Raw genomic sequence first — 144,179 nt, forward strand, 5'->3', positions numbered from 1 at the left:
GAAGGCAAGGAACTTTCCTACCTCATGGAGATTAAAAACCACACTACTGGAAGACCATTGGACTAATGAGGAGATCAAAGAAGAAATTAAAAAATTTTTTGAATTGAACGACAAGGAGGACACCAATATCCTAAATGTATGGGATGCAGCAAAAGCAGTAATAAGAGGAAAATATATAGCAATAGAAGCTCACATCAAGAAACAAGAAAGAATGCAAAGAAACAACCTAATCTCGAAGCTCAAAGATCTAGAAAAAGAACAACAAAAAAACCCCAAAACCAGTAGAAGAAAAGAAATAATAAAAACCAAAGCAGAAATAAATGAAATTGAAACTAAAAAAACAATCCAAAAGATCAATGAAACCAAGAGCTGGTTCTTTGAAAAAATCAATAAAATAGACAAACACCTAGCCAGGCTCACAAAGGAAAAAAGGGAGAAAGCACAAATAAACAGGATCATCAATGAAAGAGGAGAAATCACAACGGACACAGCAGAAATCAAAAGAATAATCAGTAACTACTATGAACAGTTATATGGAAACAAGTTTAACAATCTAGAGGAGATGGACAAATTCCTACAACTCTACAATCACCCAAAGCTAGATAAAGAAGAAATAGAACACCTAAACAGACCAATTACAATTAGCGAAATTGAAATGGTAATCAAAAACCTCCCCAAAAACAAAAGCCCAGGACCTGATGGATTTACAAATGAATTCTACCAAACATTCAGAGACGAATTAGTGCCTATCCTTCACAAACTCTTCCAAAAAATTGAGAAGGAAGGGACAATACCAAACACGTTCTATGAAGCCAACATTACACTAATACCAAAACCGAACAAGGACAACACAAAAAAGGAAAACTACAGGCCAATCTCCCTAATGAACACTGATGCAAAAATCCTCAATAAAATTTTAGCTATCAGAATCCAACAATGTATCCATAAGATAATTCACCACAACCAAGTTGGATTCATTCCAGGGGCACAAGGATGGTTTAACATCCGAAAATCAATCAACGTTATCCAACACATCAACAAAAAGAAATATAAAAACCATATGATAATATCAATAGATGCTGAGAAAGCTTTCGACAAAGTGCAACACCCATTCATGATAAAAGCCCTTGAAATTCTTGGGATACAAGGAACATACCTCAACATCATAAAGGCCATCTATGACAAGCCAACAGCCAGTATCATTCTCAATGGTGAAAAGCTGAAAGCAATTCCATTAAGATCTGGAACAAGACAAGGATGTCCACTCTCACCATTGCTTTTCAATATAATACTGGAAGTCCTAGCCAGGGCAATAAGACAAGAGAAAGACATCCAAGGAATCCAAATAGGAAAAGAAGAAGTCAAACTATCACTATTTGCAGACGATATGATATTATACATAGAGAACCCCAAAAACTCCACAGAAAAGCTAATTCAACTCATCAATCAGTTCAGTAAAGTGGCAGGATACAAAATCAACACGCAAAAGTCAGTAGCCTTCCTATACACAAACAATAAATCTGAAGAAGAAGAAATCAAAAAGACCATCCCTTTTGTTATTGAAACAAAAAAAATCAAATATTTGGGAATAAATCTAACAAAAGAGGTAAAGGACCTATACAAAGAAAACTATAAAACACTGTTAAAAGAAATAGAAGAAGACACAAAGAAATGGAGAGACATCCCCTGCTCATGGATTGGAAGAATAAACATTATTAAAATGGCCATCCTTCCAAAAGCAATATACAGATTCAATGCTATTCCAATCAAAATTTCAATGTCATTCTTCAAAGAAATAGAACAATTATTGATGAAATTCATATGGAATCACAAAAAACCCCGAATAGCCAAAGCTCTCCTGAAAAAAAAAGAAGGGAATGGAGGCATCAGACTCCCAGACTTCAAACTATACTACAAAGCCATAATCATCAAAACCGCATGGTATTGGAACAAGAACAGACATACAGACCAATGGAATCGAATAGAAAATCCAGAAATAAACCCACAGGTTTATGGTCAACTAATCTTTGACAAAGGAGCAAAGACTATGCATTGGAGCAAAGAAAGTTTGTTCAATAAATGGTGCTGGGAAAACTGGGTCGCTACATGCAAAAGAATGAAGCTTGACCACCACCTCACACCATACACAAAAATCAACTCAAAATGGATTAAAGAACTAGACATAAGACCTGAAACCATAAAATATATAGAAGGAAATATAGGCGAAACACTACGTGATTTGCACATCAAAGACATCTTTACAGACACATCACCCAAAGCTGTGATAGTGAAGGCAAAGATAAACAGCTGGGACTATATCAAATTAAAGAGCTTTTGCACAGCAAAAGAGACAATAACAAAAACAAAGAGAAACCCCACCAACTGGGAGAACATTTTTGCACCCAACACTAATGATAAAGGACTGATCACAAAAATCTGCAAAGAGCTGATGAGTCTCAACAACAACAAAGAAAATAATCCAGTCAAAAAATGGGCAGAAGAGCTTAAAAGAAACTTCTCTGAAGAGGAAATGCAAATGGCCAACAGGCATATGAAAAAATGTTCAACATCACTTGTCATCAGGGAAATGCAAATCAAAACTACCATGAGATACCATCTTACACCAGTGAGAATGGCACATATTAAAAAAACTAGCAACAACAAATGTTGGCGAGGGTGTGGAGAAAAAGGAACTCTTCTGCACTGTTGGTGGGAGTGCAAACTGGTCCAACCACTGTGGAAAGCTGTGTGGAGATTTCTGGACCTACTAAACATAGAGCTTCCATATGACCCAGCAATTCCACTCCTAGGTATTTACCCAAAGGACACAGAAACATCAATTCCAAAGAACACCTGCACCCCTATGTTTATAGCAGCACTGTTTACAATAGCTAAGCTTTGGAAACAACCCAAATGCCCAAAAATAGATGACTGGATCAAGAAGATGTGGTACATATATACCATGGAATATTACTCAGCATTCAAAAAAGATAAACACATGCAATTTGCAGCAACATGGATGGCGCTGGAAGGGATCATGCTCAGCGAAATAAGCCAAAAAGAAAAAGAAAAATACCGGATGGTCTCACTCATAGCAGGAATCTAGAAAACTTAAATAAGGGACCAGGAAAATGAATAACTATAAGAAAGTGAAAATCAAAATCAACAAAAAACTATGAACCAGAGACACTTTTAGGGGGGCGGGGGCGGGAGGGGAGGGATTGGGGTCAGAATGGGGGGCTGCAATTGTATGGGGAATATAACAATAAAATTTATAAAAAAAAAAAAAAAGAAGGGAGCAGCGGGCAAAACAGATCTGCTGTGCCATGTGGGTTCTGCCTGGCTGGCTGGGAATCAAACTCGTGCTGCACATGTTCAATTTCATTGTTCTAATTGGGTTTATCCAGTTTTCCCAACTACATTTATTGAAAAGACAATCCTTTCTCCCTTGGATGTTCTTGGCTCCCTTCTGAAAATATTGGTTGATTATTTATGCAGGGGTTTAATTCTGGGTTCTCTATTCCAAGCCATTGCTCTAATGTCTATATTTTGTGCCAGTACCACAGATTTTATTACTATATCTCTGTAGTATTGATTAAAATCAACAAGTGTGATACCTCTGGCTTGCTTTTTCCTCAGGATTACTTTGGCCATTTGGAGTCTTTCATAGCATCACACAAATTTTAGGAGTTTTTTTTCTATTTCTCTGAAGAATACCATTGATATTTTGATTAGGATAACACTTAGTGATTTGGGGAGGTCTGAACATTTAACAATATTAATTTTTCTGATCCATGAACATGGCATGTCTTTGCATTTATCTTTGATTTCTTTCAGCAAAGTCTTAATAGTTTTCATTATACAGATTTTTCACTTCCTAGATAAATTTATTCCTATTTTTTTGTGCCATTTGAGACTTTTTTTTGTCTTTTTCAGATGTTTCAATGTGTTGAAATGCAATTAATTTCTGTAAGTTGATTTTGTATGTTAAAACTTTACTGAAATTGTTAGTTCCCAGGATTTTTGTGTGTATGTGTGTAGTCATCTCCATAATTTTCTAGTATACAAAATCACATCAACTGCAAATAGCAATAATTTTATTTTTTTCTATGATTTGGGTGCCTTTTTTTTCTTGCCTAATTGCCATAGCAAGGACTTCCACCATTACACTGTATATAGATGGTGAGGTGATGAGGGTGGGGATCCTTGTCATACTCCTCCTAATTTAGAGGAATAGCTTTTAATTTCTCTCTTTTGAGTATAATGTTATATAGTATGGGATTTTATGTTGAGGTTTGTTTCTACTATAATCATTCTGTTGTTGTTTTTTCCAAGTGCTTTTACTGTACCTGTAGAGATCATGTGACTTCCCTTTCATTTATTAATGTGATGTATTGCCTTTATTGATTTGTATATATTGAACCATTTTTTTGCACCTCCTACATTATTACCATTTGGTCATGTTGCATAATCCCTTTAATGTGTTCTTGAGTTTGGTTAGCTACTGTTTTGTTATGGATTTATATAGCTATATTCATCAGGAATTTTGGTCTAATTTTCTTTTCATTTTTTTTTTTTCCCCTGCCTTTGGTTTCAGGATAAAGCTCACCTTGTAGAATATGATTGGAACTGTTCCCTCTCGATTTTTTTTTTTGAAAATATAAGGAGAATTGGCATTAATTCTGCTTTATTTTTTTAATTGTGGCAACACTGGTTTGCAACAGTGTATGATTTAGAGGTATAGGATCATATACTTCTGGTATATGTTACCACACCCACAGTCTTCCACCATGGTCTATTGTGCCCCCTCCTCACTTTGCTCTACCCCATTTTACTTCCCATCTGGTAGCCTCAGTTCTACAATCAGATTTCTAAGGTTTGGTATGGGTTTTGTTTTGTTTTTTATATCTGACCCTTTGTTTTGTTTTTGTATATTCCACACCATCCATTATTTATCTGACTTATTTTGGTTAGCATTATCCCCTCTGGCTCCATCCATGTAGTCACAAATGGCCAAAGTTTATCTTGTTTTTTATATGCTAGATAGTATTTCATTATGTATATATGCCACTTCCTCCTAATATACTCATTTGCCTTTAGATGCTTAGATAGTTTCCATAATTTGGCCATTGTAAGTCATGCTGCAATGAGCATAGGAATGCATATATCCCTACAAATTAGTGTTTATGCATTTTTTGGTTCATACGGTAGATCCACTTTTATTATTTTGAGAAACATCCATACTTTTCCATAAGGACTGGAGCAATTCAGATTCCCACCAGCAGTGTATGAGGGCTCCTTTTTCTCTACATTTTGCCAACACTTGTTTCCAGTTATTTTATATGAATCATTCTCACAGGTGTGAGGTGGTATCTTTGCATTTACCTGATAAATGATGATGAGCATCTTCTTCATTTTGCCTCTTGGCCATTTGTAGGTTTTCTTTGGAGAAGTGCCTTTATAGCTCTTCTGCTCATTTTTTGAATGTATTATTTGTTTTCCTTTTATTGAATTGTATTAGTTCTTTATATATATTGGATATTGTCCCCTTTTCAGATGTATGGTATGTAAATATATTCTCCTATTCAGCAGACTATCTTAATGACAGTTTCTTTCTCTGTGCAGAAATTTTTTAGTTGGATGTGGTCTTGATTCTTTATAATGTCTTGTTTCTCTTGTTGGAGACAAATGCACAAAGACATTACTGAAGCCTAAGTCACGGGGTGTTTTGCCTATGTTGTCTTTTCTGTATTTTATAGTTTCATGTCTTACATTCAAGTCTTTAAGTTTATTTTTGTGTTTGGTGTGAGAGAGTAGTCTGGTTTCATACGTTTGCATGTGGCTTTCCAGTTTTCTCAGCACCATTTATTGAATTACTTGCCTCTTTATATTGGTTAGAGTTATGTCTTCCTGATATATTGGTCCCTTAATCATTACAAGTGTCCATCTTTCAATTTCTTTTTTTTAAGATGATTCATCTATGCATACAACAACTGGGATACAGGCAGGAAGTACAGAGGGTGAGAGGATTCACCAGAGACAGAGTAGGGAACAGAACAGGCAGATCTACTGAAATATACTGCTGAGGGGAACAGCGGGTGAGACAGGCGAGGTCTCTGCGTCATATGGGTTAGCTCCCCGGCTGGGGATTGAACTCGTGCTGCAGTGGCTGTAGATAGCTTAATAATGCTGTGATTTAACCCCTTGTGTCAACAGGGAGGCCCCTTCTTTCAATTTTTTTTATCATGACAATTTTGAACACTGTATGTTAATGGAAGAAAAGATCTGGATATTTGTTTTCTCTGTGGTGACATATTCCCTTGAGGTACCATGCGTTATATATTTCCATCTGCCCATTTTGTTGCTTTCTAGTTTGCTATTTTTTCAAGTGTCTTTAGCAGTTAACTTGAAGGGCATAGAACGTATGCTTTTCCAGCAGATGGCATAGTGGGCTTGTTTATTTTTTAGCTTATCCAGCTTAGCATTGTGGGTTTTTGTCCCTTGTATGTCAGAGAACTGATCTGCAGCTGCTGACTTGGGCTGGGAAAGAGGTCTGTAGTGTTCCAGCCACTGGTGGAAGTTGGCATCAGGACTGGCTCAGATTTATGGCACTGCTGATAACTCTCCCCTCTGAGTTTCCAGGCCACTCGTCTGCATTCTGCACGCCATTAGTGACTTTCATCAGGTTAACACCAATCCTGAGAGGGTGTAGGGAGGAATCAAGGTTCTATGCTCTAACCTCTTCACTGGTACCTGAGCTCACCTAGCACAACCCAGCTCCTCTGTACATACCTCCCCTCAGTCAAGGGTGTTGCTCCACACCACTCAGTTCTCTCCTCCCCAGGGCCACCAACCAGGAGCACAGCTCCAAGGTTTACATGGCAAGCTTCTGCCCTGCCCACAATCCCAGGCATCTCTCTCCACCCACCTTTTGTTTTATAGAGTTGAATCTCCTCACTGTTCCTTTGGCATGGTTGGCCCTGGTCTCGAATGTCCAGGATGTGCTCTGCTTCTGTCCCAAGTCCAGGACCCTCAGAGTCCAGTTACTATCTGGATTCCTTCCAAATTATCCTCCCAGGAGTAAAGCAGGGAACTTGCTGTCAAGTTATCTATTCCGTCCTTCCAATCCTTAGTTTTTTAAATATTTGGCAGAATTCACCAGTGTGTTGGACTTTTTTTTTTTTTTAATTACTGATTCTCTCTCTATAGTCAAACTTGGTAGCGTGTGAGTTTTTAGAAATTTATCCATTTCTTTGGGTAATGTAATTTTTTGGCATATAATTGTTCATACCAGTCTCTTCTGAACTTTTATATTTCTGTATTATCAGATGTAATATCTCTTGTTTCTAATATTTGAGTCTTTTTCTCAGTTAATCTAAAGGTTGATCAATTTCTATTTTCTTTAATTTTTTAATTTTCTTACATTGCTGTTCATTTTTGTACAGTATTTGGTTCCTCCCCTTGTGTGTAGTCCCTGTAAATATCCCACCCCCACATCACCATGGTCTCTTGTGCTCTTCACACCCACTTTGATCCCTTTTCGTCCCCCCTCCCCTTCCCCTTCTTTAGGCCTCAGATCTGCAGTTGCCTACAAGTTTTGTCTTTTTACTTTTTTTTTTTTTTTTTGGCCCTTTGCTTTCCCTCTATTCCTTCTGTAAATGATATCATCCTATATTTTTCTTTTTCCATCTGACTTATTTCACTGAGCATAATTCCTTCCTTCTAGCTCCATCCATGTATTGCTTACTTAATGGCATGGATTTGATTTTATCTGTTCCTTTGCTTCTCTACATTCCCCATAAGTGGAATCATCTGATATTTGTCTAGCTCCTTCTGACTTACTCAAATGGTATGAATTTCTCTCTTGATTGTGAGTAGCATTTCATTGTGTATATTTACCACATCTTCTTAATCAAGTCATCTGTTTTAGGGAATTTAGGCTTACCAACTTTCTTTTCAAACATCCAGCTCTTAGTTTCATTGACCTTTTCTATTTCATTCATTTCTGCTGTGATCTTTACCAATTTTTTCTTGTAACTTTTTTCTTTTTCTAGTTGGGGTATAAAGTTATGTTTTACTTGAGATTTCTATTAATAATACATTTATCATTACAAACGTTCCTAGCAGAACTGTTTTTGCTGCATCCCACAAAGTATTTCTTCCATTTTCACTTGAAGAGTATTTTTTTAAACTTTTTTAAAAATTTATTTATTTATGCATACAAGAACTGGGGTACAGGCCAGAAGTGCAGGGGTGGGGGGGGTGAGAGGATTCACCAGATTCAGAGTGGGGAGAACAGGCGAATTGACTGAAACACACTGCTGAGGGATGCAGTGAGCGAGACAGGAGAGGTCTGCTGTGCCATGTGTCTCTCCTCCCTGGTTGGGCATCGAACTCGTGCTGCAGCGGCTGCAGACAGCTTCATAGGTTGTGTCTTAACCCCTTGTGCCACCAGGGAGGCCCTGAAGAGTATTTTTATGTGCATTTTGATTTCTTCCTTGACCCATTGGGTTATTGAAGTGTGTGTTGCTTAGTTTCACCAGCTTTCCTCTTGTTGATTTCAATTTTCATACCACTGTGGTCAGAAAACATACTTGGTATTACTTTTAATTCTACACTTTTTTTTTGCTGAAGTAACATTAATGTATAACACTATATGTACTTTAGTACAGGTTCACAACTCTTCACGTGTATATTAACCACATCATGCCTACCCTCAAAGCCCACAGTCCATTGGAACCCACTACCCTTTGCTACAACTCACTGTGCTTCTGCAGTCAGAATCCAAGGGTTTGTTTGGGTTTGATTTTATCTGTTCCTTTGCTTCTCTACATTCCCCATAAGTGGAATCATCTGATATTTGTCTAGCTCCTTCTGACTTACTTAGCATAATTCCTTCCAGTTCTATCCATTTTGCCATAATGTCAAGAGTTCATCTTTCCCCCACCACAGCTGAACAGTATTCCATTGTGTATATATACTGCATCTTCTTTATCTACTCATTGTCAGTGGGCACCTAGGTAGTTTCCATAACTTGCCTATTGCAAATAGTGCTGCAATGAATATAGGAGTACATAGATCTAATTAGTCCTTATGTTCTTCATAGATACGTAGTTGAGTTGCTCAACTCAGCTGCATGGTAGATCTAGTTTTAATATTTGAGAAACCTTCATACTTATTTACATACAGGCTGGACCAGTTTACATTCCCGCCAATACTTGCTTTTAGTATTTTTTTCTACACCTAGCCAATACTTTTAGTCTTTTTGATATAGGAAATTCTCATAGGTATGAGGTGATACCTCACACTGGTTTTAATTTATATTTCCCTGATAATGAAGGATGATGAGCATTATTTCACATATATATTGACCATCTGTTATGTCTTCTTTGGAGAATTGTCTGTTTGGATCTGCCTATTTTTTATTGGGATATATGTATTTTGAATTTTATTTCTTTAATAGCCAAGATTTACACTTTTGACAGATATGATGTACAAACATGGGCATGTTTATTTTGGTTTCTTTTGCTGGTGAAATTTATCATTTAATATAGTCCTATTTCTTTATTTTGGCTTGTTTTCCTTTTTTTGAAAGTCCAGTCCCCAAAGAAATCACTGAGGCAATATTTGGGAGTGTATCACCTATATTTTCTTCTCTATCTAGTTTCAGGTCTTACATGCACATTTCAATCCATTTTGATTAATTTTTTATATGGTGTAAACTAGTGGTCTGTTTTGTTGGTTTTGTTTTTGGCATATTGGTGTAGGGAAAACAGTAAACCATTTCCTTTCTTCATTTATGTTCTTGACTCCTTTGTCATAAGGAGTGCTCATTTAAGTGTGAGTTCATTTCTGGGCTCTTTTTCCCCATGGATCTGTTTATTCCAATACAATTATTAAGATTTGTTATCCTAAAATTAAAATACTAACAAACTTAAGATTTTTAATGTCCTATCACATGATCTATCCTAGAGAATGTTCCATGTATATTTAAGAATATGTATACTGCTATTGAATAGAATGGCATATCAATGTAAATATATTATGAATATGGCTCAATTCCAACATAATTGATTTGACTTGGTGACCTGTTCGATGCTGTAGTGACTTGAATACTAGACTCCTATTATATTGTCTGTTTCTCCTTTACATGTCTTATATTTGCTTAATACATTTCAGTGCTATAATCTTCATACTATATCATAATATATAGGCCATTTTATCAGTTTGTCATTTTCTCTTATTACTATTCTGGCTTTAAGTCTAACTGATGTAAGTATGTCCAGCCCCACTCTTTTGGTTTATATCTGCCTGTAGTATCTTCATCCATCACTTTACTTTGAGCACATGTGTGTCCTAAGAATTGAAACAAGCCTCCTGTAGGCAGTATATAGTTGGGTCATTTTAAAATCCATTTGGTCTGACTTTTGAGTGAATTCAATTCACTTACATTTACAGTAATTATTGGTGTATAAGGACTTACTACTGGCATCTTATTTACCATCTGGTTGTTTTCTATTACCATTGTTTCTTTTACCCATTGTTTCTTTCCCTGTTTCTGCCTACCTTTGTGACTTCTACCTCACCTTTTTTGTATTTCATTATTTTACTTTGTAAACCATGAGATTTACATAAGTTTTTATGGCTGTCAGCTTTATTCATTTATAAAAGTTCCACCCTTTCATACCATTTAGTTTTGATGTAAGAATTTTTTATGCTAGTTTAACAAATTAGTTATATTCGCTATAATGCTCTTTCCTTTAACCTTTGTTGTAAGTGGCTAACATAGCATTCAGAGTTTTCTAATTCTGCCTAATATTTACCATTACCAGGTTATTAGTACTTTTATGTAGTTTTCTCTAATTAAATTTTCATATGACCTTGAAAAACTCATTTTGTGCAATTCACATCTAGTGATTGTGGGTTTACCAAATTGTCTCTGGAAACCCTTATTTTTCCATCACATTTAAAGAAAATCTTTGCTGGGTGATGCATTCTTGGTTGGCAATGACTTTATCTTTCAATACCTTGAATGTCATTCTAATCTCTTCTGATCTATATAGAATTTCTCCAGAGAAATCAACTGATGGCCTAATCATTGTTCTCCTTAGCCACCTTTGAGATTTTTTTTTTTTATAATTGACTTTAACAAGTCCACTATGTTTTAGAAGTTTGGATTTTTTTTTTTAATTTATTGACTACTTTGACTTGCATATCCAATTCCTCTTCCAGATTTTAGAAATTTCACCTATTTCCTTAAAGTCTTAATGACCTTTTCTCTCTTTTCCTCATTATATATTTGCTTTTCTAATAAAATCTGATAGCTCACATAGGTTTTCTTCACTTAGAAAGAGAAAACTAAATTTCTAAATTCCCATCTTCCAAGTCACTTATTCTCTTACTTTGGTAAAGAACTTGTGTTCACTTTTCTTCCGAAGTTCATACAATAGCCTTGAATCCTGTTGAATTTCTTCTTAACCACTATTTTGAACTTTTTATCAGATTTCAATATTCCATGTCCTTAAGTTTGATTATTAGAAAGTCATCACTTCGTGATGCCACATTTTCTTGACTTTTGCAGTGTTTGAATATATGTACTACTTTCACATTTTAATTAGCAACTTATTTTTTTCCTTTGGGTGTTACAGTTCCATTGGTTGGCAACTGTAACCTTTATGCTCCAGAAGGTGGTGCTATAGTTCAGATTTTCTTTGTTTCTCCTACCAGAGTTGGCTCTTGGGGCTGTACTCAGGAGCATGTAAAAAGAGCTCACAGCAACATGTGAGGAAGTGTGGGCTTAGCAACTGGGACTTCAGGGATGCCTGTGAATCAGTAATGGACTCCTTGAGTTGGAGATTACAAGTGGCCCCACAGACAAACCTCTTCCTGCTTCGAGACTGAAGGAAACATTCTTTTAGTACTTACTGATATTTGTTTGCTTCCTTCCCTTCCTCTTCTTCCCATTGTTCATGCAGATCCTGCCTCAGAAAATCAGATACTCTGAAAGAGAGACAGGACCCTCCAGCCTCAAGTGCAGCTGGGCAGTGTCACTTATCACTTAGGCTTTCCAACAAAATTCCAGGACTTTGCAGTATTGACAGGATGGGAGAGGGGAGTGCTTGATGGGTTTTTCCCTCTCTCCTGCCCCAGTGGCATGCCAGGATCTCCCGTTAGAGAATTTGCAGTGGTCCCTGTAACCTGTCTCCTAGGAGTGTCCACTAAGTTTTGCAATCTAGGTGCCCTGTTACCTGATTATGGTAAGTGGGGATAGGCCAAGTTCAATGACTCCATTGGGTCTACAATCCCCACCAAGGCGCTAGTCACCCATTTTCCGAGGCATAGGTGGGTAGAAATGGCCTCATTATTCTGGTGTAATGTGCAGAGGCATGCTTGTTTTGTTATAGATCTAAATCAAGAGAAAAGAACTCACACTGTCCTGATGTTGAAGGCACTGTCAATGTTCTGCTTGATCTGGGTGCTGTCTCCATGGGCACAATTTACAAAATCTTATAAAATGCATTAAGTTTCAGACTCATTATATGCATATATAAAAGTATACATATATAAAATTTAAATGTGACTCCATTCCACTTTTGGCCATAAAGCCAGAAGAGCTGAAAGAAATAACTTGAAGAGAGATTTATAGTCCCATGTTTGTGACAGACTTAGTCACAATAGTCAAAAGATGATGGCAGCCCAAGAGTTCAATCAACAGATTGGATAAGCAAAATGTTGTATAAACATACAATGAAATATCAGCCATAAAAAGGACATTTTGATAATACGCTATAAGGATGAACCTTGAGGAAATTTAATAGGCGAAATAAGCCATTCTAACAAAGACAAATACTGTATGATTACACTCATCAGTATTTAGTTGTCAAACTCAAAGCAGAATGATGGTTGCCAAAGACAGTAGAATAAGGAAGGGTGAGTTATTGTTTAGTAAGTACGGAGTTTCAGTTTTGCAACATGAGAGTTCTGTGAATAGATGGTAGAGATCAGTAGCACAACAATGTGAATGTAGTTAAACTACCAAGCCGCACACTTGAAAATGGTTAAGATGGTAAATTTTGTTATGTGTATTTTACATTTTTTCCAAAGAGGTTAAATGTCACTTAAATATATACCGTCCAAGTAAATGTATCCTAATGCAGTTAGTTATCAGCTTACCTCTGAACATTGCAGAGTTTTCACATCTCTTATTGAATTACCCTAAACTCTATCTGTTCAATCCTGTTGAGTACAAGAAGTATAAAAAGTCAACAGTGGACTTAAATATATACTGTCCAAGTAAATGTATCCTAACACAGTTATCAGCTTACCTCTGAACATTGCAGTTTTCACAACTCTTCTCTTATTGAAATACCCTAAACCCTACCTGTTCAATCCTGTTGAGTACAAGAAGTGTAAAAAGTCAATAGTGGACTATCCTTAAACAGCAAGGTGAGATACGTAAGATTGCTTTCCACTTTAACAAAATGCTTCAACATCCTTTCATTCATACTCAACTGCTTTGTGAGAAAGGCAAAAACAGGTCTTATTATCCTCAATTCAAAGTTGGGGGAACTGAGCAAGATAGAAATAAAATCATAGCCCCCCCCCAAAAAAAATCCAAGCCCTCCCCCAAAAAAAAATCCGATAACAAATTCAAGCTGGAAAACATCCTTATAGCCCTCAAACTCATTACCAGTCTTGAAAAGTTCAATTTTAAGATTGTTCCTATAGTAAAACACTTCGTTAGATCTTTTTTATGCATTGAAAAAATTCACTTTGACTTGAAAACATTTTATTTAATTTATACAAATAACTACTAAATACAAAAAGTAGATTAAAACAAAATAGTTATTTTTTTTTCTGGCAGAGTTTAAATGCACATAATGGATAATTCCGAAGAAAATGCATTTTCCCCACAGCGTTCAGGGACTAAAATTCTACTGAAATCTTTGCTTCTAAATCAGTAATATATTTGATGGCGTCACATGGGTAATGGCTAAATATGTTCTGCATATGAACTGAAAAGTTACAGTCTACACACATACAAATGTGAAGCACTTAAAATGTGAATTTAACTGATAACAAAAGTCCATTTCAGAGTATAGTGTTAAAAACATTTAGGTAATAAAATCATAAGACCACATAAAAATAAGCTTTAACATATGCACGAAACAGTTTTGTAAAAACTGCTAGGTGCACAAGTAATAAATAATTTGCAAAGTTGTGTATAAACAATTCCTAATGTTCAGCATCATTGTAAACATCAGCACATGTGTAAAATGCAGCAAAGTCTGACATTATATTTTGTTTTGCCGAATTGAGTTCCTATTATCCAAAGACAGACCAGTGGAGTATGCTGCCAACGTTTTGGCAAGTTGGGTCTTTAAAATTAAGAGTAACAGTGCAAGTAAGGAATGCAAAGAATTCCTAGTGCAATAAAGAAGAGAAGCACAGGCAATATTGCTGATTAAAAATTCACCACCTCCTTGAGTTTCCCGTGGGGAGTGTCTAGAAGACAGGTGAAAGATATGCAAAGCCACTGTCTTAATGCCCAGATCTCTTTAGGATTTCTCTGTGTTCCTCCAGTTCCCTACCTTTGCAACAGTGTCTGTCCAACATTAGTCTCTGCAGTGTGAACAATTGTGAAATGCCCAGTTCACAGTCATTGAGCGAGGTTAGGGTGGTTTTGGTGTCTCCCCAACACATGGCTGGGTAGGATGTCTGCCTTGTCAAAGCAGCCATTTAGGGAGGGAGACAGATGGATTCTGTTCTGACAGCCAGTCAGGCCAGCATTAGGTCCCAGCTGGACAAAACAACATCAAATCTTCCTTCTTGACACCGTGAAAATGTCAACAGTCAGTTTTCAATTTGTCTAGGGAATTATCAATTTTGGTCAAAGTCTTTTTGATACGCAGAGCTGTGAGTCTTGCAGATGGATTTTGATACCAGCATTCTTTCATAAGCTTGGCCAGAGAGGTTAATGTCTGAGGAGAAAAAGAACAAACACCATGGTGAGAAAATGTCAGGCATTGTGTTTTTTTTTTTGTTTTTTTTTTTTTAGTGACCCCAGAAGCTGGGTAGATATTGTGTCCACTGTTTTTGTAGAACTCTGCAGGTCTCATGAAGTTAGTCATGTTATTGCGATCCTCTTTATCAGTGGTCAAGGCTTTATTTGCTTTAAAGAAGTCACTCTTGAGCTCCATGAACTCTCACCTTTGGACTCCTAATGCTACCAAGTACCTTTATCAGGTAAATTACATAGGCCAGGCTGGACCCTTTGATGGTTTTATGGGTGCTACAAGTGTAATGCTAACCCAGAGCTAATATTGAAATTTACAGATAGGGTCATTTCCCAATGTCTTAGATTTTCTACTACTTACAAAAGCAATAAGGATTTTGAGCACTGAACAGCTTATGTTTGGAATTTCAAATATGTAGACATGGAAAAAAGCTTAAAAGCACCTTAGTTTACATGTGACTGCAGTTCTGGACTAGTGGCACAATAATGAATGTTTCAGTTCTTGGAGTTTGGTAGTATTAGAAAATTGTCATTAGCAAAACCTGTAAGATATGGCTCTATTAAGACTGAAATTTTGTCAAACTACTCAGCTAAGTCTTAAGTTGTCTTAAGTCTAAGACCTTTTACATGAAACAGGGAGAGGGAGTAAGAGTTATGGGAGGTCGGGGGCGGGGGTGGGAGGGGAGGGATTGGGGTCAGAATGGTGGGGCTGCAATTGTATGGGGAATATAACAATAAAATTTATTAAAAAAAAAAAAATTATGGGAGGTCTCCAATACTAGGGCAAATTGAAACTCAGCAGTAGGCAAGCAGCTCAGGACAGCTACCTAAGAAACAGGCACTCTTACCGGGTCTGAGAACCATCTGTTGGGTATGTTTGGCCTCTGTTGATCCACGCAGACCACCTTCCTCATATCTTCAAAACTTGGGTCATTAGGAACCACATCATAAAATGGTGGCTTGTAATCCTCTACAATACCTGCACACAGACAAGAATTGTGTTGGGCTTAGCTAAAGACTGGAATTATCCCAGGGTTCTAATATGACAGCAAAAAGTACTGATGACCTTTCTCAGACTTCACGGTGATTCTGAAAGCTACAGATAGTCTTTAAAATATGTGGACAACAAAGCAGTAATAGAAATCCTGCAGCAAATGGAGGAAGAGTAATTATTAAAAAATATACACTACTTCTCATGTAATTATAATTAACATAATGCTCAAAGTATGTATAAATTCTAATGTCTACCAGAACATAGAAAACCAAAACCCAGAACAAAAATTCCTGTGTGATCAAAAACAGACATCTAGAAAAGATGAATTTAGTGGTTTCAGACCATACAGAGAACGAAAGCTTCCACAAATTTAGAGGCAAACAGATAATCAAAGGCCATCATCAAAATACCTTTTATATAGGAAATGATCAAGAAGAAAAATAATGATTTCCATAAAATGAATAGCTCCCATTGGGAAGGACGCAAGTAATGTAATCTGAAAAATTTATTTCCTCAATCGTTTTATATGTACTGAGTACCCCTACCTGTCAGACAGTTACCTGTTTAATGGCCCTCTGATTTACTTTCAGATTGAAAGCACAAAATGTTGAGCAGGACAGTCACTGTGCAGTCATTGGTTAAAAAGGATAAACTCTCCTCTTACATCCAAGCAAACATGAAGGTGTAATTTCAGCTTATGCCACTACATGGTTTCTACCACCTCAAAATCCTTTTTTTTTTTTTTTTAGAAAATTACATCCATTCCTTTTCACAAAGATGTGTAATTCCACAAATGGAGAAATTTTAAACTTCATTTGGAATTAGAGAATTGATTCTTCCCCTTCTACAAAGGAAACCAAGAAAATCCATTTCCTTCCCATCATCAAAAGCTTCAACAATGAGGATAGTGGATTACTTGGTTTACTGTCTCTTCCTTCCTCCACGTAACATTCTTCTATTCCTAAATACTGGACAGGTTTGTTGGGAAGCATCTGAGTAAAGTTGTAATTTTCTAGTTCCCAAAAAGCTCCAATCCCCTCTTCATTTATCAGAGAAAAATTAACAGTAAGAATCCATTCTCTCAATACCCATATAAACAAAACCATTTATACAAAAGAAAAGGAAATACTGCATTTTCGTCAACTAAGTTTACCGAAACATGGAACATAGCCTAAATTATGTTTAAAAACTTCTCATTTATATTCTTATGCCTAATAATTTATTCATACTATATAACTACATTTGTAGTGCATTAGGTACTGGATTAAATCTTTTCCGGGAAAATCATAAATGGCTCATGTTGGGCATAAACCCATAATCGTGGGACGTGTTATCCTAGAGGCCCTACTTACCTTGTAAGGCTCTTGGGAAGCATTCAAACAAATGTTCTTTCAGTACTAAGATATACCAGATAAAATACAAATGGACATGAAATCGGCCAGGTACTTTTTTTTTTTTTGCAAGGACCATATTAATTTATAAAACCGATTAAGAGTTTTTCTACCATCTCTGAATTTTTCTGAAAGAATATATTTGACAACCTGGTTTAAGAACTTGAAAATCTAGCCAGCTATTGAGTACTTGCCTGACTTGGGAAAGGTTATATAAATGTGCACAGGAATACTAAGTTTGATTTTTTTTTTTTCCCTGTAAATGCTAAAGAAAAGGCATCGTTGAATTTTTGAAACCATATCTGGTGATAACCATGGTGAATTTCCCTTGCCAAGCTCAAGGTTTCCCATGTGTTTACATTTCACATATTGTAATGTTATTAAATGCTGCTCCCTCTTCACAAAAACAATCAAATTAAAGACCATTTAACTGATATGCCTGCACTGAACTCCCTTCAACTATTGGTCGAGTGTTTCTGTCTGACCCTGTCATGCATCTCCAGATTAAAATAGGTTTGGGATTAAACTCTAGCGGTCACATGGCTCTCCCTCTGGTCAAGGAAAGCAATTACTTTATAGACCAGCCAGTATAAAGTACATTATGTATCTGTCATGTGCAGATTATCATCTTAAATGTTTAGGATAGAAGTATATATAAGACATGCTCTTGTTTGTCTCAAAATCTAATGGAAGATGAGTTTATCTTTTCTCCTTAGAACACAAAAATCTTTTAAAGAACAATTGTTTTGACCCTCTATATCTTGAAATTCCTAAATTGATTCAATAACCATTTGAGCCCTGTGTGTGTCAGAGAAGCTTGGTACTAGGGGTACAAAAAAGAAAAAAAAAGGTGATGTTAGAGCAGAATATTGGGAAAGGATATATGTAGAATAAATTATAAACAAGCATTTTCCAGAAGTGGGATGAGGGATGTGGCATTCAGTACATCTCAGAAGAAAATCCTTGCATGGTATGTTCAGTACCTGACACAAATGGAAGCAAAGTCAGCCTTTTAGGAGCTTGAGCAGCAAGGTAGAGTTTGCAAGACAGAAGGGGCATGTCAGGTGGATGAATGCCGTGGGGCAAAGATCAGGGGTTACAAATGAACCCCATACCTTGGAGAAATGCAAGGACATTTCCAATGACTGAAATTGGGTGCACGTGGTAATAGGGAAAGTGGGAGATTAGGGCCAGAACGAAATGTGTTACACTAGGAAGTTTCTTGACAACTGTTCCTCACTTCTGCCAGAAAGCGACAATCTGGGTAGCCAGGCAAAAAAGTGAACTCTAAGTCTTTTGAAGGCAGCAGTCAATAAGCAACTGCCAAACTGTGAGCCACCAAAGAGGACAGCATAAATGCAGGAAAGTAACTAAAAATACAAAGAACCTCCAGTGCCAAATGAGCGATACAGACAAGAGGGGATACAGGCGCGCAGGCAAAGACGCACACTTACATGGTGGTCAGGCACGCTGAGCCAGGCCTTGTTTCTCCATGTAAGGCAGCTGGTGTGACTCAAAGGGCCACGAGAAAGAAATCTGAGAAATTATTCATATTCTATATATGCCAAAAGTTGTGTGGGTGTATGTGATTTGTACAATAGTTTTTTTTTTTTTCCCCCCCATGCATATGTCTAGTAGAAAGTTTTCTCCTCTCTGGGGCAAATAGCTTCTCTACTAACCAGTATCTCTATGCTTAGCTTGCTGCATGGTTCTTTGCTGCATGGGACCTTTAAAGTGCACATCACAAAGCTGGTGAAGATCACCGAGAAAGACCTACAGACAGTGCTTCAAAAGGTATGAAATACCAGAGTGGTCTTTTCTAAAATCCAAGTCTCCAGAAACAGTGTTTTTCATGACCCTCTCTATTAATTCCTTTGACAAAGGTCTTCATCTTCTCCCTTCACAGCTGCATTTAGGACTCACAGGTCTTCATTGCTTCCAATCCGCCCTTGGAGCCCTTGGCCTCTGGCAAGATTTTTAGTAGAAAACCAAGGTAAAAGTTCATTTTGTCTTGCCTCCGTGCATGGTCCTTCCACCAAAGTTGCCTGTGGGATTGTGCTCATTCCCCATTAACCTCATTCCCCTCAGTGCTTTACATACCTGAGCATCAGCCACAATGCAACCACCTGCAGTTCTACCAATGGGGCGCTTTCACGACTCCCCACACCATTAACTTTGCCTGTCAACATTCTCATTTTTTTCTCATTGCCACCTGTACATCATCCTAAGCTTGTACCGAGTATCCTCTATTCACCTCATTGGAGTTTATAACTCCAAAGCCCCAGAAAAAATCAAGTGCCCTCCTTCCTATCCTGAGTCCCCTCCCTGTACATCTCAACCATAGTGGCTTATTCTCCTAATTCATAACAACTGTCTCTTCAACTCAAACTTCAATGGGCACTTTAAAATTTGGTATCTTTTTTTTCTTTTGCTGAACTGCATACCATTAGCCTAACAGAACCTGCCATATTAGAGACTGTAAGTACATATTTGAGAGAATGTTTTAAGTCCGTACAATCCCTTAGCTAAAATCCTTGAGGCTAAAGGTGTTTGCAGAATTTGGAGCTTTTCAGATTGTACAAAGGTAACGAGAAACACACCATATTTTGTGATACCCTAGCAAAATCTGAGGGATTATTTCTACAAGGAAATACAGCGTTTAGTTTTAATGTTCATATAAGTAGACTCATGTCGATTTAGGTCAGGCCTGACTACCAAATGAGTTCAGATGTTTTGTCAAATTAAAAAGTTTTGGGGTTTCAAAGCTTTGGGTATTTCTCAATTGCAGATAAAGGATCTGGCTATGGTTTGAATCACCAGAAGATGAGGAAACAAGAGATCTAATGGGATGTTGGTCATGAGGTCACTCTTCCCACTGAGGACCACTAAGGAAAACGTGTGAGTGGCCAAGCTAAACTAAATCTAATTTCCTGTTCATATCCTAGGATTCTTCACCAGAAGCCAATGATGAGATAAAGAAATATGGCGCACTCTGTACTACCCACGTGTCACAGCACTGCTCCTGCCACATTATGCTGTCCCTCTTCACTGTCCTCTAACTTGAGAAGTCACATCTGATATACAGATAATAGGTGAGATAAAATCCTTTAGAAATTGGAGCATGAGAACTAAAGTCATCTAGTGAGAATTAGATTGGTTCATATTTGCCTTCAGAGGATTCTAACCTAGGGTTTATCTTGGTCTCGTGAGAAAATTTGATGTGGTTCATGTATGAAACTTGTTCAGATTGACTGCTTATTTTTTCATTACCTTACAATTTATTCCATGTGCTACTGACTTTTCCAATTCTAGTAGTAAAAATAATTTTAAAAAGTCATTTTAAAGGAAAAGATTAAGCAAATAATGGTACAAATGGAATTTGGGCATGAGCAAAACCATGAAGGTAGGAATATGAATGAACTGTGGGAAATATGGAGATTACAGGAAGGCATTCTTCCTGGTAAGACAGGATTCAAAAAGGTATATTTGTTTCTTTAACACAGACCTATGAAACAATTTGTATGCCATGGTCCACATCAAAATGATACCAGATCAATTGAAGGAGTCCAGGGGGTGCTGTCAACTAGCTATAGGTTTAAAAAGTACTTCAGGTATTTCTTTAACCCAACAGCACACACTCAGTGAGATGCCCTAACTCAAGTGGTTTTGAATCAGGAATGGAGTTGGACTGCTGTGTTTCTTGCTAGGTACTGGGCATGTGTGCCAGTTTTGTCCTTATCCCTCACCCCCACTGCAATTCATGGACACTCAGAACTATGCACGTCACAAAGTCAAGAATAATTACATCCAAACTCTGCATCAGATACGAGGGAGAAATAAAGGCCCTCACAGACAAAGCAGCAGGAGGTTGCAAATAGACCTCTCCTATCTTAATCAAAGAGAAAAAAAATACACAAAAAAACTGAACAAGGACAGAAAAACCACAAAGACAAAATGGTTGTAGCAAATCCTCATATAGCAATAATCACCGTAAATGTAAATGGAATGAACTCACCGCTCAAAAGGCACAGAGTTGCTGGCTGGATCGGAAACAAAACCCAACCTTCTGTCTCCAGAAGACTCATCCAAGCTCCAAAGATAAATATAGTATCAAGGTAAATGGTTGTTTTTCAAAGAAATATAACAAACATTACTGAAATTTATTTGGAACCATAAATGAAGCTAAAGAGTCAAAGCAATCCTGAAAAGCAGGAAGAATAGAGGTAACATACTCCCAGATTTCAAACTGTATCACTTTAGTGATAAAAACAGTATGGTATTGAAATAAAGACAGACACATAGATCAATGAAGTAAAACAGAGTCAAGATATTAACTGTCCATGTAAGTGGGGGTTTATCTACTACACAGGAGTTAAGAGTATATAATGAAGAAAGGAAATTCTCTTCAACAAATGATGTTGGGAAAGCTGGGTAAACTAGACCACTATCTCTCACCATAAACAAAAATTAATTCAAAATGGATTAAAGACTGGGATGTAACACTTGAAACCATAAAACACATAAGGGAACATGGGTGAAACATTCCATGATGTTGGTTTCACAAATACCTTTAAGGACTTGACTCCAACAGGAGAAACAAAACAAACAAACAAAAAAAGTCAAACTGAAAAACTGCAGAGCATAAGAAACTAAAACAAAAATGCACCCTTCTGAATGGGGAAAGTATTTATACATCATATATCTCACAAGGGGTTAACATCCAAGATTTATAAAGCACTTACACAACTCAAAAACACACTTCTCCAAAGAAGACATACAGATGGCCAATGGGCACATGATAAAAATGCTCATTACTCATCAGGGAAATGCAAATAAAAACCACAATTAAGATGCCATCTCACCACCTGTGAGAAGAGCCCACCAGACAGATCAACACTGAAATAAGTGTTGACAAGAATGTGGGGGAAAGGAAACCTCCACCATTATTGGGAACATGGGCTAGTCCCATGTTAAACAGTATAAGGGTTTCTCAAAATATTAAAAATCTATCATGTCATCCAGGAATTCCAGTCCTTGGAATCTACTCAGAGAATGCAAAAACAGTAATTCAAAAAAGTATATGCAGCCCTATGTCGACTGCAGCACTACTTATGTAGCCAAGTACTAGAAACAACCTAAGTACCCAATGACAGATGCATGGATTAAGAAGATGTGGCATTAATATACAATGGAATAATACTGAAAAAAAAAAAAAAATGAACTCTTTCCAACAAAATGGATAGAACCGGAGGGGATTATGCAAAGTAAGCCAAAAGGAGAAAGACAAATACCAGATGGTTTCACTCATATGTGGAATATAGAGAAAACAAAGGGTCAGAAAAATCAAACCAAAAAGAAACCCTGTAAATGTGACCATAAAATTAAAGCTACTAGAGGGAAGAGGCAGGGTGGACTGTGTGTGCTTTGGTAGTATTTGTGATGTTGTCACACACATCTGAAGTATGAGCCTGTATCTCTCAATCATATGTAGTGTTGTAAAACAATGTTCCATCAAAAAATGTTTCAGAATTAAGTTATTGTTCTTTTAAGTATTCCCTCGCATCCACCCCATAAGAAATGTAGCTTGGTCCCAAAGATTTTTCTATGAGATATACTTTTTGGGACATTTTAACAATAAAGATAAAATCCTGCTATATGCAACAACATGGATGAATCTAGAGGATATTTTGCTTAGTGAAGTCAGTCACATAAAAAAACACTATGATTTCACTCACTGGTATATGGAGAAACCAACCAAATGAACTAAATAAAACTTTTAGACTAAAAGGACCAATGAGTGGTTACAAAAGTAAGCCTGGTAAAAGTTTCAATTGTTTGCTGAAGAACAAAACTGGACATTTTTGTGGTGAACTTCATGCAGTCTATATAACTTACAGTGACACACACCTGAAACATGTACTTTCCAGATTTGGAGAGTAAGACCTGAAACCATAAAATATATAGAAGAAAATATAGGCAAAATACTACATGACATCCATCTCACTAACATCTTTAAAGACACTTCCCCCAAAGCAAAGAAAGTGAAGGAAAAGATGAACAGCTGGGATATCAAATTAAAAAGCTGCTGTACAGCAAAAGAGACATTAACCAAATAAAGAGACACCGTACTGATTGGGAAAAAAATTTTGTACTCCATACAACTGATAAGGGACTGATCACAAAGATCTACAAAGAGGTGATGAGAGTCAAAAAATGGGCAGAAGAGCTAAAAAGACACTTCTCCAAAGAGAAAATGCAAATGGCCAACAGGTATATGAAAAAATGTTCATCACTTGTAATCAGGGAAATGCAAATTGAAACCACACAGATACCACCTTACACCAGTGAGAATGGCACATTCCAAAAAAAAAATACTAGCAACAACAAATGTTGGTGAGGATGTAGAGAACTCGCCTACCCTGTTGATGGGAATGCAAACTAATCCAACCACTATGGAAAGCTGTGTGGAGGTTCCTTAAACTACTAAAAATGGAGCTTCCATATGACCCAGCTATTCCACTCCTAGGAATCTACCCAAAGGACACAAAAACATTAATTCAAACAGATACATGCACCCCTATGTTTACTGCAGCACTATTTACATTAGGTAAGCTATGGAAACAACCCAAATACTAAAAAATACATGACTGGATCAAGAAGATGTGGTATATATACACAATGGAATACTATTCTGCAATCAAAAAATAAACTCATGCCATTCACACGCAGCAATATGGATGGAGATGGAAGGAATTATGCTCAGTGAAATAAGCCAGAAAGAAAAGACAAAAATGTCAGATGGTTTCACTTATAGGAGGAACCAAATAAGGGATCAGGAAAATATATTTATATAATAAACTAACAGGCAACTATTAATCAAAGACTGCAGGGGAGGGAAGAACACAGACTATGGTAATGGTGCACAGGTGAACTGGTAGTGGGAAATTTACAGGGACTAAATGTGAGAGGAGAAAGTATGCATTGTACAAAAAGGGAGAATGATGTAAGATATATATAAAAATTATATATATATAATAATAAAGTGCTGCTAATACCAAAAAAAAAAGCTGGTTTTCAAATGTATTAACATGACCAGTGTTGCAGCACTGTGAATTTTCTGCATACAGAGATCCAAACAAGATATAATACAAAGTGTGAGACTCCAGAAAAATGACTTATTAGCTCAGAAGGGACAATGCTACAGGAGTTCGTGGAAAGGGTTTTCAAAGGTTTTAGATTCGGACCAAAGCTAAATGTCACAAGCCCAGTTATCATATATCCATTTATCTTGAGAATAAGATAATGCACATTTAACTGAACTCAGTAACCAGAAACTTTTCTGTTGCATCCAGGGGTGTGTCTGTTTCCTGGCCCAGCTGAGACTGATTCAACTTAGTCCATTTTAACTCAGGATCTCAAGAGTATGGCCCCTGATCTAGCAACAGCATTACCTGGTGCCACATTAGAAGGAGAAATTCTCTGTCCATCTCTACCTATTAGAAACTCTGGGTCCTAGCACTTGCTGTAGGTGTTCTGATACACATTTCAGTTTAAGAACTGTCAGTTGAAGCAAACCCTGCCGTAAGTTCATATACAGTATTCATATAGAAAAGGTGAGAAACCCATTTTCCTTCCTACCAATGCCAAATTCAGTGTCAAACTAAACACCAAAAGTAAATTCTAAATGACACCATTAAGAAATCTTCAGATGTGAAAATGGCTTTCTCATTTCCTGTACAAAAACAGCATGAAGCTTATTGGTAGCAAATAAAGGTAAAATGCCAATGAAAATAGAAATGCAATATATTTTTATACTCATTTTATATTTCACTTGAGGATTACTGCTCCAGGAGAACTATTTGGTCATCAATTTTTATAATGGACTCAAACGACTCATAATTATAATGACGTTCTTAAGATATTCATATATTCAAATAAGGTGCATTTTATATATAATTTTAAAAATGCATATTCTTTTAATGAAAGTTCCTACAACTGGTAAGAAAGTGAAATAGGTCCATCACACCCTAGGGTCAGGGGGATATTGTAAATTAGAACAAGTCTTCTGGAAAGCAACTTGGTATATGTGTCAAGCTGCAAAATCATCCCTACTCAGACCTATTAAGTTACCTCTTTTTATACTAAGAATTCCCCAAATAGTTATATGAAACAAAGCTGTCTACCATAGGCCCCAAAGGGAGGGGACTGGATGTCTAGCAATATGGAAAGGGTTAACTTAGTAAACTGTGGTGTAGCCAGGAAAAGGTAGTACAGAATTGAATTTAGTCAACAATGTATATATCAGCCAAAGAGAAGTGATGGAAAGAAACTGGACTGTTGGAATTTAAGAGCAGTATTTTTCTTTTCATTCTCATTTTTTCTATATGGAGGTAGTAATAAAAATAGTTATAAAACATTTTCAAGCAGCACTGAATACTTTTAAGTCTGCAATGAAACGATGTGTGTGTGACTATTGGGAGAAAAGCACTGAGAGAGAAAATATCAAATTAGTCACCACCAAGATGCAGTAACTGGCTTAAAATGAAAAATAACTTACCTTTACCTGCCTAGAAATTTCAGACCATACCACAGAAGCCCAACTCAAAATTTTAGGAATTCCAGTACACTCTAACTGATGTCAACCCAAGTATTCTTTCTTCCTCTACTTTTTATGATTTTTCGGATGATTAGAACTTCAAACTATTAATCACAGCTGATCCTTAAAAGCCACACAGGTTTATGCCTGTGACAGAGAGAATCAGTTTGCAACATGAGTCCTTTTACAAAGCCCAAATCCCAAGTTTTTGCCAAGTTCAGCTTTCATCACACAGGATTGCTTAGTGAGTCTCGACACCCACAGCTGCAAATGCTACCACCATGGGCATCAGAATAGCAACTTCCTCTTCATTTGGGGCAAGTTCCCCATCCACATAGCTTATTATAGTACCAATCCTCTAAATTGTCTGCTAAGATAAATAGAATTAGATTTTCTATTTGCCTGGTGCTCAAGAATTATTGGGGAAGGGATGGAGAAATGAAGTTGATGTGCAATTTCAGACAAAGTTCAGAACATTATAAATCAGCAAAACAATATCTGTTGCAAACAATTCTCAAGGCACTTAAATGGCACAACATACAAGTCAGTAGCTCCCGATTGAGAAACAATTACCAAGAAAATGTTCATGACTTGATCAAAAAAAAAAAAAAAAAGTAAATTAACTGTAAGGTCATAGTGCGTGTGTGTGCTTAATATAGAGCATTTGCTTTGATACCCTTTAAGTTTGTGCAAAGCAGACACTCTGCTGTTAGGAAGGTGGAAAAAAGCTGCCGTAAGGGCATGCCAATTTTTTTTTTTTTAATTAAAGGATTAGAGTGATATATAAGAACATTTAGTTATGTCAACTTTTTAAAAAGCTGTGGTTACCATTAGCACATGCAATTCACTGCAAAGGTAAAAACACATATAATACTCTATATAAGCCTTCTATAAAGTTAGATTTGGTGGGGTAAAACACTAGAGAACTCGAAGGGTACAGGTACAAGTAAATGGGACATAGCTAGGGTATAACAGGGAAACATACCTAATGCTAAGGGCTATATTGTAGCACTCACAAATAGCAATTTATTCTTAGAGTATATTGTTCAAAATACATATACATTAAGACTGAAGAATATTCAAATAGCCACCTTTAAAATATCCCTTTATTTCTGACATCACCTTTTGCTCATCATGTTAACAGCATTTGAGGTACCTAATTATTCAAAGATCTAGAACATCAATCAACATAGGCCTTAAATGCATTTTTATCATCTATCAACTTTAGTTTAACTTCATTACCCAGTTCTTTAATTACTTTGAAGGAACTTCTGACTAAAAATGCCCTTAAAAATTCAGGAGCAAGTGACTAACAGAAGAGCTCATCCTGAGCTGCCTTTTTATTTTTAATGCAATGTTTACTAGAATATCATGCTAATGCACATACTCCTAGCATGTATGATGAAAGCATAAAGTAATTCCAGGGATCTCACAATGGTGTTGGAAACTTTAGATACAAACTGGAACAAAAGTCTGTTTATAACCTGAAAAGGACCTGAAAACTGCTGTCAAGGACCAGATCAAGGAAGAATTAGGTGGTAAGTTTACTAGTTTTAATTGCTTTTGAGACCTACCATAATGCCCAATTTTAGGCTAAACTTAAAAAACTTGGCTCCATAGTCTCAATTTACAGAAAAGTGCAAAAATTTAGCATAACCTCACATGGGCAACACATAGCTAACATGATGACCTAAATCTATCCCCAAATTAAAAAAACTTAAAAAATGTAGCTTATTTTGACATTTTACCCATTTCAACAAAACTATTAAAATATGAAAGACATGGTTTAGGAAGTTCTTGAAAACAGAAAGAGAATTAGGTGGATTTTAACAGAATAGAGGAGCCCTCTTGCTTGACTTGGTCAATAATATCTTAGGGAATCTATGTAATTCTACATTTTTGTCATGATTTGAACCAGGTGAGTAAAGACAAAATTTTTCTATTTGTAAAGCTATCTTACATGTTCCACTTCATTTTTTCATTTTTAGAATCACCTTTGTTTACCGGAATGAACAGCAATTCTTTGGGCTCCACAGCACCAGGAATGTCACTGCCTCTGGGAGCAGAGGGGGGAAGAGAAGACCCCTTAGGACCAGCTGTTCCCAGTTTTCTGAGACTGACAGAGGCCAGCAAGCTCCCCAGAGAGCAGTGGGCGTGTGTTGGGAAGCTAGAACAAGAGCTAAAACAAAATTCAGGTCACATTCTGGGGACAGTTTAACTCATCACCTTCGCTGTGTTTAACTGGTAACACCGAATTTCACTTTGAGTGGATTTTACTGATTTAAAGTTGCATTTAAAACTTACTTTTCAGTGTGGCAGCAAAAGCACAACTGTTTGAAAATGTTGGCTCACTCAAGCCAGCTGCTTCTGGGTTGTAAGTTCTCAAATACCTTAAACCTGGTTAAAAACACAACTGTGGAAGGGCCTCCCTTGTGGCCTAGGGGTTAAGGCTCAGCGCTGCCAGCCACAGTGGCCTGAGTTCAATCCCCGGCTAGGGAGATAACCCATAGACAGGGCGGCGGGCGCCTCTGCCTTGCCCGCTAGTGCCACCTAAAGGTGTCCTTGTCTACCGTCCTTCCTTCTCCCCTTCCCCACCCTCCCTCTCCTCCTCCCCTCCCCACCTCCCCTGAGGTGGAGGTGCTGATGCTAGATCCTCCCCTGATGAGGAGGATACAGCAATAGACACCTTCCCCCCCACCCCCCCAAAGAATGACAAGCTATTTGATACCAGGACAGATGTTTGTCAGAGGCCCTTTGCACAATAAAAGATGACATACTTTTTGTTGTGAGCAGTGATTGCTTTTATCCACAAAAGAACTAGCATTACTTTATAAGGCTCAATCTATTTATATATGGACTAATTCTCAAATAAATAAACCATTCCATGCATCAAAACATTCTAAGACAAGGGGCATGCCAATTTTAATTACTGCATATTAAAACTGCATTAAATTATCCAGATTCCACTTCTCTCACAGAACCTATTCTGACTGCATTATTCACGAAATTATGACTATCCCAAGAAACTCAATCTTTATAAGAAAATACAAGTGGAAGGTGGAATGAAGCACAGTTGTTAAGATTGTACACCATTTTTTAACACTTCAAGCCTGGATTCTAATGGGTCACAGGAGGGTAAAGTGTCTTTGCAAATGAATATTAGTCTAAGTATATGACATTTTCTCCTGTTTTCCTGGAGTAATTTCAGGCACATCCTCTGTTAAATAAGATTTCCAGTTGTGAAGATATGAAGAGGTTGATTTAGTCAATTCAAGAGTACTATAATAACCACTTTGTGGGTAGATGAGGCATGTACAATTTGAATGAGTATACTTAGTGCTCTCAGAGTACAATGTACTTAAAGCTCAACAAAGTATCTGTGGCTGATTTGGATACACGAAATATAAGCGTTTAGTATGGGGACATTGAAAATGATTGACATATGCTTCCTAACTGCTAAAGCAATACAGTTTCATGAAATTTATAAGATGACCAGCAAAAGTCTCCTATTGAGGCTTTCCTGAATTGAAGTTTCACATATTCAGAGGGAGGGCCTGTTTCTTAAAAAGGAGTTAATTTTGAGGGCACAATTCAGTCATTTCGCCATTAAAAGTAAATTATCTAAAACAGTAAAATTCACCTGACTTATTTGGACATTCTTCACACACTAAACCTCACTTATCAAAAGAACCAAAGGAAAAGGAATTTGGGAAGAAAGGCAGAATAGGAAGTTGGAGGAAAGAAGAAAATGAAATATGTTCTAGCCAAAAGAAAAAAAAATGGAATGACTAGTCTTTTCCAAAAATATACTTTCTCAAACATTTTCTCTTGGGTAGCTGAAACATAATGCCATTACATTGTACCTACCAGTCATAAGTCAAATATAAATACCAGTACTCGGATGAGTATGAATCAAGGAAAAATACGGACTTAAATATTCCCTTTGCCCTTTTAAAGGTAGCAGAATCTAGAGGTTCTGGATGGACGAGTCCATCATTCTGTTAGATCAGACACCTACCATTGCTCACCATCCGCCGGGCCACTTCCCACAAGACAAGTCCAAAGGCCCAAATATCAACTCTCTTGTAAGAATCAAAACAATCCACCTGGATGGTTTCATCTAGAACTTCAGGGGCCATGTAGCGTTTGGTGCCCACACGGGGGTTGTTCCCCACATCGAGCTGATTGGTGCTCTGGGAATGCATGACTGCCAAGCCTAAAAGGAAGAAGACAGAGTGTCAGTTAGTTCATTTCCTTTACAGAGGACTGCTGAAGAATTTTAAATGAACCCCAATCAAAAGCGCCCTCTTGTGGTGCCCATAGTCACTGTTGCATTACACTCTGATCTCTGGTAACTTATATTTAGACACAGAAGTCTGTTATGACTTCTATGAGAGCAGGAAAAAGGGCAAATGCCAGAAATATTCTGAATCTGTTAAGTTAATATATGAACTTCAGAGACAACATGCTTGAGTAAACAATAAACCAATGAGGCCAGTGTTAGAAGTTCACAGGAAAACAGATTCACATTAAATGGGAGACTCAAAGTGGGCTAACAAAAGCAACTTAAGCCTCAAGCGCCACCACATCTTCCACTAGACTGAACCAAAACTTCAAAAATGAGACTGAGAATTTGAGGTGACCTGTCACAGCATAAAGAACAGGCTGCTAGAGGCATTGCTCCATCCTTAAAGAAGTACTCACTTGAACATTAGTGATGACAAGATTCATCAGCCTTTCTCTATAGTCATATATAAACATTAAATTGAACTTCAATTCAAGGCATAACTCACATTAAATGACTTGGAAGCATTTCCTAAACCATGACTCCTACTCAGAATTCCTTAATCAATTAGAGGGACTTGGCATTCCTCACAAACACAGGGGAGATAAACATATATGGACAGTTTATTTGAATAAGGAATCAGGTCTTGTGTATCTACAGACCAACTGAAAATAATTCCTGTAACACTTGAAATAATAAAAAGTACCAAAAAGGAGCAAGATAGCCCTAAAAACCTGTGTAACCCAATGATCCTTTGGGAATCCTTTAAGCCACCTGTAGAGGGTACCTCTCCTCCCACTTCATGGTTTTGCGCGTGCAGGACAAACACTCCACATAACTCCAGGGAGAGAGCGCATGTGTTAGCTCAGCCTGATTAGCAAAGGATCAGCAGCTGCATTTGACTAAATCGGATTGGTTTCTCTCCCTTATTTTTATGCCAACTCCAAGTTTCTATGGCCACTGTGAACATTTCTCAGATCAAATATGCCCCTCCATCATTTCCATAACCAAGAGTCAAATAACACAGTTTAAATGGAACAAGTAGCACAGTTTAAATGGAACTTGGAGATACCAGCTATGGTGGTTTAAAAATGTATCCAAGTTCACTAAAAATCCACATCCCTTGACTGTGAACTGACTAGTGAACCCTATGGCTCTATTTCTTCAGGCATTAGTCTTTTTCCCAGTGTTGCTACTGTTTCTGGCATCTGCTCTGAAACATTTTCAAAATGGATATTAAATGAAATTAGAGCATTATCAATAATTTTTAGGTATAATAAACCATACAGATGTATTTTGAAGTATTTTTAGAGGATATATTTGGAAGTATTTAGGAGTAAAGTGTTGTGATATCTGCAACTTATTTTCAAATGGGTTAGCAAATATATACAATCACAAATAGACAAAGCAAATAAAGCAATATTTTAACAGGTGTTGAATCTAAGTGTTGTGATTATGAGTGATCATTATACTATTCTTCAACTTTACTATGTGTTTGAAATTTTATAAAAAGTTGGAAAAATAGAAAAGTGACACTTCTACAATATTAAGAACATAATTCTAATGAATGATGCTTAACTTCTGGGAATAAAATGGAAAATTACATGCAAGGTATGGTCTCATAGGTGCTGTCCCCTGTATCAGGGATCTAGTCCCTGACTAATGGCCCCTTAACAGATTTTTGGACAAATCCATTCAATTCATGGACAAATGGAAGGCTACAGGCCAAAAGAAATGCACTGGAGAATGATTTAGGTGGACTTACTGCAGAACTCCTCCCAATCCCTCCCCACCGCGTCGTCGTAACCAAAGCCAAGAGCTGCCTCAATTTGTCCAACTTTCCTAGATCAATGGACTGCAACAGCTGCTACTGTTGGAATGCTTATTTGCCAAGTATTTAACAATTTCTGATTCTTACAAGAATCCTATCAGGTAGACATCATTGGTGCTCAGTAACATGAGTAATATATAAACACTACATTATGAAAGTTTCAAACAACACAGTAGCGTGCAGTGTGAAACTTTGAAGGCAACCTTGCAAATCCACCTGCAATGACAGTAAGCAGGACAGCACCAGGGCAGGAAAACAACTGAAAAGACCGGCACAGAAGTGCACCACTGGGTGAGTAACTAGGAAACTTAAATGATCCCACAACTCGGGCCCCCCGGGTGGCGCAAGGGGTTAAGCACAGCACTATGAAGCAATTCGCAGCCTCTGCAACACGACTTTGATCCCCGGCAGGCCAGGGAGCAACCCACATGGTGCAGCAGACCTCTCCACACTCGCCCGCTGCTCCCCTCAGCAGTGTGTTTCAGTCAATCCACCTTTCTACTCCGCACTATGTCTCTGGTGAGCCCTCTTATCCCCTGCACCTCTGGCCTGTACCTCAGTTCTTGTATGCATAAATAAATCAATCTTTAAAAAAAAACTAAATTATTCCAATTCCAAAAGTGAAGACATAACCACAAAACTCTTCTACACCACAACGAGCTTCAGGGTCATGCCCTTTCAATGCTATCCTCAATATTTTTCTTTTGACATGTGGAAAACATTGTAAAATATTTTCTCAATATGAAACTCTGAATAAATTAAGAAAAATAAATTTTTTAACATATCACATCACTTGTGTTTATAAACAAAAAATATTACCTATATAATTAGAGCTACCCTGTCTAAGTCTACAATGGTATAAATATAACATAAGCCGTTAGTAAATCACAGAGGGAGGATCCTCAATAGCCCACTAAAATAAATAACCAATATTGCAATTCAGTTCTCACTAGTATAATTATACAGCCAATATTCTAGGGGTTTAGGATAAATATGGCATTATATCAAATGCCACTATAAATGAAAATAATTTTATTTATAATATATAATTAAGGCCACAGTACGCATTATTACTCTAACACCAGAACCATGTGATATTCGTGCAGGATAAATGAGTTAGGGGTATTTTTTCTCTCTTTCTTGATGGATGATTTTGCCTTTGCTATAGAAGAACTTTAGAAACCACCTTTAAGAGTAACTCTCATTCGGTAAGTCATATGGACCTACTTTGTGCAGAGGTTTATGAAATCAGAATGCAACCGCACTAGTCACTTCTAAGGGTGGACTGACTGAACAATCATGATGTAGTAACTTCTACTGACAGCTTCCTGGGAAGGTCTGTATCTCAGCAAGGATGGAGTTTATGGATTTGTCAAAAACACTTGAGACTGTATACCTAAAATTTGTGTCTTTCATCATCATGAAAAGAAAGTAAACGAACTCAGACAACATAGTATTCTGCATACGGACGTCCTTGGAGAGAAGAGCTTTTTTGTCTACAATTTACTCTGAAATAGTGAATGGTTTATCAGCAAATAGGATAATTTATCACATAATTGTGATAAAGTGTAAGAATATTAAAATGTCAGTGAGAGAATCTAAGTGCTTGGGTACACAGTTGTTTACTATGAAGTTCTTTCAGCTTATCTACATGTTTGAAAATTTTCATAGCAAAATGTTGGAATGTGGGTGATGAAAAGGAAGAAATCTGATAAACATCAGACTATAACAAACAAAAATGATCATTAAATAATATTTTTAAAAATTTACCCAAATCTGCTATGCAACACTGTCCATTCTTCTTAACTAGGATGTTTTTGCTCTTTAAATCTCGATGAGCGATGGCTGGTTTCCCTTGGGTCCCAAATATTTCTATGTGCAAATGTGCCAGACCACTAGCTATAGACAGAACTATTCGCAGGCAGCTAACTGTATCCAAGGTAGTAAGCTGAAGATAGTCGTACAGTGATCCCATTTCATGATAATGTGTGATTAACCACAACTGGGTACTGGAGTGTCTTGATGTCATATCTGAAGCAATGAAACCTGGAAAGAGCAAGAACAAAATTAACAAACATGAAAATCCCTCAGTGCAATTTTTAGTAGGCAGAAACAGTGACCCATACAGTAAACATCATCTATAGCCAAAAATTACCAATTACTATGAAAAGTGATTTACAGAGGAAAAAACTAATATTCCTGAAAAGACACTGCTAATTAACAGGAAAATTTCACATTCATTTCCATTATAAAGTAATCCATTAAAAAATAGTTTCATTGCATGAAGATTTAGATAGGAGGGCCTCCTGGTGACACAGTGGGTTGAGCGCAGCGCTGTGAGGCTGTCCACACCCTCTGCAGCGTGGGTTTGATTCCCGGCCGGCCAGGGAGATACCCACATGGCGTGGCAGACATCTCCTGCCTCATCTGCTGCTCCCCTCAGCAGTGCTTTCAGTCTGTCTGCCTGTTCTACTCCCAGCTCTAACTGGTGAATCCTCTCACCCTCCCGTGCCTCTGGCCTGTACCCCAGGTCTTGTATAAATAAATCTTTAAAAAAAAAGATCTAGATAGGAATATCATCTTTCTGCTTACCCATAATAAGGCCAAGCTCTTCACTGTACTTTGACAGTCCAAGCACAATTATTCACCAACCATACAAAACAAAACAAAACCTAAAACCCAGATATCTGTATTCTAGTCCTGACTTTGCCTGTGATTATCTCTGTAACATTGAGTAACTCTCATATGCTCTCTGGACTATGTCCATTCAGATGTAAAATAGTTTATATTAAATAATCGACTAATTCATGAAATAAGGAGCCAATCAAATATAACAAGTACTGATAATGCACCGTCAGCCACACAGGAAAACCAAGATAATGCTGCTAGAGAAAAAGACAGATATAAAAAGGAGAAAATTGTAATATGAGAAATAAAGTCATGTATATCTGTAAATGGCAATACAAGCCCAGAGTAGGAAATCATAATTCAGATCCAATGATTTAACAGGCTGCATTATGAAGTGATGACTGAGCTGGTCTGAAAAGGAGTGTGATATTAACTGATACAAAGAAGTAGGAAGAGATTTTTCTAGACATTCTGTGAGGGGACATATGAGGTGACCGAAAAAACTTCGAACTTCCAAACCTATGAAATAAATTGTGATAACTGTGTACTCTTCTGCTACAGAGGTGCGTTCCTAGCATTGCACATGTACACACACACACACACACACACACACACATGGATACATACATACACATAAACTTATGGACAGTGAAGTTTGAGACATAAATAGAAGAGAAAATTTTTTCTCAAAAGATAGATGTGACTTAAGAATTACATGACTTGTGAAAGTGTAAAATAAAAAGAAAATACATAAAAATGCCTTGCATTTGCATAGTCCTTTATATAAAACTTATGTCACTTTTACATACATTTACTGATGGGATTGTTTTTCTCAGAAGACCAGTAAGATAAATATCGTTATACTCATTTTACAAAAAAATAAAATTGCTGCTAGGAGATGCCAAGGATCACTTAGCTATTAAGTTGCAACCGATGCCAAGTTTTGTACTAGCTTCCTATGCACACCTTGCATAGGAAGATTCTGAAATAGAGAAGGATCCCCTATTTGATCATCACCATCAACAGTGGAAGTGTTTATTAGAGTACTAGCAACGTGCCTGGCACTTCACATGCATTCTTTGTAATACATGAAGGAAATGATCAGTAATGTTTCTGACAGTTTGGTTCCAGAACCATGCTCTTTCCCCATAATACCACATGGCCCCCCAAACAAGCTGACTTCCGCTCAGAGAGTTTGACATCTGTATCATAGGACATCTGCAAAATGAACTGAGTAACATTTCCAAGCCTTGATCCCCTGCCACTGAGCCAGTGCTGACAGCTGCCTAAGTCCCTCACTTCTCCCCTCTTCTCCAGTCTGATTTTGGCTCCCCAGAGCTATTACTCCTGGAGTCCTTAGCTGGCCATGATATGAATCAAAATGTGTATTTAGAGATTAGTTATTCTTGCTCAAGAAAATGTTCCTGCACCATCATTTTAAACCAAACGATGTTAATCTTTAATGGCTTTCTCAAAAATAAATATTTCAAACTATAAAAGAACCACTCAACAGAAATTAAATTACTGTTCTATATTAGTGTAGCCTCTACTGATTTCTCTAACCAAGGGAGAACAGCGAATGAATGAATGAATGAAAATGAACGAAGGAAGGAAGAAATTTTTCTTCTCACACTATCCCTAAACCCCCTATGTCTTAGAGAAGGATTTGTCTGTCCGATTAATTATGCTCTAGAACTTCAGAAAAAATGACATTTAAACAAGCAGGATTTTTCTTAACTGTTTCTCAAGTGTGAATTATATAATTACATTTGCTTCAAAGAGCTAGAGCATTTTTATACGATTTTTGCATTTTGAGTCAAAGCACTCTGCTGTTAATGGAGATTTGACAGGTGTGCCTATACTTTGGAACCATGGCACAGCTCTGGAATGTGTTTCTAACAAGAACAGAACGTGATTGGGACAAAAGACCCTTATTTCACCACCAAAGTCATCCTCCCAGGCTTTTCTTGAGCTAAAATAAAACCCCAAATCTTCAGGTGATCAGTGCCTCGGTGAGCCCCTTAATGGTGACTCCTGGGATCTAGACTCCGAGTGGCCGTGACAGCCAAGGACTGAGGCCACACACAGGGGCAGAGCACGGTGGTGAGCAGCTCAGGCCCCAGAGCTGGACCTCTGGGTTTCTGTTCTGGCTCCACCATCCCTGAGCTCAATGATCCCACCAGGCCATCTCCACCTCAGCTCCTCATTTATAAGAGAACATAACATCATATCTCAAAGGGCTACTGTGAGAAGAAAAGAGTTATATATGCAAAGTGCTTCACAGATGCCTAACACATAGGAGGTGTTCAAGATTAGCTGGCCATTATTATATGTTAAAATAGCCCAGGGTCCAATAAAACCACATTAATTTTGTAATTTACTATCTTTTGCAGATAGTTTCCTTTACTTCCAATCGGTCTCAAGAAATTCTGACTGACTAAACAGTTAGGCAGTACATTTTAAGTACATGAGATAGTTCTGGAAATGGATGGTGGTAATGGCTGTGTAGTGTGGATGTACTTCACATCACTGAACTGTACACTTAGTGTGGCTAAAATGGTGAATTTTATATTATGTATATTTTACCACAATTTAAAAAAAAAAAAAAAAAGAATGCTAGGGGCCTCCCTTGGTGGCACAGTGGTTGAGCGCTGGGCTGTTCTGCAGCACCGGTTCATTCCCCGGCTGCCGGCGAGGGTCCCACCAAAAAAAAAAAAAAAAAAAAAGAATGCCAAATAAGACTCCTGAGTGAAATGCTCATATTAACTCTTTTTCCCTGTCTTAGTGATGAGGAAAAGTATGCTTAGAAACATGCAACACTGGGGCCTCCCTGGTGGCGTGGGGGGTTAAAGATAGCACTATCAAGCTATCGCCAGCCACTGAAGCACAAGTTCGATCCCCAGCCGGCCAGAGAGCTACCCACACGGTGCAGCAGACCTCTCCTGTCTCCCCTGGTACTCCCCTCAGCAGTGTATTTCAGTGCATCTGCCTGTTCTGCTCCACACTCTGTCTCTGGTGAATCCTCTCATCCCCCTGCACCTCTGGCCTGTAACCCTGGTTCTCAGTGGTGCTGAGAGTAGAAACCAATTTTCCAAACTCCCAGACCACTGTTCCTATCACCATACAACAGAGCTTCCCATTTCTCACTTATCTGTTTACTTCTATGCCAGACAGCAGAAAGAAGAGTCGAAATCCAAGCTAGTCCATTTGAACAATGTTGCTTTACAAATTTAATTAGAGGGATAAGCCATGAGGGACCAGAGTTTTACATTTTCTATGTATGTATATGTGTATGTATATATGTCTGTGTATATATATACACACATATATAATATGTATGTATGTGCATAGATGATTTAATTATGTATTTTGAGGGGCTAGAGTTGGCAACACTCAAGGATGGGGGAAATCATGATCTGATATTCAAAACACAATATGCTCCTTTGAAAGAAAAGAAAATGATCACAGAAAACCTTAAAGTTTCTAAATCTAGAAAACTGGTAAAGCAGGGAAAGAAACTTAACAAAAAGGGCAATGCATTTCTACCGGCTTCCTCAACTAAAAGAGCTACATGTAACCTCAGTCCCATGGCGGAATTATGATGTGGGTAGAAAGACCTCATACACTCAGAATGTCCTTGGATCACTACACAGTTAAAAAAAAAAATGGGCAAGGTTTTGCCCTATGTGCTCACACCAAGGAAACCTTACTTGAATCGTATTGCAATGGTGACTTTCAACTTTCCCTTGTGATTAAATCAAATTCAGTAAATATTTACTGAGCACTTACCATATGCAGGATATCGTGTGACTGCAAAACAAGATAACCAATTCTTTTTCCTCAGTGTACAGAGGTTGTCTCACAGGTCGTTTCACTCAAGAACATGGAAAAAGTGACTATGTGCATATTGTGTCAATACCTAGAGCATTTCGCTCCAGGAGCCTGCGAATCCCTGAGTATGAGAGGGTGCCTGAACAAGCCCTTCCTTCAATGAGTCTCAGATCTCACAAGCTTCTTAAAGTATGTGCACCTGCCCATTAAGAGTAATTCTGGTGTTTAAAGTAAGTACTACTTATACAGCAAGGCTTGTCACACAACAATGCCTTATTTGCTGCTCAGTCTCAAAGTGTTCCAGCGTCAGAGGAAAAAAATGAGACATTCCAGGGTAATTTTGAATTTTCATATCATCCCGATTCTAGACTCTAAGGCATAACTGCACCTCTATATGACCATGTAGAACTGCAAGGAAATGTACAGAACCATGGCTAAGTATTAGATGACCAGATGTCATTCTCACTTCCATTATTTAATCTGCTGGGTGATGTTAACTTCTGCTGGTAAGAATCTTCTGTTTTCACATCAGATAAAAGTGGGAAAACAAGAGTACATACCCTCTTTAAAACCATGGTTATGATTACATGAGAAAATGCACAAAAGCACTCAAGATAGTGCTTACTTCTTAGTATGTAGCTGTTATTCTTGTCACTTTCCATCATGCATGCATATAACTGCAACACAGGCAGTGTGGGATAAGAGCAGAGATACACAGTGAGAGTGTGACATGTTCGATTAAGTCCACAGGAAAAAGTTGAAGGAAAATGAGGTTTAATGGAGGAACGGTGGCTGGAGGGTGGGCTGGGGATACTGGGTGATCAAGAACAACATAAACAAAGACTTGGAGACCTGAATATGTAGGACAATCCCAAGAAGTGGCAAAGACTGGCAGTGGCTACATTGGGCACAGTTGTAGAGGAAGCTCCAGAGACACCTTGGGATCAGGGAGTCTGGAATGCCAGGCCAGAAGTCACAAATGCTACAGGCAACATGGGAGTCATCAGTGACACTTTGAACAGAAGAATCTCAGCTCCCCAGTGGGAGATAACTCGATGTAACAAGATGGATCAAAAGGGAGAGACCAACAGCAACCATACAAGTGAACAAGATTAGTGAGAGGCGGACCCAAGGGGGAAGGGAAGAAATCAGCAGCAACTGAGAGACTTCTAAGATGGAGCACACCACCATACTGTTAAAGCAAAGCTTTGGAAAACTGTCAAACCATTATTTGCAGACATTGACTCAGGTTTAATACTAAATATGGCAATAGTAGAATAGAAATAATTCTGGCAACAGCCTCCTATAAGCCAGGCCTAATCCAATAGCCATGAAGCGGCCAAAGCTCTCCTATGCAATATCCAATTTTTAAAGAGACTCTCTGTCCACTATTAAAGAAGCAGTGTGGGCAGCATTCATCTATATGTATTAATATAAACACATTTACAGAAATTTTCAAAAATACAGAAGTCAGTGGGTACACGAAAAGCCTCACCCTTTTGCTTCCATAGCTGTATTTCAATGGGCTCTTCACATATTTCACAAATGTTTCCAAGCTTTAGTTTCCAAATTAAAATGTATGCTAAATCCCTCTGAAAATCTGGGCTTTAAAAAACTATGCCTAGTTTAAGGGAATGTGCATTTAATTATGATGTCCCTGGGAGCTGTGAATCTCTAGGAAATCATCCAAAGATCGTTCTTAGTTTGATTCAAGTAATAAATATTCAAAAAGGATGGGGTAAGTAGAACAACCAACGGAGCCTTGAAGTGAACAATATGGGGCAAATTTTTGTTTTTAAATAAAGACCTCCAGAATAAGAATTAGCAATAACAATTTTCTTCTCATCATCCAGAGAATCTTAAAACTTAGCTTATTTGCCAATTTAAACAATTAGTGTCCAAGTGAAATTAGGCAGTGTATAAAAGCTGATGATGCCTCTATCACTTTCCTGGAGAGATTCTCTAGTTCACACACACGAAATCAGAGGGCAAAGGCAGGCACTTATTTCTTTCTAAATACAATAAATGAGGGGGTTAATCCTCATACTTACCTAAAATGTTTTCATGCCTCAGCATCACAGTGTTGTACAATTCTGTTTCCCTGAACCACGACTTCTCATCCCTGGAGGAAAAGATCTTCACGGCGACATTCTCCCCCTGCCAGCTGCCCCTCCACACCTCACCATACCTGCCTTTCCCTGTGGAAAGCAACACAAAGGTGACTAGACAGCAGGTGCAGGAGAGATAGTCCATAAACTTCAGGCCTGCAATCTTCATCCACCCAGTGCTTATTCTGAAAAACTCAGTGCGGGGACATAAATACCACAACCTTTTACCTGTAAAGATACTCAAATTTAAGGTAGAACCTGCCCTTTCTACCCACCCCACTGTGATAATAAAATACCTTCCCTCGGTATCTGCATCATACAACTTACTGCTAATTACAATGTTTACATTTAAATTTCTTCACTAAAAGGTGCAGAGCACATAAGATTTTTAAAAGCCCAAGAAAGTAAAATTTGTTGAAACACTGAATAGCTTACTTGATTCCGCCCCTTCATATAGGGTCAACATCAGTGTTTTCTCAGAGCCCAGATTTGTGAATTTGCATCTCTATATTTTACAAAGGATACTACTAGGTTTGAGGTTCATGTTCTGAATGATTTTACAAAACACAAAGGCTGTGAAGAGATGGACAGGCAGCCGCTGCTGTCACAAAAGGATTTCTTGGAAAGGATTTTTGGCAGAGGATATATTTCAAACTCAGAAGATCTGCAGTCTTAAACATATAATCCCAGAACAGTTCTGATTTCTGACAATGGCGGTGGGTCTCTGCTTGTTAGACAGTCCCTGTGATGCCACAAGTGGCCACCTGGAGAAGCTAGTTTTCAAACAGTGCAGACTCCAGTGGTGAGTGGATCTGGCTGGGGATGTGCCCCTCCTGCAGTGGCAACACAACTGTCAGCTTGTCAACTGTATGCTCCCTCTTCCGTTCTTCTCTTTAATTATAGGTAGGGGTGATCAGGGAGGTTGGGAGGAGGTAATTACCACGAGACTATGGGGATCAACATGGGGTGTAATTAAGGGTAAAGACATACTCGGCACCTAGATAATGATGCAGCAGGAGCCGCACTTGGTGGGCAGTGGGTCTTTTCTACCAAAGCAAGTGGCTGCTGGGAATCACAGCTTGTAATAAGCAGCTGCAGCACCATCTGCATCTACAGGAGCACAGCTCTCTGCTGAAAAACTAAGCCACTGAGAACCCAAACATGAAGAGAGAAGGCATGTCTAAGCAGGTGACTCACCTGAAATAGGATCAAAACCGCTCAATCTAGAGCCCCTTAGAGCAACACTGTTCCTATTAAATACCAATGACTAAACCAAAAGGAAATGTGGCAAGAAAGTGGTCATCGTGGGCTGCTGTCAGGTTACAAAAATACAATTTAGTGCGGGGTTAATTTTTTAAAAGTCGTAGCCTTGGCCCAGCATTTGTAGTTCAAGATGAAAGCTAGTGCTAAGATACTATAAAATCGGCTGCTAAAAGAATAATATGCTAATCTTTCCCTGCCTTTGATCCCATCTATCTTTATTTGCCCTTTGGCTTCACAGTCTCGTTAGGAAAGAGAGAAAAATATCCCAAAGACTTTGTTGACACTGCTATAAAGTTGCCTTAAGAAAACAGACATGGATATCAGGCTGAGTAGATAAAATTAAAGTAGAAACCTATTTCAATGTTTTCAAAAGCTTTTCAGTTGTCAAGTGCTTTTTACAAATGCAACCTTTAGCTCAATTCCCCTAAAAACAGAAGGAGAGGGGCCTCCCCTGGTGGCACAGCGGTTGAGCGCTGGGTTGTGAGGCTGCCCGCAGCCTTTGCAGCGCCAGTTCGATCCCTGCCCACTGGCGAGGGTCCCACCAAAAAAAAAAAAAAAAAAAAAAAAAAAAAAAAAAAAAACCACACAGAAAGAGAGCTGCCCAAAGGCCCCAGTGATGGAGCCCTTTATAAAGCAGATCATTAATGTACCTAAAAATCGAGTTTTGTTTATCATCTGGAAATGACATATTTAGTCCAATTTCCCACATTTTGAACCTAAAATAATACACTAAGTCATCACTGCCTGTATCTTAATGAAGGCTGGACTACATGGACATGAAGAATTATTACTTCTATTAATATAAATACACCATTAAACCAACAAAATACTATAATTAAATTTATACTATTTCCCAAAATGCCAAAGAACAGCTACACAAACAAAACCGGTATACATTTTTCAAGGTGCAATATTATTTTGCCTTTGGACTTGGGGTCAATCTTTGAGGACTGATCCTGAGATTGTGTGTTGCTCTGCCAACAGTGAGTGGCCATGAAACATGAAGGTGGGGTAAGCGAGACGGAGACATGTCCTCTTCACTGCCTTCTATCTACTGTCCAGGTACCCTTATTATTCGTAATCAAATAGGATGCTCGTTGGTACAACAGGACAGCCCTGATGGGATGCAATGAACACATGTGGGGCTGTTTCATTGTTATTTTCTCTACTCGCAATCTACTATGGAGGAAAACCGTGAGGGGGTGTTTAGAAACATCACAGTAACTAGAGATCTAGAAAAACGGCAACAGGATCCTGTTAGATGTCTGTCTGCTCCTGTGGCAGATGCTGCTCGTATCACCTCTGTCTGCACCTCTCTCCACTACGGGGTTTCATAATGTCCTTGTTTTCAATGAAAACAGGAAGAAAAGTTGAAGGATTGATATCCAATGGCAGAATAGCTTGTGACAGCCAGACACCTGGCAAAAATTCAAAGTCCAGCCCAAAGAAACCTGGAGAACTGGGAGGAGGGTGTAAAGAGGCTGCCGACCCATTATTGTTACGGTAGCCATCCCTGTATGCCACCTAACACAGAAATCAACGGAAGCTATCATGTCACTTGCAAATACCTAAGACATACAAATTAGGATTTCAAAAACATTTTGTACCATCTTAGAAGGCAGCCCAGCAATATATAAAAGAAGTCATTAATAAAATAACAAATTTTAACCCAGGAGACCCAATTCCTGGGAATTTATTCTGAGCACTCAAAAGAAATGAGCAATGCATGCACAAACTTTTTCAAGTAGTATTGTTAAAGTTATTCAACAGACTGTGTACACAATCTTTTAAATTAATTGTGATGCATACAAATACATGGAAATGTGTATGAGCTTAAAACTGAAAAAAGGGGACACAAGTTATATACATACTGTGATTACATCTACATATAAATGTGCTCATATATGGGAAAATATGAGAGGCCACAGAGAAATGTATATAGATGGTGTTTAAATAAAGCAGTTATAAAGTTAGCTTTGGTACAGTTGGTTTCATTATTTTGAAAGGCAGGAAAAGAGAGTGATTACAGGATTGCAAAAAACACGCCTATTGTCCAAAAGTCTACTTACCTCTAATCTTTCAATACAGAGAGTTAGGAGCAACCATGCTAATTCAGTTTTCAAGCACGCCTATCACCCCAAAGAGTCTACTTGTAAATGAGAGCTTTTGACTGACTAGGCATTCTCTATCCTAACTAGTGACACATTCCTCTGATAAGAACTTCAACAAGTTCAGGTGCTCCAACGGGAGTCACACCACATACATAAACCACATGGCTACTACATAGCTTCTGACATTTAACACGCAGCAGACAAGAAGAAGCAGGGTTTTCAAATTCCCCATATTTAGAACCACAACTTATAGTGCAGACAGCCCAGCAAGAAAAGGGGAAAAAATTACCAACACACTCCAACAGCGTAATCTGACGAGCCACTGTTCTTTGTACCAGAAAGGGAAGACCAGAGCCACTTCCTGATGTGCACGAATGATCCAGTAAGTCCTGTGGTTTAAAATAAGGGGGAAAAAAAACAATAAGGAAAGGTCCCAGTTCAGAGTGTGAGCATGCATGTCGCTGACCTTGCACAGATGTGTGCGTGAAAGCCTCCCTGCACAAAGGATTTGCTTTATTTTCTAGGAAGACCAGAAGCTAGCCCCAATACATAAATTTTCCTGAGGGATTAGTCCTTTCTTGCACCAGGAGTTTTAGAACAAAATAAATAATGAAAGAAGTTGAGCGGATGAATCAGAAGAGGCAAATCAGAAAGACAGTACAAATGCTAAGCACAGGGGAGCAACAGAAAGATGAAGAAATGGAGCAAAAAGGGGAAAAGGCCTTCAATTCCATCAGCTGCTGTAATTTACCACCTTCCGCTCTGCTCTTAAATATCTAAGGATCCACCTCTGTTGGTATAGCAACTAAGGAACTCCAGTAAGGAATAAACAAACTAGGAATAAGGAGCAAGCACCTCTAATGTTGTTTGCACTGGAGAGCTACCAGTGGGGGATACTCAGCAGAGAGGGCCTACCTGGATGGAGTTCCTTTTTAGGTGGGTGAGGAACATAACAGTCACAAAATTGACACCTATGCGTCATTTCTTGATGTGAATTAATCACAAATTAGAGAGGGAAAAAATAAAACTTTCATTAAAAATAGAAAACCATACCCTACATCCACCGTCAAAAAAGGGGGACATATTATGAAAAAGATTCCCAGTTAGTTCATTTAAAATTTTTTTCTTCTTTTTCTCAGTACAAGCATAGACGTCTTTTAGTATTAAGAATGGATTGTCTATCGTTCTGCAGCGGGGAAGAAGGGAGTAGGATCAAAACAGAGGTGGGAAGAGCACAAGGGACTATAGTGATGGTTCACGGTGGAATTGGTGGTGGGAATTTCACGGGGACTATAACCGAGATGAGAAAAAGCAAACATCGTACAAAAATGAAGAATGATGTATAAAATAGACATAAAATTAAAAAAAAGAATGATTGTCTATAACAAAACATCACTGTGCCCATGGTGATGGTAAGGCTGCAGGAGTGTTGAGCTACTGTTAGGGGGAAATGATGTCCTGAGTTAATCCCATACAGGCTTTGTGGACCCCACCCCCACTCCAGACTAAAGCCATCAAGACTTTGGGAAAGACAAATCCCATCACCACCAAAGGGAGGGTGGCTGGGACCTGAGGGTGGAGTTGGGTAGCCAGTTTGGATATAAAAACCAAACACGTGGGCCTTGGGCTGGCTCTCTGGCTCGCGATTGCTCGCCTCCTGGCTTCACCGCTCCTGGCTGGCGGCCAACTGAGAGCGCCATCTTGGGATTCCTGATCGGTGGATCGGGTAGGAGTCATTTAAAACTTTGTCTCCCACTTTTCTCCCAGAGCTGTACATTTCCTCATTTCCCCTTCCCTTGTAAATAAACCTTTTATCAACCTTTCACGTGTGCCTGCAGTAGAGCATTGATAAGTCCTTTTAAGTGCGCGGGTGAGGACCCACAGTCAGGCACCCCGTTTTGTATCGGGGTTGCTCTACAATACTACCATTTCCCAAAGCTTGTCCTCTCCCAAACATTTTAGCTGGCCAGTTAGCGCAATACATTGATTTGTTTGAATTTCATCTTCTTTTGCTTCCTCTGAGCACCACTGAGAAATACTGTTGATCAGCAAAATTATCAAATGGAAGAAATTTAGAATCCTTAAAAATCACAAAATGGATAATCAACAAGAAACTGAATGTAGATGAAAGTTTCAAATCTCCCTAACCATTCTCTTTTGCCATTCTTCTTTCTCTTCAATTTTTTTTTTGAGAGACTCAGTCTGAAAATTAAATTAATGTGCTGTTCTTTCATAATATATAATTCTGGGTCTACACCAAGTTCAGAGACTTATAAGAGAGGAAGAAGGGGCCCCCTAAGACTAACATCTACATCAACTTCTGGATCACAGAGACTTATTTTTTATTGTAGGAGGACTATCTACTAAGGTTTGCCTTGCTGAATCATAGACACGAACCTATTCAATAATCAAGTACGTAAACCAATACTGATGATTTGTTTTAAACAGTATTCTTTACTGTGTGGTTATATCATGATACACTATGATCTAACATGGCCAAATTACATTGGCGTATACTCCATTCCATTTTCAAAATTACAGAAGCTATTTAAACAGTAATTTACACTGGACAGTCCTAGCATTGCCCGTGGAAATTAGTTATGTTAGCCATTTTGAGGAATGAAGTTCTGACTAATCTATTTTAGAATCTTGCTTTGCCTGTGTCAAAATTCAGTCTCATGTCTTTCTGTGAACTCAATAAATTCACTTAATCTTCCTTAAAACTTAAAATCAGCTCTAAAGTACATTTCTACCATTAAAAAAAAAAAGCATTTCTCTGCTTTTGGAAACAGAAATGTCCTTGCATCTTCTTTTCTCAGTTTTGCTATGCCACAAACAGGCAGGTTAAAGGAAGGTACACATGGTTGCTTCCCCTTTTTTCAAACCAAAAAGGACCCTTGAGCAGAGGCCCAGTAATGGAGAAGGCGGGAGGACGGGGTATTTCCTTGACTCTATGAGTCACCACCAAATGTAGCGGCCCGCCCAGGGCTGATTCAGGTGTTCCACCTGGACTTTCAGGACTGGTAGGGCAAGTGTCCAGCAAGAGGGGAACTGAGGGGCAGGATTAATTACAGAACTACCACACTTTTAAGCTCCTCATCTAGTAGACCAGGACTCAACACTGGCGATCTATGTGATACATGTCACAGCATGAAATAACATGAAATCATTTAGAAAGTTCTTGTCTTGATTTATCTTTGAACTCATCAGATTGTGACAAGGACAGAGTCTTGATTTGGTACTGGCAGGTCTTTAGCACCTCTCCTGCACTCCCTGATCTCTGCCTTTTCCAGAGTCGGCATCAAACTCAGTACACTATCCCTTTAGAATGGTATTACTTTTCTCTTTAGCACTTTATGGGAATCTATTTATAGCAAGTGAGTCCCATTTCTTTCCTAAAGTTTAAAGTTTCTTTAAAATTAACACTTGACAGTTTTAAGAAGTATTAAAAAAAAAAAAGGAAGACAGTCATTTTTTAAATGTGATTTCATCATTTTAAAATCTGCAAGAGTAATTTTTAAAGGTGTGAATACAATGATTTATAACCCCGTGCTTTCCATTAGGGTAGATACTAGCCATATGTTGATACTGAGAAATGAAATGTTGCTGGTCTGAAGTGATAAACACTCTAAGCGCAAAATACACACCAGATTTTGAAAACTTAGTTCAAAAAAAAAAAAACACAAAACTATTTCATTAATTATGTTTATATGTTGAAATGTTATGTGTATGTTAAATACATTGCTAAAATTAAAATTACCTGGGGGTTTTTTGTAAATTTTTCCTTTAAGGTGGGTAGTAGAAAATTTTAAATTTCCTATGTGGTACACACATTTCTATTGGCCCACACTGGCTCTACCAAATAACTGCACTCCACAAGGGGGCAGCACAGGAGCATGAAAAATTTAATAGCTGCTTTTTTGGATGTCAAATTTTAAAGTCTTCAATAACAGGGTGTTAAATTAATCTAAAGAAAGTAATTTTTAATATTAAGCAAAAGCACTGAAATGGCACTTTTACTGCTAAAATTAGAGTACCATAAACTCCAAGTAACCCCAAATGATAGGCAACTATTCTCTATTCCTTTTTACTTCCCAAAGAAAAATAACTTCCAAGTAGCTACTAAAATAAATTCAGAACACCATTTAATGAAATGTCAGTCTAAAATCAGTGTCCTCACATAGGAGAGACTAGCCAGTTACCAGCATGTTTGCTGAGGATTAAGTGACCAGCGGTATCTGTACACACTGCCCAGTTATTGGTTAGCAACTGATGCTTGAAATAAGGCATCTTCAGCCATCTACACAATGCCTACAATTCCCGGCAGTCACAAACTCACTGCTAAAGTGCTGTCTCCAACATTGGTGGTGATGAGCCCTTCGATGGTGCCATATTCCACATCTCTGGGATTGAGTCGTTCCTGGTTGCGCCTCTTAAATTTTCGGAGAGCAACTCCCAGTAGGCAAGCTAGAAGGCATACTGCAAACACTACGGACAGAATAATGAGGCCGACCTCCAAGTGAAAATTCTGTGTTCCAGGAAAGGATTTCCCTGGAGATGAGGGGGGAAAAAATAATTGGCTATAAGCATCACTGTTTACTTATTATGGAAGCATAACCAATATCTTAATTAAGTTGTTCCTGATCCTGACCACAGAGTCTCACAAGTCACAAAGTGTTAAAACTAAAATACTTCCTAACACCTGGCTGATGGCACAGTCTTTTAACCATGATTCATTTAGACACAAGTGGAGTTTGAAAACTGCCACTGAGAACCAACCATATTAATGCATATATGTGAAACTGCTTTTAAAATACATTGTACTATACAAATCTCTGGTACTTCATTTTTTTACTTGAATTTGATCTAGAAGGATATTTATGATCAAGCCCTTATAGGCAGACATTATGTTGTGCTATTTTTGTGAGAAATTGCTATCCGAGTTAAAACCAATGTATCTATCCAATCTCGCATCTCATCAATTTATCTTGGATGTGCATTGCTGAATTCTCACTGGTCTCTTTACATCATGATTTCTGCCTAGGAACCTATTTGGTTCATCTGTTCCTTTACTTACTTAATATTCATTCACTCAAAACATTCACTTAACAATTCATTCACTCTCCTAATCACTCATTCACTCTGTTCAGACATTATTTTGCCCATTTAAACATTTACTTAACACTCACATGTCACTCAAGCAAATATTCAAATACTTTCCAGTTGTCCAGTAAGCTAAATCAAAAGTGAAGATCCATTAATTAAAAGATCCCCAAACAATAATCATCTCTGAATTGCCCACCCCTTCAGGACACCAGGTCACTCAGCACAGTTCTCCACCCATTTGTCTTAGTCTTCTCCACATTCCTCACTCCTTCAACCATCTTATCTCAAACTTAAGTTTCTTTGCATATTTGTTTTAACTTCCCAAATCCAAATGAATCAATGGCTTGACAGGTAACACTACACAGTACATACTGTTTGTACTATAAAGTGTAAAACTAATTATATACAACATTAAATTATAGTTTGCTTAATTAAATTAAATCCCTTAAGTTAAAAAAAACACAAATTTTCTATTACAACTCAGAATCTAGCAGAGGGTTCTGCCAATTAAGAGCTTTTCAAACTGCACATGTAATCTGTGTGTCAATCGAGACATTTCTTCATGTCCGTCTACTCTAGAAATAACAATTTAACACATGAAGTTCAAGAGTAAAATTTATTCCATCAAATACCCTTTCAACTACTTGAATACTTGATCTCTCTTTTTAAGATCTTCTTTTGTTATTAAATCCTATTCGTGGATCAGAATTAAACCTTTTCTATATGCCTTGAGGTCACCACCATAACTTCAAAAATTGCTGTTAACATGACCCTGTGTCAGTAATTTTTCATTTTCAGTCTCCTCCCTTGCTGGCTGATCTTTGTGGCATTGGCTGTACCTATCAGTCTTTTTTGCTCCACTTTTTGGGTTGTTTCTTCCTTCTGAGTACAAAATTGATAGCTACACCTATTAAAAATGTGCTGGTAGACAGAAAGTAATTTGACCTGGAGTGAATCTACATTAATATTTGCGGGGTCTTTGTGATATGATTTAGGGCTCATTGGATGGGAGAAGAATTTCAGAGAAAGACCAATTTTCACAGGACATGGCATCCATATCAAGTACAATATGGAGAAGATTCCACAAAATCAACAAAGTTCATGAGAAATCTCATCTATCTGCAAGTTGAAGTTATAAATCGCTGGAAATCAAATATGGGACATCAGGCTAGTGAGTCTTCATCTTCTTCCTCAAAAGGAAGAAAAGGCATTGGCATTCCATTTAGGTACTGAAGTCTTACGTTACATATTCCTCCTTTACACACTCGAAAGAGAAATGAGTATTTAAGCAGAATTATTTCATAACATATGATTGACTCCATAACAGAAAAGGGTACTGGAAGCTGTTCACCTGCTTAAGACACCCAAGAGGAATCTGGTCAGCCAAGCCAACCCTAAGGGGGTCACCATCATGCTCAACTTTCTGAAAAATGTCCATCCTTCTCAAATGTCAAAAGATCATGCCTTTCTCTTCCTTACATAGAACTATCTTCCTTGGTACCACTGCCTCTGGTTTAAAGAGGAGAAGGAAAGCCTCGTGGCTACTCCCATCTTTTACCTACACTGAATCAGGACAACACTAACAAAACTCTTGATCTAGAAAAAGAAAAGTCCATGGAAACCTTTAGTGGGCAGCTGAGCCGTGATGTTCCTGTTACACCAGTCCCCTTGGCAGCATTCCACAGCTTGGCCAGGCGACGGCGGGGTCTTGCAAGTCATCTTGCCCTGCTCATAAACCTGGAAGCAGCCCTTCTGGTACACATGGAAGCCATCATTTATGCTCAGCGAGGAAAAGCATTGTTGGCCTTCACAGTGGTCCTCGTTCCCACAGGAGAGTCCTTCACACACACACATGTAAAGTTTAGGGTTTACCTTGGGCTTCTCATCTGTAAAGAGAGGAAGAGAGCAAAGTTTACTACATGGGATGTGGCCCCACTGGGGGAATAATACAGTTTCTCCAAGACCATTACAGACACATTAACCAAACAGAAGATAGGATAGAGCTAGGCATCACCACTGGCCATGATGATCATTCTGTTACCTTGTATCTCTCACTTGACCATCGCCAAATAATAACCTCTCAATATGTGAATGTATTTGCATAAGCTGTGTACACTACGATCCTAGCTAGCCAAAGACTGCTCATTACCTGTCCAGAGGCTTCTGAAAATGAACTTCTCCCACTGTGGTTTTCAGGTTACTCTCATAGTTTAATGGACTCACATCCCAGTCTTTGCATCAAATTAAAACGGTTTACTCAAACATAGTGCTTACCATCTCTCGTTTATGTAAAAAAACAAAAATGGCTCCTAAATGTATGGCAGTTGTTAGCTAACACCAGTTCCTACTGGCTCTATTCAGCTCTCCATCAACTAGTCACGAAAGCTGACCTTCCTGTTTTTATTTAACTGCTTCTGAAATATACTCAGTCAATAAGAATTTACAAGGCTATCCGTCTATTCAAATCCATATTATCGATATTATCTATTAGATGCCTAATATCTCAACAGTAGTAACACTAATGTTTTTATGTTGGTTACCACGGGAGTTCATAGTTTCTTTAACCTTTCCAACTGGCAGGAAAAATGTTGCCATTGATTATTGAAGATAAAGTCACAAGGAGGGGCCCTCCTGGTGGTGTAGGGGTTCAAGACACAGCACTATCAAGCTATTGCCAGCCACTGCAGCACAAGTTTGATCCTGGGACGGCCAGGGAGCTAGCCACATAGCACTGCAGACCTCTCCTGCCTTCCCAGCTGCTCCCCTCAGCAGTATATTTCAGTAGATCTGCCTGTTCTGCTCCCAACTCTCTCTGGTGAATCCTCTCACCCCCTGCAACTCTGGCTTACACCCCAGTTCTTGTATTCATAAATAAATAAATCTTTAAAAAAAAAAAGGCACAAGGAAACGGAAGGAATAAAACAGTGTCTGAACAGTAAGGTAACAGGTGGAACTCAGGAGAAGCCCACACCTTCTGGGTCCAAGGTGCAATGGAAAGAGGAAGAAATGTATCTTCAGGGAAGAACACCGTGCCCCATCTCCTGACTGTTTCTTTCTTAAAACACTCATTTGCAGTTTCATTTTCCAAATCGCTCTTTTCTCCCTTCCTTGTTCAAATTAGTTCAGACTTGCTGGTTCCAACAGTTTCCATAAGTGGGGAAGTAAAGTGAAGATGGATGCAAACAGCCAAGTCCCAGAGGCCACTGATGATTTAGCCAAGGCCACTTTCACCAAAGCACTGTTCACATAAGAAAATCCCTCTTTCTGGGTTCCCTCTAACAGCACAGACAAGCTGCCTTCGAATCCTTGAACCCACTGGGAGATAACTGCTTCTTTCTTAAAATAACAGATCGGATGGCTGTGCTTTCAAGAGGAGACCTTAAGGTAAGGTCTTTGAATATGTCAGGTTCATTTACACAGATCTATGTGGGAGTGTGTAGAGATGTGGGTTATTTCAAAAAGAGAAAAGCATTCTTAATCTCTCTTCTTCCCTCTTCAAAGAAGTGAAAAATAGTTCACTGCCCAGTGGACTGTGGGTGCCTCGTCCCACAGAGTAAATGCATGCAGACACACAGACACAAGCTTTCTATTTATAATTGACTGGCTAGTTCTTTTGAAAACCACAAGGGGCTCATCCAAGAGCAAAGACATGCCTGAAAGCAGAAAATCCAAAATAGCCGTTGACAGTGTATGTATGTCACCAGTCTCACCCCGGAGAATCAAAAGTTCTCAGACATTTTTAATGAGCAAAAAATTTAATGAGCTAGAAGAGTCTTTATTTTCCTTGCCTAGAGAAAACCAAGAGAAATTCCAGCACCAATCTATTTCCATGAGGATGAGAAACATATATATCTATTGACATCATCCAGCAGAAAGTTTACACTTGCCAAAACCAGTTGATAGATAGTATTTCTAGGGAGTCTAGACATGCTTGACACTCAAATGGCAAAAGGCTGGGCTGAGGGTTGCCAGCCACGCTGCCCAACAGGTGATGGTACTTGCAGAGAGAAATGAATGGGCGGGGTGGGAGGGGGACTGATGGAGTCCTATTGATTCACGATCTACAGCAGGGAATTTAAAAAATTGTACTTTAAAACTATGCAACACTGTGACTGATAAAAATTTGAAAAACAAAAATATTTTAAAACCCTAAATTTTTTTAGTCTTGATATGGATACATACCTAACTCATCAAATCCTACCTTCCTTTGGAAGCAGGATTAGGGATAATGGGTTACTATTGGGATGTAGGGGTAAAATGAAAATAAAATAGGTTGGTAACGCTTCATGGACAATAATGGATTGGTTTAAATGAATTACTCAACTCAAAGTAGCTACAGTCCTCTAGAACATGAAGGGCTCATTCATCACCAATCCTATGAAAATGGATAACAGGGTAACTAAGAATGGCACCTTATGATTATAGTAAAATACCAGATTTTTTAAAAATAATGTCATAAAAAATAACTAACAATCTCTCTTAATGTGCTCTCAGAGTGAACTGTGCTTTTAAAGTTCTAGCCCAAACTGAACTCTAGGTCCACAAACCCAAGAAAGGACACTGTCTTTCCAAAGTTTCTAGTTTTTGACAGGGAACAGTCTGACAGATGTTTGGACTCTAAGAGAAGTTTGCCAGAGCTAAGCAGCCTCAAGAAAGTACCATGTTTTGTAAAATTCAAAACTCACTATACCCGGGCCTCCCCTGGCGGCGCAGGCAGTTGAGTGCCACACTGTGAAGCTGTCTGCAGCCTCTGCAGCGCGGGTTCAATCCCAGCCGGCTGGCAGGGGTCCCACATGGTGAGACAGACCTCTCCAGTCTCACCCACTGCTCCCCTCAGCAGTGTATTTCATCGGTCTTCCTGTTCTGTTCCCGGCTGTCTGGTGAATCCTCTCACCCTCCCGTGCATCTGGCCTGTACCCCAGTTCTTGTATAAAATAAACAAATCTTTAAAAAAAAAAAAAACTCACTATACCCAATTATTCGGTGTCCACAGGCACAATGGGGTACAGATCTTAATCAGATCTTTATTCTTTATGGCCATAAACCAAGTCAAAGGGATTCATTTGTAAAATAATACCCTTCCTTGAATCTTTATATCCCTCCTACAGGTACATACAGATAATCAGGAGTTGACTTCAATTTGGTTACTCTTTCCAGTAAGGTGTCCAAAACTAGGGTTTTCACATCCTCCCTTCTAGAATCAGATGAGGGGGAAAATGACATAAGAAAACTGTTAATACTATGTTCTATTAACTCAATCTCTGATGAAAAGTGCTCAGTCCAGCTAGTACCTAATGGAAAACTACAAAACCTTCACCACTTTCTCTCTGCTTTGCTTCTCAGCAACATTTCATCTTAATCTGTATATTCCCACATAATTAGCAAAGGCCTACTGTATTCATTTTTTATATATAGCCAAATATAAATGAAGATCCTAAATTCACAAGACTATAAGAATGGCCATACGCACCCACATGCACACCTGCGCGTGCACACAGAAACACCCGTTAAATACCATATTGGTGATTTCAGTCAAAGAGTGGATTAGTCAAAGAGATGACAAAGGATTTTCTGAGCGAGGATTACCGATTCAACAAAGAAGGTTAAAAGCACAGTAGCAGCATTTCCAAGATCTTAATATCCACAATTTTAGTAATACAGCAGGTCCCCAAATGCCCAAGACTCAATTTTTAGTCAGGTCAAAATTTAGGAATAACAATAACTATGGATCTGTGCTATTTTATTGGAGGCAGGCAAGGAAAGGTAGTGAGTGGAGGCGGTAAAATCACAAAACCCTTTTTGGGCCATCAGTAAAGTTCTGTGGCACTTAAGTTCTCAAAGTACTCTCTCCTCTCTCAGACATGATACACATCAAGGCAACACAGCAGGAAACAGCAGGGAATGGATCACCACCTTCGGGGCTGGTTCCCATCAGCTCAGACGGGAAGCACCATATCTGATATGAAGATTTTGCACTTGCCTGTGCAAACAACCAGGAAGTGCCCTGGCAGAAGCACCAAGTCTATTCCACCTAATTGACATTCATTTAAATAATTCAGCCATTTAAATGTCAAGCCAGAGGTATTCCCTCTCTGCGGAGCTCACCCACATTGTTTGTTCAAAAAGGCACCTCCCGGCATTACTCAGTGTTATGGCTGGCACCGGGTGCCCTTTGTATCAGCAGACCCAGGACTGTGAACTCACTCACAGCCTGTCTGCCTCTGACTGGGAGCAGCAGGAAGTTCGCAACATTGCCTGGGAGGATCCGGGGTGGGCTCCACAAACCAGAGGCTTGGAATCCCCGGGGGTTCGCCACGGCCAAGTCTTTTAAAAGATTTTTCTTGTTCTGGGCGATACTCGCTCACCATCTGGACACACCTACTCTCAAAGCCTAATCTTAGACTGGCAGAGGAAAAGGCAGAGCAAAGAGCATCGCGGGCTTTTTAAGATTGCCCACAGTTTGGGGTAATCTTGTGCCTCATAGTAAAAGTCTACACGCTTACACTGTAAAGCGGCACTGGAGCAACCTAGGCACTGTGCACCGACCTATGATGACCTCCCTCCCATCTGACCAGTCACATACTGCACATGATGCTTTAAGGCAAGACATTTAAACTGATTATCATTCTCAAAGGCACACAAACCCCCACAGTTCCCACTAAAACCTTTGACATAAATGACAAATAAGAAAATGCGACAAGCAAGCCAGCCTCTAGCTAAGATCTCAGGAGTCAGCAAAAGGAGGGAGCTGAATTTCCTAGAGGCTCACCTCAAAGCAGAACAAATAACAATGCAGTTATCACACTATTGTTATCAAAGTTCAACAGCTCTGAACTATATAGGCTAAAAACGAACCCCAAACATTCCTGGACTCCTTCCAACAGCATAAGCGGCCCATTCATTTGAAATGGCAGCTTGTATTAGGCTTATAGACGTGGGAGTCCTTCCATCATCTCCTAATCCAAGAGTGCAGTTTGGCACCTCTCCAGAATCTGAAAGCATTTGAGATCTCTGGCATTAAACAAAGGCTTAGGGAGGGATTTTGTAATGCTAGGTATCACTGCCAGCAAGCCTGCACCTAAGACAGAAACGCAAAGGTTCGTCCAAACTACCTAGTGAAGGGCACTGGCTGGTCTAACAAGAAGGCAGGCTATATTCTCAGGGATAAAATGCTCTCTATTAAATACTCAGTTAGGGAACCTGAATCGGATTTTTTTTTTTTTTTTTTTGATCACAGAAACTGATACTTGGAAAGGCTGTAAAGCCAAGAAGAAACTGTGTGCTAGGATTGAAAGGAGAGAGGTATCCTGATGAGACTGCATCTAAGTTAGAATTTTAAAAAAAAGTGGCTTTAGGAATTCCAAGATTTTGAACTCAGGAAGCCTCCACTGCAAATGTGTTTGTCCTCCAAGTGTCCCCTAACTCAGCAAATAGCATCTCCACTCACATGTTCAAGCCTGATTCTCCCTGGCTTCTATTATTCTCAAAATAGACACACAGTGGTTTACCTGCTCTACAAAAGCCCAGTTGATCTGATGTCTGGCTTCCTCTTCCACCTCCCCTCAGTTCACCTCAGTTCTTGTAAGGTCTCTTCCTCCTTCAGGAACTCAGCTCCCTTAGGTATGGAATTCCCTCCATATAGAATGCTTCCCACCCGCCCTGCCAACAACCCCTTCACCTACTTATCTTCCCCTCAGATCTCCTTACGTTTCCTAAAGACTCTGCCCCCACACACAAATTTAAAGTAGAATCACCTACACCCATATACCACTGGTGCCTATACACCTCCAAATCTTTACTCCAGACTGGGAGCACCATGAGGGTAGAACTTGGTCTCTTTTTGCTCACCATTACATACCCCACAGCTGCCTCAGTATTTGGCAGGAGGAGGTGCCTGAGGAGTATTTGCTTCAGAATGCATTTTCTCTTCACAGAAAGGACTGAGGGGTGGGAAGAGACATGAGGCTGGTTTTCAGAGCAGACTGAGCCTATAAAGTCTTTAAATGTCAGCAGAGATCTTAAGGCAAGGCTTAGTCACTGCGCCAGCATGTCTGTGCAAACCACTTCTTCCTAGACAAGCTCGCCATAGCGTCACATCTGTTCACCTACTCCAGCTTACAATTGTGGAAAATGAGCACTTCTTGTGGTATGGTAGGGGTTTTGTTTGTTTGTTAGAATAAAAAGGTAAAACACAAGAGTCCCTAGAATAAGGATTTATAATACATTCCTAGAACAGCAGGACTTTCAAGGGTGGTTCTTCCTTGCATGATTGACTTGAAGACTTTGGCTACTGTGACACGATGGTGACTGGGATGACCAAACCCATTAAGGGCCTTGACTACAGTTTAGATGGTCAGGGCAGGAGCTGGCTATTTAACAGTAAAAAGATGGCCCTGGTCTTTGCTGCCATGTTTTTTTTTCCTATCAGTGAAAATAATGGCACTTTCTGCAGGGAGTGTGGAAGAGGGAATTACATCATTTTCCCCTTCTTGCTTTGCTGAAGGTGATAAGGATTCCTAAGTCATCCTGCATTTGAACTACTGAAGCTGAGAGGGGGAAAAAAAAAGTGCCATCTGTTTATTTTGTGTCTAGGCTGACTCCTTGTCTCTGAAATAATCCCTATAAATTAAACCTACTGCAGCAGCCACACCTTCTATTTCAAAGCCAAAAATTTGTCTGTGTTTAAGTGACTAACAAGTTAAAGAACCATTGTAGGGTCCTGACCTAAGACAATATTGGTCTGTCGTTTCTGTGCTTTTTGAGATTTCCTGACTGTAGCAAGGACTTGGCTTTAACATATGCACTCTGTCTGTGAAGCAACTCCTTAATGTGGAGGAAAATAATAACCCCTTTCTTCTTTTGATTCCAAATTTCTTGAATCCCTGCTTCAAAACCAACAAATGATTACAGGTCCTAGTGGAAATTACCCATCACAGGTTTTTTTTTTTTTTTAAGAGACCAGAAAATGCGCACACTCTTCTTCACCCCCACATACTGACAATGGTGACGCTTCTGAAAAAGCTCTTCTAGGGAGAGTAACTACCACAGCCTGACGCAGGGGGAGAAATGTCCAAAGAATTATAAACATTTCAGAGAAGTCCTTCTTTGCTTAGATGCCGAAAAGGGTTAGTGACCACCTATGGTGTCATCTCCACATGCCTCAGACCAGGAGGTCTGGGCACTGCATGAGAGGGGGTGCCCCCAAGCTAACTAGGAAGCACCTGGCGACTCCAGGGAGAGCTTCCTACCTGGACTCTATTGAAAAATTTGATTTTGTAGGAAACCTTAAACAAGTGCTCTGGATGGTACAGGGCAGAGGAGAAAGAACTCTGGGGAGGCCTGAGTGCCCTATTTTCCCTTCGAACCTTCCCCCTTCTTTATTTTGTCTGTGGGATTCCAGGCCCAGGCCTCCAAGGTTGCCAATCCTTGCTCTGGTTATCATCGGCAATTCCTCACACACCCCCACACCCTTTCTAGAAGCTTTCAAACCACAGAGATAAACCCTTCAAAAGATGGGCAGGGCTCCAATTTGTTGAACAGTCTGAGAATACCAGCCTCTAGGTGGTATAGCACTCAAAGCTAAAGGTGAAAATGTCCAGAATCAGTTAAAAGATAATTTCTAGACTACTTTCCTTGCAGCCCAGATGAAGCCAATGTCATTAAGATATCCAAGGGTGAAGAACCAGGCACAGCTCAAACCTCTAATACTAGTCCTTCCCTATCTTTCAAATGCCCAATTCTTGTCCCAAGGCCCTTCCAAGTCCAGAACTCCATGGAAGGTTAATGAAGAAGGGAATGACATGACTTGAGTACCATGAACGCATGTCTTGTGCATGTGTATTCCAGCCTTTGTAACTCAGTCTTTGCTTTCCACATCTCCTTTCCCCTATCAGTCTAAGTAATATGGTCCACAAGAATTTATCATCTCCCAAATCCAACACACTTAAGACTGGCCTATTAGTCATGGACTACAGATCCTACCGTCCCCCATGAGACAGTTGAGTTTCTGTCATTTTGTACTTAATCTTTTTTTACCCTGAGTCCACAGAAGGTTCCAGGTATCTACACTCTGGATAGAAGCAGAAAGCATTTCTTCAGAGTGCTATGAAGCAGAGCTGGCTTCTCAAACAGATTCCTTTCCCTACAGCTTCTGTGCACAGCACACCATTCCCAGCTTCCACAATAATCTTGGGACTTGGCAGAAGAAAGGCAGCTAAAACTGAGCTATGTCACGAGGCCACTGACTGGGGAGCCAGAATATCTAAAGACAAACCAAGGCATGAGCAAAAGGCCAGAGTTCCCACAGATTCCCTTTGGCTCCTGTAGCTGCAGCACAGCACTGACGGCCTAAAGATAACCCAAGTATCTACGAAGGGTCACTTTTAAATAGTAGCTGTAATACCACCAGTCATTTCAGAAGTATTTCCTTCCCGAGCTTGCTTCCATCCACATCGGCGTGCCAAGCATGCCCAACAATGGCAAGCCTGCTGAGGAGATACAAGCCCACAATGAAATGGAAGGTGTCCCAAAGGGGAACAGACAGCTCCTAACATGCTGCGATTCTATTCTGTGCCCACATTTGAACTGCTGAGAAGAACAATCTAGCAAAGAGACAACTTATAGAAGTGATCTACTGACAATCATTGCAGATTAAAGAACAGGTAGAAAATTAGACGAAACAGTTAAACTCAATGCCTTCTTTTATAAAGCAGAGGCAGCATAAGCCATAGATGGCTACCATCCAGGAGTTGTGTTTTTTATTTATTTATTTTTTTAAGGAAAGCCTTTCCCTTCAAGAGAAAACTTATACTGCTTGGTTTACTGGACCACCCCCTGGTAGAGTGCTCGCTGTATGGAAGCTGCATGGAGTCTCCAGCAGATACTGTACATACAGCAGCCACCCATGGCCACTAACCTGTGATGTGCCAAATGCCAAGTGCTCACGAAAGCCTGCTGTATTTTTTTCTTCTTTTTTAATGGCAGCACCAAAATTTCCCATATACTCGCAGGAACCATTAAACTCCTCTCAACCCCTCACCTATCCACCAAGTGAGTCCACACTGTCCAGAGTGGCAGCTGGCCAGGGCTGGTGTACGAGGGACAGGTGCTCAGTGGGCTATTTTCAGTTACCATCAGCTCACCCGGGAGCTGCACATGCTCAATCGGCAGGCAAGTTTTGGTTCCATTTCAAACGCTGGGCAGCCAAAAGACATACACCTTTCACAGCTGCCAGGGCAACCGGCTGCCCAGTGCTCCTCCCAAGACGGGAGCAAGGAAAACAGTGTAACCTGGCCAGCCAACATGCCAGTGAGCAAGCTGTACCTCTCATTTCACTGCCTGGGTTATTCTGAGCTGGGCTTATTGACACTCCATGGCAACACAGGAACAAAGGGCCAGCAAGAGGGATTTAAATGTCTTGCAAAAGTTGCTAGAAAAGTCAGCAGCTCAGGCTTCTGCTTTCATAATAAAAGCAGCAGTGGGATTATTATTAGGTTTTTGTTGTTTGCCACTGTTGGTATTATTTGGGAATGACTGTAATCAAGGTCTGCTCTTTGAACAGAGGTTCTGTTTTTGTTTTGTTGTGTTGCCACCATTGAGTTGCTGTAGTTGGGATGGCTTTGAAAAGCACGTGGGCCTGTCTGCCCCAGCATTGCAAGAGGACTCATTTTTTCCCCTGTTTACCTTTATCTTAAATCTTGCCATACCTTATGATCCCCTCCCACGACACAACTCCTTCAAAACAAAATCTTCTCAAGTAGCTCCACTGCCCTCAAGATACATGACAAACAACTCAGTTCAAGGCTTGGCTGGGTTAGTAGGACCTCTACCAATCCCTCCTCGAGATTCATATTACTGGCTCTCTTGTCCCAAACTCAGCATAGTCTCTGAGAGCATGTGCTCTCTTTTCATCTCCTCAGCCTAGTCAGTCCCTTCATCTCAACATTACTTTTTCTATTACAATAATTGGCATTATTGTAGCCATAATGATTTAGTCATTCATTGGTCAAATATTCATTGAACACCAGCTACAGCCATTCAGATACTGAAGATAAAACGACAAACTCCAAGTCACAGCCTCTCACGCTAAGGGGCTTACTTTGCATGTATTTGTTGACTCCTCACAACCACCCAATTATGCATCTTGCTGCTATACAGTAACAGGCCAGGTAATGGAAGTAACAAATGCAGAAGGTCAAAGGAAAACACTGGTTCACAACAGTGTTTGACTCTCTCTTGAGAAAGGCCCGATTCCAAAACATGGCCAACTGCCTTCCCTTCAGTAGATACACTTTGACTATCACTAGCAATGCCATGTAACTACCAAAAATTACCGACTTTTTGCAAAACCGAGCCTGTGAAGTGTATGAACTAGGACATGGTGTTAAAGAGAAACCATGACTAAGTAACTCTACAGGGAATTTGCAAAATCATATGTCACAGGAGTCAAATTCTAAGCTGAACTGTGGGTATTTTTCCCCATCTATTCTGTCATTTACAACTTGCCTGAATAAATTAGATATTTTTCTCATTCAAACTGGACTAGTGTAGGTACCTGATTTCAGAAGATAAAACAAATGCAGCAAAAAAAAAAAAAGGGGGGGGGGGGAAGAGGCCATCCCGTTTTGCCCCCAAATCACTATTTGAATTAAAAATACAGGCAGAGTTTTTTTTTGAAGGGGAATTTCACCACCTCCTCCCCAAGAGGAATTTCTCATTTATCCTCCTACTCATTCTCTCCTTCCCAAATACAGATATCCTCAGAAAGTCCATGCTCACTCTAACCCATAACAAGGAATTAGATGGAGCATTACATGGATCTAGGAAACACCCTGCTCCCAGAGCTCAGATTCAGCTGATTAGAATCAGGCAGCAGCTGTTCCAGTGTTGTGACCAAGGCTGAGAGGGTGCAAATGTAAACTTCCCTCTTCCTGTCAAATCACCGGCTTGAGGAGAAAGAGAGGAAGGTTGGACTATCTAATACTGTAAAAAAAAAAAAAGAAGGTGGTTCCAGGTCAGCTTTTTTGGGGAAAAAAATACCTATAGACCTTAGGTTAGTAGTTAGAGCTTTTACCTCAGCACAGCAGGGACTTCTCAGCAATGGACTCTGGGAGGCAAAAGGAATTGTCTTTCCTAAACTATGGGTTATGGACCCTTTGTGAGTAGTGAAATTGGCTTAGTGGTTCAAGGCAAGGTTTCTTTCTTGTTAAGTGAAATAAAAGTGAACAGAATAAAAAAGAGAAGAATCACATATGTTAAACACAGTAAGAATAATTGCTATTTCATGAAAATTTTGTTTCAGATGTGTACCCATCCCATTCTAAAATGTTTGAGTCACAGTGAAAAGTTTGAAAGCCACCCCGCCCTGGTCTTACATTATCTTGGAATCTACATGAGTTCTGAGTAATTATGACTATTACGTATAATCATTATCTGTGGAAGCCTGCCTGAGGTCATGCTGGGCTACAGAGGGAAACTGGGAGGACAGTTAGCAGCATTTTGGGAGCTGCAAATTAATTTTTAAATGTGTTTTGTTTTTCCTGGTGTTTATTTTTTTCAAGAGTGAGAACTGCACATGTGACATTCCTACAAATCTCCTGCTTCACTGGTGTTTCCATTAAGAGAAGATGGCGACCATCCTGTCACTCTTGAGAAACTTATCTTTATAAGAAACCTAGAAGCAATTGCACTGCCTATTCAAGGTTGATCACAAGGAAGTCATTTAATGAGCTTGGGTCTTGGAGTTGTTTTCCCATCTGTTCAATACTTGACTCTGTTTGAATTTCTAAGAGTTCGTTCCACATACTACCTACTGCTATAGCTTTCTCACATAAATGTACTGAATATTGACATTTTATAATATTCAATTTTAAAAAGCTGGATGTGGCTTTAGTTTAACAGTCCACAGGCAAAACAAACATGCCCCAAGAAGGAAAGGCTAAAGCAAAGCTTTGTCACAGCTCGCCTTCGGCACGCCATCATTTTGTTAGATAAGAAAACTTGATGATAAAGCAGTATTTTAAGAGTGAGCAGCTTCATCAGATTTTAGATCCTCCTAGTGGCAAATAGCTCAGTATATCTCATCTCTCCCCCCAAATCTAAGTCAATGACAAAGATTTTATTCTGTACAAGAGGAGGGAATTATAGTAATGAGAAATGAAAGCAACAAATTTAATACTGAGACATTTCTCTTATATTCATTCACCCCTTTAAGAACTTCCTGAATCCTCAATAATGAGAAATTCAAAGAAAGACTTATTCTTTTTCCCCACTGGCAAAAAGGGGTACCTTTGTAGACCCTAACAAAAAGTCCATTGAAGTTATCCATTTCCTTCCCTCCTGACCCATTGGGTAATTGGTCTGGAAAATCTGAGTGATAATGGCTTTGGAAACACTCAAGTCAACCCAGAAAATAATTTAGGGCCTGTAAATCCTCTCCAGAACAGGCCACTATCTCTTGCAACAAAACTTTTGAAAGTCCACTTTTTTTAACATAAAATCAAAGTATAGCTTACAAATTCAGTAAAATGTGAGTTCCTCGGCTTTGAAATATTTCTGAAGTAGAAGTACATTTTAAGTGTAATACTATGGTCTACACACCTACAAATGTGCACAGGAGAAAGGAAAGTCAAACACGGAGATTCTGGAACAAAAATGGCCTTCTCCCAGTGGCATAAGAGCAGTATTAGAGCATGATTAGTCTTATTAATGGGAAGGAAAAGGAAGGATATATGGGTAATTAAGACTCAAGTGCTCTTCACTGTAAGAGCAAATAAAACTCTTCCTGCAGCTAGAGTTGTATATATAATGAACACAGTAAATGAATACTGGTATGAGAGACAAGAGATACAAAAACAGAAACCCAGGTGAAGGGGCTGCATCACTGCTCTCATCTCAGCCTCTCAATCAGGCTGGATTGAGCTGGATTCTAGCATGCCCCAGACATAATGTAAATGCGGATACAACTCACTTAGGCTAACAGAAAATGTGAAATTCTAAGGGCACTGATGATGATTAAAACCCTTAACGCCATTCCTCAATATGTATCACACTCTATGTTGGCTGTGTAACTAAGAGGTCTAACTGATTCTCTAACTGATTCAGAAGTACATCTCCAACAAAAACAGGTCTCATTAGGGGTAATCGTGAGGATTAGGGTAAATAATGTATGTAAAAGTTAGTCCAATGCTTGGCAGATATTAACCACTTGATGAAATTACCTATAATCACTAAAGTGGTAGATGTATTAGGCAGTATTTTCCAAACATATATTTGCTTTTTTTTTTTAACCTCCATAAAACATGAGAAGTGTTCCAAAGTACGTTCTTACTAGCCAACTACCAAAATCACTGTTTGGGACCTGTCCTTTTAAGTGTTAGTACTATTTCTAACCAATATTTGGAAGACAAAGAGAAGGACATTATTTTTTAATGGACCAAGAAGAGTACACTACCCAACAAAATATATTAAAACCAAATCTGTATAATTTTCTTATTTATGGCCCAAGAATGTCATTTCACGTCACTGAAGCACAATAAGGTACTGAAGTAGCTCTGCAAACATCAAACATGGGTCTATTTCCTTTTAAACTTGGCAGTTTAAAGCTCTGCACTAGACAGTCTATGGAGTTAGTATAAAGATTTTAGTTGTCTGCCTGCCCTGTGATTTACCTCTTTTGGTTAAGTATTTTATAATTAACATTTGCTTTATGACTAATGTTGAATATATTAGAGTATAATACAATTAGGGGTTCTTGGTGGTTTTTAAAAAAAATACTTCCTAGTAAATACACAAAAACAAAGAGTCTTTTCATAGAATAGGCTATTGACAGTTAACAAGGAGTTGAGTCATGGAGAGAAGACAGGAGGAAAGCAACCACTATTATGATTAGAGCTCCCTAGGTTGTAGCACTCACTGAATGTTGTATTTTTAAAAAAAGCCAATGTAACTAAAAGGATGATGTGTTCTTTTCCATATTTGTAAATATCTTAGTGGTGGTGGTATATTAAGTAGCAACACTTTAGTGGAGATTGTTTCCACTTCAGCCAGACAAACTTGTTTCATTACATATCTTCACTGTCGCATTAAGAGGTCATTTGTTGGATTCTTTGAGAAGCTTAAGAGCTTAAAGCAGGAAAAAACAAGAATAGCATGGTTGTTAATAATGTTCCACAAATGCCCTTTCCCCTTCACTTCTTCCCATTTTTTCTCCACCTCCCCTCTATTCATACTACATTTCTACCTCAATTTCTTGTTCACTCTTTTTTTCCCCCCTCCCTACCAAATCCTAGACAGGTCTACCTCTGATACCAAATGAAATCCAAAGGGAGTACTTACACCGTACACAACTGGTATTACACATAAGAGAAGGGCATAGAATTTGGAGGATGTTATTCCACAACATTTAGATTTTTTTTTTTACAGTTATATTTTTTAGCAATTAAGAACTGGAAATATCCTAGAAACTTGCCTGTTATGTCTCCAGACATGATCAAATATCCCTTGAGGATTAAATAACTGTTGGTTCATCAAATCTTTCCAGTCTATTTCTTTCAATCTAGTACCACGTTTCTTCTCTGGCTAAAACACCTCCAATTCCTTTAAACTTGCCATACAAGATTCTTCTTATCCCATTCCTTTTGACACTAATTAAAATGATTGTTATATTGGAAGGTTTTTACCAACATTACTGAGAACAGAATCTAGAATAGACACCTAAAATGGTTTACAACATCACTATCCAATAAAAATTAAATGCGAGCCATGTTATGTAATTCTAAATTTATACAGTAGTAAGAAGAAATGGGTAAAATTCACATTTTTATTATTTTCAAAATTCAGTACATACTTTACACTTAAATAGCATAGCTCAACTTACATTAGCCACATTTCAAGTGTTCAATGGCTGTGTATGACTAGCTATTAAAAACAAGGTAGATCTATAATCATATCAATGAATATGGAAAAGTGCTTAAAATAGTTCAAATATTATAAACCAAAAATAGATTTCTAGTGTATTAAGCAATGACTTTTCCACAGTGTTGGCTACATTATATGCCTCCTTGGAAACGATATACATAAGATCACTCTAGCCCCTGAGAGTTTATAACAGGGACCTTACTCTTCCTATCCTATCTGATCACAACGAAGGTGAGATTCACATTTATAAGCACTAGTCTTCATGAAAAATTTCTTGTAAAATAAAATAGGCACTGCTCAATGCATAATAAAATCATTTGTTTAATGTTTTATATGTCTAGAAACACATATACTAACATACATGGTGTACTTTACAGGGAATTACAGGTAACTTATTTTCTTTAGCTCTTTTAGAATTCCACAGCAGAGGCAGTATCACCCCTAAATAGCTTTTTGCAAATGAAGAGAAGGGTGAACAAGTAGGAATGAGTAAGAGCCAGATGCCAAAGGCCCTGCAATGCCTGGGTATGCCACACAACTAATACTTAGCCTACATCCCACAAATTTTGACTGTCCCACTGAGCACTCATTTACATGGAAAATCTCTGTATAATTAATCAACCCTAATACCATACTGTTATACATAAAAATGCAAAGTACACCTTACACTGCTAAATGTGTACTAAATTTTCCCAAAATTTAACTACTATATGAATCAAGGGGTAACTGTTCTCTTTTGTTGGGATTCTATAAAAATTCACTCACCAATTTAGAAAATTCAATCACTGAAGACAATAATCACTTAGGATTATTCAGGCACTAATACACTGGTATCAATTTGTTTTTCAAAGTCATAAAAGATTACAAACGTGTGTTAATATTATTTTGTTTTATTTTCAGGCATACTCATGACTGACTATGCTAAAATATACTTATTTCCTTAAACAGTTTTATTAATTACAGAATTTTTATTTCTCCATTTCAGGTAGTAAATTATATTTAGTCCTTTAAATGTTTTATATAGATAAAATGTGGCATGTATAAAAATTATACTTCAAAATAATCAGGGGCATTATCAAATATTTTTCATAAAAATGGGATGTTCATTTTCAAATAAATTAATCTAGTCACAGACCTTATACCATCACAAAAATTAAGGCAACCCGAGTCACATATCTCAATGTAAAATACAAAACCATAAAGCTCTCATTTTATGATATGCAAGAAAACTTAAATGACCTGGGCATGGCATTAACTTTGTAGAAATACAATCCATGAAGGAATTAATAAGCTGGACTTCATTAAGATTAAAAGTGTCTGCTCTAGCACTATTTACAATAGGTAAGCTATGGAAACAACCCAAATGCCCAAAATAAATCACTGGTTCAAGAAGATGTGGTATATATATGCAATGGAATATTACTCAGCAATCGAAAAGATAAACTCATGCCATTCACAGCAACGTGGATGGAGCTGGAAGGGATCATGCTCATGAAATAATACAGAAAGAAAAAAGAAAAATACTAGATGGTTTCACTTATAGGAGGAATGTAGAGGATCCAAATAAGGAATTGGGGGAGGGAGGGAGTAATTATAATCAAGTACAAATCAAAATCAACAAGCAACTAAAACCAGATACATTCTGCAGGGGGAGCAGGGAGAAGGAAGTAGGATCAAAACAGATGGGAAGAGCACAAGGGACTGTGGGGATGGTAAATGGGTGAATTGATGGTGGCGATTTCATGGGAGCTAAAACCGAGATGAGAAAACATACATTGCACAAAAATGAAGACTTAAGTTAAAAAATACGTAAAATTAAATTTTTTAAAAATGTGCCTGCTCTGACTCATCTCCAAATTTGACATTAAAGTGATCAGCAGACACATGAAAAAATGTTCACAATCACTTATTATTAGAGAAATGCAAATCAAGACCACAATAAGATACCATCTTATACCTGTGAGAATGGCCCATATTGAAAAGCTCAGAAACAACAAGCACTGGTGAGAATGCTGAGAAAAGGGAATCCTCCTACTCTACTGGTAGAAATGTGAACTGGTCCAGCCCTTATGGAAAGCAGTATGGAGGTGTCTCAAAATATTAAAAATAGATCTACCATCCGACCCTAGGCCTCTCTCCAAAAAAATTGAAAAAGAAAGGAAACTTGCACTCCCATGTTACTGCAGCACTGTACTATAGCTAAACTATGGAAATAACCTAAGTGCCCCAGAACAGATGAATGGATCAAAAAGATGTGGTCTATATACACAACAGAGTATTACTCGGCCATCAAATAAGATAAACTCATGCCATTTGCTGCAACATGGATGGAACTTGAAAGGATAATGCTAAGGGAAGTAAGTCAGAAGAAGAAAGATAAATACACTATGGTGTCATGAATATGTGGGATATAAAGCAACAAAATTAACAGGTAAAGATGAGCTGAAAAACGAACTCTTGGAAGCGGACTACAGAACTGAAGCACCAAGGAGGTTGGGGGGCTGGAGGGGTAAAAACAAAGAGGGAAGGAAGCACAGTAGTCTATGGTTATGGAACATGATTAAGTTGCTGGTGGGTACACTTTGCTGGTAATACCTGGTGGAGGTTCCCCAATATTACCTGAGTAAAAAATAATTTTTAAAAATAAATTTTTAAAAAGTATTTTACATTAGTGAAAAAATACATAAATACTGGAATGAAGTACAGTGTCTGCTCTGTACAAGGCAATGTCAAGAAAATGAGAAGTCAAAGACCAGCAGAAAATACATGCAAAAAGACACATCTGATATATTTCCCCACATCCAAAATATACAAAGAACTCTTAAAACTCAACAGTAAGAAAACAACTTGATTAAAAAATGGGCCAAGGGGAGTCTCCCCGGTGGCACAAGGGTTAAGTGTCAGCACTATGAAAAAATCTGCAGCCACTGAAGCATGAGTTTGATCTCCGGCCTGGGAGCTACCCACATAGCCCAGCAGACCTCTCCTGTCTTGCCCAATGCTCCCCACTCAGCAGTGTATTTCAGTCAATCCGCCTGTTCTGTTTCTATCTCTGGTGAATCCTCTCACCCCCCACTCACTGTACCTCTGGCCTACACCCTAGCTCTTGTATGCATAAATAAATAAATCTTTAAAAAAAAAAGTGGGTCAAAGACATTTATAGACACTTCACCAAAGAAAAGATAATATGGTAACAAGAAGATGCTCCACGTCCATGTTATCGGAGAAACATAAGTAGAAACAATGAGATTCCACCACATAATATAAATGGCCAAAATCCAGAATAACGACCACACCACATGGTGGTAAAGATGTAGAGCAAAAGAATTCTCATTGTTGGTGGGAATGCTAAAATACAGTCACAGTGGAATATACTTTTGCTGTTTCTTAAAAACCTAAATATACTCTTTCATATAATCCAGCAATCATAATCCTCGGTGCTGAAAACATGTTTACAAAAAAACCTCCAGGCAGATGTTTACAGCAGCTTTATTCATAATTGCCAAAATTTGAAAGCACCAAGACCCTCTTCAATAGTAGAATAGATATACTGTGGTACATCTAAAAAATGGGATATTAGTCAGCAATGAAAGAAATGAGCTATCAAATCATTAAAAGATGTGAAAGAACCTTAAAAGCTTGTCAATATGTGAAAGAATTCAAACAGAAAAGTCTGTATATTGTATGATTCCAACTACATGACATTCTAGAAATGCCAAAATTATGAAAACTGTAAAAAGATCACTAATGGCTAGGGGTTGGGCCTGGGGTGGGTGGTAGGGTAAGAAGAAAAAACAAAGGAGTTTTTTGGGCAGTGAAATTCTATGATGTTATGTTAAATACATCCTATTATATATCTGTCCAAACCAACAGAATTTACAATACCAGGAGGAAATCTCAATGTAAACCATTGGCAATAGGTGATTCTGATGTGTCAATGTAGATTGATCAATTATAAGTAGATTGATCCCCACTCTGCTGGGGAATGTCAATAATGAGGAAGGCTATGAATGTGTGAGGGAATAGGTATATTGGGGATTTCTGTGCCTTCTCAATTTAGCTGTGAAACCAACAACTGCTTTTAAAAAGTCTTAAAAGGCAGTGGGGTTTATATCTGATAGGGATTAAGAACAATCTTACAATAAGTAAAACAATACACAGTACACTCAACCTACCCCAAACAGCTAAAAGCCACTTACCTTCCATACTTGGGGAAGGGAAAGCAATCATCATTAGCACAGGGAGAATCATCACTCCATCTACCATTGTACAGCTGCGGAGAAAAAAAAAAAAGTGATATAAGTAAAACCAAAAAAATAATATTCAGGATGACATTCAATTAAGCATACCACCATTTTCAAACTGTCATTCAAGGACTTTCCTATAAATCTCCCTCAATTATGTTGCTCATTTCTTAGTACTCATTTCTTAATTATGTTGCTCAATTTCTTAGCTTATTTATCATATACCCTTTCCATGGAGCTAAACAAGTCCTCTTAAGGTCATCAAATTTACCGCCCACTGGTGGTTACTCTAAGGCCACTTTCTCTGAGTCCACCCTCTTTCAAAAAACTCAATAAGGACCTGATAAATTCTCAACTACAAAAATGGCCCAAATGATTTTAGGTTTTAATTCTATTATATTCTATCAATCACAAAATTGGCAATAAATAAAAAAACTGAGAAGTAGGAATAGATTGTTCTAGCATGATATTAATGAGTGACTTAAATAATTTAAATTAAATTACTATATTTGAGTCTTACAACCACTTAAAAGGGTTGGAGCTGGAGCAACCTACAACACCCTATCACCCAAAAGGGGGAAACCCTCATACTATATTTCTTCTATGAAAAGCAATGCATCCTTATATTAATCTTTAACAGATGAAACACAACCAAAGCAGGAACAAATCAGGTAAATAGAGAACCTTTACATCTGAATAATTCCTGCCAGTGTTTAAGAATGTCATGGAGTTTGTCTCTACTGATACTTCACATAATAAATCATTTAAAGAAATTAATCCTCTGACTATTTGTGACTTTCTGGTAGTAAAATAAGACGAGAGTTGGTCAAGTTCTTTAAAGAACAGGTTAGTGTGTTATCTTACGACTTGAAAACAAAAAGCAAAAACCTTTAGCTATCTGAGCTGTTTGGAGGGGACACCTCTGACTCATCTCCTTATAATCAAATATTTGATTGATGATCTGACTATCTATTTCCACATCCCCCAATCCTATCTTAACAGTTATCATTTCAATTTGTCCATAATTATATTTCAAACTGTCTTTTCTTTAATTGCAAGGTATGGGAAGGGTGGGAGTGTAAATGAGATTTACCCTTTTGGAACATAAGCAAGACCTTTTGTTAATGTTGTTTCTGTTATGATTGTTATTATCATGTCCATGTTCACACAGATCTTTTCTAAAGCAAGTCCTTACTAGTGACACAGAAATGCTTCATCTTGGCCTGAGGCCCCTGATAATCAGATACTAACTCCTTCCATCACCATCTCATCTCTGTGACTTTCAACATGAACACACTGTTGGTTCTTTCTTACTCAATGCCTTGCTCTTCCTCCCTCCACTCATCTTCTACCCAATATGATCCAGCTCAAAAGGCAAACACTTGGTGAAACATCACTCCATCTGCAGCGACTCAACCCCCCAACACTGGTCTAACATGTCTCAGAATCAAATATTTGTCTACGTCAGCCTCCAGAACCCCAATTATGTCTAATAGGGGTCACACAAGAAAATTCTTTAAAGTATGGGCTAAAAATATTGAAATTTTTGTACTATAAAAATGGTTTAGAGCCTCTCTGGTGGCGCAGACGGTTGAGTGCAGCGCTGTGAAGCTGTCTGCAGCCTCTGCAGTGCAGGTTCAATCCCGGCCAGCCGGGGAGATATCCACATGGCACGGCAGACCTCTCCTGTCTTGCCCGCTGCTCCCCTCAGCAGTGTATTTCCATCAGTCCGCCTGTTCTGCTCCCTGTTCTGTCTCTGGTGAATCCTCTCACCCTCCCACACATCTGGCCTTTACCCCAGCTCTTGTATGCATGAATTTTTTTTTTAAATGGTTTATTCCACCAGTGCAGTAAAAAAATTAAGTCTTTATTTGGTCTGTCTCAAATCCCTATGACATTCTAGTACAAAAAGTATCTTTCAGAAAGAGTGGGAGTTACATAAGAGGAAAGGGTAGACATAGTTTGCTGATGAGTGCAGTCACATACTAGTTTTGAAGATCCGTTTAAGTGGAAATGCAGGTTGCATTGGCTAGTTATAATGAAATGAGTGTTCTCCAAGTGTTTGAAAACCATTAAAGAAATTACAGGTTGAATATGTCATTAATGAAGGCACCAGAAAATAGGAAAATGTTGGCACTGTTACCTCTATTCTGAGTGGTTCTTCATTAACGACTTTACTAGCGAACAGCTATAAACATTCAGCTTAATGTAACATGAAACAGGCTCCTGAAGTTCAAAACTTTAAAAATATTTGAAAAAAACAGATTTACACTTACTATCATAAACAATATCTGAGTACCTTGGGCTAGTACACTGTCACCACCATTAGCAATACCTTAAATATTTCATCCTTAATCTTTTTAAAATTTCTATTATATATATATATATCTTTTATAATACATATTTTCTATTTTATAGAAAATGTATGACCAGCACATTTATTGAGGTTGCATGCTCAAAAAACTTTTTAAGAATGGAATATGTCATGAGAAGTCTTTGAAAACCACTGGGCTATCTTAAGTCTTATCTTTTAATTCCAAGTACCTCGTTCATTCATTCATTCATTCAACACCCTTTGAGAGCATCCTATGTACTAGATATTAGAAAGATAAAGATACACAATTTTGGTTCTTATAAGATCTGTCTATAGTGACAATCATCAAAAAAAAAAAAAACTGTAGCATTGAAAACTGAGTGAGTTAGAAAGATTTAGATTAAATAAAAATGCTAACAAACCAACTTGAGATTTTCTAGAGGGTAGGAAAGCTTCCATGAGGAGGTTTTATCTAAATAAAAACCTGATAGATGAATAGGTGGTACTAGAAAAAGGATGAGAGTGAGCACCAAGGAGTGTAAGAAAGTATGTGTGAGTGTGTGGAGGGAGGGGGGAGAGAGGGGGAAGGAGGGAGAGCGAGAGGGGGGAGCGAGAAGGGGGAGCGAGAAAGAGAACACCCTGTAGTGGGGACAGGAGAACATTTAAGGACAAAGGCAAAATTTTCCAGCTTCATGAAAGCCCTGTGGTCCGGGCAAGCATATGTCCTGAAAACTTAAGATATACTTGAGAAGTGAAAAAAACTCCAGGTTTGAACAGATTTCATAATGGAGAGACCCCCAAGAATGCTAGAGAAGTAGGCAAGCGTCAGAACCGCAGTAAGGTACAAACAGTAAGCCCTCTGCTCACCTCTCAATGTCATCAATGTCCTTTGTCTCAGTTCTCACTACTGGTCCGTCACCATCCCATTCTCCTAGGCAGTCCAACCAGCCTGTTACTTACTCTCTGTCTTGGGAACTTTGTATATGGAATGCTCTGGTGATTGGATCCTTCTTTCTAAGCCCAATCTGGCAAATTCCTATGCCTTCTTCAAGACTCAATTTAAATATCACTTCCTTCTAGAAGCCTGCCTAAACCCTCATATACACTCATTACACTTGCATAAGACATTTTGTTAATTTTCATTCAGAGCACTTATCATAATAATTACATAGTAATACCTATGTGTGCTTTTGAACACTTGTTTCCCTCTTTAGACTGTAAACTCCACAACAGTGAAATCTATGGCCTATTGCGTTATTGATACCAGAGCCAGGTAGATGCATATTTAATGTTCGCTAAATTCCAATTCTCCCTAAACTAGTTCAATTTAAATTCTAAAGAATTAGCAACTCTCTGCGCCTCCCATCCAATACACAAACATATACAGCAGGCCCCAAATAGTCATTTAGTTGAATGCTGTTTTATTATAAGGTTGATGAGAATAAAAGAATCCCAATATAAATAAGTTAATTGAGAACCTATTTTCCTTATATGTCACTTCACTTAAAAATTACAGTTTTCTAGAACCTACAAAGGACATTGAGGATTTGCTGTATATACCTATGAAGAAATGACAGGATTAGGACATTTATCATCTCTCTAATGTGTATCTCTAGAATTTACTTCAGGTTGTAATAACAGTGAGCAGTTAACAAGCTATAAGCTTCAAAATTAAAAATCTTTTCACTGTTGGGCCTCCCAGGTGGCGCAACGGGTTAAGCGCAGCACTGTGAAGCTGTCCACAGCCTCTGCAGCATGGGTTTGATTCTCTGCTGGCCAGGGAGATACCCCCATGACACAGCAGACCTCTCTTATCTCTCCTGCTGCTCACCTCAGCAGTTTTTGCTCTGTCTGCCTGTTCTGCTCCCCATTCTGTCTCTGGTGAGTTCTCTCACCCTCCTGCCCCTCTGGCCCTACCCCAGTTCCTGTATAAATAAATAAATCTTTTCACTGTTTAAAAAGTCCAAAAGACAAATCCATTAGCATATTTTTTCTATCCCAAAACATTAAAAGCCCAAGCCTCAAAATACCTTTTAAACAGATTATTGTGCAAGAAAAATTTAAACAATAATTTAGACTCATAAATAGAAAACAACAATGAAAGGAGTTACAAATTCATTCCTTCAAGCTTATCTACTGTTTACAGATAGCTCAAAATATGCCAAAAATCTGTGGAAATAAAATCAGCATCAATTACTGGTTGTCCTTTTTTTTTTTTTCCATTATTTGGAGAGTCTCTTGACCAGTTAATTGAGCTATAAAAAATGGTGTCCCAAATAGGAAAGGGGAAAAAAAAATTTAGAAAAGAGAATAAATGTCCTGGTCATATTTTAATTATGAAGAAAATTAATATACTAAAGCCCCAACTTGAAGTCCAAAGGATCTATTTCTAATTTTAAAATTTTCTTAAAAGAAAATATTGCCTCTAAAAGTAAATTTTAAACTCTCCTGCTGTCTAGTATTCGGGCGAATGAATTTCAGATGTGGTTGGCAAAAAAGAGGATATGGTAGTAAAAAGAGAAGAGCAATAATTTAACAGTTCAGGGATGCTTCCATCTAGAGATTTTCAACTTGTTGATCTCCAAATTTTTTCACTGTCTTAAACATTAATGAGCAATCTAAGGAGCTTGCCCACATGGGCCATACCTATCAATATTTACTCTAGAAATAAAATGGAGAATTTCTTAAATATTATATCTTTTTAAAATAATAAACACACCCTAATTTTTATAAATTAAAAATATAAATATCTTCTTTTTCAAAAAAGCATAGAAAAAGTGGCAGTGTTTTGTATTTTTGCAAATCTCTTTAATGTTTGCATTAGTAGGAAGCAACTGCACTGAGTATGCTTTTATATGTTGTAAGCAAATATTTAAAATGCAGTTTCACATATATCAGTCATTAGAAGAAGCCTGAGAAAGCCCTGGATACTCAAAAGGACTTTGGGCCACACTCTAAACCACTATCTTATTCCTTAAATGATCAGCCCCTCTACCAAATTAAACCAGTTAACAAGATGGTACCAGGTATTTTGGCTGAGCATCTTCCCAATGCCTAACAAAAATATTACTATTCCCAGGTTCAGAAATCTCATTAACCTCTTGAACATTAAGGAATTTGTGTATTTTTTTAAATGTAGGAATTATCTTTTATGTTCACACTAAATATTTTTTTAAATGAGAAAAATTTGTGATAAGAAGGTATTTAACTGCTCATCTCCTTCAGGTTCAACCAAATCTGTACTCAATATGCCAAAATCTCTAACTGAAAAACCAGAAGATACTGCGATCACAGAATATTATCTGAAAGGCTCAGAGTATTCATTTTTGCCTCCAGTATACACACCTCCTTTCTGTTCTTGGATAAGACCCTCTACCCCTATAGAACTGATCTTAGTACCTCACACCAAGGAAAACAGCTATTCAGAAAAAGGGTAAGAGCACGCCCCTCTCAATAATGATAGCCTCTTGAAATCAATACATCTCTTCAATGTCTCAGATCTATCCTCCTACAAGAACATTCCCACAACATTCTACTAAAAACAGGCACATCACCAGGGCAGAGTGGAACCGCTTTCCAAATCCCATGGGTACTTTTCAAATTCCATTTATAGATCAGACTGATAGTCAGTGAAGGAGCTAGTGTTTAGCTCAATTTCTGACATGTGTGGGCTTGAGACCAAGCTTGGCACTTCTTTTGCTCATCACAATTTTACAGCTGGATAAAGTCACAGATAGACTGCAATACCTTAGTCCCCACCCCACCCCAAAAAAATCACAAAGCATTTTGATATCAAGAATATATAATACACTTTTGGAACGCACAGATTAAGTAATCTAGTTGATAGTCCACTGTAAGAGCAAAAACTAAACAAAGACTAATGAACAGCACACAATTTTGTTATCCATCATATTGAGGATGAGGGAAGTTGCCAATGAACCTTAAGATTCTTCATCAGAAAATCCTACAAAATGTTTGTCTGGCCTGGTGGCCCAAATGCATTTGGTCTGTCCATTTGTTGAACAGGTACTTAGTGCCTAATTATTCTACAGGGACTTTCTTGATACTCAATTCAACAATCTCCAAGATAGGAAAAATCTTGAAAAACAGGTTGTACGTGACCCTCTGTATCTGGAATGATTTTTACACCATCCACATGAAGTTATTCACCCACCCTAGTGAGTGCTGTCACTGCTATTCCAACAGTCCTTTTCATTTTCTCTCTTTATCTGTGCTATACCTCCCATAAGAAAAAATAAAATTATTCTCATTCATATAAAAAGCAGAGGCAAAGCAGAAAAAGTTAGAGTAATTCTGCTTTTCTTTTAGTTATCAGTCACTCTTACAACATTATCACCCTAACAGTGGTGCCAGCCAGGCACAGTGTCTTGGGATCATATGCATTATCTCATTCCATCTCTCCCCAAACACTCTAAAATAAACAATCATATTAATTCCATCTTAACAGATAAAAAAATTGCTTAAGAACACAAGATCAAACCCAAAACCATCTGACCAGAGTTGGGATCACAATTATCATTTAATAATCTGTTTTTGTCATCCTTAACATTTTATCCAAGCTCAACCCATCTTGATTTTCCTCTTAGAAAACAATCTTTACTCATGGTTACCTGAGTCCTCTTTCTATTTCTCTAACCTCAAAATTGTTATCATATACCGCATGAGTTTGGGTATCTCCCCACCTCCTCTCTGCCCTGAAAAAGACTTTTATGTAAAACAAAACACAAGCTGTCTTGATAGTACATCAGGAGGTTTCTATCTTTCAACTCCCATGCCCACTTTTCAGTTTCTTGTAACTCACATCTCAAAATGAAAACACAAATTAGTGTAAGTCACATTGGGGTGAGGTTAGACCCAGTCAGACAAATTCTAGACATAAAACTGAGCAAAGATATACTTACAACAACCACCTCCAACTGGGACAAAAATCAGCCATGTGACAATAGTTGTCTCTTCTATGCTCACTAGGAGAGAGACAACCTAAGGGCAGCTTGTTTCAAACTACTTGGTCCTTGAAAGGTTGAAAAGAGACACAGACGGTCAGTTATAGCTGCAAAGAAAAGCTAAACCAAAGTCATCATACCATATAAGTTAAGTCAGGGTCTTTTCTCTGGTTCACAAATGACCTGTGAAATATTTTTAACACCACACTCTGTCTGAACTGGCAATGTGCAAGTTGCCAGGGCTTGGTTTTATATAGACTTCACTGCTGCTGGAGGGTTTCTGGTGGGGTGTTACTTTCAGAATATTAGCATGTAATTTGATCTTTCTCGATAGATGAATACAAATAGCTTCTTGGACAGTCATATAGAACTGAAACCCAGCCCCTGGATCAGTTCATCCTGTAGTTAGAGGAAATAATTACAGATTACTTCAGCAAAGAAAGGGTTTTGACTGAAAGAGTTACATTACAAATGTTCCAGCTGTGACAGTTGGACCCAAGCAAGATGTTGTTTGGAAAAGAACAATATAAACTACAAGAAGATTGGGGTGGGGTGGAGATAAGGTTTAATTGAATAAAAATAAGTAGAAAGGTTTAAGTTAGGCCCCAGTAAATTTACTTTACTGTAAGAACCCAAAAAGCCCCACTAAATTTACTTTAATTGTATACAAAATGAAATGGACCTTGCTACATCCCTAGCAGATATACAGACAATAACTAAGCTCAACTTTTGAGATTCCTATTTTGATCACCTACGACATGCTTTCCTCGTCTCTCAAGACTAGGTTTTATTTTGACACGCTTGACTACATGGAAACTGTCCTTCATGTTCCACTTCATTCCCTCTGTATCAAATAGCCGTGGCTCTCCTGCTTTGTTTCAACTGATAGAACTCCATCACCTCCCAGCTGTTTTGTGATATTTTTCTGGGCAGCTCAGAGTTCACTCCTCTCCCTCCAGTTTACAAACTGGAACTGAAACAAGTTTCTTTACCTAGGAGAAGGAAGGATTCTGTGGCTCTCCACCCACCACGCCCCCAAAAAAAGCAAAAAAAAAAAAAAAAAACCAAACAAAACAACAACCAAAAAAAAACCCTCATATATACTACAGAGTTTAAAGACCCACTTGCTCCCAAAGTCCTCAGTGAGATGTGCTGGGGCACAGGGGAAAATTCCCACATAGCATCTGGGTTCTTCTGAGGTGGGACGGACATAGAACTTAACATCAGAAACATCAGAAGAAAAGGCCAAAAATTACTAACATAGATGTGGAAATTTTACAAAGCTGTAGATTCTAAAAAATAATGGAGCAGACCAAAGTTACTAATCCTGCATTTAGGGGGCCTGGGATGTCAGGGGGAGGACTTCAAATAATAGACAAGGAGGGGGTTATCTCATTCTTACACTGAGAATAAAATACATTCTTCCAAGGCGCAGTAATTGCTTGTCCCATTAAGGAAGCTTGAAGAACAAGGGGGTTTCTCCTCAGCCTCCACAGCCCTCACTGGACAAAATAATCTGTAGTCATAAAGTAATAATAACAGTCCCTAAGCTTACGGAGCCTCGGCTGGCCTTTGTTCCTCTATCAAGGAGGCAGGCAAGCAGCCTACTCTGGACATGTTGAGAAAAACCTGCCTGGTCCTTTTGGGAAGGCCAGCCCCAGGGATGCCGTCCTGCTCCTCTGTCTCACTTCAAACTATGCCTGAAGTTTCCCCTTTGACCTGAAGGCAGATCTTTCTATAGTTGTCCCGTTGCCTGACCCGTGGTGTGGTGAGTCTCTACCATCTGACACAACTGTCCCAGTTATAAGGCTAGCATGATTAACCTCTCATAATTTGTGAAGGGCAGGGGGAGATTCTGAATAAAATGACAAGGAGGGCCTCCCTGGTGGGGCAGCGGTTGAGCGCTGGGTTGCGAAGCTGCCTGCAGCCTCTGCAGCCGGTTCGATCCCCGGCTGCTCCCCGGCCACCAGAGGAGGGTCCCACATGGCGCGCAGACCTCTCCTGCCGCCCGCTGCTCCCCTCAGCAGTGTACTTCGGTCCTTCTGCCTGCTCTGCTCCCCGCTCTGGCTCTGGTGAATTCTCCCACCCTCCCGCGCTTCTGACTGTACCCAGTGCATGTATAAACCAACCAAACAAACAAATAATAAATAAATAAGACATGCCTCTAGAAAATTAAAAATAAATAAATAAATAAAAAATAAAATGACAAGGATATCAGCACCGAGGAGGAGGTATATGTCTCACCCTCTCTCAGAATTACAATTTTGTGGAAGTGAGAAAAACCCCCCTTTATACACGAGTCTGACAGTCTTTCTCCCCATCCACTCCACCCTCACACTGAATCCCATTCTTGCCTCAGACCTTCTCGTCCTCACCCCTGCGCTGTATTCCCCTACCATGTTATCTTCATAATATTTAACACCGTGTGAAAGTTGTCATTCATTAGTTTGACTATTGTTGTTTCCCCATCTATTTCTCCTTGTTCCACACACAATACCAGCAGCATGAGAGCAAGACTATGGGTACATCACCATACACGGCGCATACTGGGCACCCAGTATAAATTCATACACATTAATTTTAACTTCTTAGTCTATGCGACACTTTGATTCAGGCAGGGAGAGAAAGGTGAAGCTTAAGGAACTTTATAGCCTGGCAAGGAAGTAACTTGGGGTGTGGGGGTGCTCCATGTCCTCCATTTAATATAGTAGCAACTGGGAATTTGAGATAAATTAAAAGATATCATTTGTAACTTGGATTTCAGTTTTCAAGGGTGTCATCCAAGAGAAGCAGCCAAACAAAAAGACGGCTGGCAGACTCCGGGTATACCAGACAACTCCCTGGTGGACACTATTCCATTTGGAAAGGACTGCCTGGATCTCTAGTTGCAGACACCAGCTGATCTACGCAGAGCCATCCCCAGTGACCTCTGAGATAGCTTCTGTAGCTTGAAAATATATCTCCAACAAGTCAGAAATTGAGGTATATCTTGCCTCCCCACTCCCAAGTCTGTTAACAGTTACTGATGCTGTTTAGAAAGCCATACTTCCATGCCTATTAATAACCTTCAGAAAGAACCCTGAGGAAAAGTCAAGAGAAAAATAGGTCTGGCTGATGGAAGCCAAAGACTCAATCAGAGGTTACAATGAACAATTAATGCATTTGAAGAAAGAGAAATTTGCAACATCTTCCGTATCATAGTCATCTGTTCAGGAGGCTGAACACAAAATACTTAGCCAATGAATTCAAAGAATGTAGCCTCAACAATACTGGTCTTCACAGAAGGAACTCTTTTAAAGACCCTTTATCTATTTAAATAGACTAGCACCAGCTACTGTGTCTGTACACCATGATTCCAGGGAATTCTGCCTACAAGGCTGATTATCACTAAACCTTTACAGTTATTTACGCCTTTATGAAGTTTCTCCTGGTGACACCTTAAGTAGCAACCAAATCAATCTACTCTAAAATAATGCACTAACTAATTAACATTAATATTTAAAAAGACTTTTCTTAGTGGTCTTTCTTCTCTCCCCTCCCCCGACTAGAATGTGATTAATGGAATTCTCTCACAACTTAGCCTGAAATATGCTTTTGCCAGTCGAGCAGCTACAGCAGAATCAGATAATTGTGGTATGACTCAACAAACGCACAGCTGTTCATTTAAATATATCCATCAAAAGCATAAATACGATCATGAGAAAGAAAGGGAGGCGTGTACACAGGTTCAGCGCACAAGTTGAAAGGGTTGGCATTGAAGGAACCACAACAGAAAACAAGGAGGAGGAGGGAGGACGAGGCAGAGAGAGGGGTTCAGCAAGCCAGGTAGAGAGAAACCCAAAAACTTATGTCCCTCAAAGTCCACCCACCCAACGAAAATACTCACTGACCTAAATAGGAAAACAATGCCAAGTTCAAAGTAAAAATACATGTACTCTACTAAGTGGAAAGAAAAGGGATGATGCGCCCAAGGACACAAAGGTAGAAAGTCTACAGGGTAGAAATGAAGAATCTGCTCTATTATTTAAAAGAAAACAGAACCAAGACCCTGAGGCAGAGAACTGGGTTCTCACCTCATGCTCTCTCCACAACCTTTGAAGCCTGTGATTGTGAAATCCTGAAAATAGGGGAGTCCCCTCCAATCATCCGAGAAACACCACTCTGACCAGGCAGCCCCTTTGGGAGGTTCTGCACAGATGCGAAGGCCACCTGAAGGAAACCAAGAAAGAGAAACCCCCACATGAAGAGGAACTAAAAGGTTCAGACAGAGGCACTGAAAAGATTTGTGTGCCTCTCCTCTTCCAATATTTAATTCAAAGTGCTAACAAATAAAAAGAGCATATTACACATGATGACAATTACCAAGCTCTCCTTGAACTATCAAAAATCAAGTTCTTCCCCCAAAACCACCTCTGGTGATGAGGGTCCAAAGCTCAGGTTAGGCCAGACTACTTCGTCATTTTGCACTGATAGTCATTCCTGTTCTCCCCATTGATAGGCAAATATCTTTCTTACATTACTATATGCAAAAACTACAACAGCTACTCCTCAACTCAAAGTCTTCCCCCTATCTTATCTCCTCATCAGAAAATTTTCTGGAAAGAATAGTGTCCCCAGCTTCCTCCACACCCTCCCTCTCCATCCAATCCTCAGTCTGAGGTGTTCTGCTCCAGTTGTTCCCTGGAACAACTCATTCCAACTCTTTTTAAACCTTACCTTCTTCAGATTCTACATTCTTAGAGCTTCCTCAAAACAGGGATTCCTAAGCCTCACCCTCAGACTTTGACTGGACTGACCTGAGATAAGGCTTAGAATCCACAAGCTCCGAGCAAATGGAGTGATGGTGAGAAGGTCCCGGGTGGGGTCCCAGTCGTCTCTGCCACAGCAGGGTAGTGCCCCCTCTCTCCAGAGCTCGTCCCCAGCTGGGACTCAGGAGTCACGCTCCCTCTGGCGTCTTTACCTACATGGATTGGTTCTTCTCCGTTTCCTTGGATGGAGCTTTCCCTTCTGCCACTCCTCCCTGAGATCTTGGTTTCTCTCAAGGAGCACATCTCAGCCTTCTTCAGGGTCACTGGCCCACGTCCAAACCACCAAGTTAAGAATGGAAACACCTGTTCTTTAGTTATTTCCCCCCTTCCTGTCTTTACCGTCCTTATAACTATCTTCCTCACTACCATCTTCTATAATATGTTCTTGTCTTTTCACTGTTTATAAGTGGTTTTAAAATTTTTATTACAGATATTTCAAGTTATATAGAAACAAAAAGGGAAAATAACAAACCCCATTCAGTTTCAAAAATAAGCAGCAGGGCCTCCCTGGTGGTGCAAGGGGTAAAGTCTGAGCACTATAAAGCAATCTGCAGCCTCTGCAGCACGAGTTCAATTCCCGGTCAGCCAGGGAACTACCCACATGGCACAGTAGACCTTTCCTGTCTCGCCCGCTGCTTCCCTCAGCAGTGTATTTCAGTCAGTCCGCCTATGCTGCTTCCCATTCTGTCTCTGGTGAATCATCTCACCCCCCTGCACCTCTGGTCTACACCCCAGCTCTTGTATGCATAAATAAATCAATCTTTAAAAAAAAAAAAAAAGCAACATCCTACCATCTAGTTTTAAAAATAAGCAATCTTATTTCCTCTATACTGCCCATTTTCTTCCTGAGATATTTTAATGAGACTCCCAGATGTCATATCACTTCATTCACAAATTCTCAAACAGATGAGGACTTTTTCTAAATTTAACTACACAACCACTAATAAATAAAATTAAATAATAAAATTAAAAGTATTCCTCTTCCAATATCACCTAAAAGCTCATCAGTGCTTAAAGTTGCCCAATTTTCAACAGATATGAGCATCCCCCAATCACTCCCTCCCTGAGCAAAAATCCTGGGAAGAATGCAACAGCATACTCAAAAGAAATTGTCATTATTGCTTTTCAGCTATCATAACTAGTGGTACAGCGTTAGAGCTGTGGCAGGTCTGAGACTCCTGTGTGTATAACGTGGAAAGCAAACGAATAACTGCGGTATATTCTAATTCTGGTTCACTGTCCCAGAGAACCAGAATTTTTTGTGTAGAATGATGGAGATAGACATAATACAGAAAAGGTTTAGTCAGAACCTTAGAAACTGAATTTGAATTCGAAATATTAGTATGAACTCATCAAGCAATATCTATACATTTTTCCTCTGGCCACTAAAAAAGGCCTGTAACAATGACCACCCAAGAGGAATGAGCATTCTGGGTGTCCAGAGTTGGTGTCAAAATACCACTTCCCACTAACAGAAAAAGAACAAGTTGAAATGAAATAAACCATGAGGAGGTGAATGTAACTAGGGGAATGAAAGGGGAGTGGCCATGTCCTCCAACACCAAGAGGACAAAAAGAAACAACTGGAGGGGAATCTGAGGTTTAGGAGACTTAAAAGACAGAGAGAGGTGCAAGGCTAAACTATAGTGGCTAGAAATGCACACAGAAGTGATAAAGCCCTAAATCAGTTAGCAAAGTGGCTAATTTGGGAGGGAGGGGCTATGCCAGGTATGGAACAGGCTAAGAGGTTCTCAGGTGGCAGGTCTGTCTCTCAGCTGTGTAGAGATCACAATAAATATTCACCTTCTAGTTACTAAAGAAGCTCTGCATGCTTTGTTTGTATCCGTCCTATTTTATAAAAAAGAGGAAAAAGATAAAAGCACAAGGTGGGTTGTTCAAAAAAAGGTGTGACTAATAGACATACACACTAAAGTAACACTATTGTGTATCATGTGGTTATGCAAAAACTTGCCCAGTTTTGTGTGACAAATAGGTATTATGATAAACTTCTAAACTATCAACTATTTTTAATCTTAAACAGAAAAACTTTTTTTTTCAAGGTCCAAATTTATTAGTTTTTAATAGAAAAATAAGTATCAGTTACCTAGTCATAATCAGAACCCAAATATGAAACTAAAATTAATATATGTTTTGATAAGTTTCTCCTCCCTCCCTACTTCAGTTATATGTTTCAGGGGTCAAAAGATACAGAAAAATCATAACATCCAAGTATTTCCCCAACACTGTGCAATATTATCATTAAATAAGAAAAACTATCATATACATGTGAACCCTCCCTAACAAGGCTTATCTAAACATTTAACACAATCCAAATAGTATTAACAGGTTTTCTTCTCAAGCTGGAGTGGCAGCTAGATATTATTATTTTAAAATTCATATATTTCTTTAAAAAAACACACACACAAATATGAAAATCCTATAAACTAAAACATCAAAAGCAAAGAACAATTCCTATCCAAAGAGTTAAACATATTAAAGCTCCATGAGCAAAAAAAAAAAAAAAAAAAAAAAAAAGCTGTAATTCTGGTATACACATAGGCACAGATCAACTGAAATGAAATGGATATCCCAAAAACACACCAAAAAGGATATGGGAGTTTATAATACCAAAGAAATCAAAGGAGAAATGTTGGACGCTTCAATAAAATTGGAATGACTAGTCAATATAACAGAGACCACTAACTTCCCACTAAAATCCCTTCTTCTCTTTTGCTTGGTGCATGTTGAGCAGCACAGAGTTCATTGCCCACCCTCACAGGCAACTAGCTGTTCCCACATGACTAAGTCCTCACCTATGGAAGTAGAAGCAACTTCCCATCACTTGGATTCTCTCCTTCACCCTGTGCTCGAAGGAGGCCCAGATACGTTCGCAACCCAGCGCTCCCCATGCAGATAACCGCAGGGATAATGACCAGAGCGACAGGAGAGAAGGAGCTCAAACCTGATGACTACTGAACATGGCTGTTCCACTGACCTCATCTGCTCACACTGTAGAGGTGACAGGAGGAGAGAAAATCAACTTCTATGTTCTTTAAACCATAGCATGTTTTGGTCCCTTGGTTACTACACTCAGTCTTACCCTAATTAATAGAGCCCCTAGAAAAAAACTAAGTTGGATTCATACCTAACATTCCAGATGGATCAAAACTTTAAATCTGAAAAAGAACCATATGATATTCCAAGGAACCATGAGACAAGGAATGGAATCTAGGAATGAAAAAGGTCTTGGAACTATGATACAAAACTCTGAAGCCACCAAAACAAAACAAATAAAAAAAAAAAAACCCTGATTACAGATTGACAGATTGATCTCTACAAGTCTATTTGTACATCTGTTTCTGACTGTCTCTTCCACCAGAATAAAAGCTCTCTGGATTCAGAACTAGGACCTACACTGTGATACAGCCAGCCTCTGTGAACAAGTGCCCAATATGTAAGAGACATTCAATAAATATTTATTGAATGAATAAACTGGTAAATTTAACTGCACAAAAATCAAGAATGTACCAGCAAAATAATTATTTTTATACAAATACCAACTGGGGAAAATATAAATACCATATATCACAAGAGAAAAAAAAGTGTGTGAAGGGGGCTAATTTTGTTAATGCATACCGAGAACCTATGAATTGTTAATAAAAAAGATAAATAACCTAACAGGAAAGCAGGCAAAGGACACAAACAGAGGAAACAGAACAGGAAATTCAAGTAGCCTTTAAACTTCGGAAAAAGTGCTCTATGACAAGCAATAGAAGAAAAATGAACAAATCTTCCAAGGAATATTATTTCAATGAAAAAAGGTACAAAAGAGCATATCTGGGTACTATCTGTGCAATGATCAATAGGTTATTTGCAAGTATATTATGTATCCCCAGAAATCTGAGAGAATACAGAGAAACTGCTAGCAACAGCTGCTCCCATGAAGAGTAACTGGGCACTTTGGAGGTTAGGAGACAGAGAAAGGCTTATTTTCCACTCCATGTTCTTTTGGATTTTTTCTCTTTCTTCCCCTACTTCATACTCTTTTATACCTGTCTAATCTTATACACACTGATTATATTAACTTTCTAAAAATAAGTATTTTGTAAAATAACAAAAGTATACTCATACTCATTCCCAACCCCAAGTAACTGAAAACTTCTCTGGTAATTCTCACTGTCAACCACACAAGGAAACCACTGACATGAACAATTTTAACTCTGTTTCATAATTAAGAATCACAGGGTTAGCAATTAACAATCATCATCTCCTCATGCTCCCACAAATAAACATATATGCAAAATAAAGTCAGTCTCTTACTTCCATGCTTGCTATTCATTACTTCCTCTTAGAACTAATTCAAACTCACACCACCATAAACAAGCATAAAGTATCTCAAAAAGCTGTAAGGATGTTGTAAGGATGGTAGCCAGAACTAACAACTATGCTCATATATTAACATGTTCTAGTGCCAAAGAAGTTCCTTCCAGGCTCAGAAAATGAAAATTTCACATAACCGACACCTGGGCAATTGCCCAAAGCTATACATCATTTGCTTTGGAAAATAAAAATTCACATCCTTAATGATCAAAAGTCCAAAGTCAACAGTCAAGGCTTTGTTTTCTCCCCAGTGTGAGCTCCCTCCCTGCCCAACCTGTCCCCCTTTAAATTATATGCTAACTCCTCACTTGTGGGCTGATTATTATTGTCACAGTCATATAAGGAACACTAAGCAATCATTACTTACACTGAGGTTCTGCTTAAAATGAAAAATTCTGTTTAAAAGGAGAAATGTCCACAACATATCAAGTAGAAAGATAAAGCAAGTTATAAAACAAAACCTGGAGTTGTGTTCCATTGGTTTTTAAACATAATTAGTGTGCCTACATTGTTTGTACATAAAAACAGTCATATGTGTTCCAAATTATTAGCCAAGAGTGAAAGAGAGAAGGGAGGGAATTTTATACATGTCTGTACTTTATACTGTTTTATAAAGACTCAAAAATTAGTCTCTCAACAAAGAATAAAGCTAAAAAAAATAAACTCGACTTTCCTTAAAGCACCTAACAGTTTCTAAAGACCTTCCCCCAAAATGTTGACTCTAAAGAGGCTGCACAGACCACCCTGACAGTCCCTTGCCACAAGTTACTCGCTTCTGTCTCTGTTACAAGTCTCAAGTCATATCTGAGCAATCCTAGATTTCACTGAGAAAACACTGACCAACATTCAGCACTTCAGGCCTCCCCTCACAGAAATATCTTAGACTCTGTTCTAAAGCAACTATTTGCATCACGCCCAAAGCTGAACACAAGCTTAAAGGCATTTCATGATGGTGGCAAGACTTTACACAGACTTCAAATTACTCCGTATGAAAATGTAGCTCTAGAAACAGTGAAAGTATGGACACAGTGGTTGCCAATGGGAGGGGTCAGGGTGGGTAGAGGGATGTAGAGGTAGAACAGAGAGGATTTTTAAGACAGTGAAACTTTCCTGTTTATTATAATGGCGAGATACTATATTGTCATTACACATCTGTCTCAATTCATAAAATGTGTAAGGCCAACAGTGAACATTAAAGTAAGGACTTTGGGGGATAATGACTTATTAATATGTATTCATCCAATGTAACAAATGTACCACCATGGACTCATCAAATGTAACATGTGTACCACCATGGACAGGGATTTTGATAGCAGAAGTGGTCTCACATGTAGGAGCAAGGGGTATGTGAGAACTGTGTGTACTTCCTGCTCAGTTTTGCTGTGAATCTAAAACTGCTCTGAAACATACAATCCATTAAAAAGGGGAAGGAAGAGAAGCAGTGGCCCTATAAGGTGAAAAGAATGGCAAAAGCACTTTATATACAGGGAAATCCTGGTTAACATTTGAACAATTTGGCCAAGCTTAAACAATGGAGATCCACCTCTCCACCCCACCCCTACCCTCCCAAAAAATAAAAGTCGTATACAGGCAATGCAAGAACCAAGAACTATTAGACTGAGTCCTAATATTCTTATATTGGTTTCATATAAACCAACAAAAACATCACTGCAGCTAAGTTACCATGTAGATTTGATCCCTGCCAAAGAGCATTAAAAGAGGATTTCTTGAAATGGCTTTACTGCAGGTTCTGGCAATGCTGCTCTGAGTTCCTGGGTACAAGCTGACTCAGCTACCTTAGAGCTGGCTCCCGGTCATATCTTCCCACAGTCCTTCAAGCAGGGTGCTCCTCGCTCACAGGTCACGGGGACACTTAGGGAGGTGGGAGAGGCGCTGCCGAGTCTCCTGGAATAATGAGTTCTCCAGTAGCTCCGTCTATAGCAATGCGGCACTCACAAGGGCTCAAGGCTGCAGAGGGGAACAAGAAAGAGCTGCTAAGCACAAGAAAATTCTGCAGTTGTGAAGGTGCTGGCTACAGGAATCACACACTTGACAAGCCTTTCAACTGGGACCACAGAACTACGGCTGAAGCAAGGCCAGCAGGGGTGTCAAATCTACAGCTGCTAAGTTTCAAAGTCAAGTTCCTTTAAGTCCATGTGCCATGTACAAATAAGCCAAAACAAAGATGATTCTGTGTATATTAATTGCTATATCTACTTGGTTAAAGAAAAAGTTCAAGTAGTACGCAAATACAAAACAAAAGTCTCACTTCTGACCCCCAGCCACTTTTGGGGACACCCCATGAACCTGAAACAACCAGTTTCTTGTGTATCCACCCAGAAATAATCTGGTTTTGGTCCATTTTCAACCACTATTCCCAGTAGGAGCTAGATCTAGTTCAAAGGCTCATAAGACAATAGTAGGGAAGGAGAATACAGCGGAAGGGAAGGGGGCTCCAGATAACCAGCAAAAAAACAAAAGCCACCCAAACTCCCTTTCCTTTAGGAAGATTTTAAAAACATCAACATTTGCCAAAGGAAGAGGAAATTTTTATTAGAACCAAACTTTCCCATTCAGATAGTGAAGTAACACAAAAGACTGAAGAATTTTTACTCCTTTTGGAAAACAGTACCTTTTTTTTTTTTTTTACCTCAAAGAATATTTTGCCAAGAAAACTTTCATAAATAAACCAAAGCAGAAAACAGACCCAAAAGACACCATTCTTAAATAATTATTTGGATGGAAAACCACCACAACCTTGAAATTCAAAGGATATGCTTTACAATATAAAACCTTTTCTCACTTCATCTTAAAATTAAGGCTCACAATTAATTTGAAAAGAAAATCTATACATGCAAAAAGCACACTAAAAATAAAATAGAAAAAAACACCCCCTAATGGAAAGATAAGACAGAAATTTAATATTTTAGCAATCATTTAGCAAAGCAAAGATCCATTCCCAAAGTAGGCATCTTTAAAACAAACTCATCCGCTGAGCAGCATCCACAGACCTTGAGTTTTAGAACAAACTGTTGAAATCCTGGTATTTTCCAAGAGGCTGGGGCCAAGGAAATTTGGCAGATTCACACTGAAATTGCTTTCACCTCTGCCAAAATAACTGCATTGCAGGAGGGGCCCAGCGAAAAGCTGTCCTGCCCAGGGGCAACCAAGTCTTTAAGTAATGGGCACTGTTTGGGGAAGGTTTAGATAAAGTAAGGTTTATTTTTTTGCTCTAACTTTATTTAATCAGAGTTTTTTCTCCTTAATTACAAATCAGTTCCACTTGCCTTCTAACTTCCCAGCCCTATCTCCTTCAATGCATAATTCCTTCTCATCCTTCAAGACTGTGGCCAGATTCTCCTGTCTTTGTTCCGTCTTCTCTAATGGTTCTTAAATATTTCCACAACTTTCCATTCTAATTGCTCTGGTATTTATATTCTATATGACTCATCCTGGCATTTAATCCTCTGCCTTGAACTGGTTCATCTCTATACTAATTTAAAACAAGGCAAGGATCACATATTATTCTTCAGCTACATCCTTTTTCTTCATGGCATCTAACATACAGTTGGTGCTCAAGAGTTACTGTATAAAAATCAAGGTTCCAAATTAAACATAATTTAGATTCATCAGACTCTTAAATAATCCATGGACTGAAGTCGAAACTGTGGTACACTACAAGGAGGAATAGGTTAGTGAAATGGGAGCTAAAGTGGAAACCAAATTCCTAATACTTAACTCCTCACAAATACCCTTCATGCCAGGAAGCAAGCTTGACAGATCCTGAAAGGCAGTGTTCAAAACCCCAAGAATGATCAAAATAATAAAAACAGAGCAGCCTATGCACCCATTAAAATCAGTGCTATAAAGTAAATATCTATATAGCAAACTCCAGCAACCTGTCACAAAACTTTCACTGAGCTTTCTCCAAAACGTTAGCCAACTTGTTTGACTATGAAGGTTTAGTTATTGGCAACTAATCACACTATGTAAAAATCATAAAGGTCAGAGCACATTCCTGTAAAGTGGTAGAGGGTGAGTATGAAGAAGGGGAAAACGAGACATCAAAAAAAAAAAAAAAAAAAAGTTCTAACTCCAAATGTAGGCGTAGCATAGTGGTACATTTTTCTTTAATCTCATTTAAAAGAACATGGCTACTTCTTAAAAGTCATTATAATATGATGGGACCTTAATAGCAGGCAAGCATAAAAAGGACCTAAAATTAAACAAGTTCTTGGCAGTCAACATAGCAGCTAAGCAACAGGAAATAAATCAGGGCAAGTCTTCTCCACTTTTTGGTTATAACTGTATCCCTGGCTTCTAGAAATTGTGGTTTCCAAATATTGCAAATCCTTGTCTTTTCAAGACATCATCTTACAGCTTCTGCGTCTATCCACTCAGCCCCATAACCTAAGTTAACCATGTTTTATTTTGCTGAAGAATTACTATTAAGTGAAATTACTTGAAGATATAACCTATAGTAGCAAGAACATGGACTTAGAAGTTTGTCAACCTACTAACTATGATCTCACACAAATCATTTAACCTGTGAGTTTCAGGTTCCTTTTCTCTGAAATGGTAAATAAATACATCTCACCTTTGAGTTACTAGTAATACCAGCTAATATTTACTGGGTCGTCTTCAGTTCTAGAACTGTGCTAACCATATACTTGTACCTGATTTAATCCTAACAACAAACAAAAAAACTGAAAGGCATTAACATCCCACCCTTAAAAAAAAAAAAACTATATTAGAGAGGTGAAAGTAAAATGTCAAAATGTGACACTTTTTTAAGTGGCAAAACCAAAAATCAATTCAAGTTTGGCTGAATTCGAAATCTGTGTTCTTAACTACCAGTAAGTCAAGCTGCAATTTTACTATATAAGAAGTGAACTGAATGCGTGTAGTAAATGTTCTTAGTTCCCTTCCCTGTTTGCCATCCCTTAGAATAATTGAAGTGCTAAGGCAGCGTGATAGGAAAAGCATAAAGCATACCAACCTGAACAGTTAACAAATCATCGGTACGATACTACAAATGTTCTCATGTTCTGACTATGATAATACTGCCAGAACCAAGCATATAAATGTCAAGTGTTCTTGAAGAGTAATCTACTCCAGACACTTTAATACATGGGAAAGATAGGTAGGATCTAGTAGTAATTCTGGAGAAAGGCTAAGGGGATATCAGATGATTCCCAAGATTCCCAACATTTCAGTGGAAAAAAAGGTCAAATGTTCCTTGACAACTTATAAACTTGGGAACACCAGGAACAGAAAGAACAGAGAGACATATAAAGTTGACAAAAGGTAACTGCCCAACTGAGTGGGGAGTACGGAGATACAGCTGATCCCCTTCTCTGGCTGTTTCCAAATTCTCCGTAGATGTTAATCTTTGGGCTTTAGGAATAAGGAATGGGGATTTCCAGGTATTTCTCAAGAAATCCTCAAATTGTAAGTTATTCTTGAAATATTTTCAAAGATGCTTTACTCATTACCATGGCTATCTAAAGTAAGTTAAATAGGGCCTCCCCGGTGGCGCAGCGGTTGAGCGCTGGGTTGGGAGGCTGCCCGCGGCCTCTGCAGCGCTGGTTCGATCCCCAGCTGCTCCCCAGACACCTGGCGAGGGTCCCACATGGCGCGCAGACCTCTCCTGCCGCCCGCTGCTCCCCTCAGCAGTGTACTTCAGTCCTTCTGCCTGCTCTGCTCCCCGCTCTGGCTTGGTGAATTCTCTCACCCTCTCGCGCTTCTGACTGTACCCAGTGTTTGTATAAATAAAAATAAATCTTTAAAAAAAAATAAAAATAAAGTAAGTTAAATAAGAAATGAACTCAATAGTATTTACAAACAATTGTAGCCTTTAACAAATATTCAATTGCTGAAAAATACCAGTGAACACTAGGGTAGTATTCCAATAGCTGGCCAAATCTAGCCCCCCAGTCTGTTTTGGTAAATAAAAGTTTTATCGGAACACAGCCCCACTTGTTCATTTTACGTATAGTCTATGGCTGCTTTCACACTGAAACAGCACAGTTGATAGTTGTGGCAGAGTCCATATGCTTTGTAAAGCCCAAAATATTTACTATCTGGTCTTTTAGAGAAAAAGTATTCAATGCCTGCAATAACCTGCATTTGGTTCTACAAGGAACGATAACAGCACTACAAAGAATCACAAGTTGAAATTGTTCACTAAAATAATTTGCTTTGGAAACTTATTTCTTGGAAGACCATTTGCTGGATTTGTATAACAATATGTTATGCATATAAACTTACACTTACTTTATTTGCAAGTATGATTCATCAGGAGCAGTAGAAAGGGCCACGAACACATTTATAACATAGCAACAACTATAAGCTATCATGACCGATTCTCTCTTGCATGCTTTTATTCTGCCCTTGGCTCTGGGAAATGCTAGCTTATCCTTCACCTCAACAGATGAGTTTTTCCTCTCTTGCTTTCTACTTGAGGTCAGTGGACTCCTTCTAACTACTATTGTCCTCATGTTGTTTCAATTTTCACAGGAGAATTATAACACCTTTTCCCACAGATCCAATTTTTTAACTGATTTTGCAGGGTTCTTAGAAAAACATAAATTCCCCAAGAATTACTGGGAAGGAATTCTGCCATGGAAACACTGTTATATCCAAGTGTACATTTAGATACTGAATAAGGATCAAACTCACTGCACTGGACTTCTAAAAAATGTAGGGAAAAGAGTTGGGGAGAAGACACAGGCATGGGGAAGAACAAAGTCTCCAGGACATTTTAGGAAAAGATGAAGCTCTGTCTCAGAGCCTAGAGAGAAGACCAGCCAAAGCGGAGACAGAATGAAGATGACATTTCCCAATGATTTGGCTGTGGGATGAATTTTAGTCACAATTATCACAGCACCTTTCTCCTCTAGAATTTAATAATTTGGGGCCTCCCCGGTGGCGCAGCGGTTGAGCGCTGGGTTGCGAGGCTGCCCGCGGCCTCTGCAGCGCCGGTTCGATCCCCAGCTGCTCCCCAGACACCTGGCAAGGGTCCCACATGGCGCGCAGACCTCTCCTGCCGCTCGCTGCTCCCCGCAGCAGTGTACCTTGGTCCTTCTGCCTGTTCTGCTCCCCGCTCTGGCTCTGGTGAATTCTCTCACCCTCCCGCGCTTCTGACTGTACCCAGTACTTGTATAAATAAATAAATAAATAAATGAATGAATCTTTAAATAAATAAATAAATTCCTTTTAGAATTTAATAATGTGGCTGAGGTTGGATGCGTTCCCTGTGGACCATGACAAGAGTAAGCGTGATTAAGAACCAGCTATATTTCTGAAAATTACCTATTTATAATAATTTAAAATCTCAAACACCCTCATCTGAAGTGGTTTGGTGACCCACCAAAATTTCATTTAGATTCTTTATCTGCCAAGTCTCACTTCTTTGTGCATGAAATACAAAGTACAAAGGACCAAGGATAAAATTCAAGGGGGCAAAGGCTATAGTAGCATTAAGGTTTGTACCAGGTTTGAACCTGAGTTCTGGGCTGAATCTCAACCAGCAAATCATTGGACATGTGACCTCAGGCCAAGTGCCTTAGTCACAGTCTCCCAGAGGCAAGCAGGTCTCATGAATTCCTTGTAGAGTTGCCACATGTGAAATTCGCAGCATGTAGTGGGGGCTAATAAATGGTAGCTATTGTTATAAACTCAATATTTAAGGAGCAGTTGTAGGAAGAGGACACAGTGATTCAAGACTGAAAATCACAATTAGGTTGAACCATATGACAATGCTGAAATTTCACCATTTTGACTCATAAAATAGCAATTTTAAAATAAATATTATGAAGGGCGCAGGGAATCCTGAAAGGAAAGAAGATGAAAGACAAACACCCCATACTCCGTCCCCCACTAGTGGCAGCTGAGAAGAAATCCAGACACCAGATGGGAAGGCTACAGACTAAAATAGAATATCCCTTCGTCAACTCCTCATTAGGTAGAAGGTGTGACTTCGGGGAAGGAGGATTTTAACAAAAGACAGAGGGAGGAAGAAACACACACACCTCACTCATAGGTAGTCCATGTAACTCACTCTCTTTTTCCTTTCCCCAGCACCGCCCTTTCCTTCTCTTTCCCGATTTATTTCCCTTAGGGAGGTGCAATGGGATTTGCCTTGAATCAGTTTCCGGTCAGTCTATGTTACTGGTTGCACAGCAAGCTATTCAGGTCTTGTAGAGCACAGCTGGTAGCTTAATAAAGAAATCTAATGGAAGAAGAAAATAATAATTTGAAGAGATGTATACACCCTGATGTTCACTGCAACATTTTTTTTACAAATAGCCAAAATATGGACACAATCTAAGTGCCCATCACTAAATGAAGAAAATGTGGTGTATATGTATGTATGTACATGTATGCACATATATAGTACTATGTCACTTAACTGTGGGGCTACCTTCTGAGAAACACATCATTAGGTGATTTCATTGTGTGCAAACATCAGAGTACAATCACATAAACTTGATGTTCTGAGCCTAGGATATGTGGTATTATTTATAGTTACCACTATGCATGTGATGTATGTGAATATATCAGTGACCAAAATACTGGTAAACAACATGTCTATGCACAGTGGAATACCACTCATTCAGGAAAAAGAATGGAACACTGCCATTTGCAATAACACAAATGGACCTTGAAAGTATTATGCTATGTGAATAAGACAGATAAACTCCATATACTTTCACTCATATGTAGAATCTGTAAAGCAAAATAAACAAGCTAGTTAACTAAAGTCACAGAGACAAAAAACAGATTGGCGGAATATTGGAGGATGGGTAAAATCTTGGAGAAGGGCGGAATATTGGAGGATGGGTAAAATGGGTGAAGGGAATCAAGACGTACAAATTTTCAGTTACAAAATAAATAATATACATCTCCTTGATGTATTTTATATAATATATATGATATATTATAGGTGATGGTACTATAATCTATAACATGATATTGTAATTTTATTTTTTTCTGAAGATTTATTCATGCATACAAGAACTGGGGTACAGGCCTGAGGTGCAGGGGGTGAGAGGATTCACCGGAGAGAGAGGGGACCAGAACAGGCAAATCTACTGAAATACACTGCTGAGGGGAGCAGCGGGTAGAGACAGGAGAGGTCTGCTATGCCATGTGGGTCACCTCCCTGGCCGGGGATCGAAGTTGTGCTGCAGTGGCTGCGGACAACTCCATGGTGCTGTGCTTAACCCCCTGCACCACCAGGGAGGCCCCGATATTGTAAATTTTAGAGTTGCTAAGAGGTGATAAACTTATTGTGGTGACGATTTAGTGATGTATATAAATACTGAATCATTGTTTACACCTAAAATTGAAATAATGCATGTAAATTATGCTTCAATAAAAATAAGATTTTTTTTAAAAGAAAGAAAACCAATGAATCCAATACATTTTCCCCTCTTATTTTTCTGGCTTCCCTTCACACCACAGGTGTTATTTTTTTCAAATCCTGTTAATGGGTCATTGAGTTAATGGATCTGTGGTTGATCCATGGAGTGAAGTTAGTGCCTGGAAGAAATCTGAGTTTCTAGACACGAAATAGCCCAAACTCAAATAGCTCTATTCTGGTTGTATCTATATCTCAAAAAGTTTCTCAGTGATGAATTAAAGTACCTTGAAACCCAGTCACAGGTAAGAAAGGAGAAACATGTCATTTCTTCCATCCTCCCAAACCACTAGTCTTTAAATAGCCATTTCAATGGTAGTTCATCACTTAGTCTATGGGGTCCAGCTTGCGCATGTGTACATCCACTCCTGAAACAGTCTGCCCTCCACTAGACTATGAGCCGTCCAGCTCTCTGTTCTTTCACACAGCGGAGTAACCCTTGATGACTGCCTTCACACATAATACTATGGATGCTTTCATCAGCTGATGATCTCAAAGCACTTTTACAAGAGTTCACAGGGATGCCACCCACCTAGGCCAGAACCTGATTTTCAGGTTTTCTAATTGGGTGTCTGGCATTTTGTCTCTTCTATGCTTTACACTGGGGCTCCTGTGTCTATTTACCTCCCCCCCCCCCCCACTACACAGATATTTAGCAAAGCTTCAATGAGGAACTTCCTGAAAGCAGGGGCTCTGTGTATCCAGAACCCAGTACCTCCATTGTCTGGTCTAAAATCATGCTGGACTGGGCCTCCCTGGTGGCGCAGTGGTTGAGCGCTGGGCTGCAAAGCTTCCGGCAGCCTCTGCAGCGCAGGTTCGATCCCCAGCCACCAGCGAGGGTCCCACATGGCACGCAGAACTCTTCTGCTGCGCCCGCTGCTCCCCTCAGCAGTGTGCTTCGGTCCTTCTGCCTGTCCTGCTCCCAACTCTGGCTCTGGTGAATCCTCTCACTCTCCCGCACTTCTGACTGTACCCAGTGCTTGTATAAATAAATAAACCTTTAAAATAATAAAATAAAATAAAATCATGCCAGACTTATTTAAATATTTGTGGAAGGAAGCTTAAAGTTGCAGAAAAATAAAAAGTTAATTTCAAGCTAATAAACTTGGTTAAGAAAACTTCTTTAGCATCAAATTACTAAGTTTCTACCCTAGACTTAAATTTAAACAAACAAAGCACAAGTTCTTCGGTACTTTATATTTGAGGGGCATTAGGTAGCACAGAAAACACAAAAAATGATAGAAAAGTACTATTTCTTAAAAGCAGTCTTCACTTCAGAATGGCAGTAAGTACTCTTAACACATTTGTTAGCTAAACAGTTATGGTACAGTTTTTCAAGATTATCCACAGAATTTTCCAGAAACAAAGAAGGGAGTTGCTACAAAAGAAGGTGTACCAAAATAAAGGAACAAGGAACTAACACTTTTAAAAGAAACATTCTTCCTATGTCCCTCTTCCTATTTATGTCAGTTATGAACCGAAATAAAAAAAATTACCAGATCTCTCTCCCTAATTAAGGTTCAACAAGAATAAACTGAGTAAAAGGTAATTAACATTCTTTTTCTAATGTCTGATTTAATGTATTATTTGCCCACCTGCATAAAGGCATTTCCAATTCTGGGGAGGCGGGGGTGGGAAGCTGCTTGCACCAAGGTAACCAAAAAAAAAAAAAATCCAGTAAGTTAAAAAAAAAAAAAAAAAAAGTGAGCGATGTTTTGTGTAGCTTTGTTTCCTTGTTATTGCTGTTGTGCAGGTGTAAGTATATACTACATATCCACAATTATGCCACTATACATTTGATAAGAAGTAATTGCAAGTTCCTAAGGAGTTATCAGAAAAACTAACTTGCAAGCTTCTTGGGGGGGAGGGGATAAGATAGCCTCTTATTTATCTTTTAGTTTTATAATAATTGGGGTAGCATCCCTTCTGTATTAGAAAATCAGTAGATATTTGTTGACTGATTAACAATAAGATCATTTTAAAATAAGATGAAAGTCAAGAATCCCACCTAATTCGACTCTGGGTTTAACACTAACTGAACAGCCTTGAGCATTAGAGTTTTTCAAATTCTGTTCTATCATCTTGATGGGATTGTAGAGTCATTAAGGCACCTGGAGAAAATACTGAACTAATGGGTTAGACAACCCTGCACCACAGCTGCGTGGCACTGGAAGTCACCTACCCTCTCTGGAATCTGTTTTTCCTAATTATAAACAGAATGGTAGCCCCAGTCACCTCCAGAAACTTGTTCTCCTCCACCTCAAAGAGTGTCTGTTAAGACATTTCTTTAATGATTGCCAACAGGATTCCTCAAGAATTATGCTAACAGAAAAGGCTACCTCCTTAATTAAAGATAGTTTTCCAATCTACATTTTTACTGAGATGACACCCAACCCACTCTTTGGGGGGGAAAAAAAAGTAAAATTAACATATTTCACTTAATTCAGCAATTTAGTTCTTAACTCATAGAAGTTTGCTTTTAATTTGTTTACCAATAATTTGCTTGCCAACTGAAGGATAATTGAGTAAGAAAATACATGTAAAGTGGAATAACAGAGTCTATGAAAACAGTCTCCCAGGGGGCATGAAAACAGATCTAGGTTCCCAAGACAAGGAATCCACATTAACAAAACTAAAGTCAACATGGTCACCTCACTCACCACCCTAAATGTGCTAATCCTCCTTCATGTTCTGTCTCACACAGTGGAACCACTATGGACCTGGATCAAGTCAGAAACGGGGGGGGGGGGGGGGGGGGGGGGGGGGTGTTAATCATACAACCCCCACCACTGCCTTCTTTCCAACCCTATTCCCTCACACTAGCAGCTCTCCAACTACTTCCTCCATGATCTCCATGTACCTGCCAACAGTGCAAAGTTCACGGAGCTGTCTCTCCGCATCTTAGCTCTCCTTAGCACATGCAGATCCCAGACTTCTCTGACCAGGCCTGAGAACCCTCCAACTGCATCCAGTCATCATCACCCCACAGGTACCCTACCCCTGATTCACCTAACAACTCCCTGTGGATGCCATGATCTTATTCCCCCCCTGCCTTTGCACTTGTCCACCTAAAATGTCTTTTACCACTTGGCAAGTTTCTGTGCTTCAGGACCTCCTGAGGGAACCCTTTCTGGAAGCCCCATGCCCACATCCAGCTGAGATACATACACCCTTCTGGTGTTCTCAAACTTTCACGGCACCTAGAAAGTACATTTCAATTTTTTACATTTTACTACCTAGAGAGTCAGTTGAGTCCTTGAAAATAAGCAGTATTTTTTCTTCTCTGAAACATTAGGGACCTAACAGTGGGTCCTTAATAAATGTTTATGGATGAATGGGTAAACCTTGATAATGAATTCAAAGCGTAAGAGGAAACCTCCATGAGAAATATGAACAATAAAAATTACAAGAGAAATAATTATGCTAATGAGAAAAAAGGAGACAGGCCTATCAGAAGCCACCTTTAGTTGTCATGGCTTTCACTTCAAAGCAAAAAAAAAAGATTCAAATCCTAAATTTTAAAGACCAAGAGAGAACAAAAGTGTTTATTTCATACAAATAAACAATGTGTAAACTAAACATATACACTAAACCATAGCTTCCTACTTGCTACAGAGGAAAACCTAAATCACACACATACACACACAGAGAGTGAGAGTGAGAAACACTCGCATACAATGCCAACATGGCAATATTACTGGAAACTAAGATACTGTCAATAAAATATAGGGGAGATGCTTCATTTTCCAAAAAAAAAAAAAAAAATTAATTCCCACCCTCATAACTATCCTTGAGATGGTCCCTTAGACCATCCCCATGCAATGCCCCTGAGGAGGCTCTACCTGGCAGCCTTCCAGATGTCTTTAGTCAGGGTGGCAGGAAGTAGAGTGGAAAAAAGGTGAGTTCTTCCTCTTACCATGACAATGCCATCTCCTTAATGGTTCCTCCCCATCCCACCCCAAATTTCCCTAATCCCATCCTTTCCATACCACACAGTGGCAAGTAAAGAACAAATACACAGCTTGTTATATAATGTAATCCAACTTAATCTTATAATTCAACTTAATCTTTTAAGTATAAAGATAACAGAAGAAAGGAGACAATGGTCAAAGCTGAATGTTACAGAAAAGAGAAGGCCCATCCAAGGAGTAAACCTGCCTGTTGTTAGCACTGGCAGGCAGGGATCATTTTAACTTTACACATGAAATTCTCTGCTTAATGAGAGAGTCATTTCCAATCAATGACTGCACTGACTCAATGAATGTGCTCAAGAAAACCTGCAATAAATATAACCTAGAAGTCTTGAGATACAAATGATTCTCTAATCGAAATAGGGGTGGCAGATATAGAGTTTAGGAAAAAAAAAAATCGAAAAACACTGTTTAGAAAGAAATTGTTAAATCATTTTGGTTTTCATGATACAAATGAGCAAAGAATGTATGATTTCTGGACTTACCCCAACTGGGCATGGGTTTAAAAAACAAAGGTTGAAAAAGTACTGTTCTGGAGGATTACCTGACCTCCAAGGAGCACTGGTACCACTGCAAGGTTGTCCAGGAACTAGTTTCTACTCCCACGCAGTTCAAAGGATGACTGGTGGCCTGACCTTTGACTTGAACTTCAGAGATCTTAACTATAAAATCAGTCTTGAACACTAATAGTTTCTTTTTGGGTGATGAAAATGTTCTAGCAGCAGATGGTTTTAGTGGATTTTTTTTTTTTTTTTTTTTTTGGAAAATGAAACATCTCCCCTATATTTTATTGACAGTATCTTAGTCTAGAACCTCCCTGGTGGTGCAAGTGGTTAAGACACAGCACTATGAAGTCATTCGCAGCCACTGTAGCATGTGAGTTCGATCCTGGGCCAGGGTGGGATGGCCCACATGGCACAGTAGACCTCTGTCTCACCCACTGCTCCCCTCAGCAGTGTATTTCATAGATTTGCCTGTTCTGTTCCCCACTCTGTCTCTGGTGAATCCTCTCACCCATCCACACCTCTGGCCTGTACCCCAGTTCTTGCATGCATAAATAAATCTTTAAAAGTAAAATAAATAAAAATCAGTCTAAAAGCACCTAAAACTTTTTCTGTACGACTCAGACCCTGAGTGTATGCCGTGCCCACTAACTACAAGAACATACTTTGTCGTCCCGTTCATTTCTGTGAAAAGGGCAAAAGCATTGGAATCACACAGTTTGGACACTGAACCTAAGTCTTTCATTTCCCAGTCTCTGAAATATTGAGCATACAATCCTGTCCTTAAAAACAGGGAGACAGCACCTATCTATCAAGTGGGGAGCCTAAGAATCTGCAATCTTCACCAACCTCAGACTGAGGGTAAATGGCAAAAACTGAAATGGCGTGGGCTCTAAGAAACAATGTCAAGTGTTAGGAGGAAATAAAGGAAGATGCAAAGGCAGTGAGAAGGTGGAAGTAAAGAATCCAAACTAAAGTTTCCCATGAATCAGGGCAACCCCCTATGGAATTCTCCTTCTAGTTTCAATGACACTGTTCCCTTTGGGGATGGGGGAAGATTGGAGGGGTTTGATGTGGGGTGGGAGGGTAAAGTATGTGCAATTATCAAGGCTAAATTACCTATGATACTTCAATCTCAGAATTCCTTACTCAAGTAATTTTATATGAGTAACCACAAAGCAGAGACATTGTCTACACTTTTAATCTCAAGTGTTATTAAGCATTCAGTCTACTAATAGAATTACAGCCTCTTGATTTAGGTTACTATTAATTAGAACACATAGCTTTGCACCAGTATTCATTTTTTATAGATTAATTCTATATCATAAAACATGCCTGAATTTGATTGTTAGCAGTCTCTTCATCACAAGCCTCAAGATTCCACACCTGTGATTAAATTACATCAGCACAAGTTGAAACATCAGCTTTTCGATCATTTGTGATATTGCAACTCTTAGGAAGCAACTTACCTGACAATACAGACAATCTATATTTACCATCAACAACCCAAATTCCCAACTGGACCAGAATTTCTGATGTGAAATTATTTCTTCATAGTGGCTTTAATAACACCATCTCATCTTAAATATTTACCCACGTAATAGGGAAAAGTTTTAAGTATATGTGTGTATATGTGTGTATACATGCAAACAGATACACATATTCACATGGAAACTGTATGCCACAAGTCTCTTCTTAAAAAGCAGTTCAGGAGGGCCTCCCCAGTGTGCAGAGAGTTGAGTGCAGCACTGTGAAGCTCTGCAGCACAGGTTCGAATCCCAGCCGGCCAGGGAAATACCCATGGCGCGGCAGACCTCTCCTGTCTCGCCCACTGCTCCCCTCAGCAGTGTTTTCAGTCCATCTGCCCATTCTGCTTCCCTCTGTCTCTGGTGAATTCTTTCATCCTCCCGCGCCTCTGGCCTGTACCCCAGTTCTTGTAAAAATAAATCTTTAAAAAACAAACCAAAAAAAGGCAGTCCAGGAGCACTAAAGACTAGCAAATTGCAAGTCCTGCCCTCCACAGGTAGAAGTTGTGCTGAGACCAGCTAAATTCTCACTTCAAGTTCCTCAAGAGACCAGGGGGTTAATGAACTAGTCTTCCTTGGCTGTACATTAAATGCTCTCCAGTGGATCTGGAAAGTGAGCTGAATATCACTGAGATGGGATTGTTTCAGTAAGAAGACAGGATGAATATAAAGAGGAAATAAAAACATCACCAAGTGCCTATGTTTACCATTCAAACTATCAAAAATTCTGAGGAAAATTCAACTGTGTTTCAGGTCACTAAACTCTCATTCATTTCATAAACATTCATCTCCCTGTTTTCCCTTTTTTAAAATCTCAGAGGGAAATGATAATGTTCTATAAGTTTTAGAATGGTTTCTTTCCTAAAATTGGCAGGAAGGAAAAGGCTAGCTTCTGTTGGTTCTAATTTTGAATGCATTAAGTATTGGGGGAGGGAACTCTTCGATAATAACTTTTTAAAACATTTTAGTTGTTTCATGAGCAGTATTTTTGTTGGTTCTACCAGCATTGCTGCGCAGTAGGGGTTATTTTAGGAATACACATTCTAACATAAATTCAACAGTCTCCTAGACTTAGAACCAAATTTAGACTGGTTTAACAAAACCACAAGGTGTCCTTCCATTGTTTCTTACTTTGAACAGATGAAGAATGAGTCAGGTATATGTCTAGAAGTTATCTTACTTTAAATAAAATTTTGCAAGAACATTCCTAGCTTGTACACACACACACACACACACACACACACACAAAGCATGCACATACATGCACACAAAATGCTTTAATTTCAACGTCAGAGTTTTAGTCAACTCAATGCCTTTGGCAAAGACAAGAGTCAATATGTAAGGTTAATTTAGGGGAAAAAGACAAATAAATGTGAATATTTCACAGAAGTAGGGGCATGCCAGGGTTGGGGAAAGCTTTCTCATGTGAATTATGTTCTCTCTGGAAGGAGATGAGTGATTCCCAACTATGAGGTTTATTGCACATCAAACATCAAGAATGGTAAGGAAACTACCTATCTCACATACAGATTTACTGCCATATCCCAAATTATGAATTCATGGATGGAGATACTTAGATACATATATAATATGCATTATATGACTATAAATATATAAATGCACACACACATATTCAATCCTAAAGTCCTTAATTTATTTTTTTAAAGATTTATGCGTACAAGAACCAGGGTAATACCAACACTTCATGCCCTATGCAACCCCCTAAGTGTTCTGAATCATTATCTACTACCTCCTGTAATATGATTAAAACCCAGAACGAAGGCCAGACCGCCCAAGTTAGAATCCAAGTCTTGCATTTGCTACATTTAGGGTCTTAGTTTCAGAACCTAATTTGCTATGTTTCTTCATCTGTAAAATTAAGACTAAAAATAATGTACCTATCTCACAGGGCTATTGGAAGCATTAAACAAATGAATATACATAAAACAGTCAAAACAGAACCTTCTATATAAATACCATTAAAGGGGAAGCCATTACTATTATTGATGCTCTTATTACTATATCCATAAACTTGACTTTAGTGATACTCATTTCCTTCCCTTTTTAACAGTTCTTATCTTTCAACAACTAAAAAAAAAAAAAAAACATAGTTACTCTGACTTGTGTTTTAATTCCTTCTTTTTTCACTCTGGAAGATATAACAGAATGCACAGGAGAGAGTGGTACTGAATTGGCTCTTAAGCACATCAAAATTTCTCTATCTCAATAATGAATAATAAATTACTTGCAATACTCACAATGGACTGCAATCTAGCTCTGCCCTAAGGCAAGGCTGAAGTGGTAAGATGTAAAAGCCAGGATCCCTCAATCAGCAGAGTTTACTGACAGGATAAGGGAAAACCTTTACAATGACAACAGGTATGCACTCATAATCCGTCAAGGATGAGAAAAAAACTAAAGACAAATCACCACAAATCAACCAGTCAAAGACAACTTTCATGTCATGAACTGCATATTCTTTGTAATATGAATGCATACATGAACATCCACCAACAATTTCATGGAGCCATGAACACTAGCAAGCCTAAAAATGACAACCAAAGCATTGCATCTGGAACTCACCTAAGTTCTTTCATCATATAAAATTAACAGTGATAGCCTGACATTCAGAAAAAAGACAAGCTGGAACAGTAGTTCAAACATGACATGTTAAGGCCATTCAAGATCTAATATTAATCAATAAGGAATCATTTCTCAGCAGTATCTCTAGCTTGCAATCTAAGTAAAACCTCTATCGGAAAAGGTCATGTATTTTTTTTTTTTAAAGATTTATTTATTTATTTTTACAAGCACTAGGTACAGTCAGAAGCGCGGGAAGGTGAGAGAACTCACCAGAGCCAGAGCGGGAAGCAGAGCAGGCAGAAGGACCGAAGCACACTGCTGAGGGGAGCAGCGGGTGGCAGGAGAGGTCTGCGTGCCATGCGGGACCCTCCTCCAGTGGCCGGGGAGCAGCCGGGGATGGAACCGGCGCTGCAGAAGCTGCGGGCAGCTTCGCAACCCAGCGCTCAACCGCTGTGCCACCGGGGAGGCCCAGGTCATGTATTTTTTTAAACCTAATAAAAGAACAAAGTTGGGTGGAGATGGAAACAAACGGAGGAGGGAGCTTAATGGTATATGGTAAAGAGATCTGGGTGATCTGGGGGTGGACGTGGTGTACATCTGCGAGGTGTGAACCTATTCCCCTGAATCAAATACAGTGTTATAAACTAATGTTACCTCAAAAATGAAAATAATGACAGTAAAATCAGTGACACAAAATAAAACAAAATAATATAGTCTGTCTCTTTGCCATCTTTAATAGCAAGAGAAGAAACCATTCTTAGATATGCCATGGCCATTGTATACAGGGTACGGCCTGAAGGTGACCTGGTGACCACTCACAATCTACGTGTAGCTTCAAGAAGGAAAATACACGTTGTACCTAAAAACATCACATTACTTTCTCCAACACATTCTATCCAATGTCTTCACTCTGCTCAAAGTTCTGGATTTCAGGAAGGCAATATAGACAAAGCCTCACACTCAGCCAATCCAACAACAGGTACTCTTCTCAGATAATGGGCCCAGAACATACACAGAGAATAAATAGACTAAATATATACACATATATGTGGATAGCTAGATGATCGGTAGACAAATATCGACACTAATTTTAAACATGGAAATTCAAAAATATTTGGGAGGAAACACAGTGCTAACAATTGAGACCAGGAACCATTATCCTGGTTCTTACGTAGAACCATCAAATTTTAAAGATGACCTTTACATACACTTTCTATAAATGAGCAATTTCTATTGACACAAACTCAAACTAACCCAGACAAGTCAGCTTGGAAACTTCCAGCCAACTTCATTCTATGAGTAACCATTAAGTTTTAATCAGATGTGGTTCAATTTCTGGAAGAGCGAGCATTAAGAAGGGCTCATCAAGGAAAATGGGCAAAAGTGGGAGGACGAGAGAAAGAGAAAAGAACAAAAGAACCGCCCCTCAAGCCAATCATTTCACACAGACTCTTGACTTGAATCCTCTGCCCCTGTTTGCAGCTGTTGTCTCCTGCAGTTGGCACGGAGCGCTGCCAGTCTGGGACCGGCTTACAGTGAGGACAGCATTGTTTTATTGGCTACTTAGGCAGTGCACACACCATTAATGGAGTTTTTATCTCTCCATTTTCCTGTCAGTACAGAACCAGCCAGTCTGACTCTGTTATTATCATTAAGAAAGCTTTTTTTTTCCCCTCCCCACACACACTCTTTAATCCAAACAACATCTGGGAACTTCAGCCTCTATCATATAAAAGGGAAACAGATTCGGAAGGGGGGTGGGGGGGGGAAATAAACCCCAGTCACACTGAACGACCAAACTTATCTTGAGCCTCCCAATATCTCTGAAACACTGTTCACTTTAGAAAGCAAAGTACAGCCCACTGCATTACTTTAAGCCTCCTCTAGACCCCTGCTCTATGAAAAAAAAAATATATATATATCCTATTTTGACATGTAGCTCTAAGAAAAAGAAAAAAAATCTTATTACTGTTTTCCCAGATGGGAAGTTCAGTTGTGAAATAAAAGTATAATATTTAGAACATTATTGAAGGAATTTATATATATATATATATAAAAGAAAATAAAGCCCCTTTATGAGACATTACCACTGATTACATCTCTAGTAGGAAAAAACTGGTGTCATTAAATCCAGAAAAGATGTCCTCCTATAACAGACAGCTGTCTCCTCTGGAGTTTAAGTGTGCTTTTTGCTTAGATCACGCTCCATGAGTCATGAAATCAATACAGGAAAATGTACAGGGTAGCCACACTGCACAGTCACACAGCAGACAAGTTCAGGCCACACAGCTCTTCTGTCCCTTTCCTGTCCCAAGCACATGCATCCGGGAAAATGCACACCTACCTCTACTGGATGCCCCATGGGGTCTGCAGTGTTGGTTCTATTGGCATTACTTCCACATAAGTAGAACCTAAAAGTTACAGGCCTCAAATATGCAGAAGCCAAGCAGTTCATTGTGTGCCTCAAGCCCCCTCCTCTCTTGAGTTTTGTTAAATACACCAATAACAACTATACTTAGCTCAGGAGGGATTTGCTTCCTCAGAAATGTTTATCACCAACCAGAACTGAACATGTAGGGAAAGCCAAAATTGGAGAGTCAGCAAAGGTTAATAGTTTATTTTTAATTTATCTTTTTGTTCCATTCAGCAAAAATGGGGGAAAATCACTAAGTGTCTGAGCCCAGGCTCCAGCCCACTGGAAGCTTTGCCTTAGAGCCCCTTGGTGTCTGTGGTTAATGACAGTCTCAGTAACTTGATCCTCTCACAGTGGGAGACTTGAGTAAGCACTGGCCTCTCCCTGGTCTCGCCTTTCCATTGTCCCACCCTGCAGGGCCAGCTGTTTCTGACAGCCAAATTGCTGCATGCTAAGCAATGAATGCTGTCAGAGAAGGAATTTTCATTTCTATAATGCATAGGCCTCCATGGACAAATTATACAGCTTATGGTGCTGGCTGCAGGATGCTGCTCCAAGCTTGAAGGGCTGCCAAAATGCAACCTTTCCTCGCCTCTTCCCAGCCCCAAACTGACAAGACCCAAAATGAATCTGAATGGCCAGGGATAAACAGAACAAGTGTTTTCAGGGACAAGCAAAACCTATGTCAAGGACAGCTGTCCAGCTACAAATCTGATGTCATGATAAACAGATAAAGCTTACTGAGCTGATGTCACACCAAGGAATGACCTAGATGGCTTCCATTAAGACCTCCTGCAATTTGATACCTTGCAGGGAGTATCTCTAAAGTCACTGGCCCCTATGTCTAGGGGATGCTGGACTTACCTAGAAAACGCAAGTATTGGTTTCTAAAAGCCAAAGCAGAGGTCAAAGAACAATACTCTCTCAGGATAACAAACCCCCCAGTGTGTGCTTTATGGAATCATTTCTTAAGAATGTTTGCCTCCCCATCTGCTGCCCACACCAACCACCATCTCAGCAGCAACCCCTGACTGTGGACCAGGGATACACCCCATCTTGCTCAGTGCATCCTGGGGTAGAGGGACTAGACCAAATGTGAAGTGGGATGTGGCCTAGGCTGGGCCAGTTGCAGTGACTCTTGAGATTGTACGGGAACTGCTAGAAAAAAGTTTGGTTTTCTCTTTCATTATACTTACCTGGGATGTGCCACCAGCATTTTGCTACCACGAAGGGAGAGCTGCTGAGAATGGAGCTGATAAAGGAAGAAGAATCAGGTGGATACTAAGGTCCCAGGGACCCTGACTTGGGTACCAGGGTCAATTCAGATCTAACTCCCTAGTGTGGCAGTCACTAGATTCTCATCTTACTAAAATTCTCATCATTGCAACCTATGAGCACCCACCGGGGAACACAACTGCAAAAGTCATACCTTATTGTATAAAAAAGGTTTTTTTTTTTTTATATTTGTTGATTATTTCTTGTGAAAACTCTTGTTTTTCCCTTTTAGGTTTTATACCCTCATGTGAGTTAAATATGCAAAGTATCACCTGATTTTGGCCCCTTCTCCTAGGCAAGTCTAAATATCTGACCTGAATACAGGAGAGATGAGGAAGTTAAAATTCATGAGCTGCATTTTCTTTGGGTGTCATAAATTCAACATGTCCTGGCCAAAGTAGCATAGACAGTGGGTTCTGGTCAGCAAGTGGCCCATCAGCACCATGTCAATGAAGCCAACTCAGGGAAAAGCCAGGAAATTACTGGAGCTCTGACCAGAGGGGGCTGGGGGGACACCTGCTCTTCCACTGGGGTTCAGGTCAGCCAAAGCACAAGCACCTGCAGCTGAGAGCCGCCAAGGCCATCACGCGGGCACATCCTGCAGCCATCCGCTTTATCATTAACTACTGTCTGGGCCAACAAGGGCAGGGTTGGGTTCAAGAACACGGGAACTTTAAGGCAGGAGGCGTATCCGAACCATGGTGGGCTCGCAGCCACTCACTACAACTATAAATATCCTTCTGGCTGCCTTCCCAACAGCAACCACAATTCCTGCTCTCTTGTCGGTAACAGAACTGCAGGCCTTCCCCCCAACCCAAGAAATTCAACGCAACCAATCAGGTACAGCCAAAATTATGAAATGTGCATCAAGCTTACTCAGTGCCCTGGCAAGCCTTGTTTCTCACCCTCTTCTTGTCCATACTTGGCTTCTGATCCCCAAAGAGCAAAAAGAAGGGACTTTAAGATTGAAAATCATGAATAAGGTCTCAGTTTGGTGCTTAGAAAACACTATACAACATTGTGATCGAAGGGAATGAGGAAGGAAGGAAATAAGATCTATTCACTCTCAACCCCTTCCCATCATGACAGTCATGGGGAATTTCAAAACCTGTATTGATTCTTTTACTAGAGGATATAAGTTGCTGGGATAGTGGGTGGGAGAGAGAACTTTGAGCTATTCCTCACTTGGGGATAATAGAAAGAAGCACAAGAAGGCCACTCGGGTTACTTAGACAAGGAAATCATGTAAATAAGTAAATGATCATATTTACCTAGCTGCTGCTTTTTAAAGATTTATTTATGTATACAAGAACTAGGGTACAGGCCAGAAGTGTGGGGGATGAGAGGATTCACCAGAGACAGCGGGGAACAGAACAGGCAGACTGACTGAAATACACTGCTGTGGGGAGCAGCGAGCAAGACAGGAGAGGTCTGCCATGCCATGTGGGTAGCTCCCTGGCCAGGGATCAAAGTCTTGCTACAGTGGCTATGGATAGCTTCATAGGTTGCATCTTAACCCCTTGTGCCACCAGAGAAGCCCCTTAACTGCTTCTTAGGGACAATACAGTGGCCCAGAATTCTCAGGACTGACTTGGCTTAAGGGTTGAAGATCTACCCAATCCCCTTAACCCAGAGATTACCTCAGTATTTTAGGAGGAATCATTTCAGGGAAATATCTGTTATAGCCACTGCTGATAAGCAGAAATCACAAAGATCCAAATACTGAAGATGACCCTGTATAAGGTCCTCCGTACCATGCCATCTCTAGCACCAGGCACAGCACTGGCAGACAGGGTGTCTCATCATGTAACTGCCCCCAGCACAGATGAAGCTCTCTTCCAAGCAACTTCTTGACCCTTAGGAAAGGACAATCCAGAAATAAACTGCACAGAGCACAGAGGGTATTCTAAACCTACCAAGCACTGCCTTTTCTCCTCATAGCCTTTCTTGCCTTTCTTGACCACTATGTACTGAGTGAGCCAGGCACTGTTTTAGGTACTTGGAGGTATAACAGCAAATGTGGCCAAGTTCCTACCCTCATACAGTTTACATTCAGCCATAAACTCCACAGAGATGTTCTTTTGTGCATTTAACCATGTCTCCTGCTATAAGGCCCCAAATTTGAGAAGCTTTCCTCCACTAAAAGAACACATGTCCCCATGTAAGGAATTCTTCAACTCAGACCAATTAATTCTGCAGAAGCCTTCAACATCCAGTCACAACATCAATTTTAAGGTTAGCTGATGACCCAATTTACTCAATTTCTAACACACTGTGCCCTATCTTTGCTTTTCCCCTAAAAAACTCAGGGATCTGATACACACTGGGGCTTAAGGAAGTAATTTTATCCAAAACTTCAGCTCTGGGACAGAAGTTGTTCTAAGGTTCATCTAATATGAAAACCAGCAAGGCAGTGTATGAATTTAAGGTTTCCTAGTACAAAAATCTATATGTGTAATTACATCTCTATCAAAAAAGTGAAGTGATACATAATAAACCTCTGACTTTAACAATCACAAAATTATTGCTAAAAATACAAATTTAACGCTAATTAAGCCATACTCTAAATTCTATCCTCTCAGTGTCTTTGGAGGTATAGGCCTTGAACTAATGGAAAATGTGGCTTTACAGAGCTAGCATAATAAAGGCTTCAGATCACCAGTTTTTTTTTTTTTCAAGTCATTTTTCTTTCTATACACCAAATAAATACATACAGTCAGATCACAGTGGTCATTTGACTAAATCTTGCAAGTTAGAATCACTCTATAGGTTATTTGGAAACATTCTTTAGCCTCACTGGTGCCCTGGTTCTCCCTATAAATAAATAATAGCTGCCACAATTTTTTTTAAAAAAACATCCCATATACCAGAAACTGCTATGGTAGAGATTTGCATGCATAATACCACACTTAGCCCTCCTGACATGCCTAACAATACAACAGGAATCATCATCTCCATTTTGCAGGTAGTAAAACTGAAGCTCAGAGAGATTAAGTAACTTCCCTGATGTCATAAAGCTAAAAGGTGGAGAATGAGATGCAAGTCTACATTTGCCTGACTGCTGTAGGTCACTGTTACCCATTACAGTCTAGTCTTTGCTTTGTTTCCAGCTAACATCATGGGAGAGAATTAACACGTACCCTACGGAGCAGCTTGCTATGTAGAAAGCTGTCACTGTAAGCAACGGTTACATTTCACAGACTTGAACAGTTAATATAACTAATCCTAATATAGGATTCATGGATATAATAAAACTCCAAATGAAGCTATCACCAGCTTGAAAATACCTAAAAGGTTGAAAATCAGTCACCTTCAAATGCACAGCACAAAAACATCAGAGCACCACTTAAACTTTAATAGGGTTAGACGGCCAGCATCCATTCAAAGTAAAACAGAGACTAGAGAAAAAGAAAAAAGAAGATATTATCAGATAACCTTGATTTAAGGCAAATGAAGAAAAGAAAATGGTGGGGAAAACAGCCTAAGACCTGCACTTGCAGCTCAGCTACTAAGAGCAGCTGTACTCACAGGGCAGGGCAAGGATCACCAGCCTGCAGGGCAGATATCACAGAGACACCATGTCCCTAGCCATCTCTTTAGGGCTGGCAGGGTAGGGGGCTGCCCACCCGCCACTGTGCGGAGAGAGATCAAGATCAAGTTCAGATGCCTTCAAGAACTGTTATGTAGGTTTGTAAAATCCACTGGAAAGGATTCTCAGGAAGATAAAGACTTCCAAGAGACCAAGTAAGACAAATTTTCTACTAACAGTGGCAGACCTGCCAATCGGCCTGCATGCTTTACCTGGCAGACCTCCAAGCCCATGTCCCTGCTAGATTTGCCCTTCCCTGCAAAGGCTTTTCTCTGCTCTATTTCAGCTCTGCCATTCCATTATCAGCTCTGCTCCCTCCCAACTACTCACTTAGTGTTCTTGAGAAACAAAAAGCAGTTAGTTGCTCCCTCCCCAAAAGAAGAATACCAGAAATTAATAAACAAAAACTTGAATTGGGAAAGACCACTTTGCTGTATTTCGATACAGCATGCTGAAAATCACTATGCCAGGATTTTTACATCCACCTTTTGTTTTATTCCCAATCCTCCCCTCCCCAATATTTTTTTTAATTTCTTAAGTACCACATGGCTCAATACCCTGCCAGGAACTAAGGGTTGCATAGCAAAAGAGGCCTTCTTGTCCTTAAGGGCTTATGGTCTAGTCAAAGAATCACAAATGATCCTTTAAAGAGCAAAATACTACTCCTCAGAAATGAAGACATCCAAATTGTGCAGTTATGCCAGTAATGGCAAGAGATCAAAGAAATAAATCAAGATCGCTGGTTAAAGGGGTCTACCAGGTTAAATGGTGCTCCCCCCAAAAAGAAACAGCCACATTTTAACTCCTAGCACCTGTAAATGTGACTTTACTTAGAAAAAGCGTTTTGCAAAAGTAATCAGAATAAGGATCTTGAGATGAGATTGTTCTGGATTATCCAGGTGGACCCTACAGCCAATATGAAGTGCTCTTATAAGAGACGCACAAAGGAGTCTCAGAGAGAAAGTCATATGAAGATGGAAGCAGAGCTTGCAGTTAAACAGTCACAAGGCCAGAAAAAATTCAAGCAACCAGAAGTTTGGAGAGAAACAGATGGATCCTCCCCAGGTCCTGAGAGAGAACACAGCCATGCCTGACACCTTGATTTCAGACTTCTGGTCTGCAAGGCGTGAAAGAAATAGTTTCTGTTGTTTTTAAGCCACCATATTTGTGGTAATTAGCTATGAAAGACGCAGGAAACTACTAATAGAGATGGTGAGGAAAACACTGCTTGAGGAAGACCTTCAACGGAGGGTGCAGGGCATGCGAGATAGGACGACAAGGCCATGCTTGGAAGGAGGGCCGTGTTTCAGGCAGACAAACAATGAGGAAACACAGACTGCTGCATTAGAGAGAGAAAAGCTTGAAATGTAACTTGGGGTGAAACAGCAACTTGAATGTCTATCTAGGTCATATTAATTTTATTAGCTAATAGGGGAGTCACCAAAGACTCTGGAGCAAGGGAATAAAATGTAAAATGTGTTTTTTTAATATTATATTAATTTTCCTAAAGCAAGAATGAACTAGTAAGGCACATCCAGCAGACCTTTCTTTTGTGAAGCTTCTTGAACAAGCTAAATCTCCACATTCTTGTCAGAATCTGTGAGCATCACTTTACAAAGACAAAGGAACTTTTGCAGGTGTGATTAAATTAGCATCTGGAGATGTGGCGCATAGCTCGGGCTACACAGGTGGACCCTAAATCTAATCACAAGTGTCCTTCCAAGGAGAAGGCAGGAGGATTAATTACAGAGAAGAAAGCAACTGGGTGACACAGAAACTAGGACTGAAGAGATGTGCTTTTAAGACAGGGAAGGAGCCGCAGGTCAAAGGAAATGGAAGCTCCCCTCAGAGCCAAATGCTCTATAAAGGAATACCATTTGCGTTGTTTCAAGAGAGTAAGTTTTTCATAATTGTTAATGCAGCAACAGCAAATTAAGTTTTATGTTTTCTCCTCTGAAATTCTAATAAATCATTTCCCTGAATTCTTCTTGAAATCATGTTTTTGCTTTTCCTCTTTGTCACCCAAGTTGGTCCTGTTTTATTCTTTCAAAGTTCATGTTCAACGCTCCATTTCCCTTGGCTTTAACACTTTGTGACTCAGTTGCTGCAGACTTTTGTGCCCTTCAAAACTCACCATTATCACTTACATGAGCCATGCAAAGGAGCTAGAGGGAATCTACTAATTTACTCCCCCACCAACCATGTTCCAGAGAAGACAAGAATAAGCTGTTTCCTCCAAGGATAATAAAAATGCTTTAGATCTTCATCTGCATAATACTTACATAGATGAAAACAAATGTAAACATTCATCGAGCTACAGCATTTGGACACTTTACTGGATGTGTGCTATACCTCAATAAAAACACAAAAGCAAAAAAAAAAAAAGAATAGCTGATTTCACTTCTTGAGAACAGGTGTCTCCATAGGAAAAATGGAAAAGCAACATATCATACTGAGTTAATTACACAAATTTTGAGTACAAAAAGCATGTATAGATGTTCCCCAGAAGAGATCTGCAGCTAACCCTTAGAAAGGACACCAAAAGGAATAAATTAAAAAAAAAAAAAAAGAAGCAAAAGAAATGAACTAGAATATCAAGCATTAAGAAGAGCATTGCACAGGAGGGTCTTTCAAAAATTTTTGATCCCCAACTATAATAAAAAAATCTTACATTTGAACTCATTATATACATATATAGAAGTGAAACAAAAATTTCTTGAAACAATTCTCACCTTTTACCGACATGAGCTTTTATTCAACCTTTTATCTCCAATGTTGACCGGTAATCTCAAACTATAGTGTGCAAAACTCGAGAAGGCATAGGTAGCAGGGGTTGAACTGGATAGGTAAAAGATGCTGGTAATATCAAAAAGGTCATCCTCCTTTATTTTTATGACTATTGAGAACAGTTTAGAAGTTTTACTTTACAACAGAAAGCTAATTGTAAAATATTTGAAACAATCTATATTAAACGGAAATAATCTGTAATAAATGTTTTCAATTTTCTCGTTAAAATCTTCTACTTCACCACTGTCAAGTCCCAACCAATCTGGGTCCCAAATTTGAAACATGGTTAGATACTGAAAGTTCAAGTCAAGGAACCTATCTGCAATGAGCTATACAAAGGTAAGCAAGATATGATCCTTACCTTCAAAGACTTTAAAGTAGTAGTTATTTTTTACTAACTACAGAAATACCATAAACAATCATGCTATGGAAGCATTGAGGAGAGGAAAAAAAACGGTCTTTTTAGGAGGATGAGATATGGCAAAGGCCACAAGGAGGAAGAAATTCCATCTGAACTCAGAAGGGGGTAAAGAGTGGAGGGGCAGAGCCTCTGACAGAAAGAGGGACTTAGAAATACCTGGCTACAGAGAAGTCTGGCAAATACTAGGCATTGGCAGTTCTACAACATGGTCTCAAGATTCTTGGGCTCTTTTTTCAATCAAATGGTGGGCTCTATATTCTCTTCCCCTGTATCTAGGCTTAGTGACAGTTTGACCAGCAAAACATGGTAAAAGTGACATTGTAACAATCTCCATAACCAAACCTTAAGAAACTAGCAGCTTCTGGGGGCCTCTCTGTGGCCTAGGGGTTAAGGCTCAGGACTATCACTATTATCGCCCGAGTTCAGTCCCCAGCCAGGGAGAAACCCACATGGCACAAAAGACCTCTTCTGTCTCACCCACTGCTCCCCTAAGCAGTGTATTTCAGTAGCTCCACCTGTTCTGCTCCCCACTGTCTCTGGTGAATCCTCTCACCCCACCCCTGCAGCTGGGGTTTACACCCCAGTTCTTGTATGCATAAATAAATAAAAATAAATCTTAAAAAAAAAAAAAGTAACTTGCAGTTTCTAATTCCTGTCTCCTGAGACACTTGCTCTTGGATCTCAGCTGCCATACTCCGAGGAAGTTCAAAATAGCCCCAGCAGAGAGACCACACGTAGGTGTTTTAGCTACCAGCCCCAGCTGAGCTCAGACTCGACAGCCAGCGACACTCGCCAGACGTGTGAATGAACAAGCCTTCACATGATTCCAGCCCCAACCTTCAAGCATTCCCAACTGAGGCCCCAGACATTTTGGAACAGACAGGCTGTCCTGTCTGTGCACTTTCCAAACTGCTGACTCACTAAACTGTGAGCACAGTCAAATGGTTTTTGTTCCATGCCACTATGTCCAGGGTGGTTTACTGCGCAGAAATACATCGACTGGACTTGTAAATCCATAGTATGAGAGGATGTGGTGAAGATAACCACGGAGAAGAGTCGAAAGTAAAGTACCCCGTATTTTTAAAAGTCTGCCTAAGGAGTTTAAAATGTATTCTCTACGTGACGGTTGAGTGGTTGATGGGTTGAAAATCAAGAGAATTATATAACTAGGGACAGTATATAAGCAGCAGCATATGAGGGGATGTTCAGCAAGCTGAGAGAAACACTTGAAGTAGACGGAACAATTTGGAATGTACCTCTCACAGCTGCCTCCATTTTATAAACGAAGGCTTGAGAGGGAAAGATAATCTAAAAAAATCTGACATAATCCAGAAGCAAAATCCCACTGACTCAATCTTCAAAGTGTATCCTGATTCCAAACAACTTCTTCACATACTGCCAAGTCTGGTCCTACCCATCACTATCTCTCATCTCAGCCAGTGCTTATCCAACTAAATTTATCATCTGTAATGGACCAATATTTTTGAAAAATACCTTGTTCAGTGACTTGGGTCCACTGGTCATATGTTAAGTGATGACAATGTCAAATTGCCACAACGGTTTCTATTTGTTTCATCTCAATTTCTGTACCTATCACATTACAGATTAGAAAATGGGGCAAGCATTATGTTTTTTGGGGTTTTTTTTTCCCCCAAGCATTATGTTCTTGGGACAAGCATTATGGACTACAGCTTTCAAATACCCTATAGGCAGCAATCTTTGGGATTTAGGAATGAGAAGTGGAAATCCCTGAGAATTCTTGAGATCATAAGTTATTTTAAAAATATTTCAACATTCTTTGTTCTTTCAGGACTGCCTTTTAAAAACTTTAATAAATGGGAAATATTTAAGTTTAGTATTTACAAAAAACTGAAGCATAAAGAAAATATTCAAACACTAGAAATGACAGCAAACATTATTGTGTAGTGTTTTCAACAACCTAGTAAGATTAGTAGCTATGCAAACTCACGTCAAAAATGCCAATTTAAGGACTTTGTGGTTTCCAAAAGTTTTTATCTCTAGGCACACTACACATAAGATTTTATTTTAAAATACTCTACAGTTAAATTTATTAATATTTGCATGATGACTCATTGTTAGCAACACAGAGGGCCAAGAACACACATGTATAACCTGACAACAGCAACAAGCCAAGTGGGACTGGTTAAATCATGACCTCTTCTGTCCTTCAGGCTCATCTCAAAGTTCCCAGAACGGTCAATTATAACCTTCTATTCCGTGTGGCAGCATTTCCTGCTCCATCAACCAAAAGGCAATAGATTCCTTAGAGCCAATAACAGCTGTCTGTTGAGTGTGGCTAGTGGTTACCTTATTGGACAATACAAATATTGAGAATCTTAAAGAGTGGAGAGTGAAAAAGAGGGGAACGAGCTATCTCAGAAAATTTGGAAGAAAAAGGAGTAAGTGAGCAAAGAAGCAAGTCAGAAAGGGTTAAGTGATCAATGGACACTTTGGAAAATTACAATGAGGGAAAAATATCAACAAATTGTAGACAAGACCAAAGTCACAGGTAAGATTTAAGAATGGACTTTAAGCATTTAGAATGGGGGGGGCTCCAATTCTAAGTGCAAGTCATATGAGGTTAAGCTAATTTCCTTTTTCAGTAAGATTCTGAAACTCCAAGTTCAAAGAAACATGCACTTTTAGATTTTAGCAAGGCATCTGATAAAGTGCCCTACAAAATATCTGTAGTCATGACAGATAAAAAGTTAAGCAGATGTATCTGTAAGTTGCTGCATTCAAAGTGCACTGCTTAGGAAGAACGCCTGACTTCCTATAGAGACAAAAATGGAATCCAACATGCTCAACAGGCTTCTGCCTTAGGCGAGACTTGACAAACTAAACATCAATCAAGATAAATTGAAGGTCCTCATGTAGTGAAGGGAATGACAGACAAGGGCACAAGCAGACAAACAGAATGTGAGGGAAACAGGACCTAGGAGCAGCATCTATCATAAAGACTTTAAGATTTTCAGTGGTAGCCAACTCAGTAAGTAGGACAACATGGCATCCTAAAATACAGCAATTTTGAATCGCATGATACAGCATAAAAGTCCAAACATTAGAAGACAGAAAATGTAGTAGTGACTATTGCAATCAACTCTAGATGCCAATTCTGAAAGACTTTCAACCAGACAGTAGCGTAAGGGTAGTGGTGACCACGTGGAAGCTCTAGAGAGATTCTGCTTAAAGGACTATCAGAAATAAACACGGTAGCTCTGATGACATAAATACAGCACTATGCTCTATGTTGCAGAGTAGAAAAGAGAAGAACTATGACCAATGGACAGACAGCAGCTGCATTTATAATAGATGAAACCTTCTACAAGTCTGAGTTTCCCAAAACAGGGTACACGCATCAGAGATCCTGTATCACCTAACTCTGCAGAATTTCAGCCACACCTGGGGGTGCCCTCAGAAAGCACAGTACTGAAAGACTGGACCAAGTAACTCCTCCCAGCCTTGAGACTCTACCACTAAGAGGAGGCCACTGAGGAAGCTGTGAACATCCCTGAGACATGTATCAAGTCTGCTGCTACGATCAAGGGAAAAGTGAATAAAGGTTAAACTGAAGGAGACTGAAGGAAAAGGGCAGAGAAAAACAAAGAATAAGACCCAGGGAAAGGAAAAGAACACTTAATTCAACCTGAAAATACCAGGTGCAAAGTACTAGGTAACTTGTTTAAGACACTTCTTCACATGTGCCAACAGAAGTACTTAAATACAGTCTCTTTTAAAGTTATTCAAAAACACACAAGACAGGTACCAATTTACAGCTAACATCACAGTCTGCCATAATCCTCTTAGCGCGTATTAATGCCCGTATATTCAGCTTGCGTGGAATTCAAAACCACATAAACATCAAGATTCCTTTAAAAAAGGGGCCTCCCCGGTGGCGCAGTGGTTGAGGGCTGGGTTGTGAAGCTGCCCACAGCCTCTGCAGCACAGGTTTGATCCCCGGCCACGAGCGAGGGTCCCACATGGCGCGCAGACCTCTCCTGCCGCCCGCTGCTCCCCTCAGCAGTGTGCTTTGGTCCTTCTGCCTGCTCTGCTCCCTGCTCTGGCTCTGGTGAATTCTCTCACCCTCCCGTGCTTCTGACTGTACCCAGTGCTTGTATAAACAAAAAACAAAACAAAACAAACAAAAAATAAATAAATAAAACATGCCTCTATAAAAAAAAAAGTAGCATATTGAGAGGACTGAGAAAGTTCTCTATTAAACTTACAAATCTTAATAACTCAAAACTAAAATTTTGAGTTAAAAAGAATAGCTCTATGCTCAAATACTTTAGTAGAGTAACCAAATGATTGTTGCTTATTTAAATGACAATAGTCTTCCTGTTTGTAGCTTCACAATTATCCAAATAATAAATAATATACTGTCTTAATTTGCTCAGGTGTCACAAAATAACACAGAGACTTAAACAACAGAAATTTCTTTTCTCAGTGTTGGAGGCCGGGAAGATCAAGGTACTAGCCAATTCAGCTCCTGAGGCAGACTCTTCCTGGCTAACAGATGGCCACTTTCTGCTCTTCCTCCATGTGAGGGCACAAAATCTCTGGTATCCCTTCTTTTCCCATGAGGAGCTTCACCCTCCCCTCATGACCCATCTAAACCTACTTGTCTCCCAAAGAGTCCATCTTCAAATACCATCACACTGGAGGTCAAAGCTTCAACATATGAAAGGTAAAGGTGGGGTAGGGTGCGGGGGGGGGGGGGGTTACACAGAAGTCAGTTCTTATCCTAGGTGAGCACAATTTTTTTAAGATTTATTTATTTATATATACAAGAAATGGGGTGCGGGCCAGAGGTGCAGGGAGTGAGAGGATTCACCAGAGACAGAGTGAGGAGCAGAACAGGTGGGTCTACTGAAATACACTGCTGAGGGGAGCAGCAGGCGAGACAGGAGAGGTCTGCTGCGCCCTGTGGGTCAGCTCCCTGGCTGGTGATCAAACTCATTTTTCAGTGGCTGTCGATAGCTTGATAGCGCTGTGTCTTTAACCCCTGTGCCACCACAGAGGCTCTATGAGTACAATTTTAAAGGTTCATCATCACTGTGAGTGATTGTTCCAAAATCCAAATCTAATCAATCCATTTCCTACCAAAAACTCCCTAATAGTTAGCATAGTATAGGAACACATTCTGAATGGACCTGCACAGAATATACACTCTTCCTGAGATAGTATTTACCCACTTCTCCCCCTTATGTCACATCAATTACCACATGTACCCTAAGCTACGGCAAATGCAAACTACCTGCAGTGCCCAGCACGCACTGTGCTCTTCTTACACCTTCTATCTTTGCCTAGAATGTTTCCTATGCTAGAACACCCCTTCCCTACATTGCCAAGTTAATTTCCACTTCTTAAATTCTTCACTTAATTCCTCCTCAAGTCAAAACCTTCCCCGAATCCTCCCCTCCAGGGGGCAAGGCAGGTGTTCCTCCTCTGGACTTGCTGCTGCACCTCTGCACAACTCTATGACAGCAGGCACCTGCCAAGCTGTACTGTCACCACTGATTCAAGTGTCTTCCTTGCCAAGCTGTGAATTCTCCTGAGGCCAGGAATAGCTCCTTTGGTCCCTGTGTCACCAACACATATCAGCCCAGGGCCTGACAGAGATAGTATTAAAATAATTTTTTTTAACAGATAAAAGCATGAATCAAATAGACTGTTAAAAGTTTGTGAAAATAAAAAAGATGGGAGCATTTTTTTTTACTAACACTTCACACCCATCTCCCATAGACATATTTCTAGTTAGTTTATCTCCTCTGCATCAAGTTCTGGTGATTATCTCAATCACCATCAATATGCAACACAACATAGAAATCAATGAACGATGGTGAGCAAGGTGAGCAGAGATGATGGGGCTTCGTCATAGACTTGACAAATGCAAAAGACCCAGCAGTGTTCATCGAAAATACAAATGTTACGCTCTCCCAATGTTATGGACTAGTTTTCTGCCTTTTAACATTCCTCATAAATGCCAATGAACAACTGATGGGTTCTTCACCAAAAAAGCTGTCCCATTCAGACCCACAGATAGCAGGCCTTGGTGAGACTGACCAAAAGCACCTTGCCTAGAAAAACAACTCACCGCTGCCCCACTCAGCACAATTGCCAACTTTATTCACAAGAGTCAGAGCAAAACTGGGGGCAGTTTTGGGAAGAGGCTCCATAAACTGTAAAGTGCGCTACAAATGGCCAGTTCTAAGTGTCAGGATAACACTTGCCGGACTGATGGTCCTTCAACAAGAGGGTGGCTGAAATAAGTGCAGGCAATGACTTTATGTTCTGTCTGACTCATATTTTGCCTTTTTCTCCTCTCAAGAGAAACAAGCTCTTAATGGTACATTTTCTGATGACCAAGCATTAACTCATCCACTTAAATCTCCTCGGTGACTAAAAAGTTCCTCACTTCACAATGAGCCACTAGCTTGAAATTTTAATGTAAATACAAGGGAGAAGCAATTTTATTCCTCTTCCTCAAACGAAGACACACTAAAAAATAATAAATTTTAATGTAGTCTGAAGTACAGATTCTTAGACATGAATCTACAAAGGAGATTATACACTATCAGCCCTCAGCAGAGGTAGAAAAAAGTGCAAGACTATGCTTTGGTCCTTTGGCTATAATTAAGGTTGAAATAGACCTTTAGTTTTCCCTCTAAGACATCATTAGACTTGAATTACTCTTGTCTCATCCTCCTGTCCCCCTCAATATGCTCTTTTAAAAGTGTCTCCACATCGTTCCAATTTCCCCTGAGCGACTCTTTCCTGCTTTCAACTTTTCACTGCTCACTCAAAACCTCTCACAACCTCTCATCTCTTTCCTAAAACTTGCTGATTCTCTCTTTATTCCCTTTCATCCCCTTTCCCACATCCTAACTCCATATCCTTAATGACTCATGGGAAAGACCTTTTTAAAAAAAAAATGGGAGAGGTCCACTGTGATAAAATGGAGAACGTGTAAAATAGAATAGCATCTCTCTTGATTCAAGATCACAAGTACTTATTGAGTGCCCACTGGGTGCCCTGTAGGGTCACCAAGCAGGACCAGCTCTGCTGGGCTGTGCACTTTGTGACGGGGGCTGAGTCATCTTTGCATCACTCCACACAGCTCCTCACACACAAAGGAGGCCACTCTGAAGGCCAGAGAGCCTTTCCCGCAGATGGTGCCTGATATGAAAATATGAAGAAATGCCAAAATGGAGACAAAAACTGTGTGTGTTTTAAATATTTACAAAACATACCAGGCTATATTACTGGGCTGGTCTCAAGATAATTACAATGGTCCAGTAATGAGACAAAAGTTCAAAGGTATATGCACCTTGACACCTCCTTTCAATCCTGCTGGCATATTTCTGGGCCTATGATTCAAAAGTCATGTCAACACCCCTTGTGAATGGGAGGCTTGGGCAGCAGGCCCTCCTGTCCCCCACCTCCCAGGGATTCCACACACTGCTGTGAGTGAAGGAATCAATAAACAGCTCAATGGTGAACACATGGTATCTATCCTCAGGGAATGTATAAATTTAGTGGAAAAGAAAAAAACTGGAGACACCCTCAACCCCCCCCCCCCATCCATCCCGAATATAATGGAAACAATACTGCACCAGGGCACCAGATTCAATCCATCACTCAGTCAATAATCTTGGGCATGTCCTCCTCAATACATTTAAATTTAAGGGTTGGCTTATATATATTTTTTAAAGATTTATTTATTTATACAAGAACCAAGGTACAGGCCAGATGCGGGAGAGCGAAAGGATTCACCAGAGACAGAGCGGGAAACAGAACACGCAGACTGACGAAATACACTGCTGAGGGGAGCAGCAGGAGCAACAGGAGAGGTCTGCCCGCCACATGGGTTGCTCCAAGACCAGTGGGGATGGAACCGGCGCTGCAGAGGCTAGGGACAGCTTCACAGCGCTGTGCTCAACCGCCTGTGCCACCAGGGGAGGCCCTGGGGTTGGCTGATTTTTTACTGTAAAATGAAACCAATACTGTTTTGGGCCCAGTTTTTTGTACGAAAGTTATGAAAGTTCCACATAAGATGTGGTCTTGCTTTAGTAAAATATAAATCCTCCACGAATGTGAGCTACATAGGATCAAAGGTTGAATACTTAACCACATACTGCCTTATCATCACCATAAAAAAAAAGTAATTACATTACAAACATAAATTCAGAACATGACATTGTTGTGTCCAGGGAAAAATAAAGAAAGCTATGGAGAAGAAGCGAAAAGGTGAGTAGCTATGATTTGAAGGTGAAGTAATTTTATGGAGCCCAATTTTTCTGTGAATATCTGACTATTCCTTGTAAATCTTTAGTTCTCACTGAAATAATCCGTAAGTAACCAGAAGATGACTATTTCCCAAACAAATCCAGATTTTTTTTTTAAAGATTTATTTATTTATGCATACAAGAGCTGGACCTCCAGATTTTTTTTTTCCTAAGGTCCCATACTATTCCAGGATTTTTCTTCAGGTAAAACTTCTTAAAGAGGCAGGCCTCCCTGGTGACGCAAGGGGTTAAGCACAGCACTATGAAGCTATCCGCTGCTTCTGCAGCACAAGTTTGATGCCCGGCCAGCCAGGAGCAACCCACATGGCGCAGCAGATCTCTCCTGTCTCGCCCGCTGCTCCCCTCAGCAGTGTATTTCAGTAGATCTGCCTGTTCTGCTCCCCATTCTCTCTGGTGAATCCTCTCACCACCACTATCCGCCCCCACTCCCCGCACCTCTGGCCTGTACCCCACATTCTTGTATGCATAAATCTTTTTAAAAAAAAAAATTAAAGAGTCAGTTACTCTACCCAGCTCCTCTTCAACCCACTATAATCTCATTTCCACCTTACACAAACATAAATAATGATGTCCAAATTACCCAAGCAAACTGCCCTCCAGAGCTCTTATCTATCTGGTTCAGGGGACTCCACAGAGGAGTCTTCTCTCCCAGCAGCAAGCGAAAGAAGACACTCTCTGTAGTAGGGCTCCTGCTTCTCAGGCTGCCCCCAGCACTCACCCAGGGGCCCCGGGTGATCACCCTCTCACTTTCGACACATGGCACTCTGATCTTCACCCTGAACTTCCTGTACACCTGGACCAGCCAGCATACCCCCATAGCGCAGCCCTATCATTTCAGCTGTGAACTGCTCTGGCCTCCCACTGGACAGCTCCACTGGGCTGTCCCAAAGTCCTCTCAAACAGGACTTGTCAATTGAGCCCCTGAAGACTACCCTGCTCCTCCCTATTGTTAAGCGATCACCATCTATCTCAAAAGTAGAGATTCTCCTCCTACCAAACAAACCCTACAGATCAAATCACATACCAGTTGGTCAGCTCATCATCTCAGCCTCCGAACAGTTCTGAAATCGCCACCATCCTATCCTCTCCAGTCACAACTGTCCTCAAATTAGCTCTCAGGCCTTGTAATTTTCTGGCCAGAATGCTGTTCCCTCTGCCTCCACACACTATTTTTCCAAAGCGTGAAATGTTTACTACTTAATGGTGCTCCCCGCCACATACTGCTAAGCTGTTCTTAAACTTTTCTTTTCCCAATAGTTACTGTTTGTTCTATTTATTATATATATTTTTTAATTCGTAAGATGCACATCAAGACTGCATTTCCACAAGTATGTCTGCTTTGAACAAACTTTCATGCACAGAATTCCCTGGGAACCTTTTAAAAATTCCACCTCCCAGGGTACATCCCAGACCAAATAAATCACAACCTCATGAGGTGAGAATGGGTATCAGGTTTAGAAACTCTCCAAGGGCTTCCAAAGGTGCAGATTTGGAAATAACTGCATGTGAATAAATATGAAAAGCTAAGTTCATCTAAATAAAATTAAGTAATTAGTCACATATATGGTAAACAAGGAAGGGTGCCCAACTCACCCCGATTTGCCCAAGATTTTAGCAATGGCAGCCTAGCATCCTGGACTACCCCTCAGACCCAAGCAAACCCAGACAGTCACGCTACTAAGATAAAGCAGTGTCTGAAGTTTGGGAATAAGTGCCAGCATTTTTCAAAATGTATTTTGCAAAAATGCTACCCACTGTCCCGCAGGTATTAACAGCTGTGCAGCTATAAAAGGTTCCACTGTGGAATAAACTTGAAACACCCCTGGGACATCCCTGGATAAATGATTTTACTAATGGTTTTTCTCAATGCCAGATTCTCAGAATTTTGATGTTCTCTGATCATTTATATTGTCCAAGAGACTAATGCCGAGTATTTCTCACACTTATTTGAGGACTTTGTGGGGGGAGAGGCACTTTACCATTAAGGTCTCAAGAAACCTTGCATTAAGTGTTACTTCACATATACTTGCAGATAAACCTGATGTCACTTCTTCATTATCAACTCCATGCTTTAGAGAGAGTCCAAATTCATCAGCAAGTGGTCTGTCCATGTTGCCCTCCCTTCCATCTTCAACCAGTATCTTGTTTTCTAGCCTAGATTTTTCGCAAGCTTTTGAGCATTTCAACCACCGGGCATACTGTTGCCACACTGATTTTGACTTGGCAGGACTGGGGTGGACCTGATATTCTACAATCCTAGAAATGGTAGTTGCGAAACGATGCCATTAGTGCTATTCCAAGCATCCAGACTTTTGAGTAGCAGCGGTCTGGTCACATTCAATTCTAAAGGATTTATCTTTCCCACCTGACATCTTACTTGACCTTCAAGATGCACCAGAACATCATTCCCAGGAAGATAACCTCCAGTGCCCTCTCAAACAGAAATGAAAATCCCAACTTTGTTTTATGTCAAGCTCCATTCTGTGCTTCACTCTGTGGAACTCTGGCTACTTATTTTCCTGTCTCTCCCAACTTGAGTCCTCCAGCAACCTTTTTGTCTTTTATGTCCAGTGCCTCACATAATAGCTACTCGACAAATCTCTATAGAAGGAAGGAGTGGTCACACAAATGCGATCGTGTGTAAACTCGGTCTAGGGAGACTTAAAGAAAATAAGATTATTATGTAGAATCAAGTCTGTCAGTTTGGAGTTTTGTGGATCTTCAGCAAGAGAAGGAGAATCTATATTAACACAGCAGAGAATAACAAATGCAGATTTTTTTTTTATACTTTACCCAAGAAAAAAATAATTCCCAGGTTTCTTAAAATGAAAACTAAACCCAGCTAATCTTCTGATTAACATTTAATAGACTAAAATCACTAGGCACAGTGGGAAGTGAAACACCATTTGACCTCTAAATCTGTGTTCACCTACTTTAAGGAGAATCCTTCTGACAATTCTAAGTTTAAACAAACCTTTGTGAAAAGAGTACTCAAGCAGGTTTAATGTAGTCACAGCTGTCAAAATCATGGGCGATGTATCACACTTAAGAGAGCATTTGAAAATGTGTCAATAATTATAATGAGACACTTGTACCAGATCTAATATACTTTCACTACCCTTTAACTTCAACTGATGTGATATTAAAACCAGTTTCTTAAAAGTACAACCCTCAGATCATAATTTAATTCTAAAGCAGATATAAAACCTGTCATACCACAGAGATACAGTACATTTTACTCATGAGGAGAAAAGGCCACAGTATTACAACACATCATTTTAGGTAAGGTGACCACCTTTAATGCTGACAGGGTAATACACATTATCAAGGTGACAAAATCTTCCACTATTTACTTCACTAGTTTGTATTTAAAGATTTTCTTTTCAAAATTATATAAGACCCAAAGCCCAGAGACAATAATTGTTAATATTTTGGTGTGTTTGCTATTAGTTTTTCTCTACATTTGTATGTCTCTAACTACAAATCTAGAATTGTACTATGTTTCATATTCGTGTTTGAAGAAATGTACAATTTATGTGAGTGGAATTATACTCCGTTTACGTGTCCAGCTTTTCTCTACTTAGTCATTCACTTATTCCACTAACTCCTGTGTACTGGTAAAGCAGTATATTAGGAACAAGACTCACCCCTAATAGATACAGCCCCTGTTCCACTCAGTATTACTCCAGATAGACAGACACATATACAAAACACAGAAAAGAATGAAGGCTCTAACTAGATGGAATAACCAAAAGCCTCTTTGAGAAGGTAACTTCTAAGTGACAACTGTTTTTTTAGAAATTCACGAAAATAGCATTTTAGTGATTACATAATATTCAGTTTTATGAATATATGTAAACATACATATATATGTGTTTGTAGGACATTTTAGTTGCACTTTTTGTTTTTTCTTTATTTGCTATTCTACAGCTAGGTGAGTACATTTATATACTTAAAAAGTTTTAGTGAAAAAAAAAAAGTTTTAGTGATTTTTTTTTTTCTTTAAATGAGTAACAAAGGGTTCAGAATCCAAAATCTTTTCCAGGAAGGTTACATTTACATTAGCAATCTAACATTTCCAAGTCTTTCAAATGGAAAATCTAAGAGCGCTGCTACTTTTGAGGGAGGCAAATCTAAAGAAAAATATAGTACAGAAATCAAACATGAATTTTGTAATAAATTTTACTTAATTGGGTTTGAATTTTTAAATACACATAATTCAGTAACCACCAGGATATCCAACTATCATATTAAACTACACCAGCTAAATAACTCAAACTGCTCAAAAATCCCCTGTTTTACCTTCTCCATATTACCAAATATGTTGAAAGATCAAAAGCCAAGAACTCTGGTCCAATCCAAAGGCATTAAAAAAAAAAAAAACTATTTCTTAATGACTGTCTATCATGCCTTATTGCTTTTTTTAAGCTATTATAAAAATAAAACTTTTTCCCTAAGTCTAAAAATCCATTGCCTCTATTTCTGATCAATAATAAAAAGCTGACTATATGAGTTTCTAGGTCACTAAATGCCTACTTACTACTCACTATATTAAAAAAAAAAAAGGAAGCTAATCAGCCATATAAGCTCTGCTTTTAACATAAAGCATAAACCAGACACAGTACTTCAAACAATCAAAGTAAAGCTGTGGTTAGCAATGCTTCCAAAACCCAAGGTTCTTCACAGACTCAAACTTCCACAGGGGGTGGGAAAAAAAAAAAGCCACCATGCTCCATTTACTGGAAGGCCAAAAAAGAGGGAGACAGAATCAACAAAATGTCAAACTTTAGAAATAGCTGAGTCTATGTCCTTCTTGATAGATGAGGAAAGAAAAGTACCAAGAAGGAAAAAGTTAAGAAAGTATTTTTCTTGGACCACAAAATTGCTTTACACCAGAGAAGAGATTTGTGCTGGAGTCTAATGGGTTTTTTTCTCCTTTCTGCCACACCACATTGCTTCACTAATACAAATCAAAATGCCAATTCATGGAACTGTGCCATGAATTAACTATAATGTATTTTAAAATGTAAATATCCTTTGATTCAGCATTCCAATCCTTGGCATTTACTCCCAGATATACAGGAAACAGACCTACAGATACATCTACATGAACAGAAATAGTATGCATGTAAAGAAAGTCACTGCAACATTATAATGCATGTCACCTTAAATAACAACTAAAAGACTGGTTAAATAAATTATAATACCTCGTACAATAGACTATCATTCAGAAGAATGAGGAAACTGCATACTGATAGGGGAAAGTTTCCAAGATAAACTGTTACATGAAAAAAGTCAGGTACAGAGCTGAAATGTGCATAATATGATACAGTATCTATAGGAAAACACATTAGTATAATTTTGTTATTCCAAAGATTATCCCAGGAAGAATATATAATTAATTTTAATGATGGTTTCCCTTCAGGAAAGGAGAGGGCTAAAACACAAAGTTACGTTTCATTCTACTCCCTTCTTATACTTCAAACTGAGCAACATATTCCCTTCATAACATAAATATCATTTCCAAAATATAAAATATCTTAATAAATGAAGGAAAAAATTTTAAGAAAACTTTAAGAATAAAGTTACAGGGACCCATATTAATGTGCACATGTAATAAAATAAAGCTATCTATGAATTGAAAATAAAAACACCAATGCTAATTTTTTTAAAAAAGAGTCACATGGCCCAAACAGAAAAACAAACTGTCAGAGACAGCCTGCCAGGAAGATGTCCACACTCAGCAGCCGTGTCTGAGGAGTCACCCCACCTGTGCCCACAATGTCCCGAAACAGTTAAGACCTTTAGAAGTCAAAGGGAACTGGGGGAGAAGGAGAGCAGCTGAAGTGGACCTAGCTCCTTAAGGATCAATGAGCTGGAGGGAGTTATCAAACAAGCCAAAATATAACAAAAAAATAAAACTTATCTGAATTTGAAAGGCTATTTAATTCCAAACTGGCTAAGGGGAAGAATAAATCCCAAGAGGAGTCAATCTCTTCCTCCATTTTCCCCCATCTCAGGGCTACAGCAACCACTTTTCCTATCACCTGCCATAGAAGAATGCAACTATTGGAGTCCCCTTTGCCTAACTAAGCTCAGCAAAACAGGCATCAATAAGTGACAGGTGTTACCCATCAAACAGCGAATCTGCTTTTGATTCCATGAGCAGATGTTTATCAGTTCCCATGTTCAAAAGCTGAACACTATTCTTGTAATCCTTTAGTAGGACCAACTTTTGATTTATTTGCAAGACAGGGCACTTGACACCCCCCCCCCCAAAAAAAAAAAAGTCAATAAGAGACTTTGAACTGTTTGTGGCTGGTACATTTTATCATTTAGAATTTAGCCCATTTCTTCCCATTTCCAAAAGAGACCTTTTCCCCAAATCCAAATGCCCCGGGATGGCATTTCCAACCTCTCCCACAACCCAATCACCAACACAAAGCTACAGCTTCAAACCCTGATCAGGACAATTCCAGTACCGTATTTCCAACTACTAACTACAATCGAGTAAATCGCCCATGATCTTGCTCTGAAACAGTGCTAGACCAGGATAGAGCCTCAAAAAGCATAGTACCCAGGTGAGGACAGTAGTCAGGTAGAAGACAAGTCACTGTCTGTAGATTCTCACCCGAGTGCACAGTTGTAGGATCCCTCAGGTTCGGGAAACAGCAACAGGGTTTATTTTACAAAGAGTTCTTAAGGCCACAAGTGGCTGGCTATCTCACCCCAGATAGTGTCCACAGTGCCCAGAAACCTAAACAAAGGTTGCTCATCCAAGACGGCGCTGCCCCACCAATGAGGGCCTGGAACAGCAGGGAGGGCCCAACTCTCCGCAACTGGAGGTGCTCATAGGTGGGCCGCGGTAGGGATGGACAGTACCATACGCTAGACCAGACAATAATGGAGGCAGCAGCACCAGGAGGCGGTGTCAGGCAATAAGGAGTGGTTGACAGCTCTCAGACTTGACCCAAACACAGAATGCCAGTCGCCTGTTAACAGTGTCTGCCATCACTGATCACTGGGAGGCGGTGTCATCAGAAACACCACCGTAATAGCTCTTTGATAGCTGTTGGCCCATACCAACAACAAACAGCACTTTGAGACACCAGGCCCAGGGCTGTTGGTGCTCCTTTCAGACAGTGTCACAGGCAGGGCCCGAGGCAGGTGAGGCCAGCTCAGCCTCTGTGAAGCTTTTTAGCTTCACTTCTTCCTTCAGAGATCGGCTGGATGCTTCTTGCTTCTTCAGAAGTCAGGAACATAAGCCTGTCTGCAGGGAGTCAATCTGTCCTAAGCTGGCTCCTACCCTGCTTTATATCCTCCTTCAGGGCTCTCCTCCCTTCCCAAGTCTGATAGGACCATTTACCAATCAGCTCATAGCTTGCACCTGATGGGAACATTCTACGATCCAGGCACCAAATCCATGGGTCTCTCTACTGCCTGCAGCTGGAAGGAGCCACAGTGGGGCCCCATGTTTCTCCCTGCAGCCCTGAACCAGGGCCTGAATGCACTGAGGGAGAGTGGTAGCGAAGCCAATGCCGCCCCTCATCACTGCTGGCGTCTGACCCTGAGCCCCAGTGTGGGCCACGGGTGGCGGGCAGTATAATGCCCACCACCTACCGCCACTTGCACTGCAGTTTCTGGGGCCCAGCGCTGGAGGCCAAGGAAAGGGATGGAGGAGATCTCTGGTTTCAGTTTCACAAGAACCTCAATTCCTTTCCCAAACAAACCCCGCTTACCAACCTTCCATTTTCTTTTAACATCAACACCATTGGCCTCCCTGGTGGTGCAAGGGGTTAAGACACAACCTATGAAGCTGTCTGTAGCCACTGCAGCATGAGTTCGATCCCCAGCCAGGGAGCTGCCCAGATGGCGCAGCAGACCTCTCCTGGCTCTCGTGCTGCTCCCCTCAGCGGAGTACTTCAATCTGCCTGTTCTGTTTCCCACTCTGTCTCTGGTGAATCCTCTCACCCCTCACACCTCTGGCCTGTATCCCAATTCTTGTATGCATAAATAAATCTTAAAAAAAAAAAATCAACACCATTCTTCCTGTCTTCCAGATTCCAAAGTCAGATGTTTGTCCCCCACTCATCCCTCCCTCTCTTCACAAAAATTATTCACCAAGCCTTATAGCTTCTCCAACACAAAGCCAAAACTCTAATTGTACCAACTCGTATTTCAGCTTAGCAGTTGGCACAGACTACATAACAAGGGTCTCCAACTCATATATACCCAGAAGGACAATGCAGGCAGCATACAGCTAGGCACATAAAGAAATTATAAGCAAGGTATAAATAGCAACTGACATTGGGCCTCAGTCTGGGAGAAAATAGGATAAGCTGGGACAGTGGCAAACACAGCACATATGTGCCCTCAGATAGGCACAATCTCAAGGCATTTGTTCTGGCAGGTTCCTGCAGGAATACAGGGCTGGTGCTGCCAGTGCTTTCACTTTTGCAGGAGCAGCTAGGGCCTTTTTGGGTAATCTCCACTGAAATGTGGGCTTCCATTTCACCATACCCCTACCCCTAGAAAAAAAATGTTTTAAATACAACATCAAACAGCACACAACTCCGAGATGTGTTCAGCCCAGGACTGAACCCTACTATAGAGCATGGTGACTTGGAGCTGCACATCCTGACTTAAAGTTCAGATGTATGACTTGGACATTTCCATCACCCCTCTGAGTCTGTTTCTCCTCCTGTAAAATGGGGGTGATGAATGTAAGTAGAGAATCAGGCTTTTCTGCCCTCCCACCATTAGGACTGATTCAGGAACCCTGTGGCCCTGAATGCATGTCTGATGGCAGGTACCTGCAGTAGGGTGTGGGCATATGTAAGTGGGTACACCTGGGCTAAGACTGGGCTTATAAGGGCGACGTCACAGAAAAGCCAGCAGAACGAAAGAGAACACCAGGAGAATGAGCAAGAGCGAAAGGAGCAGAGAAGAAAAGGCCACGAGACGTCGGAGAGCCCAGAAAGAATAAAGACTTGCTGGGAGGCCTGCCAGCCTCCCGGCCCTCCGACACCCCTGCCTTCCGTGTACCTGGTAAATCCCAATAAAAGCCTGCAGAAGCCACCGAGGGCTCCAGGACTCTCCTTTACGCGTCCTGCTCCAGTCATAGAAACCTGCTCTGTGTCTTTCTGCCGCTACAGTACCTCACTAAGTTGCTTTCAGCATTAGATGAGAGAATGCAAGTATGTGCCCCACCCCCCGAATTCCCTTCCATGTATATATTATCTTACTATTGCTATTTTAGAATCAGGTCTGAAATCTTTAGCCTAGCATTTAAAGTAAACCATCTTTAGCTCTAAATCTCCATTTTTTAAGTTTTCTTTTACAGTACTCACCTCTGTACTCTGTAGAGTCCATTCACATCACAAAGAGGTTTTAACTAATGGGAATCACCATATATGCTTGGCAAAATAAATAAGGTGGTAGAGGTTGGACAAAGTCACCATTTTAATAGTACCAGTAGTTCTACTCAGCACATTCTGGAATTCCTTTACCAAGGTGTAGGGTAAAGAAAATATCAGGCTTTTCTGCCCTTCCGCCATCAGGATAGATGATGGATCCTTGTCCTGAATGCATGCCTGATGGCGGGCACCTGGAATAGGGTGTGGGCATAGGTAGATGGGATTCAGCTGAGTTAAGACTTGCTTTTATTTTTTTTTTTTTTTTTTTTTTTTTTTTTTTAAGACTTGCTTTTAAGGGCGGCGTCACGGGGACGCCAGCAGCAGCAGCAGAAGCAGCATCAGTACCAGCAGTAGAAGCAGAAGCCGAAGCCTAAAGAGAAGCCGAGAAGCAGCAGAACGAACGCTAGAGAGTCCAGATAGAGTGAAGACTTGCTGGGGGCTGGGAGGCCTGCCAGCCTCCCAGCCCCCCAGCCAGCACCCCTGCCTGCCATATGCCTGGTGAACCCCAAATAAAAAACCTGCAAAACTACTGAGGACTTTGACTCCTTTACCCGGTCTGCATGGGATCAGAAAACCTGCACTGTGGCCAGTCCGGCCCTTACACAAGGAATCTGTGCAAAACTGGAGACATGAATCTGCTATCCCTTCCAGGTGTCTTGATACCTCCCGAGAAGCCACACTTCATGGAACAGAGCCTAATTCTAGTGAATACAAATTGGTGCAACTCTGTTTTACACATCTGTAGGGTACATGACTGTCGGGCTTTTCTGCCCTCCCGTCATTACGATTAATGATGGATCCCTAGGGTCCTGAATGCATGCCCGATGGCGGGCACCTGGAATAGGGTGTGGGCATACCTAAGTGGGTACACCTGGGCTGAGACTGGGCTTATAAGGGTGGCATCACGGGATGAAACACCAGAGGGAGAACATGCGAGAGCACGGAACAGAACCAGAAGAAAGAGAAGCAAATACCACGAGAGAATGCCAGAGAGCCCAGAAAGTGAAAGACTTGCTGGGGGTTGGCACTCCAGCCTGCCGTGTACCTGGTAAACTCAAAAGCCTGAAAAAGCCACCAAGGGCTCCAGGACTCTCCTTTACCCATCTGCTCGGATCATAGAGATCGTGCACTGTGCCGTTCCTGCCACTACAACAACTGAGCTCTTAAACAAAAGCCCAGAGCTCCTATTTACTTGTCCCATTCCCTGGATCTGGAGTGTTACCTATTCCACAACCTACACACATACAGATAACTCTCAAAATGATAACATAAAAATGGTGCCTCTCAGAGGCCAGCCAAAGAGCCACTTCCTCAAAGGTGTTGGTTGATCTTTATCCTTCTGTAGATGTGAACAAGACACTCGGGCATTCTGCCCTTTAGAGTTAGATATATGATTCTTCAATCCCTTCCTCAAGTGCACCGTAAGATAAACCTGGTTTTACCGAACTTTCCATGACTGGCCCCAGGTACAGGAAGCCTGGGAAATGAATGGTGGCAAAGGGGTAAGATGAAGGAGCAGAAGCAAGCAGGCAAACCTTTGGACAATGACAACAAAGACGATGCTGCTGTCCCCTGCTAACCCTGCTAGATGTTTGTAGGGGAAGTAAAGTATCAGGCTTTTCTGCCCTCCCGCCATTAGGATTGATGATGGATCTGTAGTCCTCAATGCATGCCTGATGGCGGGCACCTGGAGTAGGGTGTGGGCATATGTAAGTGGGTACACCTGGGCTGAGAGACTGAGCTTATGAGGGCGGCGTCATGGGAGGCCAGCGGAACACCAGAGTGAAAGGAGCAGAGAAGCAAAGGCCAAGAGAGAACGCCGGAGAGCCCAGAGAGAAGACTTGCCGGAGACTAGGAGGCCTGCCAGCCTCCCGGCCCCCCAGCACCCCTGCCTGCTGTGTACCTGGCAAATCCTAGTAAAAGCCTGCTAAAGCCACCGAGGGCTCCTCCTTTACCCTGTCTGCTCAGATCATAGAGATCCTGCCCTGTGCCATGCTGCCCTACAATGTTTTTGAACAATAAATACTTGGCTCATCTTCCCCGCCCTCTCCCATCCTTCTGGTGCACAGTACCTGCACAGGGACTCCTGCCACCCCCTTATTCCTGAAGGTCACCATCCCATTTAAATATGAACAATCAGGAAATATAATGTAAACAAACAGGGAGTTGAGTGTCTCCTGTCCCCAGTTTAAATTAAGTAGCCCCACCTCTAATGCCGACTTTGATCAAGATGATTATGTGGGCTTGGAGCTGGTTCAAAGTACATATGTGTCACTTGAGTCTGATTTGGAGAAATAAGCAAAATAAGCAAAGACCCCTACACAGAGGGAAAAAAAAACAAGGGGTGGCGGGACAGTGGAAGACAAGACAGGTGTGGACCATCTGTAGGACTGAGACTCATACAAAAAGAAAAATAAACTTCTTATTCAGATTGTTAACTGTTCAATCAACAAATTAAGGCTAATTTCTACAGTACCTACAAGTTTTTTTTCCCAAATTGGTTAGATGTTTAGAATTCATTAGAAATTTTAATATCAATTTAGTAGCAAAGGTAAAACTTTTTTTAATAAAAATGGAATATAAACTAGTTGACATTTCAATATAGTTTTGTAAAATTTATACTTCAGGTTTATTTTTAATATGCAAGTGTGTACATGTATGTACTCTGTCGTATGGTCGAGAGTCAAATATGCTTTTAAAACACTGAAATGGGCAGCTATGGGGCCTAAGACATCCCTTCTTTTACTAGACCATACTTATAAGGAAGGTGGTATCTGTTCTTGCCACCTGTTGTTCACAACAGTTAAGTTCAAAAAAGCATATAAAAAATATCACTTGGCAAACTTGCCCCTTATTTTTCTTTTCTCTGAATGACCACTAATGCTTTTTCTTCCTACTGATCATTCCTCAGTACGTCTGTCTTATGAAGTCCTTGACAATAAGTTGCAAGTCCAAAAGTTCTGGCTTTCTCAGTGGCATCTGCTAATAAGCATTAACTTACTATTTACAGAATGAGATCAAGAATAATGTATTTTCTCTTTTTTCAAGATTTATTTACTTCTGCATATAGGAGCTGGGGTGTCGGCCAGAGATTGGGGGGAGGCGGTGAGAGGATTCACCAGAGACAGAGTGGGGAACAGAACAGGCAGACTGACTGAAATACACTGCTGAAGGGAGCAGCAGGAGAGACAGGAGAGGTCTGCCGCACCATGTGGGTAGCTGCCTGGTCAGGGATCAAATTCTTACTGCAGTGACTGCTGACAGCTTCATAGCACTGAGACTTAACCTCTTGCACTGCAGGGAGGCCCAAGAACATATTTTCATCCAGCATGTACTCAACTCATCAGTAGCTACAACAGTGGAAGTCCAGAACTTGGTTTAAAGTATCTGCTGAGGGCCTCCCCAGTGGCGCAGCGGGTTGAGCGCAGCACTGTGAAGCTGTCTGCAGCCTCTGCAGCGCAGGTTCGATTCTCAGCCGGCCAGGGAGAAACCCACATGGCAAGGCAGACCCCTCCTGTTTCACCCGCTGCTCCCCTCGGCAGTGTTTTCGGTCTGTCTGCCTGTTCTGCTCCCCTCTCTGTCTCTGGGGAATTCTCTCACCCTCCCGCGCCTCTGACCTGTAGCCCAGTTCTTATATAAATAAATAAATCTTTAAAAAAAAAATTCACGATTTAAAAAAAAAATTTTTAATAAAGTATCTCCTCAACCCATCCCCTCTACATTGCACATTTTTCTCAGCACCTACTCTCCAAATTCTAAGTATCATGCCACATCTAATATTCAGCTTTGTCCAAGATCACCCTACCTTCCTTTCCCGCCTCTGCACATTTCTCATCAACTCAAGGTCAGAAGTTCAATCAATAATTCTTCCATAATTGGCTAAAAGAGAAGCCGAAACAAAAACTAGAGCAATCTTATTTTCCATTGCATGCATGCTGTATGGTGGCTAGCCTCTGTGCCTCCTGGCTTGCAAAAATGAGCAAGGCAGCCAGTCTGTCATAAAGCATTCAAATGGAAAAGGTCTATGTGGTAACCCACTCAAATCAACTCTTAAAACTTATCAAAAGAGGAGTTTATTTTGGATTCCATCCATTTTTCAAAGAGGTCATCTGCTTTCCACCTCTCCCGTTGTCACTGCCTACCACACTGCTTTCACTGTCAACTGTGTGAAAACATGTGCAACAGGAGAAAATCAATGTAAAGGAGCCAATTCACCAAGGGTCTGAGTTCCAGGCATGCCACACATTACCACATTATCACAGAATCCCTTGGTCTGCAGGATATAAAACATTATTAGCTGAGTTATTCTTCCCCTCAAAAGGAGGTGTCACCCTTTAACCAAAAAAGAAAACATATCCTAAAAAGAATACAAAACAATTTGTCAAATTCTCTAAAAATGCATTCCATTGTCAAGATTAAAAAGGGAGTATATCAAAACCTCCTCCTTAAGCCTAGAGGACCTTTCATATCTGTTTCCCAAACTTATCCTTAAGGACCACAGTGTCTGGTATCAACCTCTCTTGAGCGTCCCTCCCTGAACCCCAAGAGAACTTGTTCACTTGCTTCCCTAAAGTGTAATCATCCATTTATCCTCTCAGCAATTAAAAAATGATTTATTTACTGTGCAGTCTGGGCCAGGCATTGTGTTAGGTGCAAAAGATACACAAAAGATGAGTAAGAAACACTCCTTGCCTTTAAGGAGATCAGTGCAAGAATTTGAAAGGTTTTAAGTTGGTGAAGGGAATGAATTGTTTGAAATAAATAAATGGAGGGATGAATAACTTGAAATCCTAGCCTTCAAAGAGATCAATCAAGTCCCAGAATGAAGAGTGAAAGTGGTAAAACACTAGGAGACTATCAAAAGGCAAAATTCTTGCTTATGTTATTACTCTGAGCCCTACAGGACTTGACACTCCCCAAAAGTCAGAGGAAGGGAAAAGCAGAGGGATATGGAAGTCAAGGTTTGGCCTTACGATGAGAGCTGAAGTCGTGGTCGTGGACATCCATCAGGATGCTTGAGCTAAATGGGAGCCCCCTGACCTCACCCCATCCACCAGAAAAACCATTTCCTACTGCAAGCACCTCCACAAAATTTGGAAGGATTAAAATTTAAAGTCCTTCCCCAGTCACAGAAATATAGGCCAAATGCCCGGAGCAAACAATGAAGCAACCCTAATGGGCAAAGTGGAATGTTGGTCAGAGACTGCAACCCAAAAATCAAACAAATGAGTGGTGGTGGCTCAGGAAAACAAAGTTCTCATGGATCACAGATGTCTTCAGACATATAAACAAGCTCTGATTCCCAGAAGTGCATGAATGAGCATATGAATAATATTTGACTATGTGATTGGTTTGAATTTTGAGGGTAGTTGGAGTATTTAAGTTCAAAAAGAAAGCAGGTGGACCTCTTATAAGTTAATCTGGGAGCATAAGTTCAAGCAAAACTACCTCCCATGTGAACCAAAGGCCCTGATGTACCAACTGCACCAACTTGCTGAGGCACTTTAAGAGACATTTTTTTTTTTTTTTTAAGATTTATTTGTGTGGGCCTCCCCTGGTGGTGCAGCCGTTGAGCGCTGGGCTGTGAGGCTGCCCGCAGCCTCTGCAGCGCCGGTTCGTTCCCCAGGCCACCAGCGAGGGTCCCACCAAAAAAAAAAAAAAATTTATTTGCCTGTGCATGCAAGAATGAGGTGTAGGCCAGAGGTGTGGGGGGTGATAGGATTCACCAGAGACAGAGTGGGGAGCAGAACAGGCGGATCTGCTGAGATACACTGCTGAGGGGAGCAGTGGGCAAGACAGGAGAGGTCTGCTGCGCCATGTGGGCAGCCACCTGGCCGGAAATCGAACTTGTGCTGCAGTGGCTGGTGATAGCTTGACAGCACTGAGACTTTAACCCCTGTGCCACCACAGAGGCCCCAAAAGGCATCTTTCACTTGAATCCCTTTCCAACAAACAAATCCTGGTTTGGAACTTCTGATTTTTTTTTTTTTTGAGAAGATTTTTTTTAATTTATTTTTTTATTTTTATATTCCCCATACAATTGCAACCCCCTGATTTTGATTGGGGTCAAAATCAGGGGGTTGGAACTTCTGATTCTTAAACTAGCATGGCAAGCAAGAGCAGTCTATGGCCAACTACTAAAAAAGAAGTAAATCTTCCATTTGGTTCTTCTGAGAGCTGGAACTGGCCACAGAAAATAACACAAAGTTTTCACTTCAGAAGATCAAAGGAGGCATTTTGTACCAGGAAACCCAATTCCAAATCCTCATTTCCAGGAATAAGGTCACAGTGCCCCATGCTTGCTTGGGAAAATAAAACAAGAGACTATGTGGACTCCAATTAAAATCTCTGATGGCTGTATTTTCCAGACTTGCCAGTTAAAGGCTGTTAACATTTTACCCGGGCATTGCTCTAACTTAAATACCAGCTTCCTGGTCTGAATGATCACACTTCCCACTAGGTAAAAATGAAAGCATTTAAAACACTTCATGACAACATTCTCTGCCCCATCCTGAGCACTCAGGATGGAAGACAAAGTGATACTGAGAAATGCCAGCTTCAGTGCAGCCTGTGTCTGCCATTGCTGCAATCAGGACAAACTATGCAGAAGCCTGTGCTATTATTCTAATCATAATATTGGAAATGAGAGTGGAAGTCAGGGAAAATAGAGGAGGGGCCATCCCTCAATCTTATTCAAGTATGACAACAATCAGCTTCACAAGCATCACCTGGGCCTCCCACAGTGGCGCAGCAAGTTGAGCACAGCGCTGTGAAACTGTCCGCAGCCTCTGCAGCATGGGTTCCATTCCCGGCCAGCCAGGGAGATACCCACATGACGTGGCAGACCTCTCCTGTCTCGCCCACTGCTCCCTTCAGCAGTGTTTTCAGGTCGTCTGCCTGTTCTACTCCCCACTCTGTCTCTGGTGAATCCTTTCACCCTCCCGTGCCGCTGACCCGTACCCCAGCTCTTGTATAAATATATAAATTTTAAAAACAAACAACAACAAAAAAAAAACAGCAGCGGGACCTTTGAGAAAAATGAACAAAGTCTTTCGATCAACTAATAACATTTAAAAAAAAAAAGCATCACCTGGGGTGCTATCAATCGGTCAACAGTTCTTGTGTGTCTACTTCACACAGGCACCAAACTAAGTCTATAGTTAGAAAGGTACCCTGAATACCCCGAGTCATCACTATGTTAATGGTTATGTATTTAATTTTCTTTATATTTTTACCCCAAAAAAGAATATATCTTGTATGTAGGTTATAAAATCTAAAAATAAAAGCAGCACCCATGAACCTATCACTCAATCCAATACCCAGAATATCACCGATACTGTATCATCTACCCACCTACCTCCTCCACTCTTAGCCCACAGTCCCTGCGACATACACACACACACCCGCAATCATTATCCTGAATTTAGGGTTTCAATAAAAGTATTAATGCATTTTTCTGACTACACCTCCTATTCCTAACAAGTTGGCTTTCCAAATATGGTAGCGATATATTGTTCCCTCTTAAAAGATGTGCTTTTCTTTTTTTTTTTTTAAAAAAAAAAAGGTGAGTCATTGCTTTGAAGAAAAATACTAAATAATTAATAGACTAAGTGAAACTTAGCTATAGTCAATTCATGAAGACTGTGTATGAATAACGAATTTTGGCCATCATTGGTGAGAGTTGTCATGAATGTGGGTTCTTAAATCCCCCAAACTCCCAGTTCAAATCCCTACTCCACCACTTACAAGCTCTGTAAGTTAGGGCCACTCAATTTTGCCAAGACTCAATTTCTTATGAAAAGAGAGAAAAGTAATAGTAATATACATGGTTGTTGTGAAAGTGTAATGAAAAAGTGCATGTAAGGAGCTGAGTGCAGAGCTGGCACATACACAGCCCCATCCCCCCCACCCTGCCCGTCATCATTAAATTCACCCAAAACATATCAGAGGGTTTTGCCATCACCAATAGTTCACTTCTCCGTAATTCCAATTAGCTGTGTGGTAATTCTCTCTTCATGTAAGAATAAACTAAGATGCAGGAGCCCACAGCAGAACAAGAGAGGACAGCACCCTCCCACCTCCTCTTTGACAAAGTACCACATATAAGCATTGATTCCATCTTCACCCCAAGACCCAGAACAGCAGGATCATTTTTCAAATTCATTCTTCACCATCCCTCCCACCCCAGGATGCTGGACTACTCAATTCCTTACCGAGAGGATTAGTTCGGTGTATTCTAGGGCAAGATAGCAGCATCGCCTCTACTTACTCATTCAATCACTGTTCTGTTTCATGGACTGATGCAGAAAATTTGATAAATCACTACTTTGAAAAAAAAATCATTACAATGCTATTAATGGAATTAAGTTCCTCACTTCTGAAATTAATTACATTCCTGATTATGGTATACTCTTTCTTCTTAACTCCACATCCTTAATATTCTTTTAAAGTATTTAGAGATAACAAAAAACCTATTCAGATTCAAATGATCACTCTTCCAAGGTATAAAGGTTGTAAAACTACTACCTAAATCAAATTTTTATTTAAAACCACTCTCCATTTTAAGTAAAACTCACCAATAAGGATGGAAAAAAAAAATCATAAATCCAATCTATGCCCATTCAGGCCCTTGATTTTTGTCATCTATCCAGAATTTATCTCAAAATAATTCACCAACTTTGAATATTTTCATGAGGACTGACAGTAGAAAGGCTATTATCCAACACACAATTTCATTAACTTAAGGCCTACTTTTCAGCTTCAAAAGATGCCTGTTCTTCCATTCCTGGGCAGAACACAAAAATAACTGAATCCCACAAAAGTGATTTGGTCTAGGAAGCAGCGTGATCCAAGTCCTGTCCAGGCCTGGGATAACCTCCTCAGGCTCTGAGTCCTCATCAATGAGATGGGTGAGAGCCATATTGCCTACTTAAGCATACTGTAAAGCTGGATAGCAGGGCCAGTGTCTGAGGTCAGCACCAGTCTAGTGTCTGGTGGCTGCCCAAGCTGGGCCTCCAGCCAGCCACCCACCTCCACAGACAAGTGCCAGGACATACTATAGTGTTTCCATTTAAGGCCCGCCACTTGGATCAGCCCATCTCTGAAATTTCTTAACACCACCTTTCCAGGAAGAATTTTTTTAGGGGGAAAAGGGAGGTGGTGTCTATTTTTTGCCACCGCCTTCCCTTGGGCTGTATCTCTGGGATGAGATCCTGTAAAACCACTGGGTTATGTCTCAATTTGAAGGCCTCTTTCCAAAAATACACCACACATGTATGGAATCAGTCCTCTTTCTCATCATCTAACTCCCATCGCACACACCTCAGAAAATTTAACAAATCCACTGCATTATTTTGGTACCTCTCTCCACGAGACAAATTAGGGACAACTTTTTAACTGAGACTTTCCTTCTGCTACTAAGTGGGATGTTTTATTCCTTAAGTGTCTTCCTCCATGGCTCCTCTCCCATGCAAGTAGCCTCCAGACATCCTGGGTAAAGGGGGGCGGAAAAAGGGGGGGGGGCTAGGAAAAGAGGGAGAGACAGCTCTGGCACAGACTGGACTGAGCTGAGCCAGTCTAGAACCCTAGAGAAATGAGTGAATCCTGGGGCCCAGAGCCCCATATCTCCCCCCAGCGCACCCAAGGTTCTAGCCTCACTGTTTTGGTTACAGCGTTGAAGGAAGGGTTTTAAACTTGGCAAAGTACCGTGCAACATCTGTAACCACATTTGCCTTCTGGGGATCGGAAGATGAATCCCACATTCCAGGCTTTGAAGCTTTTTCAAACTGCAGCTAGAAGAACGGAGGGAGGAGGGAGTTGAACAGAGTTTATTGGCTGTCTCTCCAGCAGAAAATTCCTCTTGGAAGAGATGGATATTTTGAGGGTGGGGGTGATTCGCCCATCCCTTTACTCTCTCCCGAGATCAGCTAGGAAGGTGAGCCCCGTGGCCCGGCAGTCAGATCGATTTTCAAGTCACAGGCGCACACCCTGAAGGAGTTCACCCCCCCCAACACACACACACTCACACACATACACTCTTACACACTCACATACACGCGCGCACACACGCACACCCCCCAAACCGTTCAGAGACACGTCCCTCCCATGCCTCTGCCCTCTCCATACCCCACCAGCAAGCTCAGGCCCAAAGCAAGACAGTTTTGCTCCGAGGCTACGTCCCCCAACCAGAGTGGATCCGGCTTGGGGGAGAAAGGAATGAAAGCGAGGGGAGGCACCGCAGACGCCCACCCTCCACCCCCAATCGCTGCCTCTTCCCCGGCTCGACCCCCTCCACCCTCGCCTCCCGGCTCCGACAGCCGCGGCGGGCGACCTGCCCTCACCTCGGGTCCGGCGGCGGCCGGGGGCTGCGCCGCGGGAGGCGGAGAGCGAGCCAGCCGGGCGCTGCAGGTCGGCGCGGCGCGGCGCGGCGCGGCGCGGCGCGGGGCGGGCGGGCGGCCCCGGCGGGCGCGGGGCGGGGCGGGGCGGCGCGGCCGGCGAGAGCGCCCGGAACTCCGCGGGGCCGCGGGCCGGGGCGGCGGGGGCGACCGCGGCGGAGCGGGGCGCGCGGCCGGGGCTCTCCAGCGCCGGGGCGGCGCGGCTGGCCGGGGCGCAGGCTGGCGGCGGCAGCGGCGCGGCGGCGGCAGCCACCCCGGGGAAGGAGCCGGGGGAGGGCGGGAGGCGGGGTGAGGAGGAGGAGGAGCAGGGAGGGGCGGGGGCGCGCGGAATAAACTTCCCGAGGCGCCGCGGCTCGGGCTGGGGGGCCGGCTGCGCGCGCGCGGGGGCTGCCCGGGAGGCGGCGGGGGAGACGGCCGCGGAGAGTAGAAAAGTTCCCCCGGCGCGGAGGGGGAGGCTGCGGCGGGCGGCGGCGGCTGCGAAGAGCAGGAGCCGGAGCGGGAGGAGCGGGAGGAGGAGGAGGAGGAAGTGGCTGCGGAGCGCTCGGCCAATGAGTGTCTGGAGCTGTGATTAACCAGGCAGCAACACATCATTTCCTCCCGGCGCGGATCCAGGGAGCCGGGAGGGAGAGGGAAGGCGGCGGGGCGGGGCCGTCCCCGCGCCCCCTGCAGGCGCCCGGCCGGGGCGCGCCAGCCGAGCCCCGCGAGCCTGACCGTGCGCCCCCGGCGCGCCGCGCGCTGTCTGGCCGGCCCGGGGGAGGCGG

At 40.0% G+C, this 144,179-nt stretch overlaps 1 protein-coding gene across 2 annotated transcripts; it reads right to left on the reverse strand.

Annotated features, from left to right (window-relative positions):
* Positions 1–14,846: 14,846 nt before the first annotated feature.
* On the reverse strand, positions 14,847–70,652 carry ACVR1 (activin A receptor type 1; the record flags this gene model as incomplete). Of its 2 annotated transcripts, none has more annotated exons than XM_084255053.1 (9): positions 70,277–70,652; positions 50,783–51,046; positions 48,394–48,605; positions 44,344–44,443; positions 40,624–40,770; positions 33,884–34,159; positions 30,016–30,213; positions 15,865–15,995; positions 14,847–14,981 (listed from the first exon to the last, which is right to left on the reverse strand). In XM_084255053.1, the coding sequence occupies exons 1-9, from the start codon at positions 70,341–70,343 to the stop codon at positions 14,847–14,849; spliced, it is 1,530 nt and encodes a 509-aa protein (XP_084111179.1). In that variant the 5' UTR covers positions 70,344–70,652. The 2 variants fall into 2 exon arrangements, with proteins under 2 accessions (XP_084111179.1, XP_084111178.1); XM_084255052.1 differs by having other exon boundaries at positions 70,253–70,652.
* Positions 70,653–144,179: the final 73,527 nt, after the last annotated feature.

Source organism: Talpa europaea (assembly GCF_964194135.1).
Source record: "Talpa europaea genome assembly, chromosome: 1".
Lineage (NCBI taxonomy): Eukaryota > Metazoa > Chordata > Mammalia > Eulipotyphla > Talpidae > Talpa > Talpa europaea.